Raw genomic sequence first — 121,896 nt, forward strand, 5'->3', positions numbered from 1 at the left:
AGCTGTTGAAAGGCTACTGAAGGAAAAGTAAAGAATTAATTTTTAAAAAGCCATGCTCACACACGGCTTTATCAAATGGCAAAAATTCAAATCTCTCCCTTGGTTCAGCCGCTCAGAGGGAGAATGCACGGCAGCACTGGCAGAGTTCCTGTTTACTTGTTTTATGATGGTTGTAACGAGGAACCCATTAAATTAATAGCCGTGCTTTATTTTTAATGTTATGTTTAGCTAACCCTGACTTACAGTGGCACTCCCCATTCACAGAAAATAAAAATCAAACTCACTATGATGATGGACTCCATCACCGAGAGAATAGATACGGAGGGATGTTGAAGAGGTCATCGGAGAGAAAAAAATAACACCCTTCTTCCTTCTGAGGCAGTGTCACTCGTGTGCTTCAGCTGGTGCCCGTTAGAGAAATGCTGCTCAGGCAAGTCCAAGGACTAAATAAAACAAAACTGACCTAAAGCCATAAGGAAAAAAATCATTGCCAGATAGACCCATTCCAACTCCACTAGCACCTCAGCACGAGGTCACGAAACACAGCGAGAACCTCCTGTCCTGCCCCTGTGAGAAAGCAACCCCTTGGACGGCTCCGCGGTCAGAGGCTGAAAGCTGGTGATATTCTCCTTACCCGTGAGGTTTAAGTTACCCATTCACATGCTTCAGACTACTTACCCAGGTTAATGACGCAACTAGGTCAAAATGAGCCTTCTTAGATCTGAGATGGATCTTGGGAACAGCAGCCCTGCAAATCTGCTTGTTCAGTGACCGGTGACCCTGGACAGCTCGAGCAGCTCTGCCCCACAAGCAGAGCCCTCTGAGCACATCTCAGAAGGAGATGCCCACCCAGAGACTCAAGCAGAGCTGCTCAGGCAGAGGGCATGGCTGGAGCGTGCACACGTGGGCACAGAGCGCCTTCAGCTGTATCACCCACCGACGCAGGTGAGTACTGACCAAGGACGAGCACACACAGTAACGACAGCGGCACAAGGATCTCACTGGATCAGGGACAAGCAGTTCAAGCGTATTCACCACGTCCACCTCCCACTGCCGTACAGCAGCCGGGCACTGCATCCCCGAGAGAGCGACAGGCTGAGAGACTCCTAGCACACAGCTCTCAGAAGACAGCAGCTGCCTCAGAGCAGGTACAACTCAAGTAAAACCAGCCCTTTTTATTACAGAAAAAAATTGGGAAGGACCAAATGCAGAGAACCCCGGAGGACTCCTGAGTTTCCACCATGACGCTCAGAAAGCAACTAACCACAGCAAGGCTGAATGAGCCCTCCTATAGCTGCTCCTTGCCCTCGGTCATTTCCCGCTTTGCAGTCTGGGTGACCCAATATTCTTTCCTGGTCTTAAACAGTGAAGATAACTTTAAAAAAAAAAAAAATTCTTTAGAGAAGGAAGTAGGAAATGTATAGGACTGAACCGCATGCACCAGTTTGCCATAAATGTTAGCAGTAGATGGGAATGAAGACAACTTACCCCGCAGCTGTCAACCCAATATTAACTCAGTATTCAAAAAGGATTTTGAAATTAAAGCTCTAAGGGATCCATAAGAAGGTGAGCAGATCCTAACTCTTCAAAGAGCCACGTGAGCCAAAGGGCTTTGTTTGGGCTCATGCTAATTAGCAAACCTGCTCCAAAGATATCAGAAGTTATATTTATTTCTAAACAAACTTTCTAAAAACAAAGGAGAATGCAAGTAGGCATCAAAATGAGACTCCCGGTCCCTACTGCCCCTTGTCCTACACTCCCTGGGACAGCAACTCTTCCCTATAACAGCTCCCACAGAAGACAATGCAGGGCAGCAGGAACCAGACACAAGTACTATCAACATCTCATAGCACATTGCACAAACAAAATGGCTGGATCAAGAACAAGCTACTCCACTGAGTGCAAGCAGGAAGAGTGTCTAATTTAGGCCATTCGCGAGGGGAAACCAGTTTCAGGAGCAGTTCGTTACATACCCCAGAGGGAGCGGTTGATTTCATGTTCAACTTGGAAACAAAAGTTTGTTTGCTGCTCTCCCTAGGAAGATGACAAAGGAGAGTTCTCTGCCATGTGCTGACCTCTGTAAAAAGTCTGAAAAGAGCACATGTGTCATTAAGTCCAAGACACTTTTGACACGGAGCCCTCCTGAGACCAGTGGCTGCTCCATTTGCTCCCTCTGGCTTTGCCCCAGGCTGCGCAACTACCACTCTGCCAGCGTAATTACACACCAGAGTGGGAGATGGAGGGGCGTCATTACTTGCCCTGAACAACCTCAGCATGAAAATGACTACTGGTCCAGGCTAATCACTTCAGTCTGCATCACCTTTCACTCTCCCAAGGCATCAGCCCAGGAGAACCGGGCAAGTGACGAGAAACCAAGACACATACGAGGAGCAGACTGATAAGGCTGACAGATAAGGAGGGCAAGCAAGTCAGTTCAGGAATATCACATCCATCTTCTCCGAGGATTTAAAAAAAAAAAAAAAAAAAAAAAAAAAAGAGAGAGCAAGGGAGCAGGTGTGGGGCTACAACCCCGGAGGACTCTGAACAGCCCTTCAGGCTCCTGTGGGTTTCTGAAAAAGGGCTGATCACTCTACAGTGCTGGGTGCAATGGTTCCCTGGGGCGGCAAAAAGAGCTGTTGCAGTTGTAGGCTGTATTTTATCCAGATGCACCTAGTTACAGCAACTCTTCGGGGGAGTGGGAAGGAACAAGTGGCAAGTCCTTGTAACTATACTGCTTCTAACCCCAAAAGACCAAGTCACCAGGCAAACTGAAGAATGCGGTCCCGAGATGTATACAAGACTGGCAATGAAGCGTTTTAGGGAATCAGACAAACAATTTAGCAACAAGCTACAGACAAACACTTTTAACCAGTTTGGAAATAAAAAATAACAACAACTTGAAAGACAAATTGAAAAATTCTGCCTGGAAAAGGAGCACACAGCATGAGATCACAGGATTCAGCAGACTATAAAATAGGAAATGAGACTTACTCTTCTCCCCCTACAGCTACACAAAACCCTCCACATAGCTTACAGACACGTTTGGCAATTGCCTTCCTCCTCCAGCCTCTCCCGTTATGGACAAGGCAGAGTTGGTAGAAGCCTGAATGCAGAGAGGATATTGATAAAGCAACTCGCAAAGCCAAGTCTGAAATATAAACAACAGGAGGCAACGGGTTGTGTTTTTATGCAAGATCACAAATTTGGTGCTTAGAGAGCCCAAGATGTTCTTGCACACTGGAATCTCAACGTGCTTGTTGAATGTTTCACTTAAAAAGCTGTTGAAGCCTACTGGAAAATTTCTATCAGTTCTGTTATTCGCTGTATCTTCTCTAACTTCGCTGTCTTTGTTCTGTTTCCTTCCTGCAACACTAAGAAATTATGCATGAATAAAAAGGTTGTTCCTTCCATTCACCTGGCCAGTTTTAAAACAATCATACTCATAAAGTGGGCACTCCGCAAGCCTGTATTTTCACGTGAAATTACCACAATTGTGCACATTGCATCCGAGTTACCGGATGCATTTGTACACGCAATTACCCAATTTGCACACAGAACTGCAGTAAGCAGGCAGGCAAAATGGACATGCAGCTGTTAGCTGAACGGAGCACTGCGCCCGAACTGCATTTGGCATTGGGCAGGTTTGGTTTTAGTAGGTGAAACAGGTCACAAATACTCCTGGACACAAAAGAGCTCCTTTTTATCCAGCACGTGCAGCACAGACAGCAGTGTGGCTGGCTGCCCCTACCCTACCAGAGGAAACGGCCTCCAATTCAGCTTCTACAATAGATTCAGACCTTGTTTATCCTGCTGTCCTAGTTGCCCATTAATGCCAACTGTGACAGTAGCAGTGTGATAAGGACATCTATTCAACACTGGACACCAGGCTCCAGGAATAATGATCTCTGCCACTTTGGAGCGTAACTGACACCTGCTGTCACAATCTTGCATGAAAAAAATGCATGCTCCGAATATCCAACAAGCAGTCAAGGAGAAACATAAGGAGAGGAAGCCTAAGAGAAGATTCAGGGCTTCTTCCTTCTTTGCAAGGGCCTCGGTAGTATAGGAGCAGCAAAGATGGGGGCTGGGGGGAGGCAGTGAGACAACACTCACTCAAGAAGCTGTGTTACATTTTTTACTCAGATGGCAGCTGAGGCTCTGCAAACTGAACTTCATGTTTGGTGATTTCCTATCGACATCTCTGCTCATCTTTTTTTTCCCCTCAGGCTCAGATACCTGAGCTGATGATCAGGGCAACAGCAGCAACAAACTGCTCCTGGGCACTAGGAAACACCAAAGGAAAGGGACTGCCTGAAAGGTAGGTGGGACCACAATCCACACACACACGACCACCAAGAAGTTTGCAGACATTCATCACGGAGTAAGCTAAAATCAAACCCAACATGGCAGGAGAGAGGAGTTTCCCGCTTCAAGGCTACATGATGAACTAATGTCTGTTCTCAGAGACTACCAGAGACCGAGAGTCAGGCAAGCCAGTACTGACGTGCGATGACAAGCAAGAGGTATATTTTCAGCTAATAATCAAGCAGTCCCTCATCTGGAGGTACTGGATCGCCTTAGAGTGCCACTTTGTCCTTGTCGGGCTGCAAAACAGCCGCAATGCACCTGGCCAACATTAGCTGGAGATGTTACATTTATGATTTTATGGCTGATTTTTTCCCCCTACCCTCTATCAATTGAGTTCACTGTCTGAACGATCACATCTGTTTATGTTCCACAGACACCTGCGTATCTTGAGATGACAGCAACTCCCTGAATGCTGTAATCAGTTATTTCTCAACAGAGGAATTGCCAATTTGGTAAATAAAGCTCATTATAAAAGAACATGGAAATGTATTACAGTTGCCTAACAGAGAAAATTGTCCAGTGCCGCCAAATAATCAGCCCTGGCATCACAGTCCCCCCCAATTTAGGGCAGCTGAAATAATGACATGCAAATTACTCATGCCAGGGCAACACTGGATGGGGCAAGAGGAAAATGAGGAAGAGACAAAATAGGTACTTTTCTCTTCAGACCAACAATAATTGAAAATCTAGGCAGGGATAGACCTTGGTGCTCCAAATTTCTGTGTGCAGTCTCAGAAGTTTTGTGGCTCTGTAGAACCGGCTATCCCAAGCAAATCCAAAAGCCGGCATGGCGGCAGCAGCAAAAGCCCATTCAGTACTGCTACAAACAGATCTGAGGGCACCAAGTGTCCTACTTTGGTTTGGAAAACTTGCCCTTCCTCCCTTGGGGACAGCAAGTTTGACCTGCACAGTGATAAAAAGCTGGAATTTTTGCAAGATCTGAGACTAACAGAGATGAACCATGGGTAAGAAAAACAATGCTTCTGAGGAGGAAGAGGGTTGTGGCATCAGCTCTCCACAAGAAGGAAAGGCATTTTGTTGCTTTAATGAAGATGTAAAGCACTAAGTTGCTGCCTAAAGAAAAAAGAGACAAAGCAGAATATAACACAGAAAACAATTCTCAGCCCCCCTCATCCATTTTCATAAACACTACATTAAACTCTGACATGACCTCCAAAAATCCATGTTCACATTCTTCAGAAACTGTCAGATACAGTCAAGAGAGGACATGAGCAGCAAACTCTGCCAGAGGAGAAGCTTTAGCCAGAGAAGGGGAATCAGGTTACCAAGCTAGGCCTGCTCCCCTGGTTTGCTGACAGGTCTTTTGCAAATCTACTGCACCTACCTTTACGAGGATGAAATGCCAGACGCACACAGCTCCCACTGTCCCTCGGCTCAGCAAGGAGAGGGCTCAAAACAGAGCACAAGGCTAAAGGGATGGCGGTTTATGGCAGACAAAGCAGAACTGCACACAAGAGCTGGTACAAAGAAAGATAACTTGGGCTCTGCATTCAGCAGGCAAAGGTTCTTTCAGTATGATTCACCAACACCAGTTCCCTTCAGCCAGGACTTTGCACTCTTCCAAGTACTTTCAAATAAGCCAAAGTCATTCAGCCCAGGACCAAAACGAACAAGTTTTGTGATTTATTAACTGTGACTTGAAATATTTCTATTCCTCACGCTTGTTTGGAGTTTTTGTTGGCATGGGTAGTAGGCAGAAAACAGCAATTTACAAACTCATGGGACTGAAAGTATCTCACAGCACACAGTGACCATTAAACACTTTATTGTTTAGGAGGGAACCTTGGAAGGGAAGAAACACGCCTGCCGGTGTAACCGATGGGAGCATGCTAGGAACAGTTAATCCTAACAAGCTAGTCAGGGTTACTTCCAAATACTTCAGACCCCTTTCTCCAGAGCAAACAGACGAAGATAACAGCTCTTGAAACTCAGATGTGGATTGGTGAAACCAAAGCTAGCACAGGGTGAACCAGTCTCGTGTTGGGCAAGCCTCCAAGCTACAAGCTGTGCTGGAAGCACCTGGGGTCAATATGATTCTTTACACTGTAATACAATAAAAAAGGAAACAAGAGCGTCCCCCTCTCCTGGGACCCTCCTCCCAACTCCAGGAACATCCAGTGAGACTGATACATGCAGGCAATTAGCAGAGGAATCATGTCGCTGTCTTGGACCGCGAAGGGCAGAAGGCACCGGTTTTGGTCACTGTCTATCCGAAGGATGCTGGGGCTTCCAAGGGCATCTGTGGTCCCTGTCTTCTGCTCTTTGATGGCTGATGTTTATCCAGAATTAACTAACAGCTCCTGGAGGAGAAAGGAGACAAAGGAAAAAGCAGCAAGTTAGTTATGCAGCTGTTGACATTGGACTGTTTCCTTCAGAAATGAAGGAGTAATGTTGGCAGGGTGAAAATCCCACAGAAAAATCATCAGGTTTTGCCAGCTGTAAAACATAAGACACTCAAGGGGACAGAGGACTGTAGAAGCAAGACAGCAGGTCGTGATATCAAAGGCGAGACTGATTCTGTGAACAAGAATATACAGTCAGTTACATGTGATTAGGGTTTATAAACCCGATGGCCTCCAGCAAGAGAGAAAGGCCATGGTCTCAGGTAAGCCTCAGAGCAGCTGGGTTGCAGGAGTAAGTGTAGCTCCACACAAAGTCCCAGCCTCAGCAGGACACTGGAGCACTTTGATTAGCTGCCATCAAACATGCACACACCACTCACTCATCCTGGAACAGGATCAACATAAGAGCGAGCACTAGAGAGAGGAGAGGAAGAAAGAGAGGGACTCGGAGACTGCCCTAACTCCTGACATGTTTGACAGCCTTTATCCTGTTAAGACCCAAACCCTCCTAAAATTCAAAGCAAAATCATGCCTGCTTTGTCCTCACAGGAGCCTCCTGTTTTCTAAGCGATACATCCTCAGATCCTGCAGGTATCTGTGTATGAGCTGTGGACTTCTGAGGGGTAGAAAAAACAGGAGGCTTTTGACCTTTTTAGGATGGAGATTGCAGAGCCTGCTATGGTCTCTTCCTATTTTTATCTTATCAGTCCTACAAAGTCAAAGAAATCAAACCAACAATGCCATCAGCAGTGGATGAGAACGCACCTGGCACCAGCTAGAACACCTCTCCCTCTGAGGATCTGGGGTATCGATGTTGGACTCTACTTCAAAACCTAGGTAATCAGCTCTCATGCATCAGCAATGGCATCTTTATATCAATGAACTGCTAGTGTAGCTACACGAACAGCAGAATTGCATAGGGTGAGCCCATCAACACACTACTTTTTTCTCATGCTCTGGATAGGTGCAGTTCCATCTTGCAGAGTAGACAGTACTTACCCATGTTTAGAGGATCCTGCTAAAGCCAGCTACAGAAAGACAGCTGTTAGCTGCACGTGGTCTCACCACCCATTTTTACTAGGGCTTGATTTGAGCTCGTTTCTACTCTCTAGACACTAGCCTTTCTTAGGAGAGAAGCTGTGCTTCCTTGAATGTGAATCAGAAAGGAGAACATCACAAAATAACGACGCTAGCACACTTGGCAGTATCTGTCAGAAGGTGAGGATGTCATTTTGGCTACTTCTGCATAGCAGGCTGATATTTGCTGCCTAACACCTGCAAGGTCAGCATATTCAGTCTACATTGACCATGCATCTCCAAAGACAGCCCCATCTCTAACAACAATGAACTGGAAAAGCTTCAAAGGACTCAAGAATAAAGAGAAAATTGTTTGCCATATTATTTAGACAAAGCTTATCCAGAAATCTGACAAATGAACCATCAATATTACTCGACTGACTCTAATTTCCCAGGTAATTTTTCTCATCATTAGTGACTTAAAAGTTTTGCACAGAGCAATACATTTTTAAAACTCCAAAAGCACTCACACAAATTGTAATGAGCGAAGCAGCAACAACTCGCAATCAATTTTGCAATAAAGTAATTTGCTGTATTCACACTGTAACACTTCAGTGAAGTGTCCAGGAACGCTACATTTTGTGGAAAAGCCACCAATGTGGCCACTCTGTGGTTAACCCTTATGGAAGACAGCAAAACCTTTTTCTTTAAAGTAATTTTAAAGAATATCGTAGTTACACAATTTCACGTTCAAAATCGTAACTACGTATTTCTACTCATTTCAGGAGAAAATGCAAACAGCCAGCACTTAACCTCAATCAATTCTTTCCAGCCTAACCTACCCACATACCGGAGACGCACTGAGCTGGAGGCTCACAAACATTCCTTGTGCAAAAACATCAGGTTCCATCTCACTCTGGATGACTAAACTTTCTCAAAATCTTTTGCACAGTGAGCACTGGAGCCAGAACTGATGGGCTGCCAGGCAGGCCAGACACCAATTTCCTGCTGTGCAGCTCTCACCAAGGGAAGCTTCTGTGAACAAAGGATGCAGGTAACGATACTGTCGATCAGCCCACACTGCTCCCAATAGTGGCCTGACACAATTACATCTAAGACCAGCCTGTGCTGGATGGAGCAACTAATTAATGTCCCCTCCCTCATCAGGGGCATGGAGTGCTCCTGAAGGTTATAGGGTTGGCATTTCTTGGGAACTGAAGCACTGGCAGTACACAACAGCCTGCACAGAGGGATGACTTTCCCAGCTGTTTCAGACTTTCCTGCTCAGATGCCAATCCAGATCTTGCAGCATTTGCCATGCCAGTGTAGACCACGACCATCCTGAACCCTCTCATATGGCTACGGTTCAATTTACAAAGAAAGTGAAACCAGAGTACAGTCTCTGGCTGGCTATGGATCCATGCTCCTCTGGATCTTCTGCAGAACATGCTGTGCAGTGCAGGCACGATTAACATCTAATGCTAGAGGCCAGAGGTCTCCTCTGCCAGCTACTGCAGAGCGTCACACAGCCATTGCACGCTGCACAGTAGAAGCTCTGTAGGCCTCGTGGCCTGTCAGCCCATCATATAAGTCTATGCTTGTTAGAATACACATATAATTGTTTTCACTGTTCCTAGGCCATCAGTTTATAAACCTGTGGCTAACTACTTAAAAGCACAGTTGCATCAATTTCATGCCTCACATGCTGTGTAATAGCATGGAAGGATGCCGTATCTCTAAGACTAACCCCACTCTTTGCTAAACTAACCATTTACACCAGCGTTTTAATTCCACCTAGCACTGCAACCATGCCGATACAGATTTGACACCCCTTCATTTCCTTCCAACCTGGAATCCTCCCTGCAAGATGCTACCAGGTTGCTACAAGACTTACCTTGAGCAGAAGGAGCCAGGAAAGGTAAGGAGAAGCCTTACCTCTCCTACATGCCCTTATCGTTGCATATGCACCAGGCAAGTTGCATACACAACAAGTCCAGGCAGCTTGCAATCACAAGCTGTTCCCACATGACAGGATACTCCAATTAATCAAGCTGAGGCTCAGTCTGAAGAAGTTCGGTGCCTCATCACAAAATAACTGCCCCACAGTTGGCATTAGCTGGTCTCTGCTGCAGTCTTAGCAGAAGAACAACTCGGGAAACAAGCAGCCTTGGAGAGCGCACCGCACACTCTAATGAGAAGGGACAGTGCCCTTCTTGCACAGGGAGGGTAAATTATTTTTACTGCCATTGCCAATGCAATGTCAGGTAGACACCAGGTTCCAGTCTCGATGAGCTCCAGCCCAGCACCTCTACATATGAATACAGTGTCCATACAAAGGGCTCCATACAAAGGCAATTCCTCACAGCCATGGCTGCAGCACAAACAGGAATGGCAATCTGTTCAGTCCTGACAGCAAATCCAGCTGGAGGGCACAGAGTGCTCTCCTCCACGCCTCTCCTGGCAAGCGGGATCTCGAGCCACTAACCCATGCTCTTCCACCACCATGAGACCCCGCTTGGGAACTAACAGCGGTCAATTTGGCTGGCTGCTCAGCTGACACAGCCCATCACTTTGCAGCACCTGTGGGGAAGCCAGCAGCTTTCCAGTTCTGGTTCCAGTTGAATGAGGAGAAAGGGTCAACCTCTGCAAGTAGATCTGCTCCACAAATCCCACCCCTGCTGAGAAGGGAGTCCAGTCAACACCCAACACGCTCCTTCTCCTGTAACAGAGAGCTGAGGCCTTGGTACCAGCATCAGGGCCAGCAAGTCTCAGCAAGATTTTCTAATGCACCGCTCTCTTGTCTTCCTCCTGTTCCTTCTCAGTCAGTCTGCATCCCAGGGTAGGAGCTCGGGGCTGCCTGGCGAGTCTGCAGCATCCTCTCCACCTCCCACAGTCGCTGGCTAGCTCTGCGCCTCGGCTCTCGGCCTCGCCGGAGGCTCACAGCCAGTGGAGGAATCTCCGTCTTTGAAAGCCCAGACCCTGAAGAACTTCCTCCCTCAGTGTTTGCCAGAGACACTGTTTGCCAAGCCTCAGCTGCGCTAAGACATATTTATTTAACCAGCCTTTAGTCTCACGGAATAAACCCTGCAAGTTTCCTCCAGCGAGTGCCTTGCCTTTGTTCTAATATTCTAAAAGCAATTGCACCACGGCACTCACACATATGGGCAATGTATAGCTATGAAGAAATCAGAAAGCAGATCCCCATGATAAATGACTTGGTGCATTTGGAGTGTCAGTGACAAAGCAGAAATTAATCTCCATAGTTCTGAGTTCCCTGCCGTGTGCAAGTAGCTCTCAAAACCAGAATACCTGTTGGCACACAGCAGAGTTCAGTAACATGACCACACAACTTTTTCATCTCAGTTAGTCTGGAAAGAGGCACTAACAAAATACAAAAATCCTGACCTGTCCTAAGATGGGTGTTCAAGGCCTTTCCACTGGATAAAGCATTTGTTGCGGGGCTATTAGCACCCCAAAGCGCTGCAAGGGACATTTGAGTCACTTTGTTTTGATGTATGCTGCAGGTATTTTTTGGTTATGTGCAATTTGTTCTGTTACATTCAGGGTATTGGCTATTTTGTGGAGCAGCTGTGCTGACTAATGGATCACAGCACTTCTGTGCCATATAGTTATTGCACAGAAAAGCCTCTCTGTCTCTCTCATCCTTCAGGAGTCCAACAGTTGCCGTCCTTGGGTTTGGAATAAGAAGGGGCAGGAGTATGCCTGGCAGCAACAAAAAACATTAATTCAAAAAGCTATGAAGAGAGTTTTGTTTTCCCTCTTCTCTGTACTGGTGTTAATAGCTTTGCAAAGCAGAGAAGTTCACCCAATGACTTCTTGGCTACTTCCCCAGATGGTGTCTTCAAAGCTGGCTTGACAGCAGAAAAGACGCCTTTCAAAAAACTCACCAGACGCATTATCAGAACACCCCAGAAAGTGCTTTCACGTGGAAGTCCCCTGGTCTACATACCCCACCAACAGAGTGCAAGGAACAGAAACAGTCTCTCTGGTTTCCTCTCCCCCCTCCTCACTCTCCTTTGACTCACAAGAGCTGACACACTGTTTGCTTCGCTCTGCCTTGACACCTCCCCATTGCTCTGCGTCACCCAAATACGAAGTTATTTACTAGCACAACTAATCTCTAGCTGTTCTGAGACTCACCTGTTTGTTCATGCATTATAACATTGATTTCCTCCAGACAATTGTTCTGATCATTGTTCTAACTCACAGAGAGCTCCCGTCATTAGCCTTGCTTAACAGGAAATGTTTTGCCACTGACTGAGCAGCTCTGCAGTTACTAGACTGCACAAAAAAATCATCTCGGTTGGGGGGGCTGCATTTCCCCGCTGAGCTGGTAGCCCCAGACATCGCAGTAGGGAACATGCTCAGTGCTTTTGATTTTGGACATGTGCTAGAAAATACCGGGGCCAGGAGGAACAAACACCACTCTACAAAGGGCCACTGCTGAAAGGATGGCTGTTAATTAATCGGCATACAAACTGAGGGCAGTTTTTGTTCAACCAACGTTAATTGCATTTAATCTCGTTCTCGCCATTAAGAAAAGCCACCAGGCCACGCTGATGTTGCTAGTGCCTGACATGCAGATTCCACCCACGTTCGGGAGGCAAGGCGGGAGGAGAAAAGTAATGGAAAGAAAGGAAATAATCCTTCCTCACCCCTTCTGCATCACTGCACGATTTCATTGGGTCTGTTCCATTATTTAAGCAATTTTTGTTTTCCAATAACATTACAGAGGAGCTCAAAGGATGAAAATCAGACATGGAGCATTTCACTACTAGTTATTCTTGCTCTCCTGGGCACTAGCTTAGAGTTTTGCTAACCTGCGCAGCCCTGGCTACTGTGCTTCTGTAAAGGACTGAAATACAGAAAATCACTTATGTGAAGCGGTGTCTGCTTTTTAGTCCCGGGCTGGTCCCAACAGACCTGCCAGTGCCCCTCAATATGACCTACAACTGCTGACTGCCACCTTCCCTCAGCTCTGCCGAAGTCTTTCTCCTCACCTTGCTACTAACCACAACTCCACCACATGCCAAAGCATGCTGAAGTCTGTCTTCCTCTGACATCTTATAACACGAAGTAGTATTTGCTATTAAACAACCTCTGACCAAATTTGCCTTATAAGTCAGTGCACTTTTGAAGCCTGAACTTCCCAGGTAAACCACTAGTGCATCCACCAGCGATTTGGCTCTGATCTGGGGACTGTGCCACTATCTGCCCAGCCACCTGCTTGGGAAACTGGAACAATCCTCTCGACTCTGCAGGAATCAAGCCTGGGGGCAGAGGGGCAGCTTTTGTAGCACAGGAGGCCCAAGGTGGCGGATTTCACGACTACTGGCTTATTGCTTCTGCGAGTGCCTTGCATTTTTCCAAATTAGTATCAAGAACAATAATAATCAAGACTAGGCTCTGTTGGCGCCTTTCCCCTGTGGCAGCACACAACGCTTGCCCAAAGCTGATGCTGCAGTTTATCATAGATTTTCTTTATCCCTCGACAAGTGTTAGTCCCATTGCCTCTCACCGCATAAAGTGGACATATCACAAGTGCCGTGAAGGACTGGCTGAGTTTTAAGTGGTCTGAAATGGCTCCACTAGACTTGGTCAAGATTGCTTTAAAATCATTTCCCATTAGGACTATGACCCTCTCTCTTTACAGCCAGCATAACGACTCTACCTCAGGGGAAGATAATTACATCCCACTATCTATACACATCAGAAAGTATACACTACAAACACTACCGTGCCTTTCTGGAACAAGTGAGAGAAGGCAATGCAAGAGGAAAAGGAGATAACACTGGGTGCCCCTCCATCCCACAACTGGAGTCACCCCGAGCGTTTCGCAAGCTCATGGATTAGCCCCCAGGAGGGATAAAGGGATCCAGAAGGCACAGAGTGTTTCTAAAGCAGAACAACGACAACTTGTACAAATCCAGCTCTGGTTTTGTGAGGATTAAAATGAACTTCACCCAACTGTGAATATCCGCTTCCAGAGCCAAAAGGAATGGAAAACCACTTCTGATGCAACAGCATTTCATTATTTCAAACCCTAAGCCCAACACTTCCAAAAATTAAGGACAGGCAACAGTAATGTTATTGCTGGGGGACATCAGTTGCAGGGGTTTAACTGCTAAACTGCCAAGCTGTGCTCTGAGCACAACATAATGAAGCAGTATACACAAATACAGGCAATGTCTCCATACTCTCATTTGTGCTCTTGCTACCAGCCCCCAGGATAATCAGTGGGAAAATAAAAGGAAAAAATAATCCCAGAAGCCAAGAGACTTTGGATTAAGTTGTATAAATGACCTGTTACCTCTTAACACAAGGAAGAAAGAAATGCAATAATACCTGCAAAGCCATTCCAGTATTTCGGATTAAATGGATTACAGAAATGGAAAGTACATGATGCAAGATGTTATAAAACAAGATGCCAGGAAAGTGCAGGAATTTGAATCAGGCTGGCAAATGATCCCTGCAGACTATTGAGGAAAATTAATAGAGAGAAGGGGTAGAGAAAGGATACAGTAAGAATATTGACTGATAAACACTGTTGTTAGGACGTGTAAATTCAGGATGTCAGACTTCCACTTAAATCTACCTCAGTCCTGGAAAAAAAATAGCAAATCCTACTGTTAAAAAGCACTAGAAGCAGAAGAGTCAGATATGCCAAGCCTCATTTCAGGACAGGTTTCCCCTGTGCATCCCTCAAGATTGAAGTTTGTGACTTTAATTATTCCTGGAACATTGTGTATATAGGGATTCAATGCAGGGATTACTAGCAGGATCCTTGTTATAAGTGCCACTTCTCAAACAAATTACACTTCACTGGATGTCAGTAACACACACAAGAAAACAAATTAGATAAAGGCAGCAGGATGGCAAGATACAGATCTGGTGCAAGGAAATTTCACAAGGTCACCCAGAAAAATTAAGATACTTGGAATAGAAACTCCCACAACATTTCTAATTCCACAGCACATTAAAGCTTCGCATGACCCAGACACAATACACCTTCAATACACCAGTGACTCCACACAAGTCTGAGACCAAGCTCAGCTGAGACATGTTTTCTTGTGAAGAAATGCCATCAGGGTGGAGGTGAAGGAAAAGAGAGACAGGAGATAGAAAGAGCAACCCCATATGTCCTCTGAACTCCTAGGGATCACCCCATCCCATCCCTTGCCTGTGACCGTTCACAGCCGAACACAGATGGATGGGAGAAGCCAGGGAGAGAGGATGTAATTTTGTTTGGAGGCAGATACAGCAGCTCCTTGGCTGCAGGGCTTCAACGCAAGCTGATCCCAACTTTACATACCGCATTTTGCCTTTCCAGATCTCATCCTGGAACAGATTATTAACCTGCACTAGTTCTAACGAGCATGTCTTTAACTCCAGGAATTTTCATGAAGATGGAAGCACAAGAAAGTCCAGTCCTTGGGTAGAGTGCAAAGAGGTGCTGAAAACACTTCACAACCCCTCAGCTATGGCACTGTGCCTTTGAGATGGGACCTCAATAGTGGTTGTTAAATTCTCATCCTGGGGATTTCACCTGCCACTTGCAAGTGTTACTAAACCATGCAGTTTTCCCATGCACTACAGGAAGGTAAGCACTGCCTGGAGGGCATGAGCCGGAGTTCTAGGCTCTGTTGTCAGACTCCTCCCTACTTTGCCCAGCAGCTGTAGATAAATCCCCATCTTGGTTTCCTTTTCTGTACATAAGAGTAATGCTACTTACCAACCACATAGAGGTACGATAATTATTCACCAGCAGAAGATGCTAAAGAAATGCAAAAAAAAAAAAAAAAAAAATCACACCGTTCTCAAGGGATCCATCCCTCTGTATAATTTGCATTTAGGCTTCAGAGGAAATCTAGTACTTTATCTTGTCCCTTTCTGCCTCGCTTTAGCAGGTTCCTGCACTGGATAAAGAGATTTCCTCTCTAGGTCAGGGTAGCATGTCCACATTTAAAGTATGGCTTATTCCTGTCTAGTCCAGCTTCATGTACCAAGCACAAGGGCAGGCAGAGACTTCTCCAGATATCCTTTTTCTATGCCTAATTCTATTTCTGCTCAGTGATACAGTGAAATTCCACGCAGAAGTATTATGAGCTTGACTGGCTTTATTTGTTTAACAGTTCACATTTTCATTAAGCTGTTGCTATTCGGCAGCCAGTAATTTTATTTGTGTGATAGTTGTATTCATCTCGCCCGTATGGGTGTAGATGTCGCTCTCCTTTTCTTCAGCTGAAGAGGCAAAAATCCACAATGATAGGACAGAGCCAAGGGAGGACTGGGAATTCTCATGTCTGTTTGCAGACAGATGTGGGATATAACTTCTACCTGGTTTTGTGAAGCATCTCCCAAAGACTAGGGTCACAGTAAAGAGCCTACAGGTAAATTAAAAAAAAAAAAAAAAAAAAAAAAATTGTATTGGGAGACTACCTCCACTGCCCAGATACAAAACCAGAAATCAAAATATCTTTCAGCAGAATCAGCCCATTTGACTCAGCACTGCAACTCTTTTGCACCAGAAGCTTATTGCTGACTGAGCGTTTACAGTGTTTGAGAATCAGATTTTAAAGAATTAATTACATGTCTAACTCTTGCCAGTCTTTAAGTATCTTGAAATATCTGGTCCCAGGAGCTGCAAGATCCGATTAGATCACAAGGAAGAGAAGTCTGGCTGGCTGGCCTGCACCAAGCCCCAATTAGACAATCCTCTACCAAGTTCAGGCAACCAGACAGAAAAATAACAGGCATTTTGAAATGTTAATGACTTGAACTGAGACAGTCAAATGACTCAACCACACCTCTTAGAGGTTTCAGAAGTCACACAAGAAACCCTAAACATTTCACTCTGCCACTCCCCTTTTACAACATCAAGGAGTTGAGGAGCAGGGAAGCCCTGCCTGCTGCACCAGTACTGGGTAGCAAATCCACAGCCCGGGCAGGACAGCACTGAAGGTTCCCACCAGGCATGACACATGGACCGGAATGGAGAGGCTGTGGACGGATTGGGAGGCCACGGAGACATTCATTACGTGCGGATGCCCAACCACAGGCACACCCAGGCAGCAACCTGCGTGAAGCTGCATGCTCAGCCCTGAACGCAGAAGCCACTGTAGTCAGTATCTCAGAAAGACGGATTTGTTCTGAGCAACTGCCCACCGGCGCCCAACGTAACCAATGCAATTAAGAGAAGAGCAGATAAGATGCCCTACAACCTGAAACATGGATCTGAGCAAACAAAGGGAGAATGGCAAACACCGGGAGATGCATCTTTATTTCTCAATCACTGTCTCCTCCTGCGTAAGTTCCAAATCCTTCTTTCAAGATTAAAAACCTTTACCAAGTGAAAAACAAGCTCAGCATTTCTCTAGCTCCTTCCTGTCCCTTTCCCTCTTCAGAGGGCACCCTGGTAGAATACCAGATGCTGGAATAAGCCACAAAAGCCTCCTAAATAATTATCTCCCATCTCCTTCACTGCAAATTTATAGTCCTGCCTCTGTGTCAGGACAGAGACCTGCTTCCATCTGTCTTACAAAGAGGACCTAAAGGTGGAATGTTTAACTGGAGCATTTGAAAACGTATTAAGAGACCGGAAAAGAAAGCGACAGTTTATAAGTGTGCTGTTCACTTGTCTTGTGGACGCTGCTCAAGTGGAGGGGGAGCTTTCTTTTTTTTAAATATGACAAATGATGCTGGTCCCATCTTGTAATTTCCCTCACCGTGCAGCATGTCTGTTCATGATAGATACCGGTGCAGCTGCTTAGGTGTCCGTTTATCTGCTAGAAAAGAATTGTCTATTTGGAACCAACTCATCCTAAAACAGTAGCCCCAGAGGGGGAGAGAGAAAAGGGAGGGGGAAAGAGAGACGAGGGAGCTGTTGGCTGGGAATACGTCCATGCTTCTGCTGCAAAGGTTCTGGCAAAAAGCAAGCATCATATTTAGTTTTAGCTACATCCTCTCTTCCCCGCTCCTAGACCATTCTTTTCTAGTGTCACTCAACATCTCTTTACACCCTCTTCCCACAAAGACCTTAACACTAACATACATTTAATTTCACACTTGCAACCTGTGGAAACAAAGCAAGCCCACAGCCTTCTTCCACAGGTCTGTGCCAGCGCAGAGGAGCTCTCGGGTCCCAACCTGAACAGTTTGCAGTTTAAGACAGGTAACATTTAAAAGAAAAACAAAACACATGAAGGAAGGGGAGAGAGAGAGAAAAAAAGGGAAAGAGAAAGAGAAGTACAAAAAAAAAAAAAGGGCAATCAAAGGGTATTTATATTTTGTGTTTAAAGAGACTTTAAGCAGGAACTTGCCAATTTTCTGTAACCAGGATTAGAACAGAACAAACTGAAACACTTCGTCCTTCTGCAGAGCCCTCCGAGCTGAATTTCACTCTCTGCAAAATGGCCAATATAGAAAGCAGCTCATAAATCCCTGTGACGTAAGTAACTTCACGTTACTCTTGGGGAAACAGAGGCAGGGACAGATTCATTAATCCAAGTAAATGAATCTGTGAAGCGGTCGGGATTTCTGAATCCCCATAATGTCCCACACAAGAAACAGCACCCAGGCCCCAGCAATTTCGATGCCACGCTGCCTGGCACAAGCAAAGCAAGACACTTGAATGGATGAGAATGTTTTTAGAAAGGAAAAGTACAGTCATTAAACCACACCTGCCCTAGCCATGTAGCATGCGTTCTTAGTAAAACACGTTTTATTACTTTAAAATACCTCCCACCATTTCACTCATTGCATCGTTAATACCAAAGACCAAGGTCACATCTGTAAGACGCTGCCTCAGAAACCTGCTGAGCAGCAGAGAGCTGCAAAACCTGTCTGAACAGGTGGGTACATATTCCAGCAGCTCAGCACTGCCAGGGTTAGCCTGCTGGTAATACCCAGGCTAGCAAGGTTACGGCTGGCTTTGATATGTCATCATTATTCTGCAGCCTAGGCGTATCCTGAGAGGATGTTGCTACGGGCTGGTACTCTGCCTCCGTCTTACCAAATACAACTTCCATATGTGTGCAGAGGAAACCTGGGTCTTTTAAAGCTGTTTAGATAGTTATATGTACACAAAGAGCTTTATAAGACATATACGTTAAAGAACTGTTAGAACTAGCACTGAATTAAAGACTTGACTTTTAAGATAAGGAACTGTCCCTTAAAAAATGTCTTTTTTTTTGTGGGGTGGGGTTTCTTTGTTTGTTTTGAAAATAATGAAATTCCACATGTAAGATGGTATCAGTCAATTGAGCTTAAATTGTGTAAGGTAGTTGTCATTACTGTGACTTAAAACTGATACTTGCATTCAGAAAGCTCAATATTTATTGTCTCCCAAAAACGTAAGTTCACAGAAAGACTGGCTGCTCCTGCAGGTGGAAGGTTAATCCTACCATTTCATATCCACGATAGGTCCACAGCTACTTTCTCACACATGAATGGTCCTGAGTGGATCTGCTGACAGCTACCAAAGCACCACCCCTGGCTGATGCTGACCGAAGGCCTCCAAGCATGAGGCTCTGAATTATGCAAGCCAAGTCCAGCCCCACTGACGCCAGCCAGCCTTAGCTTTTCAACCAGCCTGGGAAGGAAACACAGGCGTGCAAGCACACACACACACACCCCCCCAGCCCACCCAGCACAGGGGGGGACAGGCCGGTCACTTGATTTGCAGAGAGCTTTTCCATTTGTCCCACTCTACTTACTGCAGCATTCGAACAGACAACCCACTCCCCTTTCATCTGCTCTGCGGTGGCCATTTCTCCAGAGCTGCCCATCATTTCCTTATCAAGCAGTAAAAACGTAGGATCACTAGAGACACAGCTCAGCCTTGCTGAGATTTCACTCTCTCAGTGGGTTGTAAATGCCCCTATAATGTTGGCTTTTTTAATCTTGTGTTATTATTACCCGCGGCTGCCATTCAGTCTGCAGAGAATAAAGCGCCAATGCTTTCAGGACCCACACAATGGCTCTGTGCATTTGCCAGCGGTTGGACAAACAATACCTCTGTGTTTCAGCTTTATTGGAAACCTTTCTGTTGTGGGAGTCTGACTGCATGTGTCCTTCCGCTCAGGCAATGCAGAGGTGCGAGCGTGTGCCTACGAATTCATCGGTGATTTCAGCAGCACGTGCCTCCGCGGCTGCCTATAGAACGAACATGAAAGCGTGCAGGCAGCTGCCTGCAAGCCTATGGAAGAACAGAGATACGGGCCTGCAGAGCCAGTCAAGTCTTCTCTACAGATCAACCAGGGATTTCAAAGATGAACAGGGCCCCCCCCCGTGAATAATGACGTTCATCTCTGCGTAAACAGTGTTGCCGGCTCACATGGAAGTCTGATGATATACGACGTAACTAAGAAAATGTCAAAGCTCTACTTCCCCGAATCATGTTCTTAAATGAAATCTTGGCTTCCGCTTAAAACTAAAGAGCCTGAGATCCTCCTGTTTGCAAGGAAGGCTTGAAAAGTAGAACAACCAAAAAAGCACAAATTAGAATGCAAATGAGATTTGTGCAGGACTCTTCTAATTTGGGGAGTCTGAATGTTTTGGTTGGTTCGTTATCGCTTGCAGAGGACACTGCAGATGTGTGAACTCTTAGAGAGCTGCAAATATTCCCCCACTCAAGGAAACGAGCCATGCTGCTCACTCTTCACATATTCAAAACCCAAGAGAGAAGTCAGAAACTCCCCAAAACCCACAAGGTTGACTTGTAAAACTGTTTAGAAATGCACTGGAGTTATTTCATTTGCCTTCTGGTTTTAAGCACCTGAGTCACGTTCTCATGCCACTGCTGTCTAGGCAGGAAGGCTAGATTATTTTATTTTATTTATTCCTTCTTTTTTTTTTTTAATAAAAAAACAGAACTAAGATTCTCATGTACTTGTAAAACTTCAGGAACAACTCCACAAAACTAGGGCAATAGAAAACATGCCAAATACTTCAAGGCTTGGCAACAGTGAGTGCCTGCCTGTCTCTCCATGGCAGGAGGAATGTCTGTCTGTCTCAGCCAATGTTTCCGAGTAAGAATGTCTCATCCCGATAGCCCGTGTACATATAAAACACCTATGCTGTCAGCTCTCCAGGAAGAGACCTTGACATTTTGCAGAAAACCACATCCCCATCTCCCCTGAATATCAGCAGAAGGCAGAAAAACCTGGTAGATCTGAAAATGTAAGAATCAGGTGCTGCCTTCAGCAAGAATTAAAGTTAAAATGGAAGAGGCAGTGGTGAAATGAGCACAGGCCAAGTCACTGGACTTGGAGTACCAAGGAACCGACTTCCAGGTTTCCTAGACCCATGTCCACAGCTGGCCTGTCCCACTCCCTCTCTTGTGAGCCAAGAGAAGAGATATTTTGAAGGGGAGGAAATCGAGGTTTTGCTATCTTAAAAAGAATAAATAAAAGGTGAATGGTTTCAGCACATACTGTATTATCGTTGCAATATTATGTGCCTCATGCACCTGGAGAGATAAACTGCAACCCGTTCTCTGAGCTCTAACTTTACGATAACTGGGCTGGCATGGGAAGATGAGCTCTGCTGTCTGTGGACAGAGTAACTGGATTGCAATGTTCTCTTCCCAAAAAGAGTAATGAGGTGCCCAGAGAGCCTGCATAGGTGTCAGAGAAACAGATGCTGTAAGATCCTTTGCAGGCCAAAGACAGATTAAGAATAACACAATACCAGCATAACAGCACCTTATCAACAGCCTTGCAAGTGCTAAGAAGTGGAAGCTGAGCGAAGGCTGTGACACCTGTCTGTATCACAGCCCTGCTATTACTGCCTTCCGACTTCCCGCACAATCCAAGTGTCCAAACGGCTTTGAAGCAAGGAACAGCAAGACAGGCAGGTGAATCTGAACTCCGATCAGCTGTCTGAAGAGACAGTATGAATACCTTACATTTCAGTAACACTTTACATCCACAGCATTTTCGAGACATCCACTCAACCTCAACACTCCAAACCACAGAAGTAATATCTGCCCAGGTAGAGATGGGCAAATAAACACAAGTTAAATGACTGTTCAAGGTCGTCCAAGGACTATGAGACACACACGTCTAGCAAGTAGATTACTCTTCCCTTTTGAAAGGCACAGACACACACATGCACGCACAGGGGATTGAAACTGCTTAGCCAGGTGTGGAGCCTGCTGTGATCAACACAGCTTCACTGAGCAGTGACTCTTCTCACTGCTGTTTCGCTGGTGCTAAAACGTAAAAACCAAACCTTTATAACACAATTCATTCAAACAGATGCAAACAGGGATGGGGGATTTTGCATCTGGGCTAAGTTACCACAATCTACACATCCTATTTGTCTGCTAGTTATTAAATTACCCACAAGCCATCAACAATTCAAGTCGCTCTCTGAGAGGCAGAGATTAACTAGGAATTGCTATGCAGAAATGCTGCTCATCTCTTCTCTAGCGAGATCAGCCTCATGATGAGTTGCGGACATTTGGGAACAAAGGTGAGCATTCCTGCAAGAAATGAGAGGCACAGAAAGATGGGAAAATGCTGCTACAGGGAGAAGAGGATTTGCAAGGCAAGAATCTATCAGGAATGGTTTCACACACACACTACAAACCACGGACTCTGATCAAACCAACTCATGTATCTGGAGCACAGGAAGCCACACTTCTGTCCAAGCAGTAATGCAAATGAAATTTTCAGTGAAAGACAATGAAGCCAGTATGTAAATATTAATTTAACAATCTAGTTGACAAAGCCTCAGCTAATCTATAAATAGCTGGTTTATTAGGACGTGATGCTGAAGGCAGCTATCCTGGCTCCTCTTCCCACACTCCCCTGTGCCATCTTGTTTTTATTGACCCCAGAGACACGACGACTCTTAACTGTATGCAGCTTGCTTCTCCACCGCTACCCGCAGAGTAGCTACAAACACTTGACAATACAATACGTATTTATCAAGGCCCTTACATGACAAGGATCCTGCAGCACTACGCACACAATGGCTCACAGTCCTCAATTAAAAGAGAGCAAATGGTTTAGAAAAACAGAAAAATCATGCAGCCTTGCTTTTAAGGAGGCAGCGCTGAGGAGCTAGTCACTCAGGTACCATTAAGCGTTTAGGGAATGACTGACACAGAGCCAGAGCCAAGCACTGTCCATCCACATTTACTCTGCGCACTTGGCAAACTGAGCATCTAGGATAGCAACACCTTTAATAACTCTAGGCCACCAAAGAAGCATTTTGCCATCTCAAAACAAGATGTCAAAATCCTGATCTCTTTCTGCAGTTCTATTTCATCTGGAATTATTATTTTATAATGCATAATAAATCTTACAATTCTTTACTATCTCTTTGGGCTGCACACACAGGAATCCTTTCTTTCACATAGGCACGAGACAGCTATTTAACAGCAGACAGCAACACCATACCAGAGTTTAGGGCCAGCAGTCAAGAACATTGCATCCTGGTAAAACTGCTGTGGCATTTGAATCAACACAACAGAATTGCTCTGACTGCAGTATGGCCAGCATCCATGGAAATCATGTGAATTATGATGTTTTAGGCTATTCACGTGGATTTGTATATATTCTCTAGAACTCTTTTAAAGCCTCAGTCTTCCTCTTGCTGCAAAGAACACTGACAACATACTTTATGGGTTGGGCTTGTAAATAGGCAGATTGAATTAGAGGAACAGAATGGACTTTGTTATCCCTCCCTCCCACTTGCTTCAAGTTTCTAAAGAAACCTTTTGAGCACAAGAAGTTACTATGTTTCTCCTAGCCATATGATAAGCAGAAAGAAAAAATTAAAAACCACACAATCAACACTTTTTTTCCATAAGGTCCATCATATTCTTACAGCTTGTACAGTGGCAGGCTCTACAGTTTATCCCAACAGGGAACCTGCTCTGCCAGGCACTGCATCAACCCCAGCAAGGGCAGAGCCTGCACTCGTGATGGGGAAGTCTACGCTGCAGTCGGAGCATGCACAGAGGCGTACCGGAGCTCTGCTGGCAAAGAGTCCAGGTACATACCCTGCACACAGCCTACCCCGCTGCTGCACCCTCGCTTCTCAACACTGCCCCATCAATTAGGTGATAAGCATTTCCAGAATACCAACTTGTGCTGCCATGGCACGGCAGATACGGTCTAAAAGAGCAGAGTGATCTGTGCCAATGGCAGTACGGTTCCCTGTGCAGCAGACTTTGGACACAGGACTGTTCCTTCATTTGTCTGAACAACAAATCTTTACAAATTTTGTTTTAAAAAGTTTTAAATACAAGGGTTAAACTGATATTTATACGATTGCAACCCTGTGATGGTCTTACAATCTGGTTTTTAAGACCATCAGGGACTGTGGAAAGGAAACTTTTGCAATAAAGTTCACTTACTAAACTATCTTTTCCAAGTGGACGTACTTCTGTTTTCCATTATTTATGGAAATAAGATAAAGAAGTTTGACTCAGCAGAATAGAAACTTAAAATAAAGCCATGCTCAGAAACCCTGCGGAATTTAGCAAGAGAAGTGCTACACATTGCCAAATTGATCATAAACAAAGAAATTAGTTGTTCTCATTAATCCACTAGAAAAAAACCTAGGATAGTAATACATTCGCAATCATCTTTACTATATTATTTACTCGAATAAAACCGTCATAAATCTAATAGCAATAGACGTAAGCAGCACCGAGGAAAAACTGAAACATTTTACATAGTTCAGTAAGTGCAAGATGGTGCAACAAAGCATCAAAATAGCCTTCTCAGGAGAAATCCATACAGTTGCTGTCTCCTCCGTCTTTGATGTAAAGCTACACATAAACTTGCAGTGCCAAATGACCCAAAAGAAGTTTGTTCTCTTCCCCAAACCTCTACATGTGCCTTTTCCTGTAGCTCCTGCAAAGTTGCTGCTTCCTTTGTCTGCTGTCTCCTTTTCACATCAGTATATCAATTGCCCAGATCCTTGATTTCACAGCCCAGCCAGTTGTAATCCAGGAGCGCTTAGAAGCCAGGACCTGAAGAAAAGTTTAACTAAGTTTGGTTCTCTCTGAAGTAAATTTCGAGCAACTAGAGCACAGATGAATCCAACTTATCCAGAGTAATTCATTCTTCACACTTCTTTAAACATGGTCACTCACCGAGGACAAGACTGGCAGCCTTCTCTGTGGGTTGTAAGCTCCACCGCGCTGCCAGGAACTGTGCTGAGACAAGTCCACATCACGCGTCAGTGGAGATGGACTGCACCCTTCAGCTCTGAGATGTAAAGATCAAACTGCTAGATAGGTTCTCTTCCTTGCCGGGTACACTGATTTTTATCAACGGGAAAAGCCAATTAAAGTTGATAAAGACACATTCTCTGCTGATTTTTTCCTTACTGCCCACTGCTCAGTGCTAGTATAATGGATAATGTTCTGCCTGTGGGTGTATTTTCTAAGATCTGTCAGATCTGACAGCATTTTGGCACCTGGATAACTCAAGATCTATATCAAGGGTCCAGGAATGCACCATTTCTCAGTAGCTGATGGGTACATTTTTCAGCAGGGCTTCCCTAATTAAAGGGCTAGAAAGAGATGGGATCAGATTGATAGGTTTTGCAGTCAGATGTTTTACGCTTAGTTTGATGAATTATAAATCACCTTTTGCAACTTTTGGAACACGTGAGAAGAGCATGCAAGAGAAACTACAGCAATAGTACCAAAATATCACAATATAATTACTTATTTTCAAATTCCACCTCTGTCCCTATGGCAAGACCATTAAAGGCATATTCAAGAAAAGCAATACTCATTGACAAAAAAAAAAAAAAAAAAATATATCTCTATCTCGAAAAGAAAACTGATGCTATGAAATGAGACACTGCTGCTCTGGAGGTACTCCCACATGGAAGTGCTTTGCCCCAGCCAGGACACAAAAGGTGCAGCCCTCCTCCTCCGAGGATCACCCTAGGCTGGGAACACCGCACTGGTATTAAGTGCCTCACACAACTCAATTAGCAACCTGCCCTGCCAGACCAGCGGGAAGTTTTGCCTTGTCCTCGGCTGTCACAGCCTTGTCTCGGGGCTAGAAAAACCACTATCCTATTTAATGCTTTGACTTTAATACCTGTAAAACTGTGTGAAGACAATGTATTCTGTGCTGGCTTCGTTGTCTCTGTCAGAGCCCCTTCCCTACATATAGTGAAATGTAACTCCAGAGAGGCCAGCGGCAAGATCTTTAAGAATAACCACAGCTTGTGCTGGTCTTAACGGGATCTGCAAGTACTGAGCTCCTCTTGGCGGGGGTGAGGGGAGAACAACAACAATAACAAAAAAAAACCAAAACAGGATGTGAGAGCCCAGTATCACAAAGTGAAAGTTCACGAGTTCCTTGCCACCAGAGTGTTGTTCAGACCAACGTAGCCTTAAAACCATAGAGAAGAAAGTCACAGAATAACCATCTGGAATGGGGAAAAAATATTTGTTGGTAATTTAAAACATGAAACCAAAGAAATACAATGCAATGCAACCAGGATGTGAAAAGCATTTCCAGGCACTGAGAGGTTAAAACAATTATTTGAACAGCTGGGAAAATTAAAATGGTAAAATAATAGCTACCCTTCAAAACTCTACAGATGCAAAGAGACTCTTCAATGAATAACTGATAAAGGGGAAAAAACATTTTAAAAGAGAAACCGTTTCACGCATGAAGGTCATACAAGTAACAGCTCCTCTTAAGAACCTGGATTTTCAGACTTGGCAAGAGATGAAGTGGTGGGGTTAACACAGCAGCCTTTTACCTCTAGGGACCCTGGGTCAAAGCCTGAATACAAGTTACACATGAAAGCGACTTTGGGTATATCCTTTCTACTGCTTTTTTGGAAACTGTTCCCCACCACAGCAAAAACAAGGTCACATAGGATCATGCCGGAATTGTTGTAGCAGTTTGTTTGCTTTCCCAAGGAATTCTCCCAGCACTGGCACAGTCTCAATGACTGCAGCAACTCGTGCAATCAGAGCAGCCAGTTCAGGCGATTTTACTACCTTGTTATCCAGGGCTCCCCCGTCACACAACCTTGCTCTGGGAAGAATGTGGTGGTACATAATTTTTCAGAAAAAATGGACAGTCTGTAATGAGCTGCTTGACTATTCAGGAAAAGTCTAAGAGGAAGAATAATGCCAGTTAGGATTGCAGTGTATAAGCCATGGTGTACACAATGCTGCTCATCAGGACAGGGTACACGGACAGACATATCCAGGGGACCCAAGCTCCAGCAGAGCCATCTTCAGGGCAGGGAGGAGCTGAAAGAACACAGCTGGGGAAGGTCTATCTGCCACCTGGGTCCAGCTATCCTTCTTGTAGGCAATGAATCCTCTCTACTAGCTATTTTAAAACAAGAAACCGAAAACTTTCAGAAAGTAGAGAAAAAATTGACAACTGAATATGCAGCACTGCAGAGAAGAAATCAGCTGCACAGTGCCAGCTCTTGTTTCCATTCCTCACCCACTTCAAATGCACAACCTCTTCCACATAAATACTGAGCAAACTGTTACAAGGACAGCAACTGAACACACCTCATCAGAGTCCAAAAACATAGATCCTTTGGCAAAAAAAGGCAGAATCAGAACAGAAGGCCAAATCCATCCACCCCAGCAGTCAATTCTTCTATCGTTCACACATACCATTTCACCAGCCTCCAACTGGAAAGTCTTAACTACTACTTTTTTCTTTAAGTCAAAGAAAGAAGTTAGACAGCATAAACACTGAGATCCTCCTACAAGAAGACTTTTTCTCCAATCAAAAGATTTTTTTATTCCAAGATTATTAGAGCATTTCTGAAGAACTAAGATGTAGCCTCCTCAATCTGTACATTTCTTCTCTCCCCAGAGTAGAGCCTGCTTCAACCTACTCTGAACATGGTCATTGTACTTCTCCAGTTGACAATCATCTGGTATTGAGTCCTGATGCCGTCAGGTATCTCCTCTGATGGGTTAGGCTGCTCACTAGTCAATGATACTAAAAGAAAACATGAAGACGAGCCTGCAGCCTCCCCCACACTTCTTGCTGCAATCACCTTGAACACCCTCAGCTACATAGACCAGCTTTGACCACTTTAAGGATCAGAAACTCCCAACGTGTTGCAGAAAGGAGTACTTCTTACCCTGTGTCTATGCCAAACCAAAGTAGCCTGTGCCACAGAAAGTAACACGGCTGACAGAAGGTTTCCAATAGAGGTCTTGACCTTCCCATGGTCCTGAGGGACCCTGTGACACATTTTTACAAGAGTCAGGACCCTGGTATTCTGCCAAACTACATACATTTTGTCTAAACTAAAATTATGACTGCAGCTTTAATTCAATATGCTCTCCTTCACTTCCGATCCTAATCTGCTGGCAAGAGCTGTTGGACTGGTAAGCACCTGCCTTTTTTTTGCCCTTCAGGTGACTACGTCACTGGGCTGCCTGAACAGATGCCAGCAGCTAGAGTTGCACAGCAAAACCATTTAGGAAATTCACCAGCTGGTTACATAACCTGCCTTAGCAGAGCTGCTCCTCATACTAGGAAACCTGCAAATCCATCTCTGGTACCTTGTCAGGGCATTGGTTGTAAGAACATGCAACTGGGATATCCCGGCTTGTCCCCTCACCATACCAGCATGATGATCAGTCATCAGTCTTTTACTTCCCCAAGGCAAACAGCATCCTGCAAGGTTGATGTATAACTAGGTAATGTACTTTGGGATCCTTCAGGGTTAAAAAAAAAGTGCATAAATCTGACAGGATGAGAAAGAAGCTGAAGCAGAAAAAGAAGGTGTGAGGCTTACACAAGCACCCACACCTTTCTACCCTCCTGCCATGGAGTCTCTGAATCTTACCCACGTTTCCTGGAGTCAAACTCCCCTATACCAAGCAGCTTTCATGTTCAGTGAGGAGGCACAGGGGGATCCAGAGGATTACTCTATGTCCTGACAAGCTTCCAGTACTCAGAACCCAAAGACTTCTTTTGCTCCTCCGATCAGTCATGTTCAGATGCATATTTAAAAATAAGACAGACACTGAACTCTGTCTTGCCCCCTGAGGGAACTGCAGCCTCCTCTTTCCAAACCGCCAGTTCAGTGCTGCAGGGAATAGGCAGCCTGGTGTCAGCTCCAATACAGATTTTAAAATGAAAGGAATGCAAACGAAGGGGACAGAAGAGAGAGGAGAGGAGGGAGGGAGAGGGTACAGAGACACTGGAAAGAAGCAGGTGAAAAAGTGAAGACAGAGTGGAAAGAAAAAAATCTGAGCCCAAACTCTAGAAAGAGGTGAGTAAATAAAGAGATAGAAGGAGGAGGAGGTAGCAAAACCAGGCAATAGCGTATGTCTAGCTTGCTTGTACATACTACAAGAAAAATTCCTATAGGTGGCCAAAACTGCTCATGCTAGGTAGTGCAGAAGATATCACTCACTTATAGTGATATCACTGAGCCACACATAGCTTAGAATATACATGAAATACCCACAGCTTGAGTTTCAATCACAGAAGAGCCCTAGAACAATTTACACTTGCCTACAGCTCAAACATTTGCTATGCACTGTCCTGACCTAATGGAGACACACCCCAGTGCTAGCATGGCATTCGTAACTATCTTTAATTTGGCACACCACAAAACAAATTAAAACAAACCAAAAATACGATGGAGAAAATAACTTGGCAGTGCTATACAGCACTTGATTCTGGTGCCAGTGGGTCAAAACGGGGATTCGTCAATCTTCATGTTTCTAGATCCCGCCCAATAGGGTTGGCAAATTTCTAGTGTTTTTAAGCTTAAGAGAAGGATTCCAGATAGTTAACCTCACTGTTACGGAAACAGTTTTGAAAACCTTAAGATATTGGGGAGGGGGGGGAGGATATCAAGTGCATACCCAGAAGTAAACTTGCAAATAAGAAATGCCAAGTCAGAAATCAAGAGGACGGGTTCTTACAGGTCTACAACACGCAATTCCAGAAGCTTGTCAAAACTTCAGTGGCACTTGAGAAATTTGTGCCAAGATCAAGAAACTGCTTCCAACTGTTGATTCTGAGGCAATTATCAGGAAGAATGCAAGCTTGCCTGAGGTGAAACACGCAGTATGGTGTGAACTTACCATCCTGCTGTCAGGATTGACCAGGTACCATGGTCAAGTACAAATCAAAACTGACGAAGCCAAGGAAAGTACCAGAGAGAGCAAAGCAAGAACAAAGATGGAGCAAGAACCAAGGATCACAAGGAAGAGCAGGCAGGACCCAGATGCACAGTTACAGCCTAGAGGCTTGCGGAGCAGTACAGAGCCACTGGAGAAATCCCCTTACATATCTGGCTGGCGGGTCCAAACATCATTCAGATCCAAACCTGCCGGGGAGATTAATTGCAGACAGCTACAGATTAATGCACAATCCTTATAACCTTTTATATCCACGTGACAGTGTACTAGACTGCTGTGCTTTGGAAGACTCTTCTCAAGGGATGATGCCTACTTCAACCTTCAAGAACCACAACACTCTACTGCTTTATGTTGTCCCTTAAGAAAAGCTTTTCATAGCAGCAATGAAAGCTTTTTGCACTGAACAGCTGGAACCAAAGTCAAAGCACAACCTGGCAGTTTTCTTGGCTGAACAGAGATGCCATTGAATCTGAGCGTCACAGGCAGAAAGCCCATATTGACAAAGGTTTGAGACAGTGGTTCAAGATATTAAGAGAGTCAGAACTGCAATTCACAGGATTTACAGGAAGAATATTTTGAACGTCATCCTTCTGCTACAGCTGGCATCCAGGGATTATCTCCCTTACTTCTCTCCTTTAAATAGTTTTTTCCATACCACCTATCAAAGCCACCACCTTCCCAGCAGGAGCAGCCAGGACTTGCTGTCAGGTCTTCCCAGATGCTCAGATTAGCTAGTTCTGTTCTCCATGTGGGAACTCTCAGATCCCACAACTTAGTGAAGCAAGGATTTGAATCTGAGAGTCAAGTTTCCATGAGGGGATTTCTGTTATTATAGCAGATCTGGTTCCAGACACAGCCACTGTGAACTATGTGACAGGATACGAATCCTCTTCTATATATTCCCGCTGTGTGATCTCACTCTTTATTTCTTCATACCCCCCTTTTCTCTATAGTATTGCAACACTTCATTGATTCAACACAATCGACAAGAGAGCATGAAGGCAGAGGCAGACTCTCAGATTGGAACAGCTGGTTTTCTTGATGGCATCATGTCCCAAAGAGAGGTAAGGAATCACAAGAAAAGAAACTGCTTATTCTCAACAGCAAACAACTCCACACCGGAGAAGAAAGCACAACCCTGCTGACTGTGAAAAAAAGGCAGCAGTGGGATTTTGAATATATTTCACACTCCTTGATGGATCATGTCTGAAGATTTTGTGGGAAAGCGGAGCACAGAGGAAACCATGCTTCAAAGCCTATGACTGTGCTCGCAGGGGCTGTGAAAACTTCATAAATACGATCCCCTGCTATACTGTCCAAAGCCCACATGCAGACCTGCTGACACAACCAATTCCTCAATGGCCACACTCCACAACTACTATGCCCTGCTCCCATTAAGTTTTGGAATAAGCTCCTGTCAGTCATGCCAAAGTGGGTTTAATGACAGATGGACAAGGATGACCGGTGGGGACTAAAAAAGATGGTCAAAAGTCATTGACCCTGTGACCAAGCTCTGAACAAGGACTACTAGGCATAGTAGCCACCCACATCACAGCCAACGACCACACTTGAGTACCCACCTATGAGCTGACAAATCTTAGGCTATTCCACTCACAGTTGTCTGTCGCACTAGTCCTTGGACATAGGAGCGCAACACTGCAAAGTTTCCTCTTCCCTCATCTCAACCACTGTCCTGCCTCAACACGCAGCAGCAAAATCAAGCTACCAAGGAACTGACAACTGCCTGCCTGCTGATCAGCAGGAGAAGGTGCTGAGGCCAGCAAGGATCAGCAGTTGCTCTGGTTCCCAAAGCTTAAATTTCCCAAGTGTGAAACATTTGACTGAACAACACAAAAAGAGGTGCAGGAAGCAAGACCACAAGCTACCTTAAATCCATGAGCTCTTTTCTTCTTCCAGGCTGCTCACACCTAATACTGTATCTTTTATCTCATCCTAAAATAAGAGAACATGTGTTAAAGGATCAGGCTATTAACTTCTGAAAGCTGGGCCCTTTCTGTAGCCCTCTCTTGCAACAATGAGTTTGCTTCCTTTTCTCAAAAGCAAAGAAGGAAATCGATACTTGGACAGAGAAGGCATATTCCAAAGGACAATCCCTAAAAACAAGGCTGCTCTCTTTTCTCAGTTGCTGCAGTGCCACCCTTGTTGAGTCTCTCCAATGAAGCTGATTATAGTGGTAAGCACAAGTCAGCCCCTCAAACATTTAGGCAAGCCAGAGTCTTCAAGTCTAAATAGGCCATTTCATGAGCAGCAGAACTGAAGTCACTTGGATTCCTCCAGATTCCTGTCTCGAAGTTAAGTTCCTCTGTGACCAAACTGATGTCTAATAAAGGGTGAGTCAATACCATTCCCCTCTGCACAAGCACCGCTGGAGTCCCTTCTCTCCACCTAATTGCCTGCTTTCACAAGATATACAGGAACTTATTACTTCAGAGCCTTTGTGCCTTCTGAGGAACATCACTGCAACTCACCAGCAGGTTCAGAGGAAGCAGAGAGTGGGACAGAAACCAGGCTCACAGACGCACAACAGGGTTACATGAGTCCCATTTCCCTAATCAGGGTAAAACTCCAGACATGGCTGGGGGGGGGGGGGAGGGGGGAGGAGGGCCATACATTCAGGGGAAGTGCTGGCACATTAAACCCAGAACAGTGTTACCCGTGACACCTGAGCAGGTTCTGCCCTGCGCTCCAGGGGCTGCTCTGTATATGGCAAAGCTTCTGACCTTCCAACATCTGTTCAGTTTTTATACAAAAGCAAGTCAGGGCCCTGTAAGGCAGTACAACATCTTTGTTGACATTTCAGTCCCCAAGAGAGAAGCTCTCCGTTGGCTTTGTGTCAGCCACCTTTGGCTATGTCAGAAAAATAGTACATAGCCTGTTCTCTCAAGCAAAGCTGTTTGCCTGTGCAAAGGTTCCCAGCAAACAGACAGGAGGTGGCAGCTGGAGAAAGGAGACCTGGGATCACTGCACACAATCTCACCTTTTATTATTTAACCACATTTACTGAACACAGCCTGGCTCTAATCCATCAGTGCAAGAAACGTGCTAATACACCTACATGACTGGAGAGACTTTCCTGCATTTTATGGGGCTCTGTTGCAGCAAAAGTCAAGGCTCAGCAAAACAAGAAGGCATTAGTCTCACGCAGCCTGGGATCTCTCTTGCTCGTCTCCCAACCAGCATACATTTGATACTGCATTAAACAAGGAACTTGAGAGCATTCTGTTGTCTCAAGTTCATGCCATAGCTTTGTGTGCACATAACCCTCCCATCAGCACAAGCTAGAACAAAGTATGACTTTCACATTTAATAGCTTCCAAAATGCTTGTTCTTGAACAAAGTGGCACCCCATGTGCCTCAAGACATTTGCTAAAGGCTGGAAAGAGGGGAATTCATTAGAACATTATACCCTGTCTGTCCTGGGCAATGAACCTGCTTCTGCTTCAGAGAGGTCAATCTGGAGTCTGTACAGATGCTTTAACGTCGGCTTTTGCAGAACAATAAGGTGGTCACTGGTGCAGTACAAGCTCTCCACAAAAATTTCTCTAGTGCACTCCAGCCCTATCACACTGCCTTCGTCATGTCAGCTCAAGGTACACACAGCTGGGAAGAATCCTACCTGGATCACAGCGTTCAATACGTTTTTCAATGGCTGTCTACTTCTACAAGACTTGAGAAGATTTCCTGAGCCTCAGGATACTCCTGAACACATTCAGGCTTGGTACTAAAAGACAAAATACAACTTTGATGTGCCACAGGAAGTTAAACAGTATTGCCAACATCCTAGGGCCCAGAAATATTATGGAGCTTGTTAAACGATGATAATCTTAAGTAGGCCACCTTCAGCACTACTGAAGACAAAAGCTCTCAACTGTTCCTGCTGATAAGGCCTGAGGGAACCTCTTGTGTTGAAACTCAGCAATTGGTGTACACCTGAATCCATGAGAAGACACAGTAGTCATGTGTCAGAGAGCCCGGAAGGTCATTAGAAGTACCCGTATAATTTACCGACATACTGTGTTTAGCTGCAGCCAGTGCTTCAAAAGAAGTATACATTTTCTCCCTTCTTCCGCCCATGAAAAGGAATCAGCAGAAGTGCTCAAACATGGAATTAAGATGGCATTGAGATGGGACAAACAAACAGTAATTCAGTCTCCTTTCCAATTCCTTTGGAGAGGTCAACAAGTCTCCATATCATATCTATAACCAGAAATTCTCCTATTCTGTCAAAGAACTTCTTTCATAAAGTTATCGAGTACATAATTGAAACAGTATATTACTTGCCCTGCTGCCTCACTCAGAAAATAAAACCCTCAATTCTTTGATATTTAGAAACTTTCTGATTTTTTTTTTAATCTTATGCCAATATACTCCTCTAAATTACACAGTTCTTCCTGAAGTTTATACCACAAAGATGTTTTTACTTACACTTTTCTTCTGAACCTCTCTCTGATCCTGAAGCATGCAGACAATCACTTTGCCAACTATAGTTTCAACCCTTGATCCAAATGCTTACAGTCCTGTCAGTGAAGAGACTCTTGTAGAAGAGTGCCTTTTAAACAGCAGCAGTGCAGGGACCCATCATGTAGCTGGGCACTGCTTGTCTGATCCCCTAACAGGGAGCCATACAGAACTCACAAATCAGTTCAGTCCAGTATCATTTACCTAAGTCCACAATAGCCAAGAGATCTTTACACAGAAAAAACTCAAGAACAGAAAGAAGGTGCTGTTAATAAAACATCTAAAGAAGAAAGGTGTGTCCTAGACAGAAACTTAATTGCTTAAGCAGCTGGGCTGGAGCACCACACAGTACTAAAGACGAGTAATAAACTCAGAACAACTGCAAGTCATGAGTAGGAAACATCATTCAGAAAATAAGACAAATGTAAAAATTTTACAGCAGTCTGGTTTGAATGAAAGGGGAAAAAATGTTGCAGCTGCTATCATCTCACAAATTTTTAAGTTTGCTTTTTGTTCAGTTGTCTGATTTCCTGAGGATATACATTGTGACTGAAACTTTAAACAAGCAGAAAGGAGATTTGAAGATCCAGGAGTCTGTACAGGTGCAAGTAACTGTAATGGGAAGGCACCATCTCAGACCTGGCAGAAGGACACTGCCACCTGCCAAAGGCTTGCATGACCTGGATAAGCGGGTGCTCCCTTCAGTTTTTAAGACAGTGTCCACAGCATATAAATCACCAGAACACTTGAAATCACCCTCACCAGCAAACTCAAAGAAGAATCCAGGGAACAAGTAAATGAAGAAAAACATTCTTCATTTCCATATGAAACACTTAGATCAGGTCAGGATTGAAGTACACACTCCACAGAGAGGAAGCTGGAATGACCACTGTCTGCACTTCAACCTGTTCAGGAGTTTAAATAAATAAAGAAATCTCATTACCTTCTTTCACCAATGTTAAATTCATTCTGAGAAGGGAACTAGGTACCTGCAAAGACACAAAAATGCTGCAGATGTAGTGGTAATTGTTCAGAGCTCCCAGTCCCCCAATAAAAGAACAGTGTAATAATGCTTTACTAATAGACTGAACCAAGTAACCCTTAGCTTTCTGTTACACAGCTCAGTGAAGTAACCCAACAGATGAGCTGCTCAGAAGAATAAACCCAGTCCTTGTGGGCAGCAAACATGGACTGATAAACTCTGTGGGAGAGAATGCAGAGGCAGATGGGTAGAGGTAATCGGAAGTGACAGAAAGATAAGCAGGCAGAGGGCAAGTAGAGAGCTTGAAGGACAGAGGCAGAAGAGCTGAGATTTTACAGTGTACAGATATTTGAAAAGTTAAATCAACAGCTTTCCAACAGCATTATTTTAAAAATCATTCCCCTTAATATATGCAGGGAACCAGCTGCTTGCAAAATGACCTTTAAACCCTACCTACCATACCTTATTAGACTAATTCAGAGCTGGAGGTTGGCTGATCCTGAAATCCATTTATACAGGACAAACAGGCATTCAGCAGGGACAAAGAGAGAACATATTGTCAAAATTATTTTGTCTGCTTTTCTGGATGCACACTCAGGCTTAACACAGTAGAGTAGTGCGCTTCTCTAACTTCAGAAACAAGAAGATACAGGAGACATTGCAGCACCATCTACTCAAGGCTTCACTACCTGCTTCCCTCACATTACAAAGGTAACAAATTCTAATTATAACAAGTGTTGGCTTTGTGGACAGCTTCTGTGAATGCAGAGGTCTTAAGAGCCTTTCACCAACTCTTAAAGGCCCCCAACTAAGGCCTCTAACCAAAAAAGATGTTATAACCAAAGAAAGTTTCTTGTCAACAGGTGAAAGTATCAGCAGCAGAGCTAACTCTAGCAATATATTCAGATCACTGTAACATGCTGTCTTCAACATGTCTTGTTCCTATATTTGAAGCACTGGTGTCCAGAAAGGTTACTCAAACTGGCTTGAAAAGGTCTACCTAGGACTGATAGCTTTAAATTGCTTTGGAAGCATCACAAGTATTCTAGGAAAATCTCCAGACAAGGAGGCCTGTTGGGCAGACAGACAGTGTCACAGGGGGGTGAAAACCACAAACAAGATTTAGATTTCAGGTTTTGTAACAGATGAATGCTCCACAGTCTTGGACAGAGAGGCTCTGTGGAGAGAGCAAACACTAGCCAGCAGCATCAAGGCAACTTCCGCAAGCCTTCTCCTCCAACATGCCATAGCTCTGACGAGAAAAGGATTGGCTTCCTACTAATAGGAGGGCTCGTCCATCATTCATTAGCTTCCCAAGTTCTCTTTGGCATTGCAAAGAAGGGCTAGTTAGAGCAGTCTTGCTTGCTTGGTAGCAACTCTTCCACTAGATTGGGACCAATGCCACCAGAATAACCCCTGTACATGCTATCTACACAGACACATTCAGCTGATTGGTGAAGGCTTTAAATCCTATTAGTCCTCAAGGTATTCAGCCCCAAGACCTGCTAACAAAAATAGCTGATGGATGATGTTTGGAAACTGCAAACTGCATGTAGCAGGAAACCATCCTGAGCAGACTATGACCAACAAGGAGCATAACAAATCTTTGGTTTCCCCAGTTTGTCATGAAGACTTTGGCATCACTGATATAATTTCCCAAGTTATAGCCAAGTTGTCAGAGAATGGATCTAACATTAGCACGGAAGTTATGGAAGTCAGGGCTATTTTGGAACTTCTTGGGAGTCTGAAGGCATTTGACCACTGACCTTGTGCTTCTAACCAGCGGTTGCTATCGACAGCAATTTTTGTGGATCTGTTTCAATCTAACTTCAGCAGCAAAACACATAGTTTAAAAATTGGAAATCAACTTCTTTCTGTCCAAGACTGCTTGGTCATCAGTCTCCCAGAATTAATCTGAGTAAGAATTTCCACTTTCAACTTGCCAACACAGTGCTACAAATCTTTTGTGAAAAAATCTGGCATTAAAGCAGCATGATGTATCACAACACTCACTCACCCCCAAGCAACTGTTTCCCATACTAGATAAGCCCAACTGAATACAGACTACAGTTCTCAGGAAAACGCTGCCTAACATACCATACAGAAAGCACAGAACTAGAGAAACCTGTTAGATACAGTAGATCCATGTAGGTTCCATTAACTTAAGCCAAAAGGGAAATAATTTTTGAAGAGAGAGAGAGAGAGTGAGAGAGAAAAAACAATACATCAGAGAAACACATTCCCTTCCTGATAGTGCTTGGCCCTACTTTGCTTGAAATTTTGATACCCAACTTCAAATGAGCCTTTTCAGATTCACCCACTCAAAGACCACATCACAGCATCAAGTCAGCTATGACTTCTCATTCCTGACTGGCTAGCTCTTACAGTATTTTTATTATAGAAAAATTTTTAGACTGCTTTTAAACAGGTTGAGGTAAACTAAGTTTTAAAACAAGAAGAACTGTAGCACAGACCACATTTTAGAAGTAACAAAATACCAAACAGTTCAACTTCAGAACTTGTAATGGTATTCTGACTTCTTTCCCTCTTTTAACAAAGTTGCCTTCAAAATCATCTGTGAAACATGCATATTTAGATTAACTTTACCTGTAAGTGATCTGAGATCAGAACCATCAAGTGAGAAATTAGACCCAAAGGCAATTCTGCCTCACTGTAACTATGTCAAAAAAACAAACAAAAACCAGAAAACCAAAAATAAATGCACATGGACTGTGTGTTGAACTGTTAGACAACAGATTGTTTTTGAGAAGAGAAATGGGGTCAGAAGTCCTCCTTCCAGACCACGCAATGCATACAAGAACTTGAGAGGAAAAGATGATGCAGGGTATGAACTAAGTATCTCTGGAAGAGGAGCCTTGAAGCACAGCCAAGTGAGCAGAAAAGTTTTAAGCTTATTTATGCTCTTGTTTTCTTCAAAAATGACAAACTCCAGGACATGCCACGTTGGGGCTTTATGTGGACTGCAAACAGCAGACAGAAAAAGGTACTTGTTCGCGTGGGTTAATAAGTGCTGACGACATGCGAGGCTGTGGGGAACATCAGGGCTTCGTGAAGTGCTGAGACACAGAGCAAATAAAGAACTTATGCCTCCAGTTTCATAAATACCAGGTATAGGCAGCAGCCATTTCCATTTTAAGTAGGCCAGCATTTTACTCAGGGACATGCCTCATACATTAAGATGGCGGTTTATGTCCTTTCACGCAGCTCTATATTTTTAGTTTATCCACTGATGAACTCTTGAGGATACGAAGTGTTGTGTATAGACCCAAGACTTGCCAGAACCAAGAACTGCTGCCTTAAAAATCAAAACGATTACCTGTTTCCATCCGTTATAATTAGAAGCAAAATACGGATCCTTTTCACCTTTGCAAATAACAGGTCAGGGTATGCTTGGGTACAGTTAATCCACTGCTGCTCTCCTCTGTGTTTACGACTAAACAAACAGCAGCTGCCTGCAGCTTGTGGCCTCTCCACCGACTCCCTTGTGGGGGCCATTTATTGAGTCATAAACTCCTCCGATAGTGTTATCACCACAGCATTTGCACAAATAAAGGTTGGAAGAGAGAAAGATTAAAAAAGAGAATTGACTTTACAGAGAAGGCAAGAAAAATGCTTTACGGATATGTTTGCTTTGAGCACAGACCAACTGACGAAAGGCAGGGCAGACATACACCTGGCTGAGGATGGCTGGGCATATCATCCTCCAGATATGAAACACACAGATTTATCTGAAACTACAAAGCTGAATTTCAGAAAGCTCAAACAACCCCAAAGCCTTCCAAGTTAGATACGTTGCATTTCAAGTAGCATACCGTGTGATATATTTATATCTCCTCAATGAGACTTCAACAGCTAAGATCTACCTCTGCAGAGTCCTGGGGGAGGAGAAATCTTGGCATTTCTCAAGTACAGATACGGACCTCACTATACCTGGCCAAAACTTTCTTCCCCCAGCCACACACACTGACTGCTACTCTCTACCCCAATAAGTACACAAACAATCTATAAAGCATTTTGCAATCCATCAGAATGGAAACAACTCTTTAACAAGAGCCTAATGATCCAGACTGATCGGATGCAGTGCAGCCTGTGGCATCCAATGCATCCCGAAGCTGTTTCTCTTAAGCAGAGAGAGATTCAGGTTGCGGAAACGACAGCTCCCAGCAGGCCACGCTTCAGCAGGATCCAAAATGCTTGAGCGAAACTGCTCCATCAGGATGGGACACTGCACGACTACCTGTGGCATCTTCTCAATCTAGGTCACTGCCCACAGATTAGAGAGGAACTTCCAGCAGAGTTGCAATACTTTGCTGTGTGTGCCAAATGGGAACTGGGCTTTCACAGGGATCACTTGGAAAAGCAGGTGCAGTAAATTGACCACATTCCTTTTTATTACAGTCAAGGGCAAAGGAAAAAGCAGTCGACTCGAGGTTATGTTAAAAGTCTACCTCCACTGGAACCCAGTCCATCAGTGTTTTGCAAGGGCTTGTTTGCATAGCAGAGTGACTCACAGTAAACAAGTGTGAATTCTCCCTGCACTTCCATTACAAACCCAGAATGTTCATATACAGAGAAGTTGCTGTACCATAAACTCATTCACCAGTTTATTGCATTGTAATTTCCTTATGTAGACAAGCCCTAAAGCCTTGATAGAAGTAGGTTTACCTTTGTTATGAATAGCAGACTCGTGAGAAGCTGGACGCAGAACAGGGAGAAAGAGCACAGAATTATGAATGGCTCCTAGCTCAATGTATACAGCTCCTATTGACAAGGGAATACATGTGTCTGAGTATACAGCTCTTTATAGCTTGGTTTGGCCAGGAGCTAGAGCGCAAAAATTTCACCTTGGTCCTTCTGTGAAAGACAGGCACCTAGAGACAGTAAGAAAACACTTGGAAAGAAAGGGATACATGCTCCTCACTAACGGACATTTTTCTGCACACAGTCGCAAGAAGCAGGTTCTGTTTGAAATCTCAAATCACATTAATATATGGTCACCAGAGGCCGCATTTTTCAAGTGGCAGCTGGTCGGAGATTCCCTGGTATAACCAGCAATCACCTAACGAATTAACCAACTAAAAATCGATGGAAATTCAGATTTGCCTACTGGTGTGAACAGGACATAAGGGAAGCAGAATGGGTCACAGATATTCTGAAAAGCTTGCATGTGAGTGCGTATTTGCAGGGGGAGGGAAGCAATTCACTAACAGGAGTCAGACAAAAAAAAAATTCATTTGTTTTTCCCTTCCATCTGGACTCAAAGTAAGAAATTACGCAGATTTCCACTGCCCACTCTCCTTTTCCTTCCACACCCTCTTCTCATTGGCACAAGATAAAACCTTGGGGAAACAGCAGCAGCAATTTTCAATTCTCATTATCTAACGGCAGCAGTAGCTCTTGGTGAAACTTGCGGTCAATAAACTACAGGCAATTTTAAAAGACACAATGGGAACTGCCCCTCCCACAGCTGTCCCATTATCCCAGCTTTTATTAGATTTAAAGCCAGCGATTTTTATGCTGTAGCTGAAGTTCTGCAGAGCCATGAAAACAGACCACCAGAAAAGATAAAACACTCCTAAATTAAACAGGAGACATTACAGTAACATACTCTAAAGTCAGAGAACTTCCACATAAGCAAAGCACAGGACACAGCAAGCAACCCAGAGCCTAAGTGGGCTGACGCCGCTGCAGCGACCCAATGGCGACGCTACCAAAACTTAACGTTCAGGATGGTATAAACAGCAAAGTTAGTGAGCAGGTTAGGCAGGGCAAGTTGAAAGCATACTAGCTACAAAGGTGGACAATCAGAGCAGGATCCTGCTCCCGTAACTCTATGAACATCCCACTACAGGCATTAACTTTGGAGTTCATGGTCTGGATGTGCCTCCCAAGCAGCAGAGAGAAATACTCACTTGTGGATGGCAATTCAGCTGACCTGTTTCAGATGACTGTTTTAGGATCAGATGTGCCATGCTCTAGCAGTGCCTATTTCTCTCCCTTGGCTACAAAAGAAGCCCTGATGGCCAGAAAACATACAAAACAGATAATGTCAGCTATATCCCTACCATGCACTACAATGAAGTAACCTGTTCCAGTATGAGGGCCTGTACAGGAAATGAGTAGAAAATAAATTTCAAAACTCATTAAATGATTACTTGATATATTTGTCTGTGGGGCAGAAGTAACTGAGGGTGCACCTCAGCTCCCAGCTCAGAGATGTGCACAGCAATAGGCAAACGGGTGTCCAAAGGAACAGTCTCAAACCAACACAGTAAGGGGGAAGACGCAAAGAATTATTCTCATCCACTGTAAGCTGTAATTTTCAGTCTAGAAATCTAGAGCTTGCTTTCTCTGAGTCTAATGTATACCATGCCCTGGAGACATTCTTACCAGCCATCAAAAGGAACTTGCAGAGAACCAGATGCTTCATTAAAGAATATTCACCAAGCCTTATAAAATCTTTAGTAAAAAGCAGAAGAACAAATCACCAGCATGCAAGTGAGCTGAAGTCACACATCTAGCTTTGATTACAACCTCCTGTACTGGAAAACAAATTGTGTTTAAAAAAATAGGAAAAAACACCCAAGAAATCAAGAGATTCTGGCCTCTCTTTCCCACATTCCTCCAACCTGAATTTCCTGAATGAGGAATGCGTGAGACAAAGCCATTTGGTAGAAGATGCTAATTTAAACTTAAAGAAAAATAACAGCTTAAAAGGGGAAGGGAGGAGGGAGTTTTAATCCTTCATGAAAAAACACAACAGCTTGTGATTGCTACATATATCTCAGAAGTCAGAGGACTCAGTAAGAGCAGTGAGGCAAATTGTCAGGGCTTGAGCTGTCCTGGGACAAAGGAAACTACAGAAGATGTACCGCCTTACACAAGTTCTGTTTGAATTTGTACTTGCAGAACCCTCTAGCACCTATATCTAGCTGCAAGGTTTAGTTACCTATTCTTTAGTCTCTCTCGCCCCTTCTTAAAACATAGCAAGGAGATTTTCTGCCACATTGTCATCATCCACAGCAAATTAATGTCCTATGCACTGCTCCTTCCAGGAAGTTTCTATAACAGTGGTGAAAAAATTTCTGAAGTTCACTGAACACTCTGGGAACCAAGACAACCCCCAGGTTTTGGTTTATAAAGAAAACCTACCAAAAAGATCCCACCACCACACAAATCCAAAAAAGATCCAAGTTAATAGGATCCTTCACTGCCCTCTGCTGTTACCAGTCATTTAGCTTCCAATTTACTCTTTAATAATGTCAGGCTGAGGCTCAGGGCTGGCAGAGTCCCAGCCCCTTTCTCAGGCGGGTTGGAGCCGCAGCTTGCAAATATGCTGAAGTTTAATGCAATCTGTCTTCTTTGGTAATCACATTCTGTCCGCACTGCATGCAATAAAGATGTATTGGTAAATGCATTTGCTACAGATATACTCCACTGAAAAGGCTACAAGCCTGATTTACAGGAGGGAAGGAGGAAGCATCAGGTAACGGAGGCTGGCAATAGATGCGCCAACGCTCTGCGCACAGCAACAGAGGGCACGGATTATGCCGCGGCAGCACAGGCACCGCTTTACTTTAAAGCTGAGAAAGAAAAAGAAACCACATGTTTTGGGAGCTGGGGACTTTAAAGATATCAGAGAAAAGCCCTTTCCCTGGCAGCTTTAACCTTGCTGATTTGCAGACATACAAAGACCTTCTTTGTAAACAGGAAGGAAAAAAATTCCACTAGGACTAGCAACAACATTTGGTCTAATATATCCTGACAATTTTCCCATCTCCTTCTGTCGGGCTTCTTCTGGGAGCCGGCTGGCAGCTTGTTTCATGTTATACTTAAATCAGGCATACAGCTTCCCCTCACAATGCTAATGCGACAGAGAAAGACTACTTCTATGAAATCTCCACCTCTCCCCCACCCTTTGCATTAGTAATCCCATGAGAGGAGTCTCAGTTTTCTATTCCCAGAAGACTCCATCCTTTTCCCCAAATCCACCTCACTACAGTCTCAGCACCTTTTGGAGAATTTTCCACACCCCCCACCCCCCCCCCCCCCATAAAAAAAGGAAAGCCTGCCCTTGAGGGACACCTGACCCACTGAATTCTCATGTGGGGAACAGCATCCTTTACACATCCTTTGCCCAGTAAAGAAGCTTTCCTCATGCAGCAACAAAAGGAAGCAAGACCTCTAACTGCGAAGTCCCATAACGGGAGGATGTTTAGAGCCTGTTCAAAATGTTGCCGACACTGGCAAAATGGATTTGCCTACTGTTTGCAAAATACAGCATCCAAGAAGGCAAAACTTGGGAAAATTATTGACTGACTTTGAAACCTAGGCGCATCGGTGCCTCTGTTTGGGTGGCAGCTCAGTATAACAGGACCCATTGACAGGAGTGAAGGTGGGACATACCACAGTGTGACTGGGAAATGTGGAATGAATGTGGGAAAATGAATCCCAAAGAAAAACTGTCTCCTACGAACATTGCAGTTTGACTAACAGATACCACAGCTATCAGAAACACTCCCAGAAGAAAACACCATGCAATACAAGACAGCAAAGCCAGCAAGTACAACAGGGAAGCTTCTGTTACCTTCTGAGCTGCACTAACACAGCGCTGATATTCCTTAGCCAGCTCCGAGCATTTGAGCACTTCACGTTTGTTTTCTTGGTAGCACTTCAGAATTTCAGACTGCAGGCTTGCACAGACAGGATCAGTGTTCCTCCTCCTGCAGGGAAAACAAGCACAGAAAGATGTGTGAAGAGGAGTTTTCACCCACTTACTACCACTTTACCAGTGACACACATACTAATCTTGTGTTGGAGTCACCTAGTCCTAATAGAGAAACTGGTGGGAGCAGCAATCACCAAAGTGGGTCAAATGACCAACAGCATCTTCCAGCTGAAAAATCCAGGGTGATTAGCAGAAAGAAGGAACACGTTCTTTCTAGGTTGGTGTGGAAGGCTGTTTTACCCTTAGATAAAACATCATCTCTCCTCTGCAGTCAGGAGAAAAAAAAAAAAAAAAAATCAATTCCAAGAGGTTCAATGATTTCCTCAACTCACATTGGAAATCTTTGGCAGAACTCAGGAATCCTGGCTGGGCCTGCGCTAGATCTGTAACAGTCTGACAAGGAACTGAACAGACTTGTTGAATAAGCCACCTCGATCTATTGGATTCTTATCTATTTAAACACTTCAAAAAAATCCAACATGGTTGGAAGCACTGCAATTCTCCTAGTGACTAGAAAAAACAGAATAATAGCAAGACCAGATATCTGTTTCTTTGTATTTCTGAAGCAATTAGTACTCATACCCCGTAAATGGCATTGACAGCTACCCAAGAACAATTAGGGATGATGTTCTTATACTCTAATGTGCATGTGTACATATGGCACATCATCAGCAACAGTACCAATAAAGGGGAAGGTCGTTGTAAAACAATACCAGCAACAATGGCACAAACACAGTAATGACAGTGTCATCAGCTGCACAGACAGGCAGACACAAATTGCAGGAATTTGCAGCACAATTGTCATGGTATGTTTTACCAGAGAACAAGAGAACATATGCTTAGGTGTAGCAATCCTCAGATGCTCCCTCCTAAACCACAAATCCATTTAATTCCTTGCATTTTCTGCCCCAATACGCTTAGAGAGATCTGTGCCCAAATATCAAATGCACCTCTTCCTTCCAAAGCACTTGGTGCTACAGGCAGGCATTAATGCCATACTATGATGTATTCATTTCTACAGTAACAGCAACAGGCACTCATTCAGCAACAGGGCTTCATAGCAAGGCAGAGAGAAAACATGACCTGTTCCTGGGCATGTCTCATTCTCTCAGGTGGAACAGATTTCTAAGAAACATGAAATCTTAAACAAAGATCTTCTAAAAGCTTTTGGAGAGCTCAGATATGAGTTTCCAAATCACACTCATTTTTGTAAGGGGCTCAGGAAGGCAACTGGAAGGGCTAAAAGAAGAAAAAAAAATTCTGTTCTTTCCATATCAGCAACCTGGTTGCTTCCTCAAAATAGTTTGGCTGAGACATACTCCAAATGATACTTCTTCAGTCCTTAGTCTTACTGCCAACATACATGGACAGACTAAGAATTTATCAGTAACAGTATGACAGCCACACTCTAAAACACTGAGGTTTGGATCAGAAATCACCAAAGATACTATACAGACTTCTTTTTCCATCTCCTCACTAATCTTACAGCTTTTAGAAGAAACTTATTCCATGTATGGTCCCTAGAGGCTAGTGTGCATTTCTAATTTCTATGTTCTATAGCAAATCACCTTTAAAGCCTCTAAAAATCCATAGTCTAAAAAAATCTTCAAATTTTGGAATAGAAAAGAACCCAGGGAGAGCTTAAAAAACTCATAACATTGGCATTTTGCTTTGTCACTAACTTTAATATCACTCTAATCAAATCAGTGAGACTGTGGAAACTATACCAAGCAATACCAGGTCAGGAAATACCACCAAATCCCTCAATTCATTGAAAAAGTTAAGACTTCTAAAATCAGATTTTTAACACTTAGCCATGTTAAACTGAAGGGCATTCCATAATTTTCATGCAGAGAGCTGGAAGAGCAAAAAAGGTACAGCATGCCACAAAACAGTCTGTATTCATCTGAACTGAACAATACGGTACAAACATCTCAAATATTTAGAAGAATGCTTGAGCTTGCCACTGTCAGCATGGAGAGCTACAGGAATTGTGCCTTTTTTTTTGTCTGTTCCTTCACTATCCCTCCTACATCATCAGTCTTCATTGCCTAGAGCAAATATAAAGCTAGGACCCATCTGTAGGCTCAGATAGCAGTGCAAAGTCTGTGGCCCTCTTCTTTAGGAGACCCCTTGGTGCTCAGCCCACAGCGCAGAGGGTTATTTAAAAGCCACACAATGGTCAGCAAGAAGCCACAGAGGGAGTGTTGCTGCCTAAAGCCTACCAGAGCACAGAATGGCATACATTGCCCAGAGAGTACCTAAATCAGCATTCATACATGCCACTTCCCACAACACAGAGAGGATTTATTGGGTACCAGGTACCCAGAATCATAACAAGAATATTCTCCTTTATTTCTTCAAAATAAAATCTCAAACTGTGGTTATGCATCAATTGCACCAGCTTCTCAAAACAGAAGTCACCCACGTCCAGCTGACCAGTTCTGGTACCCATCTGGACTGAAAAGGGTTATCTGAACCGCCTGGGTGAACAGTTGCTTTAGGAGCTTTCCTCCCAGCACAGCAATTACTGCTCCTGTCCTATCTGACTCAAAGGGATGCCATTCTCCTGCTTGCACTAAGTCTCTTAACTTCAGGTTGCAACATTTCCACAGAAGGCGGAACTACGGCCCTATACACCAGTTGCACCTTACAGTTGTCTGGCTTTACTCGTACATATCTAAAAGGAATTAAACACAAAAAACCTGATGGAGACCAGCAGTGTCTAACTACAAACATCTCTGTTGAGAGCAATGGCACATTGACTTCCAAAGGAGGTGGACCTTCGTCAACTATCTCCCTTCAACCTCAGCCCAGCTCAAGGCTGTTGGCACTAACTAACCTTTAGAAAAATTCATCTTCTGGACACTCCACTATACTGCTCTTGGTAAACATCTCATTGTTTGAGGGTTTTTATTATTATTTCTTAAACAACGAGGGGGAAGGAACATGGTGGAGCCGGGATGAGGTTTGAATGCATAAAGAGCAGAAGACTAGTATGCTTTGACCTTTCTTCTAAAATAGGTCACAGTTTTAAGCATAATATGCCACCACCAAATAAGGTAGACAATTAGCCTCTGTCTAAAATAAAAAGCGTTGCAATTGCTACCGCTATTATCAAAACAGACGTAAGAAGCTCATTTATAGCAGCTAGGGAAAAGGCAAGAGAGAAAGGCTGGGCTGGGAGGGGCTAGGACACTACCTGCGGACAGGGAAGCATGGGAGATGAGTTCTGACAATACCTCAGAAATAAATGCAGGACATACAGAATATGAACGATTAAACCAATAACACACGCTCTCATCTGTTTAAAGGAAGAGGAAAGGAGAAAGGATGACAGGTGGGAAAAAGGAAAGGATGACTCTAGAAATAAAACTCATTAGCAGTGCCTCCCCCGTCATAGTGGGGAAAGAAATCTTTGCCTCACCACTGTTCAATGGGAAGGAAGGCTACGTACACATGAAAGCCATGATTTCAGATCTTCCTCTCCCCCTCCCATGGAGGGATCTAAATCAGGTCTTTGTCTGGAAAAGAAGGGAGAGGTTTTCTTAAAATGAAACAAAGGGCATCCTTCTCTCTGCTATCCCTTGAGGTAAGACAGAACGAGCATGATCTTGCTGCATTTTGACACACTGAGAGTTACCAAATCCTCTCTATCACTGCGTATTCCCTTTACTTTATTTAATAAATGAAATCTCATCAACTTATCCTTCTTCTATTATCACTGCTGACATCAATCTGATAATATTGGCTTGGCGTGGAATCGTGCTATTATATGTCCTCTTGATATTTAATTTAAGAGAAACGTCTGCAGTGGGGTGAATATGTGAAGCAAGCTTTTTATTACTGGCAGCAGTAAGGACGCTGGGAGTGAATTAGACATTCGTCTTAGTCAGGGCCAATCTAGTGGCTCAGAAGAGGTTTTCTTCTTAACCCTCTCCTAACTGTTCAACAGCGGCAGGTAACGGCTGCTCCAGTCAATAACTGCATTCATTTGTCTTGGCAAATTCATTTCTACATGGATATAAACCCCATGAAGAAGTGCTAAGCGTCTGGGAGGTTAAAGCAAGGTTCTTCAAGAATTTCCATCATAAGCTCTATGACAGTAGGAAGAGTGCTGCTCTAAATGTCCATCAGTTAATCAAGAAGCAACACAGCTTCCAAAGACAAACACACAAACTTACTGCAAGTAGCGATTAAGGCAGTATGATCAGGATACAGACCCCATAGACAGAAGGTTTCAAACACAGCACAATGGCTACTAGCTAGTTGCTGCTGACAGGTTCCCTTTTTAGAAGAAGAATTATGGACTCAGTATTGGAAAGCAAGGGAAAGCTGGAAGATGTGTATGTATTTGCTAGTCCTTCCACCCAGCTGAAAAATCAGACTAGCCAAGTGGAGATACAACTTTAATGCTTTAGGACTTGGCAGCTCTTTAGACTAGTGCAAAATCAGTAACTCCACAGTGAGTATCACACCATCACTTGACTTTACCGGGTAGAGCAGCAATTCCAGATGGAGTTAAGAGTAAGATCCTCTTTTTACCTTTTACTCTGGGAAACCATTCAAGCTGAGAAAAACCTCAATATAGAGACTGATGGTATCTAAACCTAGACATTTCGATACCTCTGCTCAGAAAGTGAAAAACAAAGACACGCAGGGTCCCTCATATAAGCCAACTTCAAAGTAGCTAGCTCCAGTACACAGCTGCAAGCAGCAACCTAAATGGGGCAGCAACGTGGAATTTCCTGTGGGCTGCAAAATCCAACAACGGGATTAGCTGCTTTCTGCTGCATTATTTGACTAAGACCAGTGTCCAAGCTAACTTGAGCAAACCACATTAGTCACCACTGTCATTACAGTGCAGACAGCCTCAGAGGTCAGCAATGAGGTGCAAAGGCAGCACTGCGAGCAAAACCCAGGGCACACAGCAGCAGTTTCTGCATGTCAGGAAGGAATCAGAGCCGTGTCATAGTTGGTTAGCATGTTTATATATCTGGGGTACATCACATGCATTTCAGACTAAGCTCAGTGATGCTTTGGTCACATAAATGCAGTGTGCTGCCATGCTGTACTGTACATACATAAAAACCGATAAGTGGTTAACTGACCTGTAAAACTGCATTCTCCCTTGGGTAGCAGTTGGCTCTGATGGCTTCTCTTTAACACGTCAGAAAAATAACTCCCGACAGATGCAATACACAGCACATAGAAAGGTTCCATCCTCTCTCATTATTGTATCCTTGACATTTACAGCAGAAAATTAAACACAATTGAAGCATTTCATTCACATATAACAAACTCATCAGCACAAACAGCCAGGAAAGCTAACTTTCAGCACAGGCTGCAGGATGCTGCACTCTCACAAAGCAAACACTATGGCCTCACTACAACCTATGGGATTCCCTGATCCTGCACGTCAGCTTGATAATGTGGCTTGAATGAAAGAGGGAAGAGTCATGTTGCAGCTGTTTGGCAAGAGAAATAAGAGATGGATGAAGCTTAATAGATTATCCCAATGTCTACTAAAAATTCAGTAATATTTAAGCTACATAACCTAGCACAGGGTAAACAAATTGCATGCCTCATGAGGATAAATTAATGTGATCAGGAAGGAAATATTTCTGATCAGCCTCATGTATTCAAAACACTGCTCATCAGGCTTTGCCACTAATCCGAATGGAATACAAGGCTTGTAGAAGTAACATATTGTGTAGAGCAAGAGGAGATGGACTAAAAGAAAACGTGAAACCTTATGACAATTTTCATGAGAATAGGGGCACTACCTCCAAATTTCAGCTGAAGCAGTTGTATTCCTGTCTTTCTAAACTCTTCTCATATGCCTTGTCACATTGTCTACAGCACACTACTGCAGTATTTCCCCCGTCTCTCTTCCTCCCCCTTGACAGCTGCATTTCAATAATAGGTCACCCGATTCTCTTTTTCCCTACCTTGTCCATGGAAGTGCCTAATGAATGCATATTTGTAAAGTACTATGAGTTTCTGGGTGACTCTGTGATCCTACAAAATTTGTCACTCAAGTACTTCCAATCTCCATTCCTGTTTTGACAGCTTGTTTGAAGCTGCCACACAATTCCCCACTGCAATTCGTGCACTCAGTGCACCCTTGTCCTTTCCAGGACAGATATCTCCTCTCCTTCCGATCACAGATATGCAGAAGCTGTTCTGAAATCTTCTCCTGTGTAAGTAATTAGATTCTATCACTGAGAACAAAAGTTAACACAAATGTCCAAACCTCAAGTGTCAGCAACTTGTTGTGTCACTGTACTGCATTCAGTGAAAACAGCCTGACCCAACCACATTTTCTTCATCAAACAAAAAAACCCCAAAAACCCAAACTCTAAAACATACAGATTTCAGTGGAAAATAACTAAAATTTAGCAGTTTTCTGTAACAACCTCTAATTTTGGAAATCCAACAAGTCTCTCCATTGCAGTGATGAAATTGATGCAAAGAGATTGTGTGACCCATCCAATGCTGGTTCCAGCTCTCTATCTTACTTACTCCAACATATCACAAACTCTCCTGTCCTCCTACATGGTTTATCCTCACACACAAGCGGTCATTTCCCATTTGACCAATGGGTCATCCTAAAAGACTTCGATTTATACTTCATTGTGCTTTGCCAAGTGCAGTTCCAACCAAGTTTAACCGGCTTCCTTAGCACCCCATAAGCTGCAGGCACTGGTGTTTTGGTGGTGGGCTGTGGGTCTTTGGGGGAGGAGGAAGGTAGCAATACGCAAAAAACTGTACAAAACCACATAAAACTAAATGACCCCTATCCTACCAAACCTGCAAATGCAATAACTAATCATTCCTATTAGCATTCTGCATGGCAGATGGCAAGTGGTTTGGAATAATGAGAGACTTTTCCCCACAAGTGGATAATTCCAATGTACATTTGGATGTAAATTCTTTACTGATTATGATGGTAGAATACTGAATTATGAGAAACTGCCAGTTTGGAAGATGAAAGGAAAACTACTGCCTCTTCCTTCACTTGCCAAGAGATACAGAAGTTAACAGAACTGGATCTCCTGCCCACAAAGCCATGCACCATTTTTTCCAAAGATGCCAAGCTACTAAAAGTTGACTAGCAAAGATGAAGAGCCTAAAGTTAGCAGCAAAACGGTCTCTGGAAGCCAAGCAGGAATGAGTCAGAATCTTGTTGCTGGAAGGAGTTCTCTGAATCAGAAAGGAAGCTGGCTCAGCTCCCACAAGGCAGAAAAGCAATATAGCAAGCAATAACTGAATCTGAAAACAACACACAGCCCAACAAGTGACCCGAATAGGGATTTTCTTTCTTCAGATAAAAAACAACATCTAAAAACTGGTTAAGATCTCAGGTTAGGAAGGGAATGCATGCAGCTTACAGAATGTATGCAGCACTGGCCCTAAGAATATATGGGTTGTGGTAGTGCTATAAGGTCTGGGAGTTAGCCGGGGAACTGCCTGCTGGGAGAATGCTGGGCCCATATATGTTGGTCTATTAAACCCCCCCCAAAAAAAGTATTCTAAAGAAAGTAACTAAAGATGTGATATGCTGATTTCATATAACCGCAAGACATGAGGGACAGACAGGTTCAGTAAATTTTTCCTATGTGAGATGATCTCGTAATGATGTCAGACTGCTAACAAAACATTCTTTTTAAAAGAAAACCCTGACCACTCATTGAACAGCAGTTACTTTTCTAAAATGCCACTAAGCACTACTAGGTCCCTACAGTTTACACCAGACTACACAAAGGGGTATCAGTGACGGACAAAAATATGAGTCCATCAGTATATTCTGCACTGACAGAGTGGCATATCCTGCTAAAGATGCGAAAACAAATTTTGAGAGGAGAATGAAGCTGTCAGCATTAAAGTTCAGGTGTGATCTGAAGCTAAACATTCACCTTATTAAAAAAAATCCCCTTGCTTCTGCCCACACGCTCTAATCTTCAAAACCACAGTGCCCCCTTTTACCATGCTGTGCAATGTGCCGAGTACTGACTCAGCAAGATCCCCATTAAGCAGTTACTCATCCCCCAGAGAACATCAATAATGGTGCTTTCAAAGAACACACACGCCAAACCTTGAAGTCTGTTTTTGGGGGGAGGTTGGGATTTTTTTGTTGTTTTTAAATAAGTATTATAATTTCAAGGAGTCCTCAGAGAATTGAAAAAATCCTTATAGAAAATAATTGAGATAACATGGTTTTAAGCTTGGAGAACAGCACATGAAATGTCTCGGGTGAGTTAATGAGATCCATGCCTACTTGAGACTGCACCATTGTGCTGTTAGTGGCACTTGCAGTCAGCACAACGCTGAGTTCTCTCCAAAAAAACAATATTCATCGCTGAACAAGGAAGCGCTCCTATCTTCGAAATGCCACTTCTTAGGGCCAAATTAGTTACGACTGTGGTTGGTGTGGTATGTGTACGTCCCAGACAGGCAGGCAAGAGACACTTCCGGGACTAACAAGGAAAAGAAAAGGATAGGAATGAAGAACCAACCCCAGCAAGGTCCTCTCACAGTAGGCTGAGTACCACCTGATCTTGAGGCTCCAAAAGCTGATGGGACCCCATAGCCTAGAAACCTATTTTATCAGAGTAAGTTCATGAACTATCAAAATCACACCAAATAAAGAAATAATAAAATAAATTAAGTCATCGAAGCCTGGTCTGATGGCAGAGATGGTTTTTCTCTCCCTTTATAAGGGAGGAAAGGATCTCAATCTCTCATCAGCCAACATCATCAAACACCACCAACTTCCTCAGTGCAGATGGATCACCATGATGGAAGGCGTCCACAGCTGTCCCGCCATAGTCCTTATTTTCTCACAAGGTGGAGATACAGAAGCTCTGACCTACAGAACAAACTATTTCTCTCCTCAAACTTCCCCCACTGGTACTTGTCTTTGGTCTCTCCTACCATCCCCCCATCACTCCAGGAGGAGACTCTGACGCAACAGTAAGTAAAGACATTTTGCACAGTGCATATAATCCAGAATCAGGAATACAATTACTGTTCGAAACAGCAACATTGCCCTTGAAATCAGTTGCTACTGAATTAATGACCAGATTGTTAGGAGTGTTACCTCAACTTTGCCTTAGGCTGCTAATTAGCAAACAAGTCATTAATTCACTGGTAACAAGTGGTTTCTCAGGCATTATTGCTTCTGACATCTTTAATTCACCACTCTTTTTGGAAAGCTTCTCCAGACAACTTTAACCTCAATCTTCTACAAATCAACCCCACACCACTACCACCAGCTCACTATACAACACACGCTGGAACACAGAGGCAGAAAAACACAGCAGGAATAAGCTGAGCTGGGTCATTAATTAATATTCATGATACTTTCCCAACTCAAGCCAAGGGGAGCAGGGGACCAAAGGCACAAGAAGTTCTGGACTTTGGTGTGGACCTGTCATTACATCTAAATACACAATAAAATACTGTGAAACCTGGAGAAATCTTGCTTCCACCATGGTACACAGTGGAATTTGCAATTCCCAATCTGACAGCAGAGATCTGCTTCTATTTTCACTGCATTCTCCATGACAAAGAGCTTTGAACTGAAATATTTCACGTACTCTGATGCACAAAGTATGTCTGAGGTTTGTTTTAACAGCTGCACAAATAACCATGCTTTTGAAAACAATCTGGATTTGGCCTGCCAACAAACCCTGATCTAAGGGTTTTATAATGGCAACATTACTACAGAATACAAGTGCCTTCCATGTAAAAATCGATAGCAATAGAAACAACCCTAATAGACTACATGGAGTCTTTGGCACCTCTTCCTTTGCTATTCCAGTCTTTGCTATTCAGGTCTTATTTTATAAATTCCCAAGTTCTACCAATGTACCTTTGAAGAAATGCTCTTGCAATTTTGAAAAGATACATTAATATTTTACACCAGTTTTTCAGCACTAACAGAACTGCAATCTCAGTTCACTGGACTGATTTATTAGTCATCCCTCATCATGCATGAGAAGAAAGACGATATTGTGAACACTAGATTAGAACATCATTTTACTAACTGGGCAAAAGGAAAGTCTTCTTTAGAACCAGCATCTTAGTAATCCCCAAGAACCGAACTTCAGAAAGACGATTCAACAGCTTGGATAAAGTATACAATCTAATAAATTTTCAAGATTTAAAATTCGGTTCAAAAAAGAATAATCTGGCCCAACTGGAGCATTTACACAAATCAGTTACACATATTCAACTTCTATTACCACATACCATATTCCTAAAGTAGTAGGGGAACACACCTTGCTTGGAAATCAATGCACTAATACAAACAGTTGCTTACCAGGGCCTGCCAGAATTCGTAAAGAAAATGTTTACATGCTAATGTAAATGAGTGAAAATCTCTGTGAAGCAGAACTGAAAATGATCAGGAAGTTTTTCTTTCAGTAAAATTCACACCATGTAAAATGACACAAAGTCAAAATTGTCCCATCTACCCTCTTTTGAAATAACTTTGGGGAAACTCATGTCTCTTACAGCAATATTCCAATTTCCTACTAAGAGCAACTTTATAAATGTGAGAAACAGCAAAGCTTTGACTAATAACTCATGTCTTTAAATAAAGATTACATGAAACAGACTCAGCACAGACAGAAGTAGGAACAACTAACACAAACCAAGCACTGAAGGAAGAACAGGACTGGGATGGAGCCAAACCATTTTTTTCTGAAGGTACCATCATTGCAGGGCACAAAGCACTATATTGAGATAAGGCTGGGGATGAGGTCCCAGCAGTAATCAGTCTTTTATTCCTGAAAACTCTTAAATCCCTATTGCAGAGGCTCTTAATTTCAACACTGAATTAATCATTTATCTAATCTAATGATAGAAGAAATCTCAGAGCAATTTTGTTTGAAAACTATGATGTCTTTACCCTTCTTCTCCTTGGGCTTCATGACCGTCCACATAATAACTATTTCAGAGCTTGATTCCGGGGCACAGCCCTCTGTTGAAATACCTGAGGCCTCGTAGTAAATTTCAAGATTAATCAACTCAAGTATCACCACATAACTATCTTATAAATTTTCCAGATCTACATAAACAAGAAAAAAAAGAAGAAAAAAAAGAAAAGGTAGTTCCCCTAGGTTCCAGTTAATGTTGCCATTTTAACTGAGGGGCCATCAAGCCTCCTACAATCTTGTGCAATTCAGTAAAACCTTAATTTCCATGAGTACTGAAAGCAAACCATAAATTCCCTGTTCCTAGCAGACAGTCCATCTGTGAACTTTCTGCCCCTACCCCCATTGAGTCAGTGTGGCTCTCTACTCCACGTTCAGCCCAGGAGGATACCTACTACTTGCCAGTTTCTCTAACATAATCAACTTAAATACTCACGTCCATTAAGTTTAAATATCTTAGGACCATTAAATGGAACTCTTAGCTACTAAGTCCCATATGGAGTAAATCTCTTTGGCAGTTTCTCCATTGGAAACCTGCCTTGGATTCAAGGCTGATCTCTATCAGGGTAAGATACCAACGTTCTTTATGCACTCCTTGATAACAGCGCAAAGCATATGCAGTCCTCTCAGCACAACATGCAAAGCAACACAGCCATCAGTAAGCAGCTTCAGAAACAGTTCTGCAAACTATAAGGAGATCTCAGAGGGAAACTCAGCTTCAGAACAATTTTATCTTTTAACAGCTTCCTAATCCCCTCACCCCACTCCTGCAGCTTTACCTTTTAGAGAGTCTCACACCCCCACCCATGCCAATTCTTGCATCCAAATTTAACAACTACAAAAATAAAATAAAAACGTGATAAGACAACCTTCACAAAAGAAAATAAATCAAATTTTAAAAAAATAGCATTTTGAGGATAAATCTAGAGTGCCTGCACTAAGCCATAACCTCTTTACTGATTTTTTTTCCTTCCCCTTAACAGATTCAGGGACTGTAATAACATTTAATCCTCAGAAGCTAATCTAAATGTAACACTCAAAAGAAGACAAAGACAACGCAACAGAAAAAAAATTTGGCCACTGCCTTTTGGGAGTGCTGCTTTATCCCCGGAGCGAGCGCATTAATACAGCTTGGAATGAAATGCCATTTTATTCTCTGTAGCGGGGAGGGGATTAGCAAGTTGTCTTCTCTAAACCCAGTCTGAGTCATGGCTCTATGAACACTGAGAAAAGGATGTGGAACGAAGTGAAGGGCGGAGAGCACTGGCTTTTTATTTACACGCTGCTTCCTTTGTGGGTGGTTACTGATGTGCACAGTTTGCTAAACAGGGAAGGAAGGGGGAAAAAGTTCTAGGTCCCCAGACTTTAATTCTGCTGGTTAACAAAAGAGAAAAAATAATAATGCACCAATTATAACAACATCATTGAGACAATATGTTCGTGGCAACTGTCCAATTCACCACAGCATGTAAGCAGCAAGGGCAAGTTACTTAAGGTGCTGAAAGCTGTGCTCAGTGGTTTCTTGTTGCTAGGATCTTCTTTCTGGGAGAAAGAAACAGGTTGGACAGAGCCCAGAAAAAAGAAGAAGGAGACACTGTGGTAGGAGGAATGCTGAGACAGGAGCAGGCTGGGTTCAGGTGAAGAGATGAGGAACAAAGTCCATTGCACAAGTCAGGCCATGCAGGCATCAAGCCTACTGCCCTACCTTGAAGTAGAAGTCAAGACCTAATGACTGGGTCAGTGATTTAATATGAAGCTCAGCACTAAGTACTTCACTTCTGTTTCTATACAAAGCAAGGTAGGAAGGTTTACCTGCCTACCTCACAGGCATGCTGTGAAGGGTCACTGGTGGAAAGCTTGTACAATATTCCCAAGTCCTGCAATGCTTGACAATCACTAAGGAGAGGAAATAGTCCATGGAGCACCTGACCACTTATGCAGAGCTGTAGGTGTTGATAACACAATTACAAAAGTCAATAAATGCCAAGAAAACAGTGGGGTTTTGTTTCAGATATTTCTTATCTTCATGCTTTCCTATCTCCAAGCTTCAACACGGACTCCGAAAAACAGGGTACTCACTGTGGAAACAGCCCCAGCTTCATTCCCCTCTTCCTCCATCAGCTATGCTGATACACAATGGCAGAAGGCAACAAATACAGGGTAGATTGGTCTCACAAGGCACAAGTGCCAGGGGCAGGTCAAAGAGTTCAGTGAAACAGGGATGATATAAGCTAGGGAAGAGACACTAAGGGAAGGAGATGCACTCTCCTCTCCAGATGGAGAAAGTGCCACTCCTGGTTTCCTTTCGTTCCAGGACCTGTCATAGTTCAGCACTGGAAGCAGGCAGACCTGCGCTTCATTCATACTTTGGCTATATTCCAGTTCATGTAATTTTGCTGGAGTGTCAGTTTATTCCTGCCAACCAAGCTACTAGATCTGCATGAATCAGTCTTACCTATCTTAGCACTTACTGTGCTTGTATGTCTAACATGAAAGCGCAAAACAGGATGAGCAAACTTCTTTCCACTGAAGTCATAGGATCTTGTAATTTATTACCATAAACAGGCTGTAGAAAGACGTGAATGTACAATGCCTAACAAGAGGACCTCACAACATGCAGACTTCAAGTCCTACCAATTAAGCATGAATGCTGATGTACGAAGGAAGTTTCCCTGACCCTGTCCCAGCCTTATTATGACCCACACATCAGGCATGTGCACTCTTTAAGAGCGTTTGTACAGCATGTTGTATACCGAGGCAATGATCCCGAAAAGGATCACTGCATACTGCTGTAAGACACACCTACACTGCAGGCTGATGGGGTGAAGTGTGATTCTTCCCGCATGTACAGTTATCAAAGGGCATTATCAATCCCAGATCGTGCACTCCAACACACAGCCCAGTGCAATCCTGGTTATTGCTGGCAATTTCTACTGTAAAGAAATAGAAACTATGATGTTCACCTTCTCCCTCAGTTTCACTAGTGCCACACAGCTTGTCCCTTCTCAAGGCATTCCCCCAGCCACGTTATCTTTTCACACAAAATTTACATGAGGGCAGGTGTCTCTTTCGGCTGCAAGGAAAACAGCCTAAAGAATCTGTCCCTTTATGATGGCTCAAGTTCATATGGCCTTCAAACAGAAGGGCATTGTACAATAAGGCCAGAAGCAAGGGACTGGTAGATGATGAAGGCTCAAAGAAAAGGGGAAGGAACCCCTAAGAGACCATAAACACATCTTCTGAATCTTGAAAGAAGTCATTAGCATTTGCATTGGTCTCAGCCACTAACCTTTATGAGAAATGGCTTCATTCCTGAGTTTCCTACATTAGCAGTCTTCATCTCTGTGCTTGTTTTGGCTGGGATAGAGTAAATTTTCTTCATAGTAGCTGGTATGGGGCTATGTTTTGTATTTGTGCTGGAAACAGTGTTGATAATACAGGGATGCGTTCCTTATTACTGAGCAGTGCTTACACAGAGTCAAGGCCTTCTCTGCTCCTCACCCCACCCCACCAGCGAGTAGGCTGGGGGTGCACAAGAAGCTGAGAGGGGACACAGCTGGGACAGCTGGCCCCAACTGCCCAAAGGGATATTCCATACCCTATGATGTCATGCTCAGCATATAAAGCTGGGGGAAGAAGAAGGAAGGGAGGGACGTTTGAAGTGATGGCATTTGTTTTCCCAAGTAACTGTTCTGCGTGATGGAGCCCCGCTTTCCTGGAGATGCCTGAACACCTGCCTGCTGATGGGAAGCAGTGAATTAATGCCTTGTTTTGCTTTGCTTGCACACGCAGCTTCTGCTTTACCTGTTAAACTGTTCTTATCTCAACCCACGAGTTTCCTCACTTTTAGTCTTCTGATTCTCTCCCCCATCCCACCAGGGGGGAGGGAGTGAGTGGCTGTGTGGCGCTTAGTTGCTGGCTGGGGTTAAACCACGACAATCTCCACAAGAAACAGAAGAGACCAAATGAAACTGAAACCTCAGGAACCACACTTAAGACTACTATAAAAAATAGGTTAGTTACAGTCTGTAATAGCAAGTAAAGAACATAATCCAAGGTCCCAATCTCTTCCTTTACAAAGTCACAAGGATAAAACATTGCTACATGTGTTTCCAACAACTGATCACACATCTGCAGAAGCAAATCCAAGAAAAGACTGAACTGATCAAAGACTGTCAGAACTTCATGTCCTATGAATTTTTTAAATTTTATTTAAAAACAGAATTTAGAATTCTACTATGGAAAACTGCATGAAAATGCACGCTATGTGTTAGCTGCCTTGCTTTGGCTTCTTTAGCAACTTATTGCTTGACTGTCCAAACAAAAATGTGAAATTACAACAGGTTATGTGATGCTTTGGCAGCCAAACATAATTTTAAATAAAGACAGCACAATATACTGCACACCCCACTAACATATTCATCACTACTATATTATCTATTTATGCAATTAAGTATCATACAGTCTGGACTGGACCCAACTGGACTACATATGTTGCTACTCCAGTTTACTGCATGTTGGCCAACTGTTTACCCAACTGAGATCCGAGTGCTGCTCTTGACAGTGTAATTGCTTTGGACTCATTAATATTAAAGAATTATAGAAAATATTTTTTCTTGGACAGCTGTTAGTGCATGTGGAACAATAAGCTATGTAACACTACTGGCAAATACAAATGGAATTTAGACACTAAATATGCTCATGGTAAAAAGACAACATTAAAGGTCTGCTAATTGTGCCAAGGCCAATAAAAAAGGCCAGAAAAATCATTGCATCCATTCTAAGAAAACATTCATGATAATTACAACACTATTTTGATTGAAATTTACAGGGCTAAGATTTAGATGATTTACCTTTTTCTTCCCTGGACAATGAAAACTTTAGATTCTTCCTACTCCCATGCACTAGCCCAATGCTGCAACGTGTAGATTAAAAACACTGGGTCACAGTTTGAACAGATTAAACGTTCCATTGCCATTTTGAAAACTCTAGTAAATATTCCTATTTAATGTGAATTTTCAAAGTCCATGTCTTCTCCCTCATTCTCCCTTGCAAGATCTAACAACTTTATACTAAATTTTGTCAAGCTTGGCACAGAAAGAGAGGATACTAGCTTACAACTCCTCAGCCCCCTAAATACCTCACAGGAGGTAACTTCACACTCTGTTTACAGGAATATCCAGAGGCTGCACACACAGCATTATGAAATGCAACTGGAACTGCTGAAAAGAACAAAAATGGCTCCTCACTTTATCCACTCCTCTGCCTTGATGGCTGCCTCCTGGTACTGCTCAGATGTCAGCTTGTAGATCTCTGCGTTCTGAAACAAAGAATATAATGCTCAGCTCTAAAAACTAAAGGCGTTTCAGATCTTATCCCATCACATAGTTATCTTCTATAATTAATAATGATTTCCAACAACAAACAGCATATTCAGTTCAAAGCACACAAAAAATGCTTAAAAGTTGATTTTATTTTCAGCAAAATGCATCAAGGCCACAACACGTCCTCCATTCTGCAGTTCACCTTTGTGAAGCGAAAGAGGGGAAAAAGGTCACTAACAAACCAACCATCAGCTTTGATTATTCCATGTAACCACAAAAACAAGGTGTTTCCAGCACCGAGTTATTTTGAGTTCAGTTGTGTTTTGTTCTCTTTTTTCATTAATTGTTGTGAAGGATCTTGTAAGTTACTGACATGCAAGTATCCAAATTGGCTGCTAGCACTGGAAAAATCCATTTTACATTTCAGTGCTTCTACTTATGTTACTTATTCTTTAAAAGAAAATTATGCAGCCTGTTTCCCTTTTAACAACACAGAGAGGCGTATCAGGTATCAGTTAAGGCACTGCCAAACAGAGTCTGGAGTGTCTTGCTGCAGGGCTTAAGAGGTTTGCATTATATTCTCCTGAGCTTGCACAGAAAGAGTTTTAGTTCACAACTGCTCAGCCGCTGAATATGGAGGATGAATTCCTCCTCTCGGTTGCACTTACAAGCCTCCCAAGCACAAACAGCAGAAGGGAACGGCTGCACACCCCCAGCGACTTCACTGCAAGGTCTTGTGTCACTAAACTGCTGATAAAGCTGCTTTAGGCAAAGCCTCTGGACTTTATACTGAAATAGCTGCAATTGCCTCACTCAAAGCTCATCTGCAAGGCCCTTAGTCTGAAAAGGCACATGCAGAAAATATGTAATAATCAATCAAAAAAGTGACAAAATGGTATTGAAAGTGAGGACAGCTACTCATTTAGGGCCGATTCTAGCCGCTATCTCGTCTCTCCCCAAATTTGGTCATTTTATATAGAATACTATTCTTGCCCTTCTTCATTTATTTTCCCATAAATGCAGCTGTGGTCCTGCGCATGATGAGACGACACATATTGTTCAGTGGTTAGAAAAAGGAAAGGACAGATATAACTCAATTTCTATTAGTGGCTCTGCCACTTCTGCAATCTTGGGCAAGTCACCATTTTCCATCTGCAAGCGAGGGATAACAGCTGCCTGTATCACTGAAGTTGTGTGAAGCTTAGCTAATTGGAAGGTTTATACAGGTTTTCAGAGCCTAGGCTTCAAGGTGCTATATTTAAGCGTTTTATCTCTGGTGCCTGAATTTGTGTCACATACCGAAAAAACCACAGAACAGACTTTGCTTTTCCAAACTTTGACCTAGGAGACAGACTTAAACTGAGAAATCATGGAGGAGTAACCACTTCAAAATGCACTTTGCCAGCAAATTGTCATTAATGTTTTCGTTTATTTACCTGTTACATAATGGTCAAACTTCTATGCTATTAAACCCATTTTTCTCCTTCCTATAATGAAAAGTTCAGCTTTTAATGGAGCCTTTTTCTCTGTCCTGTAAACAGACCTCATGACTTTGAGCTCCCTGCTGTTACTTGTTCACACATAAAACCACAAGACCTGTGCTTCATTAATTAAATTTGCCATTAAAAATTAAATAATGTGAATAAGTAGATGTAAGCGTTATCTCCATGGGTTTCATAAGTCTCACCGTTTCGCCAATTACTACCCAAGCAATTTTCATATTTCATACTGTCTGATTTCTCAAAGGGACTGCATTTGAGAGATCAAAATGAGAGAAACTGAGAAAGAGAGAAAGCAAGGTAGTAAAATTAAACATTTTTCAGGCAATAGGAAGTAGCCCCGTCAGATACTATTAGCCTGCAGCACTCTGCAGTGAAACAGCAGCGGGAGAGGAAAACAGGAACAAATATGTTGTACGTGAGACCCAGCATGAGGTTGGCATTTAACCCACCTAAAGAAAGAAAAAATAGCCAACAGATTCATTTGCTGGTTGCACTGTCGATTAAAGTGGTTGTGGCACAACCTTGCCTAGTTTATTAGAGAGAGTTCAACTGCCTAGTACTATGGTCAGCCTCATCTTCAACAACATCAATTACAAACATGGACAAAAATAGCTGGGCAAGAAACCGGTATGAAATAGCTCTGGATCCTAAAGCTGATGAAAGCAGGCAAGTGAGAACCTGAATGGAGAGGCAAGAATCTCAGTGAGAGAAAGGAGGAGAGACCTGGCCTCAAAGAAACCACAAGGCACATGGCACGATGTGAAGATCAAGGAGGGGTACAGAAGACCTTCAACCTGAAGATGAAAGCTGCTGAGCTTTAAAAATGAAAAGGAAACATCTTTGCCTGTGATCCAAATGGGCCTCTTGCCTTTGAATCAGACCTCTCTGCTGCCTTCTTCCCCCCTCCCCCTCAAAAACCCTAAAAACCAATGAAGCAGTATTTCCAATGCTATGAATCAGTATCTTTAAATGCTTCCCCAAGTAAGAAAAACAGAGTTTTGCCATTTAAACCTGAGTTTGTTCAACAAGCAGACTGGTTAAACAGGTTTTCCTTGGCCTCTAGGCCCTTTCCTACCTGGAGAAAGTCACATTCACTTTTGTCCTAAACACTAAACGAGCAACAAATGGGCTAAATTGGCAACAGACAGGCCTTTCAGCATGGGCACAGTCATGGCAGGTTCTGTGATTTGGGACTTCTACTCACAGAGAATAATCTTCCACGTATCCTCATCTGTACAACTTCACATGCAAGATCTGCTTTGTTTTCAGTATTTTACCTACCACACTATGGCAGGGGATAATGTTCCAATGGCCTACAAAAATCTAGGACTTTATAATAAGGTTGCAAATGAGGAACCAAGCCAGGAACCACCTATGCACTTCCCGTGACTTCAGCAGAGCCGCCCACACACAAGAGCTATTCAGCAGGATTAAGGTGCAGTATTTGCACTTGAAACAAAGTCTGAGCTGCCCATAGCCTTAGTGAAGCCCTTTAGCTTCATAAAACGATATTCAGTTGCACAGTAAAACAGAGAACATTCAACACAAAATTACAAGACACCAACGCTGCTTTTAATTTACTCTCACAATATTTGATGCTTGAGATAAAATGGCAGCTCAAAGAAAAAGTTCAACATGAAACCTCAACTATTATTAAATAAAGCTCCTGGCAGTCTTAGTTGCAGAAATAAGTTTAAAAACATGACCAAAGGACACCATAAGGGCTCAAATAACAAGAGACACAGAAAGAATGAATGAACCACCTAAAATGTTTCACTTCTCTCAATAAAGCTGAGCCTTAGGGGAGCCAACTTCAGAACATCAGAGCTTTGTCATATGGGGAGAGCGCTCTCCAGAGAGGACAAACAAACTAAACAAAGAAATGTTAGTTTGAAAGATTTTCCCCTGCTATTAAATGATGGTTCGTAGCAAATAATAAAAACACCGAGAAGTTAGAAAAATACATAACTAGAGCCTAAAGACCAAGAGAATCACTTTCCTTTACCCTGCTGCTTTTCTACAACGGATTTGCTGCTATATCCTTGCTCCCTCACTCTTCCTAAAAAAACCCTTGCACTAAAAATTCCCCCTCCAAAGGAAATCAGTTTTAAAACTCAGACCTAAATTTGGAGTAATTTTAATTCAACATTCCTCCTTGGCTGCAAACATGCAGAGAAACTCCAACACTCACTACTACACCTTGCTATGCTGCCCAGGCCCTTTCCACAACATATAGCAAAGAAAGTAAGAAAACAATATAGTAGAAGACAGAGTTCTCAGGGTTATTTCAGGAGGGAAACTAATTGAAGCATAAAGAGAAAACCCTGCCAGCTCATTCTCACATTGACATTAAATCACATTCCTTACAACTTCAGTGAAACATACACTACTTGCAGTAACATGTAAAACAGAAAACCGAGCAACGTGAGCATAAGGAACTGGAAATTAATCAGATTTTAGATGAAATTCTTTGTGAACATCAAGCAGCAGCAGCAAAAACCTGACACCAGGACACATTTCTCCATCAGGTTCAGTCTGGGTCAATAGATCAGAAGGTGTTTGGATTAAAAAAAAAAAACAAAACCCAACCACCATCACCACAGCTATCTTGAGATATTTTGACACCTCAGCGTATAGAAGCTTGTCAGTGGTCACAGTGTTTAAAGATACAAAGAGGATTAACAGCTGTTGAAATGCTGCCAGCCTAGATGAATGCTAGCGATACCTCTGATGAAACGGAGCAGGCCAGTGGAGGCCTTGACAAATGCTGCAGACGACAGCCGGGGGATTAGATGGTACAATCTGCCTCGCACCTGACAGACGCGTTGCTTCGATCCCCTCTCCTGACGTCCGTGCTCGCCAGCTTCCAGCAAACCTCCCAGCGCAAGCACCACCCGAACCGAAAGGAGCACGAGAGGCCGTGCCACATGGCAGGGGGAATACACGGTGTGTCCCAGGAGTAGGAAACACCGCAAATTTGGGAGAGAAAGGAGAAAGGCAGGCAGAGGTTACTTCTCATGGATCAAATGTCAACTGGGAGACGTTCAAATTCCTGCTTCCAGCTGCTTCTGAAGCCAGAAATAAGACCTCACACCATCCTGATAAAGCAGTGCAACTGTCACCTGCCCACACACACTTGGGGACAGGGAACACGTGTGTGCCCTGGACACAGCTGCTGCCACGAGGAACAGCGGGAAGCTGCAGAAAACTTTGGTTAGTGCAGGCTTTGGGAACGGCCATTGCTCACAGCACTGCCCAAGGGAAGCAAAGCTACACTCAGGCATCACACACCTCACCAGGTCGCTGGTTCACACGCACTATAAATCAGGTTGTTCAATCTCGTTGCCCAGAAGTCACATGCAAATGGCTCCTAACAGATTTGAAAAATTACCCCGTCTACCTGCACCCCTGCTGCAGGTACAGAGGCAGATGAGCTGAACTGATCTGTTCACTGGACAACCCTTTGAATCTGTTAAAATCAACCTACACAATCAATCACTGCTATCAACTCTGGTCGAAAACAGAGAGTTTGGGAATTTCAGGACACACTGCAAGAAGCAACCTCTTCACCTCCTGAGCTTGCCCCTCCCGAGTTCCTGCTCAGCCTGCTTGTTGGTATCAGCTAGCATTTAGCTAAAAGAGATCATTCACATTTTCTCCTTCCTATCAAGCACAAGTGCACATACACATAGAAGCCAATTAACAAGGAAGAGAAATATGCACATAAAGCATATCATGAGAGCATAGAAGCCAAGGGTTAAACTGCTTTATGTGAATTCAAATGTTTTTTTCTCAAAAGGTAATAGAGGAAAGATGCAAGCAACTACAAACAGCTTGCTGATACAGAAAAAAGATTTTTTTCAGCCAAAGCCAACTTCTAAACACAGTTCTGTTGTTTGCTGTTCGTGTGTGGGTTCATCCACTCCTCCCGCTGAGACCAATAATGAAATGAGAGCATTGAATTTATGTCATTCTATTCTTTCCTTCGGCAATAAGCTGTGAGATCATAAATTTTGGATTAAGATTCAGAGAAGACAGAAAGAGAGCAATGTCCACAGTAACAACACAGGAAAGTTAAACTAGTCATGGGCAGAAGTATATTCCTGTTTGAACAGATCTTCTCATGACTGCAATATTATACCGAGTTGAAAGCAAAATATGAATTCTGTAGCATACCTAGACAGCTGCTCAAAGATAAAATCCCACAAAATACCAATCTCCACAAAACTTGAGGAAGCAGAGCTGGGGAGAAGGACCACAGCTGTGTTTATCCTGTGGATAACAAGCTAGGCACAAAAAGGTTAAGCTACAGCCCCTAAAGCGCACAGTGAATCAAACAAAGCTACACACCCCAGGACTTCCCAGAACCAGGTCCCACACCGAGACACTCCATCTGGGTGAAAACGGGTTGACAGACCCAGACCAAGACGGCATGCCAGAGTCAGACTGTCTCTACGAAGGTACCCTGGGAAGAGTCCAATTAAAACAGTTACCCCACAGAAAGATGGTATTAGCAACTTCTCCAAAGAGCTGCAAGTGCCTCGCTGGAAACATGCAGAAAAGCCTCATGTTATCTTCAACTCAGAAAGACAGCCAGCAACAAAGAAATTATTACTACAGAGGCGATTATAAGGGGAAGAAGGAGCAAAAAATCCCCAGAAAGAATTAAACACTGCGTTTATACGAGGTCACTTTAAAGCACACTGTTCTGAAAGACTGCAAATAAAGCATTAATAATTCTTTAAACACAAACTCTGGAAAGTAAAAGCACCTTCAAAGAGAAAGGCCATAAAATGCGAGCAGGCAACCCAGGCTTTCTGACAAGGACAGCAACAGCAACATGAAAGGCCAGATTAGTGCTAAAACTGTTGTAGGAGAGTATCGCTCCACTCTCCTCCTAGCTGGAAGTTTAATATAGGAGCGAGAAGTCTTAGGTGAGGAATTCACAGTAAATGCCCGAATCAATTATACCTGACAAGTGCAGGTAAACAGGCTTCCCAGGCATTGATTAAACATCAAGGGTTTTCAGTATCTGCTTCAGAGAAGTCCTACATCTGGCTGATCTGCACAGGCAACGTAGTGCTCATGACTTCAAGGGCATGGCAATGCCTGCTAAATCCCTGCGCCCAGGCTGGGCAGCTGCACAACTAGTCCTGTAGTGATACCTGGGTCCTATCAGCTGATTCATCACATAACCAGGACGAACTCCTAGATCACAGGACACTGCCTCTAAAAACTGGGCATTGTCCGAGAGAGTGACAGGCATGCAGAGAATCAGTGCTAATGGAAGGGGAGAAGAGAGAAAGGCGGCAATTGCCAGAATATCAAGAGTGCCAAGGTATGCAGCTGAAAGTTTCACTAGGAGGCTGACCAGCACTTCAGAGGGAAAAAAGAAAAAAAAAAAAAACCACCCAAAAAACAAAACACAGAAAATTGGCAGTCATCAAGTACTTGTCATACATTAAAAAAAGATACTAAGTACATTCCCCTGTCAGGCCCATCACAGGAGCTTATTTCGGGAAGGGAGGAACATTATAGCTAAGGTTTGATGCCATCATGCCAAAGCTGGTATTTGACAGAGCCTCCAACAGAACTCCCACCACCTCGGACGGGCATGCTGCAGCTAAAACTCCCGGCTTTCTCTGCTGAGAATATCCCTAAGCCCCATTTATAAACTGCAGCAGCTGGCCCAGTTAACAGTTCCTGTCCCAATTTTAAAAATCTAAATTATATTCATGACCCCATCCTTTTCCACAACAGGTAGCTAAGGAATGCAATTCACTGGATTCCCAGAGGAAGCCAGAATAGCAGGGACCCAAGGCAGAAGGATGTGCAGGAGGACCAGAGAACACTGAAGAAAATGCATCACATCCATGCACTTGCATGTGTAAAGGGAACTACAAGGAAGAGAGTCACTATAAGAAACAAACAAAAAACGACCAAAAAACAGAAGTATACCAAAGCCTGCATATTCCACCCCCTCCCAGGGTTTTTCCTCCACCCCCAACTGCAAATTATTCTCCATGTTCAGTTTCCAGTAAATCAAGCTTTGCTAAATAACCCCGACATGTGCGGGGCTGAGAACCAGCCAACAAGCAATGATGAGATGTCCCTGGAATGATTAAGGAAAATGCAGACATCTCTCAGGTTACAAGGAAGCCTGTTGTACTCTCCCCTTAGTGCATATGCAATGCTGCAAGCACTGTTCCGAAAACCTCTGATATTCAAAGGCTCATTTGGTTGACAAGGAGCCTGTGGATTCGTGGACAGATTGTCACACAAACTGTCAGGTTTTTAGAGAGACTATCAGACCTCTCTTTGCCTACGTTATGGAGCACATCAAAGACACAGAAGATGAACCAGACGCAGACTGCACAGATCTGACAGAATGGTGGGTGTACATATTCAGAATACTGTACTGCGGGGGGGGGGGGAGGCTTAATGTGAATAATCAGGGGCTGAAAGTTCCAGAAATGTGACAGTTTTTGGCAGCAATTCTCATCTTTGCATTTATTTATCGAAGGGAGAAAAACTGCCATACTAGAGGCAAACTTGGGAGAGGAAGAAAAATTATATCAGCAGCAATTTATTTTGCCACCATACTTTTTCTTTATTATTATTACTCCCAGAGCATTTTCTGAAGACATTTGTATTTTCAGCCAGGGTTCTCTCACTATGCTTGCAGCTTCTCTTCCCATTTTATCCTGTAGGAGAGACTGGTTTAATGATTACAGCCAAAAAGACCGCTAGGACTTTACAGGTCACTGTACACAGTTAATGACACAGACAAATCCATACTTTCAGAAGTGCCTACTGGCTCGCGGCTCTGTCTGGAGATGCTCAGGAGCTCATTATTCAAAATTTCAAGCTCAAGTTATGGGTAATCAGCACATCTGAAGAAATATACCATACCCAGACAACCAAAAAAAGTGAAGTAACAAAAGCTATTATAGAAAATACTAACCTTAAACATTAGGGTCTCACTTTTTAAATTAGGACAATGTTCACTTATGTTCCAGTGAGCCAGAAATCTCAGTTAATGAATACCTGGAAGAAGTTCCCAGCTCCACAGCTCAAAAGTAGTTTTACAAGGATAACTTGATGTCATTCCCCTTTATTAGTAATACTTGGACAAACATTATAAAGCAACTGTATATTTATTTTACAGCTGGCAAAAAAAGTTATTAGGCTCTTTCTACCAAGAAGTATGAATTATTACTTAAAAAGGAAAGTAAAATATAAAATGAAACACTGATAACAAAAAAAAGAAAATGGATTAACACAGATTCCTTTGGCCTGCCTTTACAATACCACTGTCACATAACCTCCAGTTCTCCCTGCAAGGCATCAGTTATGCCAGAGAAAAGAACATTAGTATCTTTCTATATTTATTTTGCTATTCAAAATGGATTGAAATTCACCACACAGTAAACAGAAAATAAATACAATGTTTATCCTAAGATAAAAAAGCCAAGGAGGACAAAGGAGAAGGGATGGTAAAATGGATAAGAAAGAAATCAGAAAATATTTGTAAGCAATTTCCTTTCCATCATTTGGCAGTCTCATTCCCTCTGCTTTTAGTGATCTTCTCTTTCGCACAGTTTTTAACAGAGCGGTTTCGCCTCCTCTGAAGAGGACAAGGCATTGAAGAGACATCTCCGTAGCTGGCAAAGAGCTTGTGAAGTCTCTAAAGACAAGCCCAGAAGGACCACAGACTGCCAATCAGGTGGAGAGAGGCATTTTCACAGCGGGGCTATTGAGACGTAAATATTAACATGAAAATCAAACACCCACAGAGAGCAGAGGCAGCCACACAAATGCTTCATTCCCATACTCCAGCAGAGACCACTCCTTCACAGTCGATGACTGTCACAACCCTGGTGCATGATGTCACCCGTGGCCTTCAATAGCTTTTGGTCACCACCAGCTTAGTATCATACTTTCATTACAGAATCCAGGCGGAGGAAAGGGAACAAGGCATTTCTCACTTTTAGCCCCTTACAGAATAATAGGAATAATTACTTATTAACATTAAACCAGGAAACTCTCGTAAAGTCTTGCTGCCAAGGCATCTCAGGAACAAATGGAAAAATGTCACGTGTGGTGCACCATACACCCATAGATGCAAGCTAAATCTACTCTCAGAATTTGATCTCTAAACGCCATCTCTAACAGTAAGGGATACTACATGCAAACAACAACAGACCTTGACATTGGGACTAAATGAGGAAGAAAGAAAAGCAGGCTTAAAGCGCCAAAAGAAATATTTTGGTATAAGCATGGTAATTATCGGGGGTTTGTTGCTGTAGCTGATAAACTTTGTAACAAGAAAAGGCTTGGGAAATAGTGTTATAAGTGGATTTTTTCAGGCTCATGAAAACAGTATCAGTTTTTTACCTCTATCTACTGGACAAGACCAAACAAAAAATCCTAGCCCTTCAACTGGGGACAGCTTGGGCTCAGAAATCAGACAACAGGAACACAAAGAAGGGACAGAACTATACTTTTCCTGGGGAACAACAGGAGGGGAAAAAACCAAACACCACAAACACTGCAGACCCAGCACCAAATCCTCTCCACAGAACAACTGAACACACAACAAACTTATAACCCAGCACTGTCCTATTTTCAGCCAGCAAGGACAAACTCTGTGTTCCTCACTGGGACACCCTTTGCCTGTCATAGAAATCAACAGCTAGGACACAATTATATTTTTTCTGTTGTTCTTCCTGCAACAAACCCTTGCCTCTAACTGGAGGAAGAGCTATCTCGGTGCCACACGAATGAGTGATTAGCCATCAGGAAGTAATGGCTTTTTGCTGCTGCTAACAGAAGCTGTATCTCAACAAATGACCTAGAGGTGAAAGGTCTCATATACTACACTTAATTCCCTAAACAGCCAAAGGAAATTTTGTGGTATACATAACTATTATGAAAAATGAAGTTAAAAAATTAATATACATGCCCAGGCGGGCACACAATACAGCATTTTTACACGCCCATATGAGTCGTCTTCTCTGTTTCAAGAACCACAGCCCAGCCAGTTCAAGGCTTGCTGCATGTCTGGGCAAATTAGATTATTTCTGTATACCATCCAATACATCATAAGACATCTGTAGGGAGAAAAAAAAAATCCAAGCACTCCTCGATTGACCCAGGCATGCAAGCTCACAGCAACCTTGCAGCTCGAAATGACGTAAGCAAAGATTTGGCTTCTGTTCAGAAGAATGGGGAGGGAGAAGGAAGGAGAAGGAATTAAGCCTTTTTTCTTATGAAAAGACCTGAAATGCAGTAATTGAGAAGGAAAAGCAAAGCTAGCTCTTTTCGTAAAATAACCTAGTTATTACAAGTCTTCTCAAATCAGAGGCTTAAGAGTTTTATCTCAGCTCCCACATTTCCTTCTCCCATCTCTCGCTCCTCTGTGGCCTCTTGGAGACTGGCACAGATTAAGTGGCCTCTCAGCGTTTTCTGGCTCTGCGGCCATTCCTTGCTGTTGCTGCCCTCTGCACAGGGCAGCATCTTTTATCTGATGGCTACTCCACTAGTGAATACCTACCAGAGCAAAACTCTCCTCTCCACATTTGTCAGGGTTCGACTCCCAGACAGTTCTAGTGCATATGAGATGTATGTTAACTATATTTATTAAAAATAAAAAAAAAAATTAGTCATTATTTCATATTTATTTACAATGGGGCTGGGCTGCGAATGGGTGAGCCAGGTAATCCTCATTAGAGTCAAGGTGTTTAACGGTAAATTGCGATTGGGATCATTCTTGGTGCAGCAGAATACATAGCCAAACCACCAGCTAATCCCAAAAACAAGCAAACAAAAACCCCACCACTCATCATCCTGGGATCAGGAGATTCTGTGACAGACGAAGCAAATACCATTTGCAGCTGCTCAGGACCTCACGGTGAGCCTGATGGTGCACATATATTTAAGAACATTAAAACATGTTATTTACAAGCTACTTCTGAGTCACTCTGGTCTCTTGGGAATGTGCATTATATGTTCAAGAAATTGGAGTAGCTCTTTTATTTATGTTTTTTAAAATGACTGGCAGATGGGGAAAAACCTTCAGAGAAGTGGCCCTAGGCTGTCATGAAACATGTATTTAACACACCCACAGTAAACTACTAAACACACTCACTTCAGAAGGTACAGCCACTGTAAATACGGAGTAGTCCCTTTTTAAAGTCTGATCTCTGGACTACTTAATTCAACACAAATTTGAGATGTTCTGTGGAGTCTGCCCAATTTACAGAGTAATTATTAGCCATATTTTCCATTAACATGATGACAGCATATTCTGTAAGGGCAGAGCCATAATTTTAAGGACCTTTTCAAAACAAGCCCAGGCCTTGGCTTTATTTTTAAGTCATAATAGTGATGCCTTTTTTCCTGCCACATGTGGAAGGACCGCTGCAGGCTGAAATAGAAATCTCACATTCCCCATGCTCTTATGCAAGTGGATTCCACATACACAAGGAAGTTTTGTCTACCTGAAACAATTTCCAAGACTAAGTCTAAATCTGGAATATCCTAAGAGAAGTGCAAGCTTCAATCATCCAAATCCCAGCAGACACACAGACTCCAGTCTAAGGCCTGGAACATATCTAATCAATTCACTGTGTTAACTCTCTACAGTTTCATAAAATAGCCAATACTGCAATAACAGAGCCAAAAATTAATTGTACACTGGTTGGCAAATTACACAGAAATAACAGGCAGCACTGATATTTATTGCAGCAGGATATGTAGTTCGTGCTAAGGTACAACTACAGCACAGTAAAAATAGGTGAGACACAGACAGTGCGTGTGTGCACGCATGTGTATGTACATATGTGCATGCAAGCGTTGCTTTCCATTAGAAAAGTAGCACTGGTTTTACTGGTAGCAGTGCTACCTGTATATACACGCATTTATAAATATCATTCTGCTTATAAACAAGCATATAAACAGCACAAAGAGGAAGAAAACAGAAATTTAAACTATTAGGCAGTAAGAAAATGAATGAAACGAAGGGAAAATTGGGTTGAATAAAAAATGGAGAGGGAGGGTATCAGAAATATTAGATAATGGGGAAAGCTCTCAGAGGACAAAAGCACGCCTTGTTTTGCTCTTTTTGGACTAGACTTGACAAATACTCTGGTCTTGAGTTGTAACAAAGAGACAAGATCACATTCTAGGTCTTTTTGTTCTGCCTTTAACAAGTCTTCATAGTGATACACTGATAAGACCAGATACCAGATTGTTATCTAAATTCAGCTGCTAAATTCAGTGTTAAGACACTAAGTTCAAACCACACATTGCCACATTTATTTCACAAGTCGAGCCTGAGGACGGATTCCTCCAAGACGAAGCAGCCCATAAGCATCATTCTCTCCTTCTGCAAAGGTACTCTAAATGCCAGGGAAACAAAATCACCGTAAGGCTCTGACAGTTCACCCTTCAGCACACAGACTGCAAATGCATCTCTACACTTATCGTCCAGACTGAAGAGGAAGCAAACACTTAGTTGCTGTTTGCATAGAGGCTGCTTGTAATTTGATGTAATGTACTGTACATCAGTCAACACATATTGAAGGGAGAACATACACACTGCAGAGACGGCAGAGAGGCAGCGCTGACATCTAACACATTTTATTTACCCTATTATAGATGTTCTTTGAGTTCATCAAATTACCAATCAATTTATCTGATCTCTAAAAGCTGGTGTACTGAGGTATATTAACTACTAAACTTTACAAGCTTTCAGCAAAAACAGCCATTAAATAGGTGAATTGAGCACAGGGTACTGGAAGTGAGTTTGCAAGTTGGCCAACAGCAACAACGAAGCAACCTCTCCCTGCAGACAGGGAGACGACAGAGAAGCATTAGGAAGACAGCCTCCTCTAGATGCTGTTCAGCTCTAACTGATACCAGCGGAAAGAAGAAATAGGGATGCCGTACTCCCTCCTCCTCCCCCAGCATGACATTTAATGTCTGTGAATAACTGAAAAGAGGAAGAGGATGGGAGGTCAGAACGGGCTCAGATGACAATTTCAGGTTTGTTCTTTTTTCATTTTGTTCCCATTCAGAAATTTAACACGTGCACAGGACAAAATCTTCAGTTCTCTAAATATCAAAGGCTGTGCCCTGAGAGACTGCTAGAGCCACTGCCGCCTGAAAGACAACGTCGGCACAGCCCTGGACAGACAGCCTGAGCGACTGGGAAGTGATCTGGATGATTAGGATGGATGTTATCAGCCTATTTCAGAAAACTATACTGGAGATTATTCTTCTTGTGTTCAGAAGATTAAATCAACAGTTTGATGAACTGGGTGCTTCGTTATATTGCTCCACTGGCCTGAAAGGCACACTGCTTTTTTGGATCACAGTTGTTGTAGGTTCACATAAAGCGCTACTGGGTTTGTGGGAGGAAGGGTTTGCAGGAGGAACGGTTTGCAGCAAGGGCAGGGGATGAGAACTGAACAAATTAGGCAAGAAAAAAAATTGAAATTATAAAGAATATTATAAGGCTCAATTACGAAGGCAGGGACAAGAAATACTTCTGAAAGGGAAACACATTTTTTGAGACCAGAACTTGGTTTCACACTAACTGTTCTTCCTCAAAGTACCCCACAGCACTGGCTAGAGAAGTAAGCTAGTGGCCAGCAACACAGTGACTGGAGGCGAACAAAGCAGCCCTTACACACACAGCAACAGCCCACATGCAGCCCTAAGACGTTCCAGGCTATTATTGAGAAAGTAAATGGTGTCAGTGACACCTGCCAAGACATATCAACTCATTTAGAAAAGGGCACTGAATCCTTAACTCCCACTAAGAGGGCAGAGGGTTCGGTTGAAGATAACACCTCAACACGGCTTGCTTTTTCAAAGGTAGGTGAGTGCTCTCTAGGTCTCGTGGATACAGACACAGCCTGGGATCCCAACTCAGGGAACTGATTCCTCGTCCCCTTCAACAGAAATCCTCTGCCACCTTTGCCAGGTGACATCAGTTTGTTCAGCCCCGCAGAATCTGCTTAAAATTGATCATGAAGACCCACCATGAACATACTATTCTGGAAGGCTTTTTTTTCCAGGCTGTTGTCACTTTCTCTGTGGCGATTTTTATTGAGATGAATTACTGGCCAAAAAGCATAGAAATGACAGTGGACTCACATGTAGGGGTGACCTTGGTGCACCACGAGTGGGAGACTGCTCCAAGAAGAAGGATCAAGGCCAGTAAGAATAACAAACAAAAATAAGTTTGCCTCCCGTTCTTTACACATCCTAAATGCTTTACAAACATGAATTAAATGGTAAGTGCAAGGGCAAAAGATTAATTTAAACAAACCAAACAAGGTGAATGCCACACACAAAATTACAAGATTTGTGAAGCTACGCAGAGAAAAAGGTGCAGTCTACCTTATTAATAAAAAAAAGTATTTGTTTAATGCATCCCTTTCCTACTTGCATAAATACCCTACAGCTTATGAATACCTCGTGCTACTTACTGTTCTGAAAAACTACAAGCAGAAATATGTTGCATATTAATGTATTCACTGCTCACAGTAGTCCACAGCCACCTAATAAAAGATAACATACGAGCCGGAGCTTAGGAAAATCCAAACAAAGAAGAGACATCATCTGTAGCAAGGAGTTTCACTTCATCTGCCAAGATTACCTTCAGCCCTTCTCTGCCATTTTACACTACTCCAAAGAGCTGCCTATGTTTTGCTATACTGTAGCAGTGCCCTTAACCTTTGTCAGGTTAAACCCAGCAAGAGGCCAAATAGCAAAAGGAGTCAAACAAATATTTACTTGGGAGAAAGTATACAACCAATATGCTAAGTGAAATCTCCTGGCATCTGAAGGGTTCCAGGAGAGACTGCATTTCTTTCTTATCATACTTTTTAAAGGATGTTTCTACCACTTAGAGAAAGCAGGAAAATGCATACACAGAATCCTTAATAAAAATCCCAGTTCTGAGCAGTATATATGTTAACTTTTTATATCCCCCCTCCATCTCCTTCCCTCCCTCCCTGCTTCTCAGTAACGTATAAATGCATGAAAGAACATCAGCTTAAGCTTCTCGAATTGAGTGTTTCTAAGGTTTTCCTTACAGATTATTAGGTCCAACTTTCATCCTTTCTACCCAGAGAAACACTACAGTACAAAACCTCCTTCAAAACAGTTGAGACAAGATCCACTTTTTGCGAAACAATTCTAAATTACATGGATGAGATGTAAAATTACTCTAACAAGTCAGAGTTAGAAGTTTAACTGCTTATAACAAATTACCCAGGTCTCATTACTGGATTACTTATTGGAGATTAGACAGTCACATTGGAAACACTGGTGTGGAATGGAATGTCTGTATCACCAGCTCCAAAATCCTGCAATTACACACAGTCATATAAGAAATAGTCAGTTCAAAGAATCTATTCCCTGTAATCTTCCTGATTACCAAAATAATTCAGGCACTCTACAACAAAAACATACAAGCAACCCAAGAGACCGAAATACACAACTACAACGAACTACCAGAATTAAGGTGAGGAAGACCAAGGGCATCACCTGATCCTCTGCAAGGAATTTGTTCAATAAAATTTGATTTAAACAAAGAGTCTAAAAAGCATGCACTGCACTGCACGCAGAACAAAACCTACCACCCCTTCACACACACCCCCCCCGACAAACTGATAATGAAGGGCACAGTGGGACGAATACCTCCCAACAATAAATCAGAGCATTGGTTTAATCCTAGTACAGCTATTTCATGCATTCAAATCTGCACTCAAAGTAGCTGAATGCTGCTAGCAGCAGTAGTGCATGGCATTTGCTCAACACAAGTCAGAAGTGCAAATCAAGCATTAGGCACTACAAAGAAACAGAGAACCAAACAGTGATTCCGATACAGCTACCATACATATTTGTGGTCCACCCGTACCTTGAGCGCTGTGTGCACAGTTCTGGTTCACACCTCTCAGAGGATTAAATAGATGTGGAAAAGTTTCAAAGACAACCAGCCAGGACGATCAAAGCATTTGGGGCAAGTATCCCATATACTTGCACTGATCTTATGCTCATCCCTGGACATCTACTTTCAGTCACAGTCAGGACCAGCATATTGAACTAGATGGATCTTTAGTGTGACACAGCACTGCTGCACTCATCATCTTACTTCTTGCAGTGCTTTAGTAGAAGATGCAGGGAAAACCCCAAAAGCTGAAACACTGGAATTATTTTTTCATACATGCCCTTTCCTGTGAAAATTTTAATAAGACTGTCTAGAGAAACTGAGTTTCTCAAGATCTATTTGAAATAAGGTACACCCGTAGTTCATCTCACACAAAACTAAAGGCAAAGCCTTTTAGCATTTTTATAGCCTTCCTGTTTCACAACACTTTGCCCTCCCATTATAAGCTATTCCATCATATAGATGGAATAACTGAGATAGATGGACTAAGTAATTGTTTCAAACTCCCAAAAGAGAAACAGCTATTAGAAAATGAGCAGTTTTTTGCTTCCAATTCTGTGCTCTGTCCAGTAGATTACAGTACTCTTTCAGAGATTACAAAATAAAAGGATAATGTATTCACACGGTCTGTTGCGTTCAAGGGAACTACTAAGTTCAATTCTGGTCAATACATCTCAAAGACAGAGCTGCAAGGGGAAAACAGCCCAAAGACAAACAAGTAGAATGAGAAACCTGGAAAAAATCATTCACACAAGCAGAGGCTGAAAAGGTAAGGACTGCTCAGCTTAATGGGAAGGTAAGAGAGGCAACAGAAGTCTACAGATAATGAATAATGAAGAGAATTCCTTTTCTCTCTTTCACAAAGGATATTAAGTGAAAAAAAGTACTTGAAACTGGTAACAGAGAATTTATAGAGTATATAAGTTAACTTGTGGCACACACTGCCACATGATATTGGAGGCAAAGAGCTAAACAAGGCTTCAGGAAAAATGCCTGAGACACATACAAGAACGATGGCAGTAATCCAAGTTCCATTACAGTGAATAAAAACACTGAATGAAAATAAACTCTTTTGCAGCAGGGCATGTGTCAGCCTCCAACTGACAACACTTAGGAAGACTCTTCTCAAAGTTGTTCTCCAAAAGTTTTTTTTGTTGTTTTGTTTTGGTGAAGTTTTTTTGCATCTTCCTTCAAAGTCTTTGAAAACTGACCACTGTCAGAAGAAGTAGGGCAGTCTCCATGTTTGATTCAGTGCAGCAGCTACTACGTTGTAAGGAGTATATAACACAATTATTCTTAGCATCCTACCGGGAAGGTACTTGCTCTCAACATCAACAGTTCAAAGCATCCTTCAAAAACAAATCTCTAAGTCTCCTACTACTGAATTCTGTTACCATGCAGAAGTCGGGACAAAGCCAACCTGAGGTTATACATAGGCACAGCAGGGGAGAAGAGGAGGAAATTCCTGACAGCTTGATCCTTAGAAAGAGACATTTCAGCTTTCTAACTCCACACTGAGCCATCACATTCATTCACTCCCAGCCCAACACCTCTGAACTACCAGTGACCACACTCCAAGTGACCATCCCCTCTGAAAACAGCAGAGAAAGCAAACTTCTATTTCAGAGCTCCTCCCCACCTCATCCCCTTACTGATAGCTTTTTTCTAATATAGATACACACACAGAGATATATAAAAATATATCTAAGCCTGAGTTGGAAGGTTTTAGCACAGTGGAAAGAAAAATAAATAAATAAATGTCAAGGTCTGCGTGTATTCAACAAATAAAAGCAGAATTATATAAAAGCAACAGCTAATAAAAAAGATTGTTCTGTGCTGTGTTTTCCATCTTTCCAACCATTACAGGAATAAAATTATCCACAGAGAAGATCAAAAACCTTTTTCAAAACTAATACAATTAAGCTTTATTACACTGTTTCAAGTACATTTCTCTCCTCTCCCTTCTAGCCCCCACCACCTCCCACTCCAATCCCGACTAACGGTTGGAGGCATTCTTCTATTTTATTACCAGCAAAATGCTAGTGTTTAAGGGTCAGAAACTACCTAGTGTTTCAAGAGAGGAAAGAAAACCTGTCCTTTTTATCTACTTGCTTTTGTACACATAAGAACTAGAAGATAGGTTCTATGCAGCTCTGCAGTTTGAATAGGACTATGGGCAAGCCACCTTACCCCCCTGAGAAGATCCCGCACTAAAATATCCATCATCCTGTTTAAAAAGTTACCCTGTAGCAAGGGACATGGACCTGAAAAGGGAAACACAAAATACAACAAAAGACTTCAAAAAGAGGACAATGCAGCCTGGACGCAAACTTCTCCCCACTCCACTGTCCATAAAGGACAGACACACATACAAATTTTCCCTGCAGTTTTCGCTTCATGAAACCAGATCCAGAGAGAAGAATATAATAGAAGCACACAGCATGAGACCAAGAAATTGCAAAAATTTCCTTTGCATATGAACATATGGACAACTGTGATAATTAGAACGATAGCTGCTAGATTGTTTGCAATTTCACTGAACAATCCCCATTATCTAGAAATAGAATTTAAAAATCTGAATGCAACACTGAGTGGTAGTTTTAATAGTTTATTTTTTAATGAACTGTATGGATTAAAGTGTTGCAAAATTCTATCATGTGAAATTGCTCATGGGCATGTTTTATCATCAATGGCTTAAAAAAAAAATGCTGTATGGACAATCATGCAGTAGCAGGGAATGAGAAGGGGAATAGATGTGCCAATAGTTTTCTACCATTTCTATAATCTGCAATTTTCCCATGTTCCATATTCACCATCATGCTACATATTGGTAGTAAAGCTGATTGATTTCTCTGTCTCTTTACAACCCACCTTTTTCATTGTTTGCATTTCTTTTTAGTCACATAACACAACCACAAGTCAGATGTATGCAACTCCCTGTCAGGAGGTCTAATTGCTTCAAATTGGAGAAGATTATTCTCCACATTTATTAAAAAATAAAGACTACTTATAACATTATTTCATTTTGCCAGGAAGTGAAAAACGCATTAGTTCATAAGGAACAGCATGGCTGCTCCTATTTTTATGGCATCAATTTTTAAAAACTCATCATAGTAAACAATTAAACAGAGAAGCAAATCCCACATTTAGGGGAGAGATTCAAATCCCTAAATGGATTTTCAAAGGTCATTTCAGGCTTAAAAGATGCTTGACAGTGTCTCTTTAAATCATGTTCATTTCAAAGGCTTATCCAGCAAGAAGCAGGCAGTGCACTGCAGCACCACCCTTTGAACTGTTGGGCTCCCCAGAGAAAAATTAATAATACAACTTTAATTCATATTTATAGCAAGATTTGTGGGGTTTTTTTTAATTTAGGAAAGGATTTTTAACAAAAGGAATAAGAAAAAGGGCACTTGTTTTTTTGAACTTAGCTTTCACCTAAACCCCATGGTGAAAAAGAAAATAAAGTTTGAATTACTTTATTAAAAAATCATTCTGTTAAAAACTCCTTATCGTTTCAAATGCAAGTTGTTCAAAAGATTTGGTTTGTACCGCTTTTTCATCACTTAACTATCTAAGGGGTGGAGGGCAGACAGATACTGGAAGCTGACAGTTTCAGGTTTCAGCACAATGCTTCTTGTTTCTCTACTCTTTGGATCCACACAGATCTGCATCCGATCCCGTTAGTATCCAGAGGCCACAAATAAAAGACAACTTAGCCTTACCTTCCTCTCAATGCGGGCCAACTGCTCTTTATAGAAGGCCTCTTGCCGCTTCAGCTCTGCCTCCCTGCCTTGCAGCTCCATGGCCTGGGAAGAAGAACAAAAGAGCATCAGTAGAAGAAGAAATTAAAAATAAAAAGTGCGAGTGCAAGGAAAGCACATGCAATGCAGACTGGAAGGAACTAAAAAAATCATTGCTCAGGACTGGTGTATGGGATCCCTCTCGGTGGAACTATAAACCCTCAGTGTTGCAGTTCATTTTGGATTATCCCCACAAGTTTGAAACGCTCTTATTAGTATCATATTCAAACTCATAACCTTGATTTTATTTCTCCTTATTAAAAGAAAACATATAATCATAGAAAGGTGACACCTTCCTATTGCCTTTTTCAGATCTCCACCTTATCCAAGTCTTTGTTTTTCACGAATCATGATGTTTATTACTCCAATATTCTTCACCTTACCTTAAAAATAAACCTCAAATCCTCCACTTTATAAACACTTGCCCCTCGGAGTGTCAGAAAACTTCTATAGATTTAACAGATCCCTACAATCATGAGGAAGATCCGAAATACAAGTCTATGTTGTAAAATTTTTATAGCAACACACATTCTCACTGACCATGCATTCGCTTTTACACACATACATAGTACTACTCTGATAATTAAGTACTCTCTCCACACACCCTCTGTGCATAACGCCACCAGCACCCCCAGAGTTCCTCTGGCTGGGTGCTGCAGATTTGGAGGAGAGATGGGTGTCAGAAAATTTGTCTTCCATCTTCCAAAGTGTAAGCGTGACACTTCCAAAACAGCAAACTTGGTATACAAGCACGTATTTAAGCATAACCTACTCATCAACTAAACAATGATCAATTGTGTGGTTACAGCAACAGCTTTTGCCTTTTAGCTCTTTACAACCAGCAGCACTTCATTGCATTCCCACCCCTAAACTGAACTAGCATTAAGAAAACATGGCATTGATGGACCGAAACCAAACTTTTTAAGCTTAAAAATAACAAGCAACAATAACAAGAAGAATGGCACTTGTCTTTCTTCCCCCATCCCACCCCAAAATCTCTGGGGCCACATAAGTTATCACTAGGCAAGAAGACCTTTCAAAACCAAAATTATTAGTCCATTTAAGATGAACACAAACCCTGCTAATCTATAGCATCCCAGCAGCATTGCTCTTAACTTTTAACGAAGATGGTACAATCACAGAAAATGCTGGTCCAATATGATTAAGCAGCTGGGACAGAAACATCCTCATGGGCTCAGACCTGTCATTTTACAGCCAACACCCATTGTTAATGAGAAAAATCACATCTGAAAGCCAGTTGCTGTGCATTTCTTTCTTTCTACTCCCCTGCTGATGGAAATACAGTAGTATAATAGGGCTTCGAACAGATTTTAAGCTAGGCAGTGAGGAACAGCTGATAAGCAAGCAAGGAAAGAAGTAGGAGTACATGAAATGGGGGGCATTGCGGGAGTGTGGTGGTGGTGTCTTTGTTTTTACAGGAAAAAGAAATATTTTGGTTCCCATGTTTGTCATCCAGCCAACAGGGCCAGGGTAAGGCATAAGCACTACAGACTGACATCTAAATCCCCTTGCTCTCAAAGACACTTGATTAAAGGCAAAATCTCTGGCTTTGGTTTAACCAGAGCTGCTATATATCTTCCAGCCTACAAATCAGCTGAAACAGGATGGGAATGGGGCTGAGAATCAGCTGCCCCATACATGTAGCCTGACCAAAGAGATACCACAGCCACAACAGGGGCACTGATGGCCACCTTAATTGCCAAAATTATTACCAATTCTGTGATAAGAGAACCAAAACTATCCTTCTGAACCAATATCCATCTTCCATACAGAAAAGGAATAAGCAATTTCAACTGAAATGAAACAGATGTAAGAAGGTAGGGTGGTCTGGTGGATGACCAAAGGAACCTGATTCTCCTGCTGATTTTCTGCATAACACCCATAAAATCAGATTACTAAACAAGTGATCTGTATTTCCTTAAGGAGGAAATAAATAAGGAAAAGAAAGAAGAGTAACACAGTACCGACCCCTCTGCACAATTCAGATGGAAGGTGCTTTTGATGTGAAGTGTATTTCAAGGGAAAAAAAAAGTCAAAAGATCAACCCTTAAAAATGCAAGAAAGTTTCTGCTTAAATAAATAAATTAAGTATGTGGCAGTGCTGCTCTTCTGGGGTAGCAGACTATTCTGGGAGCACAAAACCAGTATGTGTAACAATACTGGTGGGCAAGAGGCTTTACTCTGTTTCTGGCAAGACATGGATATGACATCTCCGGAAGGGAACACAAACCAAATACCTAATCTCTCAAGTGGAGTCTGCGTCTCAGCACACATTAGAGATGTGTTGATCTGCATGATGGCAATCCATGGACTCCCAAGCAGACCTGACTGGAGCTGGGGTGCCCACAGTGAATAATGCCTCCACACCAATGCACCCTGCAGCAGACAGACATTCCGTTTGTGACCTCCCTAGGGTCTTGCAAAATTGATGTCAAAGAATCAAAAGCGGATTTCCCAATTGCAGACTACAACCTCAGTATACACACCATTCTTCCCCTTAACTAATTTCTCCCATACTATCTCCCATTATCTCCCACTTATCGCCCATAAGTTGTATGATGAACCAGAGGTTGAACAGAAAACTTTTACTCACAACTCAAACGTATTTTCAATGCCTTGCTTGTTTTCAAGAGCTGCTGCTGTTTCAGTGCATTGAAGTATACTGAGAAACATTCTATTTGTGACAGATCTGCTTGAAAGTTGCTTTCTGTCTCCCTCTATCTCCAGTTATTACTAGAAACTTTAGTACACTTTATGGTGATGTTTTAAGTATGAATGGTACAGTCAGAGCATGTGTCATTTCAAATATTCACTGTTCCAAACTGGGCTAGGCAACAAGGGACATTTTGTATGAATACAGGATATTTATTAAGAGTTCCTCTAGTCCTGCTGCTTATTCCCTACCTGAAGTCAGAAGCCTGGGATGTCCCAGACAGAACTGGCTGCTATGGAGATGATTACAATTGCGCATGGGATTGAGATTGCAGGTGCCAAACAAAGCATCAGATACACTTTTCACATAAAGGCCTTTAGAACTAAAGAAGGAAGGAGAAGGGAAGACATGCATGATAACACACTGGTTTGAAAATCATATATCAGAAAGTTGCATTTCACATCCACGCTGCAGAAGCTACATCTGCGCTTGAACATATCATGCAAGAGATGACCAAAGCCCAGAGATGACATCTAAGAAACTGTAGTGTAGAACACAGCAGAAAGTGTGATGTCCAAGAAGTATGAAGACAGAAACAAAATGGAGGGGAGGAAGAGTGTAGTTAGTTGTAGAACACACAAATGCACCCAAAACTTAGAAAAGTAGCATGGAACAGCACATATTTGCAAAAGGGAATGCATGCAACAGGCAATTGCCCTTTGTACAAAAAGTAGGTATAAGATATATTCAGGAAATGCTCAAGAATTCCCTGTGATGTGTCAGAAATTACAAGCATCGCATTCGCACAAAAGGACAGTGAAGGTATACTACTAGCATGCTACTACAGCCTCCATGGGCATGGATCCATGGACTGGTTGGGGCTCTTTCAAATTCTTCCTACGTTTTATCTTTACACTTTTTCCACAGCCCAAAGTTTTTCAGGTTCTCTCAGTGCTGCTTTGAACGGTGACAAAGAGCTAGGGCAGAGTCATGTGCGACTCCCTGCCTCCTCCTCTCCCTTTATCAAGTAACTCATTTAGAAACAAACCGTGAAAGCACATTTCTAAAGCTATGCATTACATATTGGCTCAACTAAAGAATTCAAGCACTGGCCTGCTAGCTGACAGGCAGGCCAAAAGAAATATTTTACAAGCCTCTTAATTGAGGTAATGAAATATTATTGGTTCATTCTCTATGAACAAAGCCAGACACTCTTAGCCCCATCCTGAACTGACACCAACATGCAACACATCAGACTGTGCAACTGATCTTCTAGAGCTGGGCTTCACTCTAGCTACATCTATTCTCAGATTAGCTTTGGCTTTGCCCCCCACGAAATAGCACCAGATTTTTATTATTTTTAATCACAGTCTCTTCTCATCACCTTGTTAAACATGAAAACTAGGAAGGAAATCTGCTTGAAAAAAAGGGCTTCTTGGCAGGGTCGGATTACAGGAGGGAATGTGGCACCCAGGAATAAAGTGCAGCAATAGCACAGCCCACAGCTGACGGCTACCATCAGGCTGTCTCTCTCTGCAATACTGTTGGGATTCTGGGATTTGGGGAGAGGGCATGGAGAAGACTCTACTGGAGGAAAAAAAACCATCCCCTCTCTGCAAAGGGCAAGTCGAGCTAGAAGGTCCATACCTCAATCTATAAAGAACTTCCTCAAAGGCAAGTCACAGCACTTGGCAAGATTATTGCAAAAATATTTATCTTCTTGGCAAAACACATTCACCAGTCACAGACGAACTAGTGAGATGACGCCTAGAGAATCAGTCGGAGGCAATCCAGGGAAAGAAGCTACAGGATAAAGGAAAGGTCCTTAAGTCTCTATCAAATGCCTTGTTTCTACATTATCCTGTCTTTGCTGAGAGGAGTTATCAGCTTCCCCCAAAGGTACCCAGTAACATCTCTGCAGCAGCACAGCAGAGATGTTTTGGCTGGGTACCTCAGCTTGCCACACTTCACAACTGCAAATTCTTATACCTCATGCTTTCCCATGTCTCTTCCAGTCTTGGTAGCAGTCCAGGTGGCAGGGGAGAAAAACAAATGCTATTAAAGGCTCCAAGACTAGAAGAAGGAATTGACAGCAATGCACCGAAGAACAGAACTAGCTCCAAAATTAGCTAGCTGGCATGTTCCTCACCAAGCCTAAAGGGAATGGCAGAGCTGAAAGGGCAACACTGAAACAGCAAGAGGCAGCTTGCGCACATCATGCCTGAGACTGAACAGCAGAACTTTACAGGGAGGCTTGTACCGGACAAGTAACCACGGGGGGAGCCGTGACTCAACCTCCACTTGCATCAGCAGAAATATCACCACTGCTGTGGAGCCACCTGCAGTCACCATTCCAAACACACGAGGCCTGCAAAATCACCTGCTTTTTGTCCTCTATCTCATTCTGTTTAAGGCAGGTGACTGGGTTTTGTTTTAGAACCCAGATGCAGACTTATGGCCTTAAAAAGCAGTACTGGTGTAACCTTCATTTCCTCCTGTTTCTGCGACTCTCTTAGCCAACAACACACATCACCAGATCAAGTTTGGTTTCAGCAGCTGTAAGCTACACAAAAGGAACCAGTGAAAATCTTTATGGAGGAAATAATATGCAATTTTCTAGCTGAACACCTTTTAAAATGTAATGACAGAAAATAAAATCCTGCATCTGTGCTCAGCAATAACAATCTGTACACGCGCAGTAACAACATGACACTTGGAATAAGCAAGATCCAGACAAAAAAGGGAGCTTACCCAGGCGTCCAAATCTGCAGGCTTGGAATAAAGAGAGCGCAAGAGAGAAAGGAAAGGAAAGAGAAGAAAAAGAGAAATCAGTGATTTATGGAGGCCGCCTGCTGCTGTACAATATAGCTTTTAGGATGACAAGTTTAGAAAAGTTCCTTAAAAATGACAAGCTTCTTAAGCAGTGCAGTGCTGTCCCCTGTTGGGAACTGTGCTATCAAAGCAAAACAAAAGCACATGCACCCCCAAAAATAAAACCAAAACAAAGCCCCCAAAGACTGCTGCAGAATCCCCCTGTAGGGTGGAAGCTGAGCAAAGACAGCTGTGAAGCAGTCAGTTTCTGGGAGTCATGCAAGGTGCTGCACAATGTTAGAGATGCTGATATCCACACAACGTGCATCAATGAACGTCGCAACGCCAGGCATACTCAAAAGGAGGTGGCCAACAACTGCGCTGTTTCCAAATTACTTGCAAAGAACAAGTATCCTTTTGCAAGGGCATTTTTGAATGCACAAGTTGACCTACATAGCAAGTCATCTTCTTTACTGGACAATTTCAAAGAGTGCTTCCTAATAGAAAGCCAGTTGACTGATCAGATTTCCAACCAGATCCCCCTTCACAGGCAACTGAACACATCTTTAGCGCACAGTCCAAACCTCTGCCAAATCCAAGCTGCCTTCACCTACTCCTCCTTTTGTCGGCAAGCCCAGTTAAGTATGAAGACAAGCAGATGAAGTAGGCTGCAGTATCACCTCTTATTTACTTATTATTACTTTTTACTTACACAGTAACCCAGCAGCAGCAAAGCAAGTACAAGATGACAAACATTTCATGCCCATAACCACCTCCTCCTGAAGCCAAGGCATTTATGAGGCAGCCACAGCTCTCATTTGTTGTCAAGGGCTGCAAGCCTTCCCTGCCTCTCAGTGCTACGTTCAATCAGCAGCACATTCGCTAAGCAGGAACTTCAGAAAGGCTAGCCTTTTTTATTATGATTATTTATTTGAGGGGAGTCGACAGGGCAGGAGGAACTTTCCTCTTGGTCATAGTTCAGTGCCAGAGGGAGCAGACAGTGGAGTGCAATATGTTTATGGGATCTGCCATCATTTTAATGGCACAGAGCGACTACTTCAGGTAACTGAGGAATGATGTGTCATCAGCTATGTATGTCATCCATCCTCATCCTTTGCAACAGCTGAGAGGGCTGGAACCGAACATCTACAGTTCAACTGGGGGAAGCCAATTCTCCCCTTTCTGCATACAGGTTTGATATAGCGGCATCAAGTCCTTCGCCGAACAAACCAATACACAAAAGGTATTCACTGGTAATCATTGACTGATCTTGACAAAAGCCTGATTTGAATAACATTTTTCTTCCTGCTGATTTTTACAGTCAGGACAGATGTGCTCAGTTTTGTTTTTACATTTTAGTAATTGCAAGGCTGTCTGTCCACAGCAGATGGACAGGAGGAACACAGGGCTCTTTATGGTGCATGTTACTATTTCAGCAGGTAGGTCATGCACACTGGTAGCTCTCTACTGGATGTACATCTGTCATCCCTGGGGTACCTAAGCCATTAACTGTCAAATTCCTGGTGGACAAACGCTTGCATGACAAAATGAACATGAGGTACTAACTCAGTGGCACTGGACAGTTGCTGAGAAGAGAGGAAGGAGAAGGAACCAGCCCTATCACTGAGAGGTGGTCCCTCTTATACCCCTATAAGATATTATGCACAACAGCAGAATTACAGTTTTAAGAAAGATAACACTGTTACTAACCACAGGGCATCTCTTTTGCAGGTACTGCCAAAGGCTTTAATTTTGTCACCTTTCAGGAGGGGGGAAAATTATTACTCCAAGAAGAGACAGATACACTTCACTGAATGGAAACAGGAAAATTAAAACAGGTGTAGATGCAGTAGGACATACTGCTGTGTTGGAAAAAATAACTACATTTGGAGTGAAGCACAGGCTAAATAAAATATAATAATAAAATAATACAAAAATGAAAACTTTAAGTTTTGCTACCTCCTAAGCATGTGCCAAGATCTCTTTGTAGACCTGCATTTACCAACTTCGACTGATAATAAAAAACACAGCGTGTCCACTAATATTTTCAAAGTTTAAGTAAATTGTTTAAGAAACAAGCAACGTCTGGGTTCCTTGCTTCCTAACTGAGTGAGTTTCACTTCCAGCTCCCAGCTCAGGGCTTGTGAGTTTTATAATCCCAGCCCCGGGACACAAGCCATCTTTTAGCACCCTTGGTCAATACTGCTGAACTCTTCTGCTAAAACAAGGGTTCATTTCTCTTCCAGGTAACCCACTGGATAGCAATCACAGGAAGCTGCATAAACACTGGACTTAATCGTTTGGGGTCAAAACCAAATCAAGATATTCCTCTTGACTGCATCAGAGGCAAAAGGTTATTGAACCAGGACCTCAGGCCAAACCCGCAACCCCTGTCCTAGGTATTTATATGGGGGGAAAAGATGACACAGTCCACTTGGAGAAGACTCTGGCTAGATATGGGAACTATCTAAGTAATGCATCTGTGCTTCTGAAAATTTCACATTTGAGCACTGATTATTCAGGCAGGGGATGCTTTCCCACATATGTATCAACAGTCCAACTTCCAATGAAATCAAGAATACAGCGCCAAATTAGTATTTCACACATACGGATGATTTCCAGCATCTTTTCCCAAACCCATACATGACTGCCATAATGGGCACATCACTCATGCCCGTCATGGTCTGGGCAAATGTAAAAATGGCAGTGAGCAATCAAAACATAGTTCTGCAATTGGCAGTGAGGGAGGAAGGGATCAGTGTGATAAAACAGTGGCCTTAGGAAGGGCAATGCCTTTGTAACCTGACTGGAACCAGCTTCACCCTAAGTGTCCGTTACCTTGCCATAGTCAATAACTCTGTCATATAACTAATTTCACTACAGCATGACCAATGACTCAGGAATCCAGACTACCAGCTTGGTAGAGCTCTCCTACTTAAGAACTCAATACAGAGTATTTTTAGGGGCACTGCCAACTTTGGGAGTGGAAGATAAGAGTGGGAGATGCGAGAAATGAGAGGCAGCAGGTGCCCAAAACCCAAGACAGCTGCTGGCAACAACTTTTGCACTCATGTCAGTATCTGAAGAGCTCTACAGCACATATTCTAACATCTTGATGACCAGACTTCATCACTGAATGAGCAAAGAGTCATTTCTTCTTAAGGCAATAATCCAGCTCTAAACTTTTCCACGATGATAGGAATTAAAGCATTTAAAGAATATATCTAGACATTCAGTATCCACTCCAGACCCTTAAACGCTTCCAGTTTAGTGGAAAATTGAAGTAGTATCAATATTAAATGTAATGAGAGTCAGAGATGTAACCAGCTGACAAGGGAGAGGAAGCAGGAAGAGACACTGAACAGCAATCAATTTTGAGGAAAGGCTCTGATGAAATTGCTCAACTCTAATGTATACAGAGCATACACAATTCTATAAACATGAAGACAGGAAGCAGCAGAAAAACCTTCTGCCCTTTTATTATTCAGGAACAACTGCACTTCTAATACTTATGGCTTTGCTGCAAATAGGTTTGCAATGCTGACAGTTGATAGTTTTCATTTAAAACAAAATAAAGAGAAACCTATTTTATAAAATCCAAAGTAAACCATCTGCTTTCATTGCCTGCTTTAATACTTCAGCCCATTCCCACACTCTCCTTTTCCCATCACCACTTCTATACATGCACACATACATACAGTTTTCATTTTGTAGGCTGCCAACAGACAAGGCATTCAATGTCTATAGAAATCTTGCAGAGCGTAGGCTCTCTAGAGATGTATGCTCAAGATGCTTATTTCTGATAGCAGGTGAGTCAACAACTCCCTCCAAATTTTTACCTCCTTGCCTAAATTCCTACACTGCCTGTTAGACATAAGAATCTCCAAGTCCCTGACCAATTTAGGAAAAAAAACCTCAAGAGAGGGCATCATGAAATTCTATATTAATTATGACTTTCTATCCTAGAACATATTTCAGACCCTACTGAGTCAATGAGGTATTTTCTCATAAAGCTAGAATCAAAGACCACTCAACTCTTCTTGGATTATTTCTAGCTCATAATCATTAATACAGACTCCCATTATGCTAGCCTAAGGGTGGCATATGGCTTTCTAGGGATAGGACAGACGGGGGAAAATAACAGTTACGCATGCCTACATCCCAATCTCATTTCTGTGCATGCATATGGGGACATAGCTTTCTCTTGCCAGATTCTTAAATACCAAATATATTAGCTTCCGAGTCAAACATAGTACTTCAAACACAACCACTGTTTTGAAAAAAATCAAGATGACATGCATAATCAACCCATGTGCCTCCAAGCAGTAAAAATGATGAACCATGTGAGTTCAGAAGGAACTCCCTTCCCACGTTTGCTCCCAGACACTACCTGCAACTTCTACCTGCCTCTGAACAAAACAGACATTTATAGGCACCAGCCAATGGATACAGGTTTAGTATAGTACAGTGAATACAGAGTTCCTGCCATAAGATTAGAAATCTAATTTCTTTTATTTAAAAAAAAAAATTATCTCAAATACTATACAGTTTAAGAGGAATACAGTTGACTTTGGGGCTGCTTTTTAATACAGGCAAAGACTGTCTTAATTACATGCTTGAGTAAGAAAATTCTTGAAAGCCTTCAGTCATGGTCATGCATCCCCTGTCTGTCTCTATGAATCCTTCTGCAGGTGGAGAGTCAGGTGCACTTTCAAACATCACAGTTTACATTTTTACCCACTTTGACAGTCTTGTAAATTTTCCTGTTCTCCCTGCTCTTTCATCCCAGACATACACAAAGCACCCTTTAACACAGCGTTACAGGGTTGGTATCTTTCTGGGGGCACAATCCAACCTACCAGTTTGCCAAGATGTATGTGGGAAAGACATACAGTAATCAACAGTTCGTATATATCAAGTGGATTCCAAAGCCTTATAGAAAGGACCACAAAAAGCATAGGGGACTCAAAATAAATGGTCTGGGCTAGTACACATGCTTGTAGTAAGGTGTTACCCATGGAGTAAAATGGAGTCAAAATATGTAGAAAGATTAATCTGAGACTGCCCAGGAAAGAAAAAAAAATAGAAGTGAGGAACTTCACTGCAATCTCCCTCACTTCTATGATCACTAAAGACAGACAGACAGTCAGTACTAGATTCCCCTACAACCAGTTCTGAAAATGTACCTTGGTCTTCGCCTGCAGCATTCCCTACATTCTAGGCCACAGTCAGTGTTATGAAAAGGCTGCCAATTAAGTTGTGGTTTTGAGCTATAGACAAAATGTCCACCTGAGACTCTGATTCTTGCTTCCAAAGCATTTGCAACCCACTGTGTGTTTTAGGAAGAGAATACACTGGTTCTCAAATACATGTACTCTTGGCTCCTCACAAGGCTGCGATCAGAGAAAATGCTACAAGGTTGCATCTTTTAATGAAGTCCGAGTATATCCTAATGAAATCATCTGCAAAAAGAAGAGTGTAGATTCAGCAACAACAAGGATTTCAGGCTATTGTAAAACTGTATTCTTTATTTTTACATTGCAATCTCCAGGGCATGATTGTATCAAGAGCAACTTGCAAATCTATGTCACTGCTAGCAAATTTTGATTTCCATTTGATAGGACAATTTGCAAACAGCAGTTTTCCACATTGTGCAAGTGCTTAATGTTTGTAAGAACTACAAGAATTCAATGCTGATTCGATGCCCGTTTACTGGGCTATGCAACACACTCTTGCTCAAGGCAGATGGCTTGGAAAAATCAGGGGCAGGGGGAGAGCACTCTCTCTTTCTATGAAGGAGCAGTACCTGGTAGTCTCAGCAAGGATCACAAACCAGGTGTTGCTGCTGTTGAGAAGAAGAGGGTACAGACTGGGTGGGTGCAGCAGGAGGAGTTAAGCAGTTTGAAGAATTCTCCTTAGGAAAAGAAAACAACATTTCACTCTCAGTGGAGCTCCTGAAGCTCAAAAATGATATCACATGCTAAGGAACCAGAGAAGTATTTACTCCTTGACCTTTTGATCAAAAGCAAGAAGCTTGAAATTTAGCTTTAAAATAGTGTATGCTCTAAATATAGCAGATGACTTGACAGAGCTAAGATTCATGCTTCATGAGTTTGCAGATTGAGAGTCAATGCAGCTCAGAGTATCACAGAACCCTAAAGACAGATTGCTGTATTTATTGTAGTAGATACTGTTTACAAACATATCTCCACACTGTTTGCTCTCTAATTATAGTTGGGGCACATACAATCATTTACTTTCTATGAGCTCCTTTTGTACGCTACACCTCCAAAGTCAATGAAAGTAATTTTAAGAACCTGTTGATTGATTTATTGATCAAATAAGTTGACCAGTGCAGTAGACTAGAAATAACCAGACAGGCAAGTGATTTGACAAATATTCCTGGAGACTAGTCACTGTAGGCACTGAAAGTCAGGGGAAAAAGAAACCCTCGAAGGCAGGTTCAGGTTTGTTTTAGACTCTATATTAACAGTTGGCCCTAAAACTTCATTCCTTATGCAGGTCTGCTTGGTCAAGTGCACTCCCCATCCAAACGTTTGAGATAGCTAATACTGGATTGTACAGAGTTACCAAATTGAGCAGAAGCAATTGGCAGAAGTTCAGCTCCTATTACCAGAAACAATGTGACAAGAAAGAGGTGGGGGGGGGACGGGGGGGGAGGGTTATACAAGAGTTTGAGGCAGGAAAGGGATAATTCTATCTGACCAAGGCCATGGGACAGAAGAAACACAGGCAGAGATCATCATACACAGGCAGCTTCCAGTGCTTGGGACAGTTTTCTGGTGATTCTGTGGTGGGACTTCGCCGCAGCTTTCGCTGAGTTCCAACAGCAAGGAGCAGATTATGCCCCTGGCCCGCACTGAAAACCATAAACCTCAGCTACCAAGTATTCACTGAGATGGCCTACTTTTTTCCTGTGGATTTAATTGTGATTTAATGAGGTTTTCAATGAAAGATGTTGGCAGCTTATCATAAAACTAAGCTGAACATAACTTGTACTCCTTTTACACTGTCCGCTCGGTTGTGTGAAGAACTGTCATCCAACTCAAGCAAGAGGCAAATTAGGATTCAACTCTGCTGCATAGGAGTGGTTTCCTAAGAGGCAGAGGAAAGGTACACTAACAAAGCAGGAGGCAAAGGAAAAAGCTTGCGTTACTACTATTATTTGTACAATATTTTAGATAATCTTTTGGCACTGTGGTTTTGGGGAGTTTACATTTATCCTCAGGACAAGAAAAGAATTAAATGTCCAAGAACGTCAACAGCTTTTTCCACAAGCATAAAATTAAAGCAGGAAAAAAGACATTCAGGTGCAGATAAAATAAATTAGCAAGATCAAATTCACAATCTCTCATAACATCTCAGCATTTTTGAAAATAAATGCCACACTTATCAAAACAACCTTTAAAATAAAAACCTTTAAAAGCTTATTTATCTCATAATATTCTCCTTCCTGCCTGTCATATAATATATATTACATACATATAAAATCAAAAGAAAAATCCACTCAAAGAAACCAACACTCCAGTGCTCCCTTTTCCATTTAGTGTTGGTTATACACCCACATAGACCTTAAAACATTTCAAAGGATCAAGCTTTCCTTCTCATCAGTACCACCATCACGTTGTTCTGAACTGTGGTCATACAACCTTCTGCACCTTTTCACTCTATTGAATCAATCTCCCCTGGCAACTTCTGGTGTGGCACTCCACTCCCTCTGCCTCTGGCTCTTCTTCCCTCACTAATTCTGTGTTCAGAACTGTGAAGCACAAAATTAGACGTTTCAAATTAAGCAAGGAGAGAGAATGAGAGAACCTTATTAAATCAACATTAGCATCAGAGTGTCTTTAAAAGAGAAACTCAATTGCAAAATATTACTCGTCTCTGTAAAGCTCTTTACATTGACAGAAATGAGACAGGCAGCAGCTGAAGTCATCTTCCTCTGCCCCCACCTTCCTCTTCATGCTGGTCACAGTGCTTGAGCAGCAAGAGCAGGATGCTTTTCAGACCACAGCCCCAGAGGAAGCAGAGCTTACCTTGAACTCACAAGCAATGGAATAGCCAAGTAAAAAGGACAAGGTCTATTAACATGATGCTGGGGGAAAAACACCCACACACAAGAAAGCATATTAACACACAAAAGCAGACTCCCTTCTCCTCCCCAGCTTTCCACAACACTGGTTGTTCTCTCAAGTCACATTACAAGTTACAGGCAATTCTTTACTTCTTACAATAAGGCAAAGAGCCATTTCAAGTTTTAGTTTCCATTCTCAGTCCCCAACAATCAAAATTACTGACACAATGGTGACGATCAGCATATTCTGTTCCAAAACACCTTAACTTTCTGAATGTGAACCTCCAGTTCCTGGCCAGATATCCTTAAACTCCTTTTCAACATAAATCACTGGAGTATCATACCATTCCCCCTTGCTGGATAATTAGACACGTTGTTAAAGCCAGAAATCACCTCTGAGCCTGTACGGTCTTTAAATATGACTTTCCCTTGGCACTTCTTGAATAAGAGATGATATTTGCACCTTGTGTCAACAGAATGAGTGTACACACCTTACACCATTGTGCAGCAGGCTACGTACTTGTCTGTTGGGCTGCCACCTAAAACAGGGAGTGTCTCGGCAGTATCTTGTAAGGAGAGTATATAACGTGTGCTGCTAAGGAGTTCTACGGAAACAAATCCTACTAAAACAATTTAAGGACAAAAAAATATATATTTCAAAACTATTTCAATTAATTAAAATCAACGTTTAGAGTACCCATTTAGCTAGGGAATATTATCCTAAGGGCAAGTGATATGAAACTGAAGCTCAATTCCTGATGACAAAACAAAGCTTTCAAAGCATTTTTGGGCAAAACAGATACTACTCCAACAGAAATGGAGGCTGAAGCTTTTGATTACTCTAGTCTTACCATGCAATGGAAACTTCTGTATGAGCCAGACACGACTGAAAACTCTGCAATATGCAGACAGGTTTCTATGTGCAGACTCTCCGTACCAATAAAACAGCACTTTGAGAAGCCAGGGGTGCTGGGAGTTCTGATACCTTTTCAGAGCTGTAATAAAAGTGACCACTTCCTCATCTGAGAGCCATGCTTAAATGATATCAACTAAGAGCTGCACATAGTTCCTACACCATAGTTAAGACAAAGTGCATCAGGGAAACAAGAAGGAGGAAGATAAAAATAACACCCACAAGAACTAGTGACAAAAAGCTAACTTGGTTGTTAAAGGGCTGTCTATTCAACATCCCTGTTTCGTAAAATGAAATGCTTCATTTTCACCTCAAAGGGCAACAGTAGCAATACAAGACTGCTTGGAGCCTTCCAAAATGAAAGGGTCTGATGAAAACGAGCAATTTACCACTCAATTATAAAAGCTGAAAAATGGGGAAAACAGAAGAGCCAGAATGAAGCACTGAACCTGCTGTCCTAGGGCTGCCCTCAATGCCTTTTCAGGCCGGTAAGAAGTCTTTACCAAAATATACTTAACTGTCTGCTACATGCTTTTCTTCCAGGAAAGGACAACACTAAGCAAAAACTGAAAACACATTTTTTCCTATTCTCTGCTGCATCTGATTTTCTTCTAGCCTTTCCCTAGCAGTCTGACACAGAACTAGAAGGCCTCCCGTTGCCTGCAAGTCCCATCCCTTGCTTTTGTAGGGGTTATCACATAGCGCCTTTAATTCAGTGGGACAGTAACTATACTGATGGATGTCTAAACAGAATGATAATAATAGGGCCTTATGAAGTTAAGCACTAAATATAATGATCAAAATTAATAAACTGATATCCCTAAATATGAATGCATTAGTTCATGGGATGGGTATATAATTCTCCTCCAAGGCCCTCTTCTCTTGTACGCAAAACACCAAGAATGTCAAAATGGAGCAGTATCACTTCAGCCTAAAAAAAAGGCACTCTAATTTCAGAGTGTCCACCAGGCAATGGAGTCTGTTTTTCCACAAATAACAAGTAATTAGTTTGTGTTCACATGCCCAACACTTTCAGCTGCCTCCATTCTGAAAATTCTTCAGGAAACAGTCAACTTTTACCAGCCACATAAAATGTACAACTAAAAGAAGAACAAACAGTGGAGACAATTTTTGTGCAACTTCCACCATCTAATTCTGTTTCTTAAAAATCATAAGTCAGTTTGACAACTCAGCATATACCAACCCCACAAGCAAACAATGAAATACATAGGTATTTAAAGTCACTTATAACTTGGAAAAGCTTTAAAAGAAACACAAAGATTTAAAAACCCGAAAAGCATCAAGAACTAAACAGCTAGAGGTTCTGAGGGCTTTTATTTTTGTTTTCGAAAAACGCACCATACTATTCACCTTCAAAGATCTCAGTGAATATCAACACATCATGACAACACTTCTTGAGATAACTACTATTCCAAGAAAACTAAAGCACAAGCAAGATGCAATAATTTGTCCTGATTCATGCAGAAAATACTAGACAGGATCATGACTGATAACAGAGACCCAAACCGCAGAAGAAACCAAGATTTTCATCATCCGTGTATTTGCACAGATTACTGAAAGGAAAACAGTCACAATGTACTGATGCTTGCCTGTTAATATCCTTCCAAGATGGCACAATCAGAAAATTATCTCAAAAGATCTAAGTATAATGGAATGAAAGGTTACACACATTTGAGATGAAGGGAAAGAGCTGGAGCAGCAAAAAAGCAATCCCTATTTCATTCTTAAGTCTCTAAGGGACTTAGGAAGCAGCAGTGAATGGTGGAAAGTCATCCACCAAATCCAGGTAACTAATATTGCTTGCAGTGATTAACTCACTCCAGGTGTCAGCCTGCCACCTACTACAGTCAGTGTGGAAAATTCGCTGTAAGCACCGAGAGGATTCTGAAGAAGGCAACAGAAACACTGAAAACGAAGAGGCAAGACAGACACAAAACAAGGAAAGAGTCATAGCAGCCCTTCCTTTCAGTAGTAACTATTGGCTTCTGAGACATCAGTAAAACGGACCCATCTCATCATCGTTCAGTTTTTCAAGCAGCAAATCAGGAATTAATATTCACAGGTTCTATGACTGACATAATTGCAACTTTAAAAGGCCAATTAATCATCAGCCACACTTGCGGCTGACTTGCCAGGCTGGGATCCTTTCTCTCCACACCTCCCAATAAACTCACAGGAGGCAAAAGCATCACATGTGCACACAGAGCCAGGAAGTGCCATTCTCCCTCTTACCCCCAACCTCAGGCTTCACAGAGTATGCTATGGTTTTTGTTATTGTTTTTTCTCCCACATGTGCCCCATCAGGATCATTCACCTACCCTTTTCCCCAGCAGCTCCCCCATGATGCCCAACCAATCTCCCTTGCCATGTGGATAAGGAATGCTCCCTCCATGTTGTATCTCACTCATGTCAGCCAAGAGAATTGAGGCAATGAGCTCCATCACCTCCATTATGGAGTTCTCGTCTCCCTGTTTTCCTCTGTATCTTTGCATGAACTAATATTTTTTTTTTAAGAGTGACATGTCATCCCATTCCTACTTGGAAAGTATATTACAAAGGTGAGAGTACAGCTCCAGAGAAGCAACTAACATAGGCTCATGGAAACTTCAAACCTGGCAAGTGGTTTTTATAAGATGAGTCAAAAAAGCCACTAAGGCAGTATTTACTTCTGTGCTCTTATTGGAAGGTTTTCAAGCATGCTTTAAGCAAAACCAAAAACCCAAGCAATTGTTCTGGGTATTAGTTCTGCCACTTTAAAATCTTTCTGCGTGAGCATCCATTGCCAGATGTGAAAGGTATTTCAACCAATAGTATTTAGAGAAGTGACATTTGGAAATTTGTCAATGGTGTTCAGGTTCGCAGAAAGAAAGTTCTGAGACTAAATTACTGTGGGGTGAGTATATAACCTCCTGTAGGAAGTACAATTCTTAATATAACATCCTTTCCTGAGAGGAAGAAAGCCATCAAACTGACCACCATATTATACCACTCTACTTATCTGGCAAGCACATAAAACACTCTGGTGATAAATACCATAGAAAATAAGTATGAGATTGATGGAAAGATTTAGAGCTCAGCAAGCTGTGAGGTCTTCAAGCGACATACTTAAGACTATGTCCTTGAGCCAAAGAAAATATACAACATACTTCTAGGCCAAAGAACTCTTGCTCAAACAGGTGCCACTGCTGCCAGCCAAGTGCAGCAGATACGTAGGGACTGAGGATGCATGTTGTAACACAAGCTGTATAGTCCTCCCCTCATTCCTGCCAGTCAGCAACCAGAAATTGCCTTCATCATAACAATACAGGAAAATAATTCAATGCTTTTGTATGTGAAAGAGAGTAATTTCAGTCCTAAGAATTAAGTCAGGATGGAAGCTGGAACACAATTACATATTGCACGTCTTGGTCAGAGCTCCAAACAAAGGTAGTTGGCAGAACGTCTCCACCAGCAGATAACACCAATAAACGGCCTCATTTCCATCTATTATAAGACAATAAACAGGCTTTGCTTCCTCATACTGTCCTCATTTCTATCAGGTCCCTCTCAAGATTAGCTATCTTTTTGACACATGCTCCAGGTGTTCCTCATCCACAAACCTCAGTGCATCATTGCAAGTTAAATGAGGTGTCTACAACCCACTTCTCTCAGCTTTGTGAAACTAGACAAGTGCAGTTATGAGCCCCCTCCAGCTTTTTCCTCATTCAGATTTTGCAAGGTTTTAGAAATCTCTTAAAGAACATTTTATTCCCAAACAGACCTTTGCCTTCCAACAACACAAGTATCATGTTGCCCACACGCCCTCTGTTCGGATAGGACTGACCTTGTCCTCCATTAACAAAATCACTCCTTAAGAAACAAGAGAGTGTGGTTTTAAGAAATAGCAGGTATTTCATTTGAGTATGTATCTTCTCCCAACTTAGGAGTAAATACCTGTAACTCAGTTGTATTTCCTCATAATGACTGGCTGGATCAAAGACTTTTACTGGGCTCTTCTGCACTCAGAGAGGGTGTTTACCAAAAACAGAGTTGGTAACAAAGTTTGGAGTGGGGGGAAGAAAAAAGAAAAAAAAAAAAGAAAAAAAAAAAGAGAAATATAAAGATATTTTTCTCAAACACAATCAGGGCTCCTGGGCTGCTGCCCAGGGTCACGGATGCTTCATTTCTTACATTTCTTCAGAAGAAAAACAAATACTTGTGCTTCCAAATTTTCTTAACACCTGTAAGCTTAATGCCTCCAATCAGCATTTGCTCACATCTTTATCTTCAAGCCCATATTATGAAGTTTTGATAAGCTTTTTCCTTCCCAACATCTCTCACTCCACATGGATAAGAGCCACTAATAGAAGACGGAGACCAAAATCCGTGCCTCTTCTATTGCCCGCATTTAGCAATCAGTAACTGCCTGAGTATTGTGAGAGACCCAAAGCACTGCCGTGTATTACACACTTATCTCTGCAAAACCACCCTGCACAAGTGACAACTTCCAGGCAGGGGGGAGGGGGACTTGTGGAGCTTTGTGATAATTAAAGCATAGACGAGTGTCACTGCTGTAGATAATTATGCATTAGCAGTGAAATTACTTAATGGAATGAAATAAACTAAGCCAAATGTTTTGTTTTAAAGGGAATTTAGGGTCTGCAAAAGGTGCCCAACTGACAGCCCAGGAGAGCAAGAATGACAGTCCTCCGTCATTCACAAAAGCGATACAACACAGCAACAGCCTGGCAGGCTTCCACCTCCCACCCAGGCACAGGGGGAGCAGAGGAGAAGCTAAAGAAAATTTCAACCTCCCCAGTCATTCAGGCTCTGATCCATCTGATGAGCACCCGCACAGGCACCAGTCAGTCACTAAGTAGAGAGGAACTGACTGGGATCATTTCCTAAATAAAGATACCAGCTCTGACGAAATGGATTAATTCAACAATTTAATCAGTGTCAGTACAGACAAGATTCCAACGAACAACAGAAACAATAGGATAAGTAGGTACATGGCCCACAACGAAACCACCTCCTCCCACCAAGCCCACGAGGTCTTCCCCCATCCTCTCCTCTTGCCTCAACAATTGCGCACCCACACACACTCCCACCACTGCTCTCATCTAGATGGCTCTCAACAGCGTCCTCCTGCTTGTTAAAACAAGGACTCTCAAGGTCAGTCAGAATTTATAAGGCAGCCATTTCATCTTTTGTGCTTCTCTGGCTACATTCCTTCCTAAAAGCTGCTGAATGTTGGAGATTCTGCTGGGTCTGAAAGCCCTGCCAACAGCAGGGCCAATTAGGAGTTTCAGGATGATGCATATTAAAGTTATTATGGGAGGCAGTTATGCAGCCAGAATAAATCTTAACTGAACCTTTAAGTGGTTTTTATAACTCTTGTTTCTCCTTCTTGAAAACAGATGAAAAGATACAAATCTCCTCCCTAAAAATCTGCAGGGATTCCAGCCAACCACCAACTTCTCCCTCAAGAGAAGATTCTGCCCTCAAAGCAGTAATTCATTTCGTCCAAGGCCAGCTAGATCAACTTTATGTTTTAAACTCCAATTCACTCAGTGAGAAACTTACAATATCAGTGAAGACTGACCTGAGATAGTGCCTTTACAAGAGCACTGCATATACTTCTCAAACTTCTGCTGAAAGAAGCTCCAGTGGTTTTTCAGTACAGGCCTTCTTAGACAGTCTACATAGTCTGACTGCAGACAGTCAAAGGGACACAGATATTATACTCAATTTTTACAGACCAGGTTTTGTAGGTAGTATCTAATTAGAAGGCTAGGATGTAGGTCAAAACAGTAAATCTTAAAGAGGATCTGAGGAACAGAGGCAGTGACATCAGTTTTGACAGCAAGCGTGAAATGTCATTAGGACAGCATCTGCCACTCTCCTCCCACCACTTCCAAAACCAAACTTGCTCTCAGCAGCAGTTATCTACCCCTCCAAGAAGTACTACTAGAAACCAACCAGAGAGCTGAAGACCAAAGAGAAATCTGAGGTGGCTGAGAACATACCGCACCATTTGTGTGGAAGCCTGCACCGTCTTCACGACAACCCTGTCCTCCCCTCTGCAGCCTGAATATACAGCAACTTCACAAGCTGCTAGATTCATGCATTTAAGCATGAAAGTGAGCCCCAGGAAGCATGGTGAGAAGATGAAAGATAGAAGCAGGCTGATTCAACATACATCTCCAGTTTGTAAATTATGTCAGTACATAGTGGCCTCAATTCCAAATGATGTATTTCTATAGAAACCAATGAACTTCAAAAACTTAGGGTAAACTCATCCTGAAAAATATTATGGTAACTCCTGGAGAAGCTTAGAGTCGGAATGAAAACAAATAAGCAAAACCTTTGAGACATTTCATTGGTATGCAAGCAATTTGAGAGCTCAGCAGTTCCCGGTCCACCCCTGGAAAGGAGTCTTCATGGGTGTCCCTTCACTGCCACCTTCAGGAAATACTCACTGCTGCTTTGAAAGTGCTCTCGACACCACAGGAAAAAAGCATGAACTCAGCAAAGGCATCACTACTGGCATGCAACCGAGATGCACATTAAAAATCCTTAGTTCCAAAATAATAGTACTACAGCTAAAATCACATCCCAAAGAACTGAGGAGCAGAGCACAGGGTCTGCAAGATCAATACACAGAGCAGCTGCCGGGCTGAGCAGTGGGTTTGACCCCAAATAAGATACATAATTCATCTCCTAGATTCTGCATATGAGGCAGGTAATAGATTTTCCCAGATCCTAAATTCAAAGGGGTATTAATGAGGATATGCTGTTTATGGATTGTTTATTAGACACCATTTGCACCATCACATTTTAAAGGCTCACTTGAAAAGCCAACAAACTCCCTCAAAAAATAATTTAAAAAATAAGCAAATCAAAACTGCTTTGCTAAGGAAAGTGGAAAGTTTCATAAGAATTCAGGGTCAGTAATGAAGTGAAAAAAATAATGCACAGGTCAAAAAAGATATTCTAATATCATTTATTTATTTACACACGTGTGCACAAGATGTACCTTAAGTCTGTGTTCAGTATATTGACTTACCAGTAGATGACATGAATTATCAAGCAGGAAACTTAGTTCCAAATCAGTCTGCACCATAGCTCTTAAAACAGGCAAATGACTTGAACTGTACAGTGAAGCCTAACCAAGCTCAACAGCAACATCTGCTGGCCAATGAGCAACAATATGAAATTAGTCTAATTATATGGAAGTCTATTATTCATTCTTACAAAGACGTGAATTTTTACTGCAGTTTAAGAATGCCCAGTAAGACATATTTCTTGTGCAGAAAGCAGATGTAAGTTCTAAACATGTGTGCAAACAACAAGGCAAAATTTTGCCTGCGCTTGCACGTGCATGTAGTCAGAAAAATCTATCATCTACCATTACCTGCCCACCGAGATACTTGACAGCAAAACACCGAAATTAAGAGGGGTTAAAATTCATGTTATCGAGACTACGCTGGAGGAAATCTCTTCTGTCTAGCCACTTCAATCCCATCTGAAGAACATCCATGGTACCCCTTGAACTACTTCCTTTCCTAAGGGAGCAGCCTGCATTTGCAAGGCCTGAGGCAGCGAAGTATTTATCAACCACACTAGTCCCATCTACACAGAGGAGAATGGCAGCTAAGACCATTAGAGCTCCTTTCCCTCCAGGTGCCTTAACACATTCCTTATTAACCTTAGGAAATAAGCCTGCTATGGCAGAATGACATTATTGGAGCAGAAGAATGGCTAATGGTCCCCACTTAATTTCAGCACAAACTGATACTCTATCTAGATTAATTACAATGAAAACTCTTATTTTTACCCCAGATGCATGAAATTTGATTAACTACTTCTAAACTGTTCTAAAGAAAAGAAAATGCAAGTGGCTGGCAACAGCTTCGATATTGCATTTAGACCTTCATCACGATCTGGAACAAGGGCAGAGTGACCCGAGAACCGGCTTCTGAACAGCCATCAGACGGGAAAAGGTGTTGACGCATCCCACTTCAGTTACCAGTAAAGGAACAGTGTCAAATTCTTACTTGACCAGAGAACCACCTCTTTTTGCAGGTCGCTGTGTAACAGGAAATCACAGGCAAGCAGGTTTTTAACAGAACTCTATGATAACCTTCAGTAGCACAAAGCTTAGAAAATTACACTGCAAAATGCTGAGCCTTGAACTGGAACAGGCACACCGGCTGGGGGGGGGGGCAACTTTTTAAATGATAGACAACTATAGGCTGGACTGACATTCATTATCTTTAAAATTGTAGTTGGCTTTCCATTTTAAAGCTCTCATGCTTTTTCAAGTTTTGTACTTGAAACAAAATTCTTTTACCCTGAAAAATTAGGGAAGAGGATTTAAGAAACATGCAGGTTTATTTGCAGCAGACAAGTTTTTATTGTTGTTATTGTTTTGGGAGGTTTTTTTGTTTTGTTTTTTTGGAGTGCTGCTTTGTTTTGTCTTGTGGTGGTTTGTTTTTCTTTGTTTTGGGTTTGTTTTGTTGTTTGGGTTTTTTTTTAAAATACTTTATTCCCAATCCCCCTTTTTCCACATTTAGCTGTTAAACTATGAGAGCATATCATATGAAAATACAGAAATGACTGATTGCTCAGGTCCTCAGCTGGGAAGAGAACAGCTTTTGTAAGGAACCATTTGTGTATTGGAAGTTTGGAAGCTACAGAGGGGAGTCACAGTTTCAGCTTGACAGTGCCAATTACAGCTATAAGCAAGATGAACACTGAGGAACAAATTCATTCTGCTCAGAGGGTGGAAAGAAGGGAAAAGGAAAGAGAAGAGATACGAGCCTATGTGTTTAGAAAAAGAAAGGGGCTTGAAGTCATCTGCTAGACAGTGAACCACTTTTTTCACGGCAAAAACATTAGGCTGAAGATCCACTGAATGTACGTGGCAAGCTCTCAGTCCTAATTGGAAGAGCACTGGTTATTTAACAAATGTATCCTTAGTCTAATGTACTATTCAAGTAGATATTAAACTATGGAGCTTTTCTCTTTTGGACAGTAATTATATATAGCCCTGCTCTATCTGTCTGTTTGATCAATTTTTACTCTTGACTCCTACAGCATCATCCTTCAAGTTTGCCCATTATCACGAAGTCTTCAAGGCTAAAAAGGCTCTAAACCCCCAATGTAACACACAGACAGGAAAAAAAGCCAGCTAACTCTCTAATTCCTTCCCTCCCTCATAAGCTTGCAGGTGTTCTATTTTCATTGTCTAAAAATCAAGGAGAAAGTCATCAGCTCATTTCCTCTCCCTTGGTACAGTCCCTTTTCAGAAGCTACTTTCTATCATGTTTTACTCAGTACTCATAAATAATATAGATAATTGCAGATGGTCATAACAAACAAGCATAGAAAGTATACATATATAGTACAAAGGAAACAAAAATTCTGATGTCCTCCAAAAGCAGAAGGAATTCCTGGCAAATAGCAGCAGTTGTATCCAGGTCATTTTTTTAGTTGATGTAAGGCAATCACAGAGCCAAAAATAATACAGGGACAGACTTCAGACAAAGCTAAAACAAGAGTCCTGGCAGCTCACTTCCCTCTGCAGCACGTATTTCCTACCTCCTCCTCACATGCAATACATATAGCTATTTATTCCCTAAAAATTTGCATTAGGAAGGAGGAATATTCCTCATGGAAAGATAGGTTTAAAACTGCTGAAACTCCAAAATACATAAGCAGCATGCAATTAGAAAGATATTGTGCTGAGTGTAATAAGAAACTCTAAGAGAGTCCACCCAGCTGCCCAAGAGTTAACATTATGCGTTTCTCATCAAAACCTCTTCCAAGAGGTTAAGCACACAATAGACTATCTAAAGCACAGCCAGAAAGGCTGCTTGAAATTCCACACATGTGCCTCAGCAATGTATTTCTATTAATGTCCAGTGTGTGTCAGCGTGAAGATAAGGTACCAACATCATGTCCAACCAGCCAGCTAGAGAATGGGACGCTGTGTAAAACATTGTCTGATACTTAGAATCCCAGAGAACAGTGGCGTTTGCAATCTCACCCGCTGCACACGTGCCTGATAACACCACCACCGAGGAAAGGCGGCAGGAGCAAACCATCCTGCAGTTTTGGGAAAGTAAAAAGACAGAGAGAGAAAGAGGGAGAGAGAGGGAAGCAAACAAGAATGAAAATAAACTTCATCAGCAAATAGAAGCAAGTTTGAGGATGCCCAACTGTAGCAGAGGGTATAAACAAACTGGAAAAAGCTTCAGTGAAACTTACTCTTCGTATCAGCTTGCTTTAACTTTTCCTTAAGGTGAGAAATAAAGACATAACACCAGTGCTTGTTTTGATTTCTCCCATCATACCATGTAGACTCAGCTTCATCTTCTAGTATGATCCAACAAAGCTGTTTGTATTGGGAGACTTGTGGAAGACATTATATTTGAGGAAATGTGATCTTGAACAGGACACATCTGCTCTGTTGGGCCCGGAACTTGGGGCTTGAGTGGCCCATACGTTACCATGAGCAGCTGCTGTATGGGAACCCACTGGAATACCCCGTGCCGGTCTGTGCTGTGCACTGACAGGTGTTATCAGACAGGTAACATTCTAGCCCATCAGGAAACTTCCTATTAGCTGAACAGCTTGCTAATATAATCTGTAACTTACCTATCTTTGAGAAAGGTATACTGTATGTGGATGAAGGGGTGGAATGTAGTGATCCTGACCGGGAGACCACTGTGCATCGAGGAGGTGGTGATCCACAGAACAGTTAACCTGCGCAGGCCTGTGCTGTGCTGTACATACAGATATAGCATGGCCTTCAGGCCTGTCTTGTGCTGCACAGATTGCTCGGCATCGTAACAGAGGAGCCTGCAGGCAGCTGCCTCTCAGTAGTGTCCCTGTGGGACCTTGCCTTTATCTAAAAGAGCAGCAAGATGTTCTCAGGTGAACATCCTTTATGAACAGAGTTGTTTTCTTGTAAGAATATAATTGCTCAAATGACAAAAAAGGAGGAACCTCTCCATCTGCACAGCACACCACGGGAAAATCCATCCAGGGTCTGTCCAATGCTGCATGAAAGCAGGGCTCCCAGCATGTGAAGGGACGTAAGATTTACTTGCTATCTATAGTCCTCTTTCTATTCTATCTTATTAAAACAGCTATTTTATTAAGCCACTTGTCAGCCTTTCTTACTGAGACCCAGAAAGAACCTTGCACCATTTCTCTCTCACACTGCCACCCAGTGCAGAACACTGGGCCCATCTCAGGTACCTTCTTTACCACCCCGCTGTTGTCAATGAGGATTACATCAAGACATACGCTTTAAGGTTCCAAGAAAAGGTGGCAGAGGCACCAAAGCTAGTTTTCATGGCATTTAGGGAATATGACAGAAATGGCATCCAGTGGCAGGTCACCTACCTCACATCCCCATCATCTGAGAGTGCAAGAGCAATCAAAGTGTTCCATTCAGTGCAAACTTATTTCCTAGCTATTATATTAGCCCTTTAAATTCATAATCTTGCTCTCTTTTTAAGTAACACTTTCCAGTTACATCAAGAAAATTTTCAGTGATCAAGGATCATTGATTCAACATTCAAACACTGTCATTTTTTAGATAGAATACAATGAATACTGGAAAGCTATCACCAAATACTGAGTTAGATATATGTAATATTCCAAATACTCAAAACACAGACAAGCAAAATCATAATCCAAAAATAAAGTTTAACAGAGCTAGTGGGAACCACATTCTTATAACACTCTCAGTCTTTATACCTATGACAATCTCATACCAAAAACCATACCACATTTGACTAACACTGGCTCATAGGAAAGGAAAGCCAACTGAAACACCCTGATGCATTACCAAATCTCTGCTGCTTATGCCCCCAAAATTAGCTGCAAAATTAGAGCAGCATTCTACTACTCCACAGCAGTCTGGCAGTAAAAAAAAAAAAAAAAAAAAAAGATGCAGTACTAGCTTTGCTGGACCATTCATGGAAAAATATCAACATATTATTCTCTTATTTCTTTGTGTATTGAATATTTTGTAGTTATAGATAGGGGAAAAGGAAGGCTAATCTTATCTTTTGCTTCTTAAACGATGGAATGGCTTTACAGTAACCCTAAGTCAGAACAAATGAATCTGGAAGAAGTTTCTGTGGAGTATAAGAACTTGGTAGACAAAAAAAAAGTGTGAAATATGGGCACAGGAGAATTGAAGGCAAGACAGGGGAAGTAGGCAGCACCACAGACAACTTCAATTTGTTGGAGCTCTAGGCTTTAAAAAGAGGCCAACCTTGTGATAAGGTCCCTTAGCCCAAGAGACTACAAAAATGAGAAGCTCAAACAACCATCAGCTGCTGAAATCTGCAAAAACTCTCCAAACACAAATTAACCTTCAGCCAGGAGATAAAAGACTAGCTGCAGAAATTGGAAGTTGTTAAAAAAAAAATGCTATAAATGTCTGACAAATCATAGCAGCAGTAGCAGGGAAAATAAGGAGTACATATGCAGCATCTTACCCTTAGCCAGATAACAGCTTTGCCTTCCCTCAAGAGAAGATGGAGAAAGAGGAGGTTTTCTTTTGGTTTGGCTTTGTTTTTACTTTCTGGGTTCATTGTAGTACACATTCTCCTAAACTGCTTTAGTTAAATTTAGACCTCACTGATGCTCTAGAGACCGGAAGTTATTAGCTTGCTGGAGGGAGAAGACATGCAGATCCTCACCATGCCAAGCTTAAATTTAATGCAAACCTTTCCAAAGCCCACCATTTAATACTGCAAGACTACTTTCTATAGGGATCCCTTAAAATGTTTAATGGTTTCATAAACAGAAATAATTTCTTCACTGCAGAAATGCACCCACTTCTATAGTAGAAGGCAGCAGCCAAAGAGGAACCCAACTTTGGGGGAAAAGGAGGGATGTTCTGGCCAGAGACTACAGAGCAATAGACCGCTAACTTTAAAGACTCCACACATTAATATATTTTCTTCAAAGGAAAGTCTAGAAAAGTATCTCTTAGCTCAGGCAGCAAGAATGAGAGGGACAGAAGGAACAAGGTCTGAAGCTACTCAGCCTAGCTATTTAAATCCCCCTATCAATAGCTTGCAACATTTTGTAATAAATCATTATGGCTTAAACCAAAAAAACCACGTCTTTCCATTTGTATCAACACATTTAAAAGGCAGTTTTATTCAATTAGTGAAAGCAATCGAAAACAACTGCATTGCAACTTCCAGCCAAAGAGAATGCCACTCCTGCTAACCTAGTCAGAGTTCCCTAGCTGGTTTTGCATGCCCTAAGGGTAGGTATGTGAGTGTTTGATACACAGTACGTGAATGCTCTGTAAATAGCCAAACTGCAGGGAACAACGCTCATCAGGAGGTACTGCCCCCACAACTGGCGGTACCCACACTATATATAGGAATTCATGTTCTAGTAACTAAATGCACTCGTCATTTTCTAAAGAAAACATAAAAATTAATCTGAAAAAAAAAGGTGTCATTCCTTAATAAACACATGAGGATACTCGTTGCTAATCACTAACATCAATGAAAATCAAACTTGGAAAAAAACAACTGAATAGGCTTTTTTCTCATTTTGCACTATTATTTAAAACAAGCCTCCATACTTTCTATTTAAATCAATGTTTTCTGCTTTGCTCACAAAATCTTCAATCAAGAAATATTTACAGAAATTAGAGCCCCTAAACACTAAAACCCAAGATTTGTGTTAGCAATGTCTCCTCCCAGAACCAAGCTATTTCCTACATGTAGGCTTGCAACTTTAGAAAGAGAAGGGTTTTAGCTCAGTGTGCTACATTTTAGCTGCAGAGCAAACAGGACCAGCAAAACTGGCCCTGATGTGAGCAGTATCCAAACCATAATGCAAAGCTCAGAGAGACAATACCTTTCATTACATCAACTCAAATAAATAGGGAGGAAAAAATGACAAGTTTGGACAATAGAGACCTGACTCAAAAACAGCAGTCTCACTTCACTGATGGCCCCACGCTGTCACAGTTTCAAACACCATGCCACTACTGGACCTCAGCCAGTCACTCCAGCTTGTCACAATGATAGGAGATTACGCACAACAAAAACCCAGTCTAATCTAGAGATGCTTACCTATGGTTAATCAGCCAGAATGAAGCTGATCCCCAGCTTATTACAAAGTAAATGAAAGCCTTAACAAAACTAAATCATGTTCAGCACCGTTTCTAAAACCATCTTCAGTACCAGCTTAGCTGCATCTACAGCTGATATTGCTCAACAACAGTGGGCAATTCACAGCAAAAAATGTAAGCAAGATTGGCTTGAAGCTTCATCAATGACCAGAAATCTAAAGAAAACTTTCCATGAATGGGCCAATTGGATCATTCCTCCACCCCCACATGGCCAAAAAGAAAACACTACTCCACTTGATCACTCCCCTACTACCACTAAAATTCTCCTCCATTGTATCAATCTATGAATGGGCTGTTTATGCTGCTTCCAGTAATTTTAAGCAATTTTACCTCCACATACTTTGAAATGGAGAAGAAAACATAGCAGTTAAAATGTCAGCAGACCAATATACACTAAACCAAGGGTGGAAGTGTCCAAAGTATGCCACAGGCAAAGCCTAAGAGTTCAGAATCTCACATTCACAAGATGACACCAATATCAAAACCCACTGCCCTGATCAAAGCCATTCCCAGTCACACATTCTTCCTTCAGCCCTTCTCTCCTGAATCAACAAGAGGACATGAGAGGCTCTGAAGAGCAAAGAGATTATTTCTGGGCAAGAAATCTTCTGAAATAATATGACAGCCTATGCCCAATTCTAATCAGCTACTGGAGAAACCAGAGACAAACCCTAAATCCTTGTATTTCCTCCCATGCTGGGAGGCCACGCTAATCACAATAGTGCAATGCTGGAGCCATCAGAAAGCAAAGGTTGCCATCCAGTAAGCCAGTGAGCAGGGCATGACCAGGAACGCTGTGAATACTAAGCCATCCGTCATCGACAGCTGAAGAAACACTTTCCCAGCAATTTAGGAGTTCTGTGTCCAGTCTGTTTTCATGCAGCAACCAATGCCCATCAGTCTCGTCTGAAAAAGCTAATCATGGCGCAAAGTTTCTCCTACCATCACCCCATTTCTGAATTCATTCTTTCAAAGTGGGAAGGAAGACGATGACTTTTGGTCAATAACTCTGACAAAGCCGTTATCCTAGGGGTATTAAATGGGGAGATAAGAACTTCAGGGCTTTGCACAAATCATATTAGTTCAATTCTCAAATCTGGGTAATGCTTCTTTTCAAAGTATTAATTTCATTTATTCTATTTGCTCTCCCTCTGTCCTGATAACACAGGCACACATGGCCCCTAAATGAGATCCTCCTATTTTATAAGTTATAATCCTCCCTTTCTAGAGTAGTAATGAGATGTCTTTGCTTAATCGCGTTTATTCCCCCCCACCAGCTTCTGCTTTTATCCATCCCCATTCCACATTGATTTGTCTCAAAGGTTTCAGCGAAAACCATCAAGCAGGGAGTCACTGGCTCCAAGAGGCTCATGATGCATATGCTGCACATGCTGCACAGCCTTAGGAGATTACAAAAGCAGAAAGGAGAAAGAAGAGCAGCTTTGCTTGCAAAGTTTCTTTTGTTGGCAAGAAGGAGAAAAAAAGAAAGTCAAAAGAACTGAGAAGTTGAGAGAAGAGGTTTTGATTAATTGGAAATGAAAAAGGAAAGACTCCTGGTACGGGGGAAAGGTGAGACTATTCACAACACAGTGAAGCAATTAAATAACTTGACTATGACAACTTTGGAAGTTCCTCATGCTAGAGATAAAAAAGGATTTAAAGATAGCTGTATTAATTCTTGGATATTTCACATGAGACTTAAGGCATGCTACAAGCATTAGTTAAACACCCTAGGCCCTGTTGTGAAGTACTGTACATATAATCCTTGTTGTATTCTAAGTACCCACAGCATTAAATTATTCAGAGAGTCCAGTCAGCACCATGATCCTGCAGTGCTATACAAACAAACAAAACATTTTATCTCTAACACAAATTGGTGAGAGTTCTTCTGCAGCAGCTTAGCAGACTATTTCCATTTCAGCCAGTCCCCCATGGTTAATCAAAAGCCATATTCACTCAGAGAGGGAAGCGAATGCTGCAGTGCCTCTACTTACAGAGCTGTTTTGCTTCTTAAGCTAAAACTTTAAGGAGTTTTACTCAAAACCTAAGGTATCTAGAAGCTAAGCACCTTGTTCAAAGTCATAAAAAAAGAAAGATCAAGACAAAAATGTAGGACAGGACCCAGGTACTTAATTCTAAATCCCACTTGTAACCAGTGCACCACTTCAACCAAAAAAAAACCCAAACAACAACAAACCACACAAACCACAAAAAACAACAATAAGTTTTAATCTGCACCCTACCCCATAAATAATGAAGTAACTGGCTCCAGAAGCTGACAGCAAGTTCCCTATCAAAGGTTAGCTCTAGTCCACGCTCTCTTCAGGAACGTGCACTATATAATAAGACTGAAGAAGTGCTTCATAGCAATACTGCCAATAATAAAAGTCAATGAATGAAAATCATAAAGAACAGATTAAATGACAAGTGATGCTCAGCACAATCAAAATGAAATCATTTCAAAATACAGCTATCATATTTGTATTTTTGGTCTACAAGTGGTAAGGTTAAAGGAGAATATTGCAGCACTACTGGAGACAACTGTACAAGAGCAGGCTACTAATCACCAAACTATTGATATGTTAAGGGCACAGGGCAGCTCAAGATCTTACTGCAAATATTAAAAAAAATAAATAAAACAAACCTTTCTAATTATATGTGGCATGATTTTCAATTTTTACTAAATTAAGTGCTACTAGAAGCAAATTACTCATTTGTTATTTCTTTCATGGGAGTCGCCCCATTTTTCTCTGGCTTCCCTAGCGGGTCACAACAGCAACAAAAACCCTGGAAGTTGTTCCCTTATAAATTTAAGCAGATAATTCCCAGTCCCATCTGCACCTGGACTACCGCTAGGTACCTAGAGTTCCACTACTATCTTCTACCTGAAAGAGAAGACTGACACAGAAGAGATGAAAGAGCAGCTCACACCCATTATTTGCCTCATATGCTAGGGCTAAAAAGCAGAAGAGGGAGCAAGAAACATTCAAGTCCTGTTCCAAATAAAGGAAGAAAACAATACTGGAAGACAAAGGACAGATATGATTTGAGTAGGATTGAGTCAACACAATAAGGTAACCATGCCCAAAAGGAAACTGTAGCTGAGATAAAGCAAGTCTGATAGAGAACCCAATAATTTAAAAGGCTGGCAAAAACAGTTCCTGCTTAGGAAGACATCTAGAAGCCAATAGACAATAGCTTTGACCTCATCTTTGCAAGGACAGGCTAGACTATTCCATTTTTAAGGATCTTAAATTTATGACTGATCAAGAGATAGTTAAAGAGCAATGAAATTTAACAGTTTCTCATTCTTGTACCACGTTCTGCGCTAAAACTCCATGGTCACCATTTATCTTTTATGGGTTACACAAGAAGAGCCTGATCAGGTTTTTGCAGAGCATCAAGTATGCAATAACTGGGTATGCAACATTGCAGGATTAAAAGCTAATTCAGATAATAGAACAGCTTTTGTATGTTAGCAGTCAGGTCCCAACTCATTTTAGAGGTGCCTTCTTTACACTTCACAAATATTGCCTGACTCTGCTAGTCACATTTCTCCAGGATTACTCTACACCTCACTGCAGGAGGGCAGGACTCTGCTTCTGAGCTAGGGCTCATCTTTAGATTAGACAATAAATTCACTAGCTTCTTTCCCCCTGGCTTTACAGAAGTCCGTTAATTGCATTCATAAAGAGAATACTCTCTTTCTAGTGGAAAGAGAGTTAATACTGCATCTGTTGACCCAGATGTCCTATGCAGAGGAACGGTAGTCACCTGCCTCAGACATCACTATTCTAAAGCTCAGCATCATGCAACTTCCCGTGGTTAGGGTACAATGTGCCAAGAGGAAATTTCCTACGACACAGCAGCTGTTCACAAGCTATATCCAGGAGAACAATCTCAGAGACCTACCAATCCAACCACATACAAACATTATCATGGAGTCCAAAAGCACAAATGGGTCCAAAAGCACAAACGGACAAATTCATGGAAGACAATTACATTAAGGACTGTTAACCACCAAGGTGAAAATACAACCTCTTGCTGAAGAAGCCTCTAAGCCCCAGAATGGCAGAAGTTGCAAGGGGATACAGGTGGGAAATACTGCTATACACCTGCTCTGTTCTCATGCTCTCCATAAGCAGCTGCTATGGATCACTGTCAGAGATGGGCTGTAACTAGAAGGACCTTCTGTCTGAACCACTATGACCATTCTTACATAAATTTTATTTATTCAGTCCCCCAAAAAGCCTTCATATTATAACCTCAAAATGCTTCACAGCCAAGTCATGTGCCTGGGTAAGCCGTGCCTGTTAGCATTCAACATATAGAAAAGACATGCTCATAGAAGGATTCTTCACTTAAATCAAGTGCATGCAACAGATGAGCAGGATGGAAGAAACACAATAAAGACCATCATTACTCAAGTCTATCCTCTCCCTAAACCATCCTTTCAGTATGTACCAGGCAAGGAGAATTACTCTTAGTCTAGTTCTCTCAATAAAGTTTCAACATCACAGTCTAAATGAACAGGCAGTTTGATCTCACTGTGGCAAGCATAGTCCCACCTCGCCGTCACATCCCAACACCTCATACCACTGCAGGTCAGGAAAAAGTGGCAGTTCCAGTAAGACTCTGCATTGTTTATAGGCAGTACACCATTGCCATAGTAATGTTAGTATTTAAAAGAAAACAATATAAAATAGTATCGTGTGAATATTAAGCACCAATGGCAACCCCAATCTACTGTAGCGATATAAGCCTTTTGCTCTACTCAGTCTCATCTCACTGTACTTCTGCCTCCATCACTGCTCTTCTCAGCACTGGTATGACAATAACCCAAGGGGTTATCTCAGCAACACCAAGGTGCCCAACTAACAGCAAAGGCTGCAGCAACAAATCCCCAAAAATAAGTCTGCCTACTGGGCAAGAACAGATTGGTTTGGGAGTCAGTGGTGTGTACAAAAGGGGTTTATGCTTCCTGGTCCCTAAAAATCAATCTTAAGCCTTCTTCAAAATGTTACAATACTTGACAGTTTTATAACAATTCTTCTGCTACCAGCATCATAAAAGACTCAAACAACAGAACTCATTATTACTTTTTATTAATTTGGGTATTTGCACAATTACATTCTAGAAAAACGGAGCAAAGTTTCAGGATAGATCAGCTCAGCAGCATCTCATCCTGTATATATCAAAACATTCATTTCATACACTTGATAGTTTAAGAGAGTTCTCTCTAGCTCAGACAACAACCCCATATACACACACCACACTGACCTGCCACAGGTAAAGCTGTCCCAGCACAGTCATTGCTTATGCCTTTCCCTGCAAGCTTGGCCTTAGCGTCACTGCATGACATGCTGCAAGTGTAGCTTGCCAGCTACACTGTAAGCCGAACGTTAAGTGATGAATTAGGAGGTAATGAGTGTTTCAGCCTCAATCAAAGTTTCTAAGCTCATCACACAAGTGACATTTAATGAATCCCCTCAAGCAGAGATATTTTAGCCTGTCCTGCATGGAAACATACTGGGTTTTTTTGTTACTCACCAGCTGGGCCACTCTCTGCCTCTCTTCGTTAGCGTTGTTCCTTTCCCGCTGAAGGGCGGTATTCAAGGCCTCACTGGCTGCTTCCCTTTCTCTTTTGGCCAGCCGGAGCAACTCCTCTTGGACCAGTGCCTGTTCTCGCTCATACCTGTATGAGCGCCAAAGGCAAACAGAGAGAAGGTGATCAGCAGACTTCTGGCAACAGGGTCACGGCTTAGCATGGACTATCTCTGCCTAGAGCCGAAACACAAACCCATAACCTATCTGACACAAAGTCTGCTCACAGCCCTTCCATTATCAGCAGGAATTCAAAAGTCCAACAAACTTCAAACATGACCTACAACTTTGGCGAGGTACAGCTCTGGCAACAACAGTAGACTTAGCAACATATAAGCTTATACTTCAGTTATATTTAGCTCTATTAAGTACTTAATTATCACCTGAAAACAGTGAGAACAGAAAGTAGTTAGCTAGATAAATAGACACTGCTTTGGAAAAGATCAAGGGACATACAACAATAAAAGGAGTTAGCCTATCTGACAATGCTGCTCTTCTGCTCTACAAGGGAAAGAAAATCACATAAAATGCATGCAGCAACAGCAGTGAGAGAAGTGGCCTTGTCACGTCCATAGACTGGACAGCTGAATCTCAGACTGTCATGAAGGAAATTTTGTCCAATTCAAGCCTTGGAAATTCCACACGCAAGCAAAGACAGATTAACGTGAAGTGAATCACAGAATAAATTAGGTTAGACAGGACCTTTGAAGGTTTTCTATTCCAGCCTCCTGCTCAAAACAGAACTAACTTCAAGGTTAGATCAGGTCGCTCAGGGCCTTCTCTGGTCAATCTCTGACAACCTCCAAGGGTGGAGATTCTATACCCTTTCAGTGCTTCACTGCACTCACTGACTGTTTGGGGTTTCACCCCATGCCCCCCCCCTCCAATACCCAGGCAGAATTCCCTTGCTGTGATCTGTGTCCCTTGCCTCTTGTCCTTTCAGTGTGCACCTCTGAGAACAGTCTGGCACTGTCTCTATTTTACTATTTTAGGAAGTTGAAAACAATTAGATCCCCCTTCTTTGCCAGGCTAAGCCAATGCTGTTCCCTCAGCCTCTCTTCTTCCATGCCTCTAGCTTGCCAAGGTCCCTCTCAGTGGCAGTGTTGCTCTCCAGCAGTGACCACTGCTTCAATTCGGTGTCATGCACAAACTTTCTCAGGCTGCATTTCAGCCCATCCAGGCCTGGTTCTGGTTCCACAGTTGAGCCACACACATACAAGCTGCTCCTCCCTTTCTTGTCTTCCCTGCCTACCTTTCAACTGCATTTCTACCCCTATCTCTCCTTTCCCAGATCGAGTATTTGGGATGCAGTTCAGTAGCTCAGCACTGAAAACTACCAGCAATTTTGATTTCACAGTCCCCAGGAAAGTGAACCAGCTTTCTAGAGATTTTCCTTGGTTGCATCTCTGACTTCCGTAAGGACAGTGTGATTAATGCTACAGGGTTTTAACAGGTTTGGTCAGTCCGTTGCAATACTCAAAAAACACTATGCACACAGAGACTGATTTTCATTGTTATCTAGACTATAAGCACGGTAAAGACACCATCAGAGCAGCAAAAGAAAGAACAGGAAAAGACCAATCTTTACAGCATCTTTAAGAACACACAGACAGATTAGGCCAGCAGTTTTATAATGGAAAGCTACTGAGTTACACAGAACTGAAGTTCTCACTGCCCTGCAATGCCTAGAACTAGGAGACTGCTGTGGTTCTGTCAGAGAGGAGAACAGTTTTCTTCTGCAATTTTTTTTCCTCACCCTTACCCGCATCTTTACAGGTATTTCTATCTTAATAAATTAAAATACCCTTGGATGAAAAACTCATAGCACTCTAGTACTGGCTGACAGGCATTATGTCCACTCTAGGAAAAGGAATGGAATCAGATACATAAGATGGATCTGATTATTTTAGGTATAAACTGAATTAAACCTATTACTGTGTTTGAGATTCCAAAATCCCTAAGGGAAGTATCAAACACTTAGACGCCTTCATTTTTCCCAGAAAAGGCAACTGTACTCAAGTTTATGCTCTATTGGTCCTGCAATGCACATCACACACAAGTTTTCTGTAGCTACCAACTCATTACATTGGTCCTTCCTGTTTCTCCAAACACCACTCCAATTGCCCACAGCTCCGCTGACTGCTCCTTTTGGCTAAGGGACAGGCTTCCCTAAAAAAATGTGTTCCATGGCCCTTAACTGAAGAAGGCTTCAAAGGCGATTCTCAGGCATTAAAACATACAGTCATTGCGCTTGGACTGAAGTAAAACATATATATGTACGTATATAGTCCAAAAGGAGCTAAACTATTGTCTTTTCCAAGAACTTCACCTCACCTCCTGTACAGTTCCTGCTCTGCAGCAGAAGACTTCTGACCAGAGTCACTTGTCATTGGTGGTTGGATTCCTAGAAAGAATAGAAACCTGTGACAACTATAGTACAAAACATAGTCCTTCATCACATCATAAATTATTTGAGGAGAATTTCATATGTGTTATCCCATCAAAAGAAAAAAACAATACACCTTGAAAAGTCTCAAGAAAATTTAAGTTTGATGGATGGAGTTTGAATTCATGAAACAAAGAGACACTGACAGCATCATCTTCAACAAGGCACACTGAACAAGGCATGCTACAGAAACTTCTCGGTAAGGATGTTAACTCCTCAAACCCTGGTTTATACTGAAACATAAGCATGGTTTTAAACCTAATTTCCATTTCCTTCCTCTAGTTCCATTAAGTCTTCCCCTTGACCTCCTGCTTTCCTTGTAATTACAAGGGATCCCACAAGTGGAGATGAAATTATTTGATGGAGTTCAGGCCATCCATAAGGCTGAATCCACTTTCAGGAAAGATGTAGGCTAACAGCAAACATACCTCTAAAAGCAAATGCCTGATTCCCTAACTTCATGTTAGTCTGGATGCCTTAAACAAATCCACATTGATAACATGTATCAACAAAGTATATTTGAGAACCAAGAGAAATCAAATAGTTTTCTGACCTGTAAAGAAAGACAAGTTCAGAAACCAAGTTCTCATCATCCACTTGGCAAGCTGTGCTTAGTCAGTCTATCCTTCCCTATGAGCTTATTTATGAAGAACAAAAAGCAGTATTTCCGCCACCCATCCATAATATACTCCCTGTGCGTGCAAAGGGGACAACAAGGCAGCTTGCCAGGAATGAAAGATAAAATAAAAGATTTCTGCCTTGCTTATCGCATGTTCATCTGAAATCCTAGAAATGTTCACAAAGTGATACAAGTTCATTAAAGTATCTGAGAAGGGTGGTAAGCCAAAGATGGAGAAGGAAAGGACCTAGAAAAACAAGTTGTCTTACTTAAGGTCACACAGCAACAGAACTAGAACCATAGCATTTCAACTGCTCCAACTGCCAGATGACACAGACACCTTTCAGAAACATAAAGAGGACATCACAGGACTGTAACATCCAAGGCATTCAATGATGCAAATATCTACATACATAAAAATATTACAGGCTAATCAAAGAGCTCCTCTCACAACAGGATAGTCTTGAAAAATACAGGCATACTATATAACATCCAGCGGCAGCGCTACCAAGAAGAGTGTCAAAACAGTCAGTAGACCTGATAGGGACTGACAGTACCTGTAGGAGATTTTGGCTTCCCTTCTGCAGCTGGTGAAGATGGAGCTATGCCATTGGATGAATGGGGTGATCTCTGGTTGTCCCTTTTACTTTGAGGAGATTCTTTCATTCGGTTCACTACATCTTCAGAGAGCTGAAACATACGTACACGGGAAAGAAATGAACCAAGTCAACTCTTAATGTGTACATATTTCACTATAAAAGCTCCCCATTTGTTAGTTTCCATGCTACTGCAAAAGTATTGCCAGTTACCTCATTTCAATGTGTCCTGGTTTCGGCTGGGACAGAGTTAACTTTCTTTTTAGTAGCTGGTACACTGCTGTGTTTTGGATTTAGTGTGAGAATAATGTTGCTAACACTCTGATGTTTTAGTTGTTGCTAAGTAGCACTTATCTTAAGCCAAGGACTTTTCAGTTTCCCATGCTCTGCCAGCAAGCAGGTGTGCAAGGAGCTGGGAGGGAGCAGAGCCGGGGCAGCTGACCTGAACTAGCCAAAGGGGTATTCCATACCATGGAACGTCATGCCCAGTATATAAACAGGGGGGAATTGGCCAGGAGGGGCAGACTGCGGCTCGGGAACTAACTGGGCATCGGTCAGCAGGTGGTGAGCAATTGCATTGTGCATCACTGGTTTTTTTTTTTTTCCTTCCCCCCCTTCCTTTTTTTGTTGTATTCCTTTTCATTACTAGTATTATTATTATATTTCATTATTACTATTGTTAGTATTATATTTTACTTTAGTTATTAAACTGTTCTTATCTCAACCCATGAGTTTTACTTTTTTTCCTTTCCTTTCCTCCTCCTCACCCCACTGGGAGGGGGAGGCAGAAACGGCTGCGTGGTGCTTAGTTGCTGACTGGGGTTAAACCACAACACAATGCCACAGTCCTTTGAATCCAGGTGGTCAACATCTGTACACTGACTTTACATTTTAAAAAACCATACCCTATCAGTGAGCGATAAAACCTCCAATCTACTGAACCTAAAGGCTTCACTGGACAGTGACAATTAATCTTCCACAAATACTAACAAAGGTGGAGAGCACTGCTAAACAAGCCGACCCCTTGAGTAGGGACATATTGACCAGAAGTGAAAGGAAAGGAACTAAGCAGGTTCTAAGTCTGTCCATCCATCCTTCTTCTTCTTCCCCCATGCTTGCTAACCCAGCTCAGCATGGCAGAAAGTACTGCAAACCATATGGCAGAGAACAGCTGCACAGCCCTCCCGTTCACATAAGGCTGCAAACATTTTTGCAATCTCAACTTCATTCTCATTCCCTTACTTGGGTCCAAACCCATGGAAAAGAAAGAAAAGTTAACTTGAAGTTTCTGGCAATTCAGTCCAAGGGGCTTCTCACAGCACTGTTAAGATTGACCCCTTCCTCCTCCCAAGGTCAGAGGTTCTGTGCTGACTGTTCTGGCTCCAGAACAAAACAAAATGAGGCTGTTTCCCCACCTAGGTCGGTCACAGTAGAAGACATATTTTCATCTATGCCACTGCTACCCAGTTTAACAGCATCTTTAACATCCTCATTATATGTTGTCATCATGTCAAATTCCTGTTTATGGGAACTGGTTTTTAAAAACACAAATCTGTAAAAAGCCAGACTTAGTTAAGGACAGGCTCAGTGGAACTACTTTTGTATACGTAGCTGCAAAAAAACCAAATAACATCCTCGGTACTAAGAATGGGGAATGATTATTTTATTTCACAAAACAAGCAAACAAAAAAAAGAAAATAAAAACTTTTACTTCAGGAAGTCAAACAGAAAGGTCTACAAAGACCACAGCTCACTTAACCTAATCAGCTATCATGATATACATAGGGCGTCTTCATCTTGAGTCCTGGCAGTCATAAACAGACCAGTAACATTGAACGCACATTTTTCTCTAGTTCCATCAGCATCCAGCTGATGGAGCAGCTAACTAAATTAAAGCACCAGAACAAATTACATCTATGGTAGGTGAGGGTGAGTCCTAAAGGGGTCCCTGCCTATATCCTGTAAAGAGAAATCAGGCAAGAACAACTTTATTTCCATTAAACAGTTTAAAAAGGAGGTTGGCACAATCTTAGTTAACTTTTGCCAAGTGATTAGTCAAAATTGGATGAAAAATACGTAACCACAGCAAAACACACTCTGCAAGCTCATTTCAGACAAGTCTTAGGGGAAAACCAGATAAAAGTATGAGAAGCGACAGCAATGAAAATGATGGTAGTAATAAAAAAAAAAACTTAAATAACCAATGAAAAATAGGGAAGAAATCTTGATGGGGAAAAAAAAAATGTTCCTTAACGACACCAACACCATTCTACAGCGCTTGTTTTCACAACACATACATGTAGATGTCCGATCAAAGTTCAAGAAGCAGCTTCCCACTGCCCCTCCTAGAAAAACCCGTAATTCTCACTAATCCCCAAAATCTCTTAACTCCCTGTGTGTTCAGACAGCGGTGCTTTGCCAAGGCTCTTGGTATCATCAATAAGGGCAGAGGTGTCTCCTTTTGGACGCCCTCAGAGCCAGGCAGTACCTTTAGCATCAAACTGATTGCAAACCACAAGGCAGGGGCAAGACGGGGTCATTAAGCAGTGAGGAGGGAAAGAGGGTTGAGAACGGAGTTTGGAAGAGGACATAAAGGGCTGGTGTGTCACTGCTCAAGAAAAGCCATGCTCAGGCACTCAGTCCTCTTTCCTACCACTCTCCAGTCATCCCATCATCTCTCCAATCCCCTACTTCTTCAGCCTTCCAGTTTTCCCTCCCCTCCTCCTTGCTGGTTTTCCCCCACTCACCCCTTCCAGCCCTGTACCACATTCCCCTGACCTCCCTGCCCTACCCTACCCTGCCCTGCCACCCCTCCTCAGCCCAGGTCCTGCCCTCCACTCCCGGCCTCAGCACCCCCGTCCCCCGCAGCCTCCCTGCCTCCATCACCCGGCCCCAGAACACCTCGGGCCGCCTCACCCTGATGCCCTGCAGCACCCGGACTTGCTCCCGCTCATCCAGCCCGAAGGAGACCTTCCTGCCGCCGTGACTGCTCTCGCTGCCCCCCATGCCGGCGGGGCGGGCGCTCGGGACTCCTCTCCCCGCCGCGCCCCCCACTCACACCGAGCCGCCGCTGCGAAGAGCGCCTCTCCCCTTCCGCCGCCTGCCAACATACCCGCGCCCCATTGGCGGCCGACTCCGGGACGGCCAATAGCGCGGCGCGGTGCTGGCGGCGAACCGCGGTGCAGGCTGGGGGCTGTAGTCTGCCGGCAGCGGCTGCGCGGGCTGCGGTGCCCAGGGCGCAGGCGGCCTGACCCGGCCCCGGAGAAAGCCGTGCTCCGAGAGAGGTTCCCTCTTCATCC

At 42.4% G+C, this 121,896-nt stretch overlaps 1 protein-coding gene across 1 annotated transcript; it reads right to left on the minus strand.

Moving 5' to 3' along the window:
• Positions 1-5,987: 5,987 nt before the first annotated feature.
• Positions 5,988-121,619, minus strand: CHCHD6 (coiled-coil-helix-coiled-coil-helix domain containing 6). Its single transcript, XM_050904664.1, has 9 exons — positions 121,514-121,619; positions 118,559-118,691; positions 117,271-117,340; positions 114,883-115,027; positions 80,574-80,657; positions 60,307-60,377; positions 43,974-44,109; positions 35,327-35,372; positions 5,988-6,689 (listed from the first exon to the last, which is right to left on the minus strand). The coding sequence occupies exons 1-9, from the start codon at positions 121,601-121,603 to the stop codon at positions 6,676-6,678; spliced, it is 789 nt and encodes a 262-aa protein (XP_050760621.1). The 5' UTR covers positions 121,604-121,619; the 3' UTR covers positions 5,988-6,675.
• Between the last annotated feature and the right edge of the window lie 277 nt (positions 121,620-121,896).

This window comes from Gymnogyps californianus, chromosome 13, assembly GCF_018139145.2.
Source record: "Gymnogyps californianus isolate 813 chromosome 13, ASM1813914v2, whole genome shotgun sequence".
In the NCBI taxonomy this organism is placed as follows: Eukaryota; Metazoa; Chordata; class Aves; order Accipitriformes; family Cathartidae; genus Gymnogyps; species Gymnogyps californianus.

Bases quoted from the DNA above. Each gene is read 5' to 3' on its own strand.
- CHCHD6 (XM_050904664.1), bottom strand. From the start codon at position 121,603: ATGGGGGGCAGCGAGAGCAGTCACGGCGGCAGGAAGGTCTCCTTCGGG. The intron at 80,658-114,882 runs GTGAGTAACAAA...TCTTCTTCCCAG, and splicing joins GGCAGAGAGTGGCCCAGCTG to GCCATGGAGCTGCAAGGCAG. The intron at 44,110-60,306 runs GTGAGGAGCCAT...TTTTCCCTGCAG, and splicing joins AAGGCAGAGGAGTGGATAAA to GAGGAGGAACACTGATCCTG.